Source organism: Caretta caretta, chromosome 6 (genome assembly GCF_965140235.1).
Source record: "Caretta caretta isolate rCarCar2 chromosome 6, rCarCar1.hap1, whole genome shotgun sequence".
NCBI classification, from domain to species: domain Eukaryota; kingdom Metazoa; phylum Chordata; order Testudines; family Cheloniidae; genus Caretta; species Caretta caretta.
In genome coordinates this window covers 36708898-36823920 of record NC_134211.1, presented here as the reverse complement: position 1 = coordinate 36823920, position 115023 = coordinate 36708898, and the positions used below count along the sequence as shown (strand labels likewise).

Genomic DNA, 115023 nt, shown 5'->3' with positions numbered 1-115023 from the left:
GCTTCTTGATTGGCTGCAGGTGTTCTAATCATCCTGTCAATTGTCTCCAGAAGGTTCCTGATTGTTCTGGAACCTTCTCTGTTACCTTACCCAGGGAAAAGGGATCTACTTAGTCTGGGGCTAATATATCTGCCTTCTATTACTCTCCTACAGCCATCTGGGCCGACCCTGTCAAAAGTGGGAAAGTTGACTGTTGGAATCGTGTTGATGCAAGTGTGCAGGGCCATTAACTGCATTCTGCTCAGAAGAACCGTGACTCTGGGTAACATGCATGACATTGTGGCTGGCTTTGCACAAATAGGTTTCCCTAACTGCGGAGGGCCGATAGATGGGATGCATATTCCAATTCTGGCACCAGCCCACCTCGCCTCCGAGGACATTAATCGGCAGGGGTATTTCTCTATGGTTCTCCAGGCGCTTGTGGATCACCGTGGGCGTTTAATTGACATTAACACAGGCTGGCCTGGAAAAGTGCATGACGCATATATCTTTCAGAACACTGGCCTGTTCAGGAAGCTGCAAGCCGAAACTTTTTTTCCCAGACCAGAAGATCACTGTAGGGCAAGTTGAAATGCTCATTGTGATCCTTGGAGACCCCACTTACCCTTTAATGCCATGGCTCGTGAAACCCTACACAGGGAGCCTTGACAGCAGCGAGGAGCAGTTCAAAGGGCCACTGGCGCTCTCTGTATGGGAAGCTGGACCTGGCCGATGACAGCATCCCCACAGTTATATCTGCATGCTGTACCCTCCATAACATTTGTGAAGGGAAGGGTGAAAGATTCACTCAGGCATGGAACTCGGAGGTTCAACACCTGGAGGCTGAATTTGAACAGCACAGTGGGGCAGACATGTTAGCCTCACTGGGACAAGGACCACAGTGGCTCTCCCAAACAATCTGCGCAAGCACATTGCCCAAGTTCTGGATGAGATCTTTCAGGAGATCACTGAGGCTGATTACCACGATGTGAGAGAGCATATCAATGCCCTATTTCGCATCTAGGCATGCATGCAACCCTAACCCTCCTTGCCCCAAGAGCCCACATCGAGTAACTTCCTTCCCAAAACAAAACCTGCTTACAGGGAACCTCCTCTGGTGTTTGTCCTCCCCCAAGCACCTGCCGCCGTGACTGGCTACCTTCCTCCTGGCTTGAGATCAGCTCCTGGATGCATGCATCTAGGGATTCTGGGGTATCTTCCTCCTCCTCAGTACCCTCGCTCCCGCTTTCCTCCTCTTCCTCCTGTCTTGTTGAACTGGCCTCTGAAGTGTCCATGGTGGTCCTCGGAGTGGAGGTGGGGTCGTGCCCAAGTATCATGTCCAGCTCTTTGTAGAAACAGCAGGTTGCTGGGGCAGCACTGGAGCGGCCATTTGCCTGGCAGGTTTTGTGGTAGGTATTCCTCAGCTCCTTCACTTTAACCCTGCACTGCACCCCAGTCGTGGCCCCTTTCCATCATGTCCCTTGATATCTGCCCGAAGGTATCAGAATTCCTACAGCTGGGACTGGACAACTTCCTCCCCACAAACACTGATGAAGTCCAGCACCTCGCCATTGCTCCATATTGGGGATTGCCTGGCGCGTGGAGGCGTGATCACCTGGAAAGATGCGCTGAGAGCACTCCATGCCTGGCTAAGCAAACAAGAAGGGGATTTTCAAAATTCCCAGAGAATTTAAAGGGCAGGTCTGACAGTTGGTCACCTGAGGGCAGGGCAGTAGAGTTCAAAAAATGACCAGAGTGCTAGAATACGCATTGTGGGACACTTCTGGAGGCTGATCAGAGCACATTAACAGACCAGGGCATCCACACTAGCGCTGCGGCGCCCAGCGGGGGCGCATCAAGCATTATTCCACTTGCCGAGGTGGATTACCAGGAGCACTCTAGCCACGGAGTCTGGGCACTCTCCATGCCTTGCCAGTGTGGATGTGTCGTGAGTTAGGGCGCCCGGGGCTGCTTTAATGCGCTCTAACTCACAAGTATAGCCAAGCCCTAAGAAACAAACAGGAGAAGACTAAGACACACAGGCAGGAGGAGCAGGGTGAAGGTGCAGACAGTATTTGTTAGCTCCAGATTTGTTTTTTTTTAAATAAAAAATTGATGCTGGAAGTGATGGTGTCAGTATTTCTCTGGTTTGTTTATGGGTGGGAGAGGGGGGACAACAGGGGAGAGAAAGATGGGAGGAGAGAGGGAAAGAGGCAGCACAGGGACAGGAGGGAAGGACAGGCATTGAGACTGGACCAAAGTTTATAGTAAAATAGAATGCATCGATGTTCAAATATCTAGAGTGATACTCCTACACTAGATGTCACTGCTACTAAATGGGGGCTATTAAGGGCTGGAACCTTTCAATGACTGCCATGTTGCACGCAGGGGAAGGTGGAAGCCTGTTCGAGGAATGGTGCAATTTCTGATGCCAGGAGAATGGGAATGGCAGAGGCTGTGATGGTGGCTGCTGCCTGCCTAGATGCCCATGGAACTTGGAAGGGGTGGGTGTCCAGGAGGAGGAGGAGGAGACTGGAAAGGCCCTGTATTGCTCCTGTAGCTGCCATGATTTCTCTGGCCACCAAGGAAGACAGGAGTAATAACTTATCTTGCAGCCACCTCATTGTTTCTAAGTGCATGTAACGGGGTAAAAGTATTCAGACCCTTGACACAGCACAGCACTATTAGTACCAGTTTTAGAGTAAACTGCATAACTGTGACATTACAACAGACCCTCCCCTCACACTCACAATAACTGGCCTTCCTGGCTACTGAAAACGTGGTGCAGGATTTGGAGATCATTAGAGGGCACAAACTCCAAAGCAGAGAGGCCCTCCCATAGCAATGCCTTGCTGTCCCTCCCTGTCCCCTGGGAACAGTCAACCAGTGCAGTCCAATGGATTGCAGCTGCCACCAGCGGGGATAGCGAGAGGTGGTTTCAAAGGTAACTAGACCCTAAATCAGGGATCAGCAACCTTTGGCACACAAGGCCGGTTTGTTTACCTGCCGCGTCCGCAGGTTCAGCCAATCGTGGCTCCCACTGGCTGCGGTTTGCCACTCCAGGCCACTGGGGGCTTCAGGAAGCGGCGCGGGCCGAGGGATGTACTGGCTGCCGCTTCCCGCTGCCCCGTTGGCCTGGAGTGGTAAATTGCAGCCAGTGGGCGCCGCGATCAGCTAAACCTGCGGACGCAGCAAGTAAACAATCCAGCCCGGCCTGCTAGGAGGCTTACCCTGGCAGGCAACATGCCAAAGGTTGCCGATCCCTGCCCTAAATCATTTAGGTCAGTGGTTCTCAAACTTTTTTTCGCAGATCACTTGAAAATTGCTGAGGGTCTTGGCAAACCACTTAATGATCTTTCCAAACGTTGTTTGTACAGTTAGCTATCGTAAAGTGCTTTGGATAAAAGTGCTGTATAAAAAAAAACTTTTTTGTTCTACAAATAAAGCCACACAACTCATATTTCTAATACAATGGATGTGCCCTCTTCCCCCGCTGCGGCAGCTCCCGAGCCGGGGCTGGGAAGGAAAGGGGGTCTCTCCCCCGCCACAGCAGACAGAGCGGAGGCTGGGAAGGAGGGCCATCTCTCCCTGGCAGCCCCTATCCTGGAGCTGGGGAAAGTCACCTGACCGCTGCAGCCCTGCACATCCCAAATTCCCCCTACCCCATCTTCTCACCCCACTGCCCCCTCCCACTTGCCTCCTATTCCCCCCAAGGGCACCACCTCACCTTACATGTGCATCTTCTCCAGGGTCCAGCACCTTTGCAGCTCCATTAATTAGGTGGGTGGCCCTTCATTCTCTCATGTGCGGCCACCCTGGTACGCACCTTAGAGGGAACTATCTGCGGACCACCTGAATGGAGCTCACAGACCACAGTTTGAGAACCTCTGGTTTTAGGTCTTTATAGATAATTATCAGCATCCTGAATTGCACCTGGAAGTGAACTGGAAACAAATGAAAGGCAGCAGGGCATGGAGCATCAATGTGATGTGCTCATGCCATCCTGCACCACTTAGAGGCGGCCAGCTATGATCTTCACTCAGACTTCTGACTGGTGTCCAACGGTTGTGGCAAGCAGAATGCCTTGTGATAGTCTAGCATGAAAGTGACAAAGCCATGCAGAACTGTGGCAAAATCTTCATCAGGAGAGAAAGGGTTACACATTCCAGGCCAGCTGAAGATGATTAAATCCTTTCAGACACACTCCCCCCACCCCCCCCGCAACCCAAAAATTACGAATCCAGGAGCACCGAGGGCTCTCATAAGAGCTCAAGACTGTACCTCCCCAAGAAAAAACACCCGACCACAGATTCTCGTGCTCTCCCCCTAACACAAGCCGAGCAGAGCTGCCTGCTGCTACTAGGGGCACAGTGTAGCTGTGACTATGGCGCCATGCTGCAGAATTGCCTCCTACTAGCCCAGGCACAGCCAAGCAGTTTGCAGCTGCAAATGCTGAGTCATGGCAGTCTGGAAATTAAGGGTATTACGATCTGGGAGTTGGGGTGTGTCACAACCTGAACATGAATCAACAATGCAATGCTGTTGCAAAAAAAAAGCAAATGAAATTTTGGGTTGCATTAACAGAGGCATAGCATGCAAATCACTGGTGGGAGAGGGGATAGTGCCACTCTCCTTGGTGCTGGTTAGGCCTCAGCTGGAGTACTGTGTCCAGGTTTGGTCACCAATGTATAGAAAGGATGTAGAGAAACTGGAAAGGATCCAGAGGTGAGCGACAAAGATGATCAAAAGGGATGAAATGCAAGCCATATGAGGAAAGGCTGAAGGAATTGGGTATGGTTAGTTTTGAAAAGAGGAGATTGAGGGGGAACACGATAGCGGTCTTCAAATACTTGAAAAGCTGCCATAAAAAAAGATGGAGAAACATTGTTCTCTCAACACAGAGGGCAGGACAAGAGGCAGTGGGTTCAAAACTACAGCATAGCAGATTTAGAATAGATCTCAGGAAAACATTCTTAACTGTCCATTGTCCTGCTGTTCTTACAGAATGCCTGTGCAAGTCACGGAATTTCCTTCAATGGAGGTTTCCAAAAGGAGGCTGGATAGCCATCTATCTTGGATGGTTTAGACACAACAAACCCTGCCTCTTGGCAGGGGTTAGAGTAGATGACCCTTGCAGTCCCTTCTAAGCCTTTGGTTCTATGATCTAATCGGGACAAGAGCAAAATTCACGTCCAGGTTGTGAGTGAGCATTATTATATTTATGCAAGTTACTCTTGACCTACATCATCATTGATATTCTGTTCCTAGGCAGTTACAGAGCAAAAAATGGCCTACCATAGAATCCTAGAATATCAGGGTTGGAAGGGACCTCAGGAGGTCATCTAGTCCAACCCCCTGCTCAAAGCAGGACCAATCCCCAAATAAATCATCCCAGCCAGGACTTCGTCAAGCCTGACCTTAAAAACCTCAAAGGAAGGAGATTCCACCACCTCCCTAGGTAACCCATTCCAGTGCTTCACCAACCTCCTAGTGAAAAAGTTTTTCCTAATATCCAACCTAAACCTCCCCCACTGCAACTTGAGACCATTACTCCTCGTTTTGTCATCTGCTACCACTGAGAACAGTCTAGATCCATCCTCTTTGGAACCCCCTTTCAGGTAGCCGAAAGCAGCTATCAAATCCCCCCTCATTCTTCTCTCCTGCACACTAAATAATTCCAGTTCCCTCAGCCTCTCCTTAAAATCATGTGCTCCAGCCCCTAATCATTTTTGTTGCCCTCCGCTGGACGCTCTCCAATTTTTCCACATCCTTCTTGTGGTGTGGGGCCCAAAACTGGATACAGTACTCCAGACGAGGCCTCACCAATGCCGAACAGAGGGGAATGATCACATTCCTCAATCTGTTGGCAAGGCTCCTACTAATACAGCCCAAACTGCCGTTAGCCTTCTTGGCAACAAGGGCACACTGTTGACTCATATCCAGCTTCTTGTCCACTGTAATCCCTAGGTCCTTTTCTGCAGAACTGCTGCCAAGCCACTCGGTCCCTAGTCTGTAGCAGTGCATGGGATTCTTCCTTCTTAAGTGCAGGACTCTGCACTTGTCCTTGTTGAACCTCATCAGATTTCTTTTGACCCAGTCCTTTAATTTGTCTAGGTCCCTCTGTATCCTATTTGTCACAGAGTGTGGGGGAGCCCAGGCCCTGCACCCCTCTTCCTGGGATTCACTGAGACTCTCAGCCAGCCAGTAAAACAGAAGGTTTATTGGACAACAGGAACACAGTCCAAAACAGAGCTTGTGGGTACGCCCAAGACCCCTCAGTCAAGTCCTTCTGGGGGAGCAGGGAGCTTAGACCCCAGCCCTGGGGTTCCCTGTGTTCCTCCACCCAGCACCAAACTGAAAACTAAACCCACCCAGCCGGTTCCCTGCTGCAGCCTCCGTCCACATTCCTGGGCAGAGGTGTTACCTCCCCCTCCCGGCTCAGGTGACAGGCTCTCAGGTCTCCCATCCCCAAGGCACATTCTCAGGTCAACACTCCCCTCTCCCTGCTGAGTCACATCGTCACATCTCTCCCCCCTTCGAGACTGAACCGAGCGGGGTCACTGTGACCAGTGACCTGGGGAAGTTCGGGGCCCCCTCTCCGGGACAGCGCATCCGCTATCAGGTTGGCACTTCCCTTCACGTGGACCACGTCCATGTCGTAATCCTGCAGGAGCAGGCTCCACCTCAGGAGTTTGGCGTTGGCTCCTTTCATCTGGTGCAGCCAGGTCAGGGGAGAGCGGTCGGTGTACACGGTGAAGTGTCGCCCGAAGAGATAGGGCTCTAGTTTCTTGAGGGCCCACACCATGACCAGGCACTCCTTCTCGATGGCCGCGTAGTGTTGCTCCCGGGGTAGCAACTTCTTGCTCAGGTACACGATGGGGTGTCTCTCCCCCTTTTCATCCTCCTGCATTAACACCGCCCCCAGTCCCGTGTCCGAGGCATTGGTGAACACCACAAAAGGCTTGTCAAAATCTGGGTTTGCCAGAACTGGGCCACTGACCAGATCCTCCTTCAGTGCCCGGAAAGCCTCCTGGCACTGCTCGGTCCAGACCACCTTGTCTGGCTTCCCCTTCTTGCATAGCTCTGTGATGGGGGTGGCTATGGCGCTAAAGTGGGGCACAAATCTTCGGTAGTATCCTGCCATCCCAATAAAGGCTTGGACCTGCTTTTTGGTGTGGGGAGCGGGCCAATCTCTGATCACCTCCACCTTGGCTGGTTCCGGCTTTAGGCAGCCACTCCCCACCCGATGGCCCAGGTAAGATACTTCAGCCATCCCCACCTTGCACTTCTCTGCTTTTACAGTCAGCCCAGCCCCTGGAGTCAGTCCAGCACTTATCTGACCTGGGACACGTGGTCCTCCCAGGTCTAGCTAAAGACACAGATGTCATCAATATACGCCACGGCAAAACTCTCCATCCCCCTCAGGAGCTGGTCCACTAGGCGCTGGAAGGTGGCCGGCGCTCCCTTGAGGCTGAAAGGCAGGATCAGGAATTCATAGAGCCCCAGAGGGGTGATAAAGGCCGATTTCAGCCGGGCATCTGCATCCAGCGGCACTTGCCAGTAGCCCTTTGTAAGGTCCATGGTGGTAAGGTACCGAGCTCCTCCCAGCTTGTCTAGGAGCTCGTCCGGCCTGGGCATGGGGTAGGCATCAGATACAGTGATGGCATTGAGCTTCCAATAGTCCACACAGAACCAGACCGACCCATCCTTTTTGGAGACCAGCACCACTGGCAAGGCCCAAGGGCTGGCCGATGGTCGGATCACCCCCGAAGCCAGCATGTCCCAGACCTCTCTTTCCAGGTCCTGAGCAGTTTTCCCTGTGACTCGGAAGGGGGAGCATCTTATCGGCGGGTGCGACCCTGTCTGCACCCGGTGGACAGTCAGATTAGTGCATCCAGGCTGGTTGGAAAACAGCTGTCGGTACGGATGCAGCATCCCCCTGACCTCAGCTTGCTGGGCAGGGGTTAGCTGATCCGAGAGGGGAATTGTTTCCGGGGGGAACCAGCTCTGGTCCCAGGGAATAGATCTACTAAAGGGTCATCTCCCTGCTCCTCCCACTGTCCACACACGGCCAACACCACATTCCCCCGGCATAATATGGCTTCATCATATTCACATGGTACACCCGGCGGTGGTGCGCCCGGTTCGACAGCTCCACCACATAGTTTACCTCATTGAGCTGCTTGATGACCTTGAAAGGGCCCTCCCAGGCAGCCTGTAGTTTGTTCTTTCTCACAGGGATTAGAACCATCACCTGATCCCCGGTGGCGTAGGCACGGGCCCGCGCCGTGCGGTCATACCAGACCTTCTGCTTCCTCTGGGCTCTGGCCAGATTCTCCATGGCCAGGCCCATGAGTTCAGCCAGTCTCTCTCGGAAGATCAGGACATACTCCACCACTGACTCTCCATCGGGAGTGGCCTTCCCTTCCCACTCGTCTCTCATCAGGTCCAGGGGGCCCCTCACCCTCCTGCCATATAACAGTTCGAAAGGCAAAAATCCAGTAGACTCCTGGGGCACCTCCCTGTACGCGAACAGCAGGTGAGGTAAGTACTTGTCCCAATCCTGCGGGTGCTGGTTCATAAAGGTTTTCAGCACCATCTTTAGCATCCCGTTAAAGCTCTCCACCAGCCCATTGGACTGGGGGTGATAAGCTGAGGCCCAGTCGTGCCGAACCCCACATTTCTCCCACAAGTACCGGAGCAGGGCCGACATGAAGTTGGAGCCTTGGTCTGTCAAGACTTCCTTGGGGAACCCCACTCGGCTGAAAATGGTCAGGAGCACATCAGCCACGGTGTCTGCTTCAATGGAAGCTAAGGGCACTGCCTCGGGGTAGCGGGTGGCAAAATCTACCACCACCAGAATGTATTTCTTCCCCGACCGGGTCGTCTTGCTGAGAGGCCCCACAATGTCCATGGCCACCTTCTGGAAAGGCTCTTCTATGATGGGCAAAGGTCTCAAAGCCGCTTTCCCCTTGTCCCGGGTCTTCCCCAACCTCTGACAAAGATCACAGGATCGGCAATACTGCCGGACCGTGGTAAAGACTCTGGGGAGGTAAAAGTTCTGTAGCAACTTCTGCCGGGTGCGCTGGATTCCCTGGTGCCCTGCGAGGGGGATGTCATGGGCCAGGTACAATAGCTTGCAGCGATACTTCTGGGGGACCACCAGCTGCCTCCTGATCCCACAGGACTCTACTTCCCTTGTGGGAGTCCATTCTCCATACAGGAACCCCTTCTCCCACAGGAACCTCTCCTGGCAGCCTCTCCTCATGGTCCGTACCACACCGAGGTCGGCCAGGCTCCTGAGCTTCCGCAAGGAGGGATCTTTCCTCAACTCGGCCTGGAACTCAGCGGCTGGGGAAGGGATGGGGCCCGGTTCCCCCTCAGTGGCCAGGTCTGAGGCCTCCGCCTCTCTGAGCCGTGCCCCTCGGCCCTCCCTCCCCACCAGGAAAGGGTCCTGCGCCTCCGGTGTGGTACCCTGCCCGAGGTCAGGGTGCAGTGCCCCTCGCCGGCTCTGGCTACGGGTCACAACCAGGGCGGTGTGGGGCTCGCTTGGCCAGTCCTCTAGGTCTCCCCCCATCAAAACTTCAGTGGGCAAATGGTGGTGTACCCCCACATCCTTGCGGCCCTCCTTGGCCCCCCATTTCAGGTATGCCCTTGCCACGGGCACCTTAAATGGGGTCCCGCCCACCCCTGTCAGGGTCAAGTAGGTGTTGGGCACCACCCGATCTGGGGCCACCACCTCAGGCCGAGCCAGCGTCACCTCCGCGCCCGTATCCCAGTATCCATTGACCTTCCTCCCATCCACCTCCAGGGGAACAAGGCACTCTCTCCGGAGGGACAGCCCCGCGCCCACCCTGTAAACCGAGCACCCTGAGTCCAGAGCCTCCAGCCCTCTGGCGGAGCTGGCCTGGGGTACTCTTCCCTCCTGAGCAGGTGGTAAACCGGTAGCCCCCCTTGCCTGGGTCGTCTGCCCCTCGTCCAGCTGAGTCCCTACTCAGTTAACCCTGGGTAGGTTGGGTCTGCTCAGTTTGTCCCTGAGCCCGGGGCACTGGGACCATACGTGGCCTCTCTGGCCACAGTGATAGCAGCTCAGGTCACGTTGGTCCCCTCGAGTGGGTCGGAGGGGCCCCGACGCCAGGTGTTCCCCTTTGGAGGGGATTCTCCCTATTTCCCCGCTGGGAGGCCCCATGGTGACTCTCTCTGCATTGGGGGGGGGGCTGTTCTTTTGGGACTCCTCCCGGCTACCCCCTGACCGACTGTTCACAAACTCGTCGGCCAGCTGCCCTGCGTGCTGGGGGTTCTCTAGCTTTTTGTCCACCAACCACAGCCTCAGGTCGGAAGGGCACTGTTCATACAGTTGCTCCAGTACGATTAGGTCAAGCAGGTCCTCTTTAGCTTGGGCCCCAGCTGTCCACTTGCGGGCATATCCCTGCATCCGGTTGACCAGTTGTAGGTAGGTGACCTCAGGCGTTTTACACTGACTCCGGAACCTTCTCCGGTACATCTCGGGGGTCAGCCCAAACTCACGGAGCAGGGCCTGTTTGAACAGTTCATAGTCCCCTGCCTCCGGCCCTGTCATCTGGCTGTACACCTCCACGGCTTTGGGGTCCAGTAAGGGGGTGAGGAACTGGAGCCTGTCTGCAGGGTCAACCCTGTGCATCTCGCAGGCATTCTCAAAGGCCATCAGGAAGCTATCTATGTCCTCCCCTTCCTTACGCTGGGCCAGGAAGCACTTATCAAAGTTCCTTGCAGTCTTGGGTCCCCACTCACTCACCACAGCCGGGGCCCCACTGCTCCTCAGCCTGGCTAGCTCCAGTTCATGCTGTCTTTGTTTCTCCTTCTCCTGACGCTCCCTCTCCTTCTCCTCCTCCTCATGTTGACGTTGTTTCTCCTCATGTTGACGTTGTTTCTCATGATCCTCCAGCTCCCTCATTTTCATCTCCCTCTCCCATTCCAGCCGCCTCCACTCCAGGGATGGGGAGCTCCGCCGGGAGGATCCCCTGCTGGCTCTTGGGGTCAGGGTGCCCTCGGTATTCGCTGGGCTTCCCCCAACCCCTCCCCCAGGCATAGGTAGGAAGGGTCTCGGGATGTCCTCGGCAGCAGTCTGACCCCTCCCAGCCCGGTCAGGCCCCAGGGCCCACGCTGCGTCTGCCGGGCGGCTTCCCTCAGGGACAGGGATCGGGTCATCCAAGCGATCCCTCTCCTCCAACTGGGCAATCAGCTGTTCCTTGGTGGACCTCCCAATGCGCAGCCCCCTCTGCCTGCACAGCTCCACCAGGTCGCTCTTCAGGCGTTTAGCGTACATCTCCCTGCTGGCCACTCGGAGGCCGGGCAGCTTTCCACGGTTTACAGGAAAAGCCCTTAGCGTGCCAGTCCTTCTTGAGGTCACCACCTCTTTGCCAGGGTCGAGCTGCAGACTCCTCTGCCCCTGGGACCGCTCGCTGCAATCCCCCGGGGGACCCTGTTACTGCAAAAGTCCTTCTCTCTGGTCACACGCTCCCAGGGATTAACCGCCCCCTGAAACGGTCTCTCTCTGAATCTTCAGCACGCCTGGTCCCCGTCAATTCTCCTTCGTTTTACTGTTCCCCAGTCACTTACTGCAGGAAGCACCGTTCACGGGGTGCAGTACATCCCACCGCTGCCACCAGTTGTCACGGAGTGTGGGAGAGTCCAGGCCCTGCACAAGGTTTATTGGACAACAGGAACACAGTCCAAAACAGAGCTTGTGGATACACCCAGGACCCCTCAGTCAAGTCCTTCTGGGGGAGCAGGGAGCTTAGACCCCAGCCCTGGGGTTCCCTGTGTTCCTCCACCCAGCACCAAACTGAAAACTAAACCCACCCAGCCGGTTCCCTGCTGCAGCCTCCGTCCACATTCCTGGGCAGAGGTGTAACCTCCCCCTCCCCCTCCTGGCTCAGGTGACAGGCTCTCAGGTCTCCCATCCCCAGGGCACATTCCCAGGTCAACACTCCCCTCTCCCTGCTGAGTCACATCGTCACACTATTCCTACCCTCCAGTGTATCTACCACTCCTCCCAGTTCAGTGTCATTTGCAAACCACGCCATCCTCCAGATCATTAATGAAGATATTGAACAAAACCAGCCCTAGAACCAACCCTTGGGGCACTCCGCTTAATACCAGCTGCCAACTAAACAGGTAGCCATTGATCACTACCCATTGAGCCCGATGATCTAGCCAGCTTTCCACCCACCTTCTAGTCCATTCATCCAGCCCATACTACTTTAATTAGCTGGCAAGAATACTGTGGGAGACCATATCAAAAGCTTTGCTAAAGTCAAGGAATTAACACATCCACTGCTTTCCCCTCATCCACAGAGCCAGTTATCTCATCATAGAAGGCAATTAGATTAGTGAGGCATGACTTGCCCTTGGTGAATCTATGCTGACTGTTCCTGATCACTTTCCTCTCCTTGAAGTGCTTCAAAATTGATTCCTTGAGGACCTGCTCCATGATTTTTCCAGGGACTGAGGTGAGGCTGACTGGCCTGTAGTTTCCCAGATCCTCCTCCTTCCCTTTTTAAAAGATGGGCACTACATTAGTCTTTTTCCAGTCATCCGGGACCTCGCCCTATCATCATGAGTTTTCAAAGATAATGGCTAATGGCTCTGCAATCACATCCACCAACTCCTTTAGCACCCTCGGATGCAGCGCATCCGGCCCCATGGACTTGTGCTTATCTAGCTTTTCTAAACAGTCCTGAACCACTTCTTTCTCCACAGAGGGCTTGTCACCTTCTCCCCATACTGTGCTGCCCAGTGCAGTAGTCAGGGAGCTGACCTTGTTCGTGAAGACAGAGGTGAAAAAAGTATTTAGAACATCAGCTTTTTCCACATCCTCTGTTACTAGATTGCCTCCCCCATTCAGTAAGGGGCCCACACTTTCCTTGACCTTCTTCTTGTTGCTAACATACCTGTAGAAACCCTTCTTGTTAATCTTAACATCCCTTGCTAGCTGCAACTCCAGGTGTGATTTGGTGTTCCTGATTTCACTCCTGCATGCCTGAGCAATATCTTTATACTCCTCCCTGGTCATTTGTCCAATCTTCCACTTCTTGTAAGCTTCTTTTTTGTGTTTAAGATCAGCAAGGATTTCCACTGTTAAGCCAAGCTGGTCGCCTGCCATTTTTACTATTCTTTCTACACATCGGGATGGTTTGTTCCTGCAACCTCAATAAGGATTCTTTAAAATACAGCCAGCTCTCCTGGACTCCTTTCCCCCTCATGTTATTCTCCCAGGGGATCTTGCCCATCAGTTCCCTGAGGGAGTCAAAGTCTGCTTTTCTGAAGTCCAGAGTCCATATTGTGCTGCTCTCCTTTCTTCCCTGTGTCAGGATCCTGAATTCTACCATCTCATGGTCACTGCCTCCCAGGTTCCCATCCACTTTTGCTTCCCCTACTAATTCTTTCCTGTTTGTGAACAGCAGGTCAAGAAGAGCTCTGCCCCTAGTTGGTTCCTCCAGCACTTGCACCATGCCAAATTGTAACTGGGATGAGATCTTCAGACTCCAATCCAGTTGTGACTCATGCTTGAACAGGAATCTCCATCTCCAATTGTGAAAGAAAATTGCATTGTTTCAGCTGCCACCAAGACCCTACTGGCAAACTACATGCCCACTCCTGCATTACTTGTGCACCTACATACCCACTAACTTCAGTGGGCATTTTTGATACTCATGGAATAGAGAATCAGACTCTGTATGGGCATGTGACCCAATGGGAATTGTGGGTTCTCCCTATTTCAAAAGGGAGTGGTTGAACAATATCATAAACCCCAAATTCACTTCCAACTATGCTGAGGTGTATCTGAGTACACAATTTAGCCTGACATAGTTATTCATCCAGCTGCCCTGTTAATATAATCAGACTTAGTAATTTTCCATTACATCGGAGTTAGGCAGTAACTAAAGTGTCTTCATCCTTCTACATGTTTGCTCTGTTTTAAGTTCTGCCATGAGATGGCAGTGCAATACCACGGTGATCGATGAAGATGTCAGATATAGATCACAGACTGCCAAACACGGGGAGGTGAACTAGTTAAAATAAATGTTTGCAGCACAACGCTCCTCTCCCCGCCAAATCGACTGCAGATCGCTCTCCAGTCAACCCCTGTACTCTACACCCCTCCCCGGCCATATTTAATAAGTTATTTAAAATAGCCCCTGAACTTCCTTACTCTATTGCCTTTGATTAGGCTAGCTGGGAGATACCATTCAAACCAAACGAGATATCTGAAATCATTGCAGGCAGAGTATGAAAATCTAGTTCATAATCCTCTTAATAGATTTTTCAGATTACTCCTTTTTTCACAGTCTCATGTCCTATTAAAGGGCTATTGCCTTCAAAATTTCCCGGCTCATTTTTTTGCCCATTGTGTGGATACAAAGTTTTTAATAGATTTTTAGGAGAAATTTTAAACTGTTTTCATAACTGCAGAGAGGACCATGGGAGAGACCAAACGATTTGTGATGATATAATGTAACCATAAAGCACGTTAACATTTCATAATGAATAACAGTAGCAACAGTTTATTGTACATTTCTTACTGTATGAACCCATGTGAATTTATAGACGAATTGATTCAGATCCCCAGGCAGAAGGGAATGCAATTTGCAAACTCTTTCACTCACATATGGAAACTGAGCGGGAGGAGGGAACTGAACTGGGTTTTCCCACAGCTTGAAGTTCTACAGTGTTCCATACACCCGGGGAGGCTACCATGGAAATGTACTCTGCCCATTGCCTGACTTTGCCAGCCAGCTCTCAATCTCTTGGAGAAAAGGGGTTTGTAGTCTGCTTGCACAAATGCAATGCACTCCAGGAGCACATTGCTTAAGTTCTGCTGGCAGCCAATGAATCAAGCTCTGTACAGTTTCCCCCATCAGTGAAATGCAGGCCTTATGCTTCAGTATATACTACATGACAGGTTTCAAGACAGGAAGGGAAGAACAGCTTCCTAATTGAAACTGAGAGGTATTTAAGAACAGGTGGAATATAATTACTGGGGCTGGTCAGAAAACGAAAATTCAGTTTTGCAAAAAATTTTGAGGTTTCACAATTTATTTTTCATTTCTGTTTTTCTTTTGTTCTAATGACTTTTGAATTTTTTTGGGGGGGGGAGGGCGGGGAAGGGAAAACACAGAGAGAGACATTCGTAGACACACTCCACAACAGCCAATAGCCCAATGGTTAGAGCATTTGCCTGGGATGTGGGAGACCCAGGTTGAAGTCTTGGCAGACCCAACCACCAGACTACTGGCTATACTAGGGTTTTCTGGATCCAAAAAAAGATTAAGTCAAACCCATATATTTCTGCAAAAAGATTCATTTTTGACAAATCGGCATTTTCCATTTAAAAAAATTCCCAACCAGCTCTAGTAGTTATTCAGACTGGAACTCAGACAGACTCCCACATTAACTTGCAAGTAGACCTTCCCATAGGATCTTTCATGACTGCAAATGGCCAGGACTGTGGTTTTATGGCTCCTCCAGCAGCCTAATAGCTCCCTGGCACTGAGGTCAGCATTGGTTTAGTACTGAATCAGAGGAATGATTAGCATCAAATGAATTGCCAGCACCGCCTCTTGTAATAACTGGATTTTACTGGGAGGTCCCCCATTCAAGTTCTGAATAGGCCTGTGCCTGCTTAGCACATATCTTATTCATGTTTGTATGGATCCAGGTTTGAAACAAAATGCCAAGACATCTAAAAGAAATCTGTATAGGTGAAAGATCTTGCAGTAAGAGGGACATAGGATAATTTGTGAATATTAATCTATGGGACTTTGTTGGCACATGAAACAGACATTTTTACTGAGCACAGCATTATGCTGATAGCACAATATCTGCTGCCAGTTCTACAAGAAAGTAACCAACAGATATCAACTTCCTTCAGAGAAACTAGCTAGAACTGCCAAACAACAGTATCTCTTACATTGAGGGCACACAATGCACCCCTTTTCCTTTAGGAAAGTGCAATAGCAATCCTCCAGAACACTGCAGCTCACAATTACTGCAGAATATCCTAGAGTTGTTTGCCACTCCGTACCAGATCATAGCTCCAGAATATCACTAGCTACACGGGTCCTTGCCCTAATGGAATATGCATCAGGTGCATCACTAATTGAAAGGATTGCACAGCTTGCTTGCTTTTTCCTCCCCTCTGTTCTAGAGGGAAGCCATCAAAGGCAAAGCACTTAGTTTTCCCTCAGTAATATTGTCACAACTGCTTACACAAATATAAATGATCAGGCAAACTTCTACATTGCTCAAACTACTTCTCTTGGAAGGATGACAAGGAGGAAAAAAAGACTGCTATAGTTATTTCTCTTTTTAAATACTTGGGAAGTGCTGAAATATTACAGTGATGCAATAGGCTAGACAGACAGGAGAGTGCCTTTGCATCCCCTGAATAGTAACTTTCAGTGAGGCCCATATTAGCCCAATACCGCTCCCCAGTACCCAGCCCAAGTAATTGCTAGACACCGAGGAAGTCCATGTGCTGTGGGGGACAGAAGGGACAGGAGCCATCTCCCCTGGGCTGTGGAGTAGGAGCTTGATCTTGCACCACTGAAGTTGACGACTTCAGTGGAAGCAGAGCACATCTTAGAAGCAAAGCTGTTCTTTTGTCTTCTGTAGCTTTTGTACCCTCTGCATTTCCTACTCTCGCCCCCTCCCCTGTGCCACCCCAAAAAGATGCTGCATGCCCCATGGTCCAGAGCCCTACCCTGGCCTTTGGGATCCTGCCCTGCTCCCAAGCAGCAGAACCATCTGTGGTGTCAGACCCTCCTAATCTAAAAGTCCAAATCCTGTCCCTCCTCCACAGTAGGAAATAGTTCAAGTAATCTCTAGTATTTTAAATAGCATGATTATGACCAGGAAAGCAACCGTGCAAAAAACTGCACGATCTTCCTCAACAAATTTGTTGCTTGTGTGTTTAAGTTATAGATGATTAAACTGACTAATCTATTTTCATTATTCAAATGGGATGAAATGTAAAAAAGTACAGAATAAATAATTTTATTAAGATGTTAAAATAAAAAGAAAACAGTACCGAGTTTAAACATAGAAGTTTCTGGTTATCAGGGAATAAGGTACAGATTATCAAGGGGTGCGAAGTTCAGTTTAGGATCGGGTGGCATAAGGAATACATAATCTGCAATATCCCCGACTGGGGGTAAAAGGTTAACGGGTCAAAGTACAGACATTGAGATATGGGGGTATGTTGTTCATATAATGGCTATGTTCAGGTGTGGAGTATGATGAGTGGATACGATGATGAGGATGGATTTACCCTCATTTGGTAGTAAGTAGTAAATTAGATTCTTCAAATTACTCCATTTTTCACAATCTCATGTCCTGTTAAAGGGCTATTACCCTAAAATTTCCCCCTCATTTAAATTGCCCACTGTGTGGGTACAATGTTTTTACACTTTTTGAGTCCCTGGCTGACCTCTCCCATAAAGAATAAGACTTACACTGTTTGGGGGCCACCAGAAAGGGAGCACCTTGGAATTCATGGGAACAATAGGGGAGAGGGAGTGAACTGGCAGCTGCAAGGGGCTGCTAAGAGTAAAGGGCCAGTTTCTGATACTATAGGTAGCACAAAGGAAAAAAGAAGAGGGGAAGGATGCTCCAGTGATGAGGGCACAAACCTGGGACTTAATAGGCCTGGTTTCCATTTGCTGTTCTGCCACAGACATCCTACTGACACAGTCTCTTTCTACTTCGGTTCCTCATGTGTCCAGTGAGGATAATAGAACCTCCTGACCTCACAGGGGTCTTGTGAAGATAACATTAAAGACTGTGAGACTCTCAATAGCTAGGAAAAACAGCACCAAGGCTCCATGTAGTCAGCAGGGCTGGGGGACTGAATCAAGCAACCCCTCCTGCATTAGAACAGCACAGACCTTTGGGGTTTGATAACCTTTCTACAGGTTTGAGCTTTTTAAACCTGCCGTAGTGAACCCTACATCATTAACTGTCCAGCCCACTATCCCACAGAATTTCAGAGAAAAATCATATCTCTGCTATAAATTCTATAGGATAGCACAACAAACATAGAAAGGATTTCACTCATTTGCTCTTAAATTCTGTGTTTTTAAGAACAGTTTTTATGGAACCCTATTCAATTTCTACAGAAGCCTCTTGGTTTTGTTGTTTTTTGTTTCTGTAATATCATTTCATAAGTCTAGAAACCAACAAATCCCATTAGTCCCACCAATACTTATCAGGGAGGAAAGGCATAAGCAGATAATCTACAGAGGGAGGGAGGCAGGGGATCCCTTCCCCCCCCCCCAAGAATCTGGGATAAAATGCTGCTCTCACCTCTGATAAGTTGTCAAAATGACAAACCCCCTACAGACATGGCTACTCCAACTTCTTTGCTCCCTGCAGCAGGGGGGCCTCCGAAGTATCACAGAGGGAGAGAAGCCAAGGCTGTGTGCATCTGGAGCGACAGAATGACTCCCCCATGCTGAAGCAGGCTGGGAGAGGGGCAAAGGGGCTTAGGCATACTCTATGGAAACAGCATATATGCTCCTGGATCAAGAAGTTGAGTGAAGGGTAATGGGAGAAGTAAGGGAGAAACCTGGAAACCTATGAGTGACTTAACAGGCAAAAGTCTTGACAATAGCATACTTCTTTATTGGCAATGTTCAGCCTTGCCGACAGCTGTCTTTCTCCCTATTTTGCCAGTTCTTTAGCCCAGTGGTGCCTGAACCGGGGGTGAGAAGGGCCATAGCCCTCCCACTTTTTGAAAGTGGACGGGCCAGGCATGTCACTTGCCGCTGAGGTGGACCCTGCCCTCTTCCCCTCCACTTCCCCCTAAGGCCCCACCCCCCAGCCAGGCCAGTGTGGAACCCGGGCAGTTGTGGGAGCTGCGCAGACCCTCCACCTGCCCTCAGTGTGTGTGGGTGGGTGGGGGCTGAGAGCGGCCCCTGGCCCATGTCCCCACCCGCCCCAGGGCAAGTGGAGGTGGAGGATCTGCAACAGCTCAACACAGCTGCCCATGTGGCTCTTCACGAACCAGCTCTGGCTGGGGAGGGGTGGGCCCCGGAGCCACAGCCTGGCCATTGTAAGAGCCACACGGGCAACTTCGGAGAGTCGCGGACCCAGCAGTTTCTCTCTCTGACCAACAGAAGTTGGTCCAATAAAAGATACTACCTCACCCACCTTGTCTTACGGACAGCTACGGCAGTTTCCAAGTGCACTGAAATAGTAAGTAGTCCTATAGCATCCATACTCCTAATACCAGGCCAACCCCGACACTACTATGAAAAAAAGTGTCAGATCTTCCGTGTCCATGAACAGACAGGACCTTCATTTGTAAGGGTTTCATCTGTAATAAATTACAGGCAATTCAGCTTGTCTAACTCAGATGGTTGACAGGCCGATTAAATCCAGATAAATTTACATCTGTGGCTGTACAGAGGCTAAGCATTTCAGACCTGTTGCTGAGAAGGCCAATGCCACCCCCACTATAAACTGTATGGCTCAAGACTTCTCTTTTCTCACTACATTATTTTTAGGATAACAACATTAAATACCTTGAAATACAACATTTAAACGCATGTTAGTGTTACTCAAGGTTGTAATTCCTTCTGAGGGTGTTATTTGCCATGCAATGACCTAACAAGCCTTGAGTGGCTCAGCCCTGGCACCATGCTAGGGATGAGCTGCATACTCTTTCACTCCTAGGCCAGTGCACTGGGTACCATTGGGGCTGGGATCACATGATTCCCAACTGTGACCCAGTAGCACTAAACGCCACACAGATGGTGTGAAGAGGCTCCAGCCCTCAAGGCTGAAGTAGCAGTCACAGCAGGGAGTAGAGAGGCAGGCACAGTCAAAGGGGAGCATATCTTCTCCTCACCCCACCCCTGTAGCTTCACCTACAGATTACTACTTATTTGTATTTCAGTAGTGTCTTGAGGCCATATCCAAGCTAGGCACTGTACAGCTGCATATTGAGAGCCAGCCCCTTCTTTAAAGAACTACAGTCTAAAGAGACAAGACAAACAACAGGTAGGAGGGAAAAGAGGTAAAGTGACTAGCCCAAAAAATCACAAATCAAGTTAGTGGAAAAGCAGGGAATAGAATCCAGGTCTCCTGACTCCAAAGCTAGTGCCCTGTCCACTACCAGACCACACAGCTCTTCCTGAACAATTATATCAAGCCCAGCATTGCCAACGCTCATGATTTTAAAATCACCAGTCTCATGATATTCAGTGTTTAAGTCCCAGCTGCTAGAGTCAAGAGATTAAATTAAAGCTGATGTTCACGCGCAAAAAGAAAACCACACAGTTACAGAGAAAAGCTTGAAAACATGAATCAAGTGCTCTGAAACCAGAAAACAAAGAATCCAAAATCCATATTTTTTTAAAAATTAATAATTTTGGGGAGAGGGGAGGCCAGGAAAGCTGACTTAACTTTGTAACTCTTGTGGTTGGCAATACTGGTGAAGTGAATTTCACCTTAATGAATGGGGGGAAAAAAGTGTTCAGAAGAATTTTTAAACTTCAATAAAATTTTTTAAACATTCTATTGGCTCAACTTGTGACCTTGGGCAACTCACTAAGGCCCTACCTAGCAAAAGAACTTAAGCATAAGTAGCAGCATTTGAGTCAATAACGGTACTCATATACTTAAAGTTAGCCACATTCTTAAATCTTTTATTGTACTGGGGCTCCAAGGCCTAATCCAATGCCTGCTGATGACAATGAAGATACTTTGACTCCAGTGGGCATTTGGACTGGTTCCTTCCCCTGTCTGGTTGTTTTCCAATCTATAAAATGGCTGTAATTATATTTCCTCACCCCGAAGGGGGGTTGTGAAGCTTTAGTTAAGTAACATTTTGTAAAGCACTTTGAGATCCTTGGATGAAATGAGCTACAGCAATGCAAAGTATCACTGGCATAATATTAGTTCCCCAAAACTCGCTTCCCAGTGTAGGCCCAGATTCTGTACCATTAGCTTCAACAGGAGCAGGGTCACGCCCAGAGTCTGTTTGCTAACTTCCATCCTAAAATGAACTCTGGCCACAGACTCCAAAGTTTGCCATGAAAATACTGACAGTCTCTTAACCACAAGGGTTGCAAGTGATGTTGCAGGTATGTAAGTCACTTGGTACTAAGCATCAGAATTGCTCTGCCTAGGGCAGGAGAAAAAGCAGGACCAGTGCCAAGAGTTGGGTGTGCACAGTATTACTTTACAGTACGTAAAAGAGATAAGTAGGTGTGTAGAACATGACTACACACAGAAGCTGTCACAAATGAAATTAACAGTCCTGAAAGAACTGCCCAGCAGTGACGGATCAGTGTCTGGAATTGTAATTTGCCAGAACATAGTAACAACAGTATTTGTTTTTCGAAAAGCAAAGTGTACAATAACTATCAGGCCTCACCATCCAAACTGTTAGATAGGAACAGCAAAGTTCTAAGAGCAAGTCATTTGCACAATTCCTGTTTTTTAACCTTTCCCTTTGGTCCCCTATTCTCTTTCTGTTCAGAACATGAATTCATCAGCCCACAAGTTCAATTAAGCAGCAGCAGCAGCATCTCTAATGTTGTAATTAAAGCTGTATCAGCACTTTCACTCTGAATCACCACTTTGCTGTGCTTTCAACTCTGCTATAAAAATTAACTCCAGAACAAAGCTCAATACAAACAAATCTCAGTTGGGCAGACAAATAAAAAATAAAATAGCTTTCCCACCAACATGCACAATTTGTCAGCTCTCATGTCTGTGTTCAGCTGAGTAATGAGATCAAAGTCCCATATATGGGATGTAAGTGACCCTATTGTTTTCCTCATCACTCCACCTCCCTCCTCCTTAATCTCTTCTTGTTCATCTCTCATTCACAGTCACCCCTTCAGCACATGGTATATAAAGTTTTCTGTCTCTGTTAAAGCTTTCCAGCTGAAAGTCCATTTACCATCTTGTCAACCATGTTGTCAACTCCCACTTGTTGCTGAGGAGCAGAGGCTTCAAACCCGAATCATAGAATATCAGGGTTGGAAGGGACCTCAGGAGGTCATCTAGTCCAACCCCCTGCTCAAAGCAGGACCAATCCCCAAATAAATCATCCCAGCCAGGACTTTGTCAAGCCTGACCTTAAAAACCTCAAAGGAAGGAGATTTCACCACCTCCTTAGGTAACCCATTCCAGTGCTTCACCAGCCTCCTAGTGAAAAAGTTTTTCCTAATATCCAACCTAAACCTCCCCCACTGCAACTTGAGACCATTACTCCTCGTTTTGTCATCTGCTACCACTGAGAACAGTCTAGATCCATCCTCTTCGGAACCCCCTTTTAGGTAGCTGAAAGCAGCTATCAAATCCCCCCTCATTATTCTCTCCTGCACACTAAATAATCCCAGTTCCTCAGCCTCTCCTTAAAATCATGTGCTCCAGCCCCCTAATCATTTTTCTTGCCCTCCGCTGGACGCTCTCCAATTTTTCCACATCCTTCTTGTAGCGTGGGGCCCAAAACTGGACACAGTACTCCAGACAAGACCTCACCAATGACGAACAGAGGGGAATGATCACATTCCTCAATCTGTTGGCAATGCTCCTACTAATACAGCCCAAAATGCCGTTAGCCTTCTTGGCAACAAGGGCACACTGTTGACTCATATCCAGCTTCTCGTCCACTGTAACCCCTAGGTCCTTTTCTGCAGAACTGCTGCCGAGCCACTCGATCCCTAGTCTGTAGCAATGCATGGGATTCTTCCTTCTTAAGTGAAGGACTCTGCACTTGTCCTTGTTGAACCTCATCAGATTTCTTTTGACCCAGTCCCTTAATTTGTCTAGGTCCCTCTGTATCCTATTCCTACCCTCCAGTGTATCTACCACTCCTCCCAGTTTAGTGTCATCTGCAAACCACGCCATCCTCCAGATCATTAATGAAGATATTGAACAAAACCAGCCCTAGAACCGACTCTTGGGGCACTCCGCTTGATACCAGCTCCCAACTAAACATGGAGCCATTGATCACTACCCATTGAGCCTGATGATTTAGCCAGCTTTCTACCCACCTTACAGTCCATAATATGATTGCTCATGTGCATAAGTAAGTCAATTGGGCTGCTCTCAGAACTATTTGTATGAGTAACCATTTGACAGATTAGGCCCTCAAGGCATATTCCTTTCTCAAGAAAGCTTAGTAGTGGCTTGGACAAAATGTACGTCTGCTAAAATACTCTAATTTATCAGAACCAGAGAATTTTTATGCAGGTGCAGTAATTAACTCAGTGGTGGCAAACCTGAGCTTGAGAAGGAGCCAGAATTTACCAATGAACATTGCCAAAGAGCCACAGTAATACATCAGCAGCCCCACCCCCCTGCTCCCAGTGCCTCCCGCCCACCAGCAGCCCCGCCAGTCAGTGTCTCCTCCTCCCTTACCACACCTCCCAATCAGCTGTTTCGTGGCATACAGGAGGCTCTGGGGGATAGGGGGACAAGCTAGGGCATGGCAGACTCAGGTGTGGGAAGGGGTGGAGTGGGGGCAGGACCTATGGCAGAGCCAGGGGTTGAGCAGTGAACACCCCCCGGCACACTGGAAAGTTGGCACCTGTAGCTCCAGCCCCAGAGTCGCTGCCTATACAAGGAGCCGCATATTAACGTCTGAAGAGCCGCATGCGCCACAGGTTGGCCACCCCTGAATTAACTTAACCCTTAAGTAAAAGGGAATCACTATCTTGGAGACCATAAATCAGTGTACAGTCCTGTGTATTTCATTTCTAGCATATCTGTAATGCTAAGGTATTAGTTCTTTAGTTCTCCAAAAAGGTATAGGAAACATACTTTCCCATTGCATATTTTTCATCTGCTCACCTTTGGCTGTTTACTTTTTTCTCCATAGTGAAGTTCTAATTGTTGTGAACCTGAAAAACTACACATGTATTTTGAAAGTCTGCAGGCAAACTACAGTAAATCCCAAAGATTAATTGCAATTAGAGATGCTAATTTTTACATTGCAATGCTTGTCTATATCACCGATAGCCATAATGTAGTATTCACTGTTGACAAAGAAATGCAGCTTTAAATCAGCCATACTTTGCCCTCAAAGACCTACATGGCTACATCACACTACAAAAAATGCCATCAATTGTGTGGTAATCAATGTGAAAGAAATGGGTGGTTACATACAGCAGCTATTTGTTTGTTTGTTTTAATTGTTTGCCTTCGAACTCCACAGCAGTGGATTATATATGAGTGGTATGTGTCTCCTGGGGCCACAGGACTGCAAGTCTCTGTTACTATAGAACATGCTAATTGCCAAGTAGTACAGATCTGGGCTTTGTGTTTATTATGATTTCCAATAAACAGCTTCAACTTTTACAGACATTATTTTCTTTTAGTCATTCATATAGTAAAGACAAGACAGGGAAGCCTTACAGTTTGATTGGCTAAGGCATATGAGTAATTATGCATCATTCCTTCAAAATACTGCACATTTTTTCGCTAGTAATTTTACTGTTTTTTTAGCCCCTATTGCTATGGTAGCCCCTTATAGGTTAACATTAAATATAGGCATGGCTACCTAGTATCTTAATATTATTTGTATTGTTGTAGCGCCCTGGGGTCCCAGTCCTGGAACAGGAACCCACTGTGGTAGGTGCTGTACAAACAGAGAATAAAAGATGGACCCAGCCCCAAAATGTTTCTAATCTAATATTACAGCACGTGAGGTAGTCAAGGATGAAAAGCAGTTCCAATTATAACTGTCCGCACATGTTCACCCCTTTCAGCTGAAACCTTGCAAGCTGTTCAGTGTTGACAAATCTCTGCACAGAACCCCACTGGCTTCACTGGGGCTCTACATAAGTGCAGCTGTCCACCCAAGCAGAACAGATTACCTGGTCAGGGCCTAAATGCACACCTACGAGAGTTATGTACATGGCTCACATCATCAGCCACCAAAGCGCAAAACACCAGTCTCATACCTTTCACTCCTTTGTCACACTCTCAAATGGCAAGTTTTCATTTGTCACTTCTGGGCAGGTTTGAAGGTAGAGATTTGCAGACATGAATTCAAGAAAAGTAATTTGAAGTGGTTATGGTGAGAATTTCAGAAATGAGGTTGGTTTTTTAATTATCTGAGTGTTCAGTTGCCTCTCACATTCAGCTCAGAGGACATTGTTTTTACTGTCTGTGGACAGGCCCATTTTAGTCAACCTATCCTATCATGCCACTGCATATCTAGCTCATCCTCAGGGGTGCCTGACATGAAAAGATTACTCATTAAACCTGGATGCCAAGCACCTGTGACGCTACTCTGAGTGAAGGGAGCATCTGTGTTCAGATTCCCCCATTCTGAGTTATATGCCAACTGTACAGATCATTGCTGGCACTATGGGGACTAATTTCTTGCATTTCAACAAAAGTCCAACAAGCAAGAAATGGGATTTTTCCTACTTCCAAAATAAGTTAAAGAAATCAAGTGCAATCTTGCCATTTTAAACAAAAACTAAATGTGGATATTTGTCAGTATTGCCTTAGTGCTCTGACATTGACTGGTTTTAATAATACTTGTCCTGTAGTCCCAATACTTTTATGGTAAAGGTTAAAGGAAGGATATAATTAGAAGCAGGGTTATTTGACAAGAGTTTCCACTACCTAAAAATAAACCAACAGAATAAATAAATAAATAAATAAATAAATAGTGGAAGATGCCTTTATATGCTACAGCTCTGTGTTTCAGTATTTCTGCTCTGTCTATAAAGTCTGGCATCTGCCCACTTAAAACGTATTTTTAGTTTACAAATTTATAGAATTTCATTTAAATCACAATACTTCTTTCACATTCGCTCTAGACTAATACTGGAGATCAGTTTCTAAAAATGATAGCTTAACTATGCTTTTTTAAAAAAAGAATAATTCCTTTTCAGTATATATCTAACCCAAATTCGGATCATTACCAGAGAAGCTTTTAGAGAACTCGATTGCACAAAATACATTCCGTCACAAATACTCTCAGCGACCTGCTTCTCTTTATAATTCCAAGTCACAGTCTCTGCTACTTAAGCCCATTGTACTCCCAGGCACAGGCTGCTTAGCATCCAGTATTTGCTCTGGAACCTAGAAGCCAGCATGAAAGCTTAACTAACGCATCCGGAAACTGACTTATTAAGCTAAGTGCAGCACATTCCTATTAAAAATGAATGGGCTTGGTTTTAAATGAGAGTCACACACAGTAAAAATTACCTTACAGGTTTATTTTTCCAAATGAAATATTTAACAGAGGAAAACCACAGGTGTCAGTGTCACAGAGAGATTCATTGTAGTTTAAAAACTGCAACTGTGTATCAAGAACAAGCTAGATTCGTTCTGCTTGCTACTAAATCTGTGCACTTTAGGTAAGTACATACTTGAGAATGATATTTGTTGTAGCCACGTAGGAAGGAGGAATCCTTCATTTGTTTCCAAGAACATTATTAGTCATATTCCTGCTCAACAAGAAAGCCTAAATCATGTTTTATTTAGTTACTAATGTATCTCAGTCACTAAAATATTTACAACGAAAAATGTACTACCTTTTCAGCACAAAATGCCCAATGCTTGGCTCCCCATCCCAGCACAAAAGCCCCAATCCTTAACGTTAACTGAGACAACAAGATTTCAAAAGCTGGCTGAAACAAAGTGCTCCAAAAGAATGCCAAACAGACTCTGGTGGAGCAAGAGAGAGTAGCTCCAGAAATCTGGACCATCCACTGAGAAAGGGTCTTATTGCTGAGAAATGATTAAACCAGAAACAGTGTAGAAGCATCCTGCAGAATGATGTGGGGGAGAACGGTGATCTCTCAGGTATCTGGGTCACAGATTATATAAAGGCTTAAAGTTGAGCGAAGAGCAGAGGCTGCCTTGGCATAAAGACAGAAGATTACAGTCTGAAATCTCTCCATGGGTCCTCTACTACTGGATTATTTAGAGGCACTGATATTCAAGTTTCCAGCTCAGAAGAGGTTACCTATAAAGCTTGAGACCCTGCGCAAGGGGGAATTTTTGACACAGTGTGCCCACTTTTTATCAATTACACTGGTGAAACTCATGGACTTCAGTGGGGTTGCACAGTTTTAACCAACAGCAGAATGTGCATCACTGTACCGTAATTATTTATTAGCTAGAAAGCACTACAGGTGCATATTGGTGCTTTACACAACACAAAAAGAGCAACTCCCTTAGCTAAATTGCTTAATGCCTATGCTAAATAAACAGGAGACAAAATAGGGGGTGTTGGGGCAAGAGAGGTTTGAAAGACAGTCATACAAAATGATGGGATTATTTGGAAGGTTCACACCCACCCACACGATCCCAGGAAAGTTACACAGCATTGTTGTTTTTAATATACTTAAAACTATAGTCTAAGCACGTCCTTAAATAACTGGGTTTGTGAAGGGACTTGAAAAAGGTGGAGGCATAGCAAATGGGTCAGAAAGTGTCACACCCCTCCATCTAATCACAATAGGTGTTAAGTCCCCATGTACTAATATAGCTAAAAACTTTATGGGAATCAGGAAATAGCCCTTTACTGTACACGTACAAGAAAAGAAATTATTTGTGATTGCTTTAAATCATCTATCCGACCTAGTCCCTCCCATACAAGAGTTGGCTCTGCTGTGTATATTTCCCACCCCATTCTTGTATCACCCTCAAATACCATAGCCAGCCAGCCAAGCAGCCTCCCTTCAGGAAGCCCTCCAACTGGCAAGTTTCAAAGAGAATCTCCCAGAGGGGTAGGGGAACAGCAGCTGGAGTTGCCAGCAAGGACTGCAGTGCCCTATCATTAACACTTTAATACAGGCAAGGCACCATCTGTTTGACTGCTCCTCTTCCTCCCCCCAGTCCTGAAGCTGAAAGTATTTCTGTGGGATGGGCAAAGTGGAAGAAGGGCCCATTGGGTTAGCAATGTTGGAGCACCTTTGCTGATGCACCCGGACAGGGTAGGTGAGGGAACAGTTTTGAGGAAAATTAAAGATATACAAGAAATATACCTATCACATTTTTCTTATGGTGTCATTACTATTTCCTCTATTTAGATAAACTATATAGGGCAGGAACAACATCTTCCTGTGTATTTGTATAGCTCTCAGCACAATGAAGCTTTTAGGTGCTTCTATAAAATACATGCAATAATAAAAGGAACACTGTCAAGACGGATAAGCTTACCCTCATAACTTATCCAGTATCCACCTCACATGCCCAAGATCTAACTCACCATTTGTCCCACCTAGAATGCGATCACCACACAATCCAGTCTTTGGGTTTTCATTTTTTTCTTTAACTTTCAAACTCAGAATGGGATTTAGAATCTTTCATTGGTTTGAATCTGGATCACGGCTGAAGATATGTAAATTGTTACTTGCCGCTGTTTTACTCATGTGAAATTAACTGTAGTCTCAGTGTAAGTCCTATGCACAAATGTAAACACAAGCCATCACTGACAGGATCAGCAGAGAAGCTAAGGCACAAGTGAGCATGAAGACTGAAATACTGCACCCTCTTGTTTCTTAGTCGGAGAGGAGACATACTGGCAAGGCGGTGAAGGGAAGTTTGTGCAGTCGTCTATGATGTACTTGTTCTGTGCAAAAATATTTATCTCTAGTTCTAGTACATTTCACGGAAGCTAAATTTACTTGAGAACCTGGAGAGCAATTCCACTACATTCCTGTCTGAAACTGAGTTGTCTAGCTGTAGCCAGTCAAGATGATGTTCAATTCCCCTTCTACTGGCTAGACATACCTGGGTCCTGTCTTCACTGAAGACTTTTCAAGTATCCACATGTGATTGTGTATTAATGATCTTAAACATAAAAACGGCCATACTGGGTCAGACCAAAAACCAATGCCAGGTACCCCAGAGGGAATGAACAGAACAGGTAATCAAGTGATCCATTCCCTGTCGCACATTCCCAGCTTCTGGCAAACAGAGGCTAGGGACACCATCCCTGCCGATCCTGGCTAATAGCCACTGATGGACCTATCCTCCATGAACTTATCTAGTTCTTTTTTTAATCCTGTTATAGTCCTGGCTTTGACAACAACATCCTCTGACAAGGCGTTCCACAGGTTGGCTGTGCATTGTATGAAAAAATACCTCTTTTTGTTTGTTTTAAACCTGCTGCCTATGAATTTCATTTGGAGACTCTTTGTTCTTGTGTTATGAGTAAACAACACTTATTTACTTTCTCCACACCAGTCATGATTTTATAGACCTCTATCATAACCACCACCACCCCTTAGCAGTCTTCTCCAAGCTGAAAAGTCCCAGTCTTATTAATCTTTCCTGATATGGAAGCCATTCCATACCACCTAATCATTTTTGTTGCCCTTTTCTGAATGTTTTGCAATTCTAATATTCTTTTTTGAGATAGGGCGACCACATCTGCACACAGTATTCAAGATGTGTACATATTATGGATTTATATAGAGGCAATATGGATATTTTATGTCTTATTATCTATCCCTTAATGAGTCCCAAAAGTGTTTGCTTTTTTGACTGCTGCTGCACATTGAATGGGTGTTTTCAGAGAACTACCCCCAGACTCCAAGATTTCTTTCTTGAGTGGCAACAGCTAATTTAGACTCCATCATTTTATATGTATAGTTGGGATGTTGTTTTCCAATGTGCGTTACTTTGCATTTATCAACATTAAATTTCATCTGCCATTTTCTTGCCCAGTCACCCAGTTTTGTGAGATCCTTTTGTAGCTTTTCGCAGTCTGCTTGGGACTTAACTATCTTGAGCAGTTTTATATCATCTGCAAATTTTGCCACCTCACTGTTTACCCCTTTTTCCAGACCATTTATGTATATGTTCAATAGGACTGGTCCCACTACAGACCCCTGGGGGATACCACTCCATTCTGAAAACTGACCATTTGTTTCCTATCTTTTAACCAGTTACCAATCCATAAGAGGACTGTCTTATCCTCTTATCCCAGGACAGCTTACTTTGCTTAAGAGCCTTTGGTGAGGGACCTTGTCAAAGGATTTCTGAAAGACCAAGTATACTATATCCACTGGATTTCCCCTTGTCCACATCCTTGTTGACACCTTCAAAAATTCTAGTATATTGGTGAGGCATAATTTCCCGTTACAAAAACCGTGCTGACTCTTCCCCAAATTATGTACATCTATTTGTCTGAGAATTTTGTTCTTTACTATAGTTTTAATCAGTTTGCCTGGTACTGAAGTCTGGCTTACTGGCATGCAATTGCCAGGATCACATCTCGAGCCCTTTTTAAAAACTGGCATCACATTAGCTATCCTCCAGTCATTTGGTACAGAAGGTGATTGAAATGATAGGTTAAAAACTACAGTAAGTAGTTCTGCAATTTCACATTTGAGTTCCTTCAGAACTCTTGGGTGAATACAATCTGGTCCTGGTGACTTATTAGTGTTTAGTTTATCAATTTGTTCCAAAACCTCCTCTAATGACACCACAATCTTGGTGGTTCCTCAGATTTGTCATCTAAACAGAATGGCTCAGGTTTGGGAATCTCACTCACATCTTCAGCTGTGAAGACCAATGCAAAGAATCCATTTAATTTCCCTGCAATGGCCTTATTGTCCTTGAGTGCTCCTTTAGCATCTTGAACGTCCAGTGGCCCCATTGGTTGATTAGCAGGCTTCCTGCTTCAGATGTACTTACATTTTTTGCTATTATTTTTTGAGTCTTTGCTGGCTATTCTTCAAAATTCTTTTTGGCCTTCCTAATTATATTTTTACACTTTATTTGCCAGAGAGTTTATGCTCCTCCCTATTTTCCTCATTAGAATTTAACTTGCACTTTTTAAAGGATGTCCTTTTTGTGTCTCACTGCTTCTTTTACTTTATTGTTTAGCCATGGCGGCAGTTTTTTCGTTCTGTTTTTTAATTTGAGGTGTACATTTAAGTTGAGCCTCTATTATGGTGTCTTTAAAAAGTTTCTATGCAGCTTTCAGGGATTTCATTTTTGGCACTGTACCTTTTAATTTCAGTTTAACTTACTTCCTCATTTTTGTGTAGTCCCCCTTTCTGAAATTAAATGCTACAGTGCTAGGCTGCTGTGGTGTTTTCCCTACCACAGGGATGTTAAATTTAATTATTTTATGGTCACTATTACCAAGCGGTGCAGCTATAGTCACCTCTTGGACCAGATCCTGCACTCCATTTAGGACTAAATCAAGAATTGTTTTTCCTCTTGTGGGTTCCACGACTAGCTGCTCCAAGAAGGTGTCATTTAAGGGGTCAAGAAACTTAATCTCTGTATCCCATCCTGAGGTGACATGTTCCCAGTCAATACGGCAATAGTTGAAATCCTCCATTATTAATTATTATTATTTATAGCCTTTCTAATCTCCCTAAAAAACCAAGGAGTACTTGTGGCACCTTAGACTAACATTTATTTGGGCATAAGCTTTCGTGGACGAGCTTTCCACTTCATTGGATGCATGCAGTGAAAAATACAGTAGGAAGATATATATACACAGAGAACATGAAAAAATGGGTGTTGCCATACCAACTTAATGAGACCAATCAATTAAGGTGGGCTATTATCAAGCGGAGGGGGGGAGGGGGGAACAAACTTTTGAAGTGATAATCAGGATGGCGCATTTCAAACAGTTGACAAGAAGGTGTGAGTAATGGTAGGAGAAAAAAATTAGCATGGGGAAATAGTTTCTACTTTGCGTAATGACCCATCTACTCCCAGTCTTTATTCAAGCCTAATTTAATGGTGTCCAGTTTGCAAATTAATTCCAATTCTGCAGTTTCTTGTTGGAGTCTGTTTTTGAAGGTTTTTTGCTGGAGAATTGCGACTTTTAGGTCTGTAATTGAGTGTGCAGGGAAGTTGAAGTGTTCTCTGAATGTTATAATTCTTGATATCTGATTTGTGTCCATTTATTCTTTTCCAGACTGTCTGGTTTGGCCAATATACATGGCAGAGGGCCATTGTTGGCACATAATGGCACATATCACATTGGTAGATGTGCAAGTGAATGAGCCTCTTATAGCGTGGCTGATGTGATTAGGTCCTATGATGAAACTTACTAGCCACTACACTTACCTACAAGCCCCCAGCTTTCATCCAGACCACATAACATGATCCATTGTCTACAGCCAAACTAAGATACAACCGCATTTGCTCCAATCCCTCAGACAGAGCCAAACATCTACAAGATCTCTATCAAGCATTCTTAAAACTACAGTACCCACCTGCTGAAGTGAAGAAACAGATTGACAGAGCCAGAAGAGTACCCAGAAGTCACCTACTACAGGACAGGCCCAACAAAGAAAGTTACAGAACGCCACTAGCCATCATCTTCAGCCCCCAACTAAAACCTCTCCAACGCATCATCAAGGATCTACAATGTATCCTGAAGGATGATCCCTCACAGATCTTGGGAGACAGGCCAGTCCTCGCTTACAGACAGCCCCCCCAACCTGAAGCAAATACGCACCAGCAACCACACAACAAAAACAAGAACCTATTCTTGCAACAAAGCCCGTTGCCAACTCTGTCCACATATCTATTCAAGGGACACCATCATAGGACCTAATCATATCAGCAACACCGTAAGAGGCTCGTTCACTTGCACATCTACCAATGTGATATATGCCATCATGTGCCAGCAATGCCCCTCTGCCATGTACATTGGCCAAACCAGACAATCTCTACGCAAAAGAATAAATGGACACAAATCAGATATCAAGAACAACAACATTCAAAAACCAGTCGGAGAACACTTCAACCGCCCTGCTCACTCAATTTCAGACCTAGAAGTGGCAATTCTCCAATAAAAAAAACTTCAGAAACAGACTCCAACAAGAAACTGCAGAATTGGAATTAATTTGCAAACTGGACACCATTAAATTAGGCCTGAATAAAGACTGGGAGTGGATGGGTCATTACACAAAGTAAAAACTATTTCCCCATGCTAATTTTTCCCCCGCTGCTGTTACTCACACCTTCTTGTCAACTGCTTAAAATGAGCCATCCTGATTATCACTACAAAAGTTTTTTTTCCTCTTGCTGCTAATAGTCCACCTTAATTGATTGGTCTCGTTACAGTTGGTTTGGCAACTACCATTTTTCATGTTCTCTGTGTGTGTATATATATATATATATACATATATACACACACACACACATCTCCCTACTGTATTTTCCACTGCATGCATCCGATGAAGTGGGTTTTAGCCCACGAAAGCTTATGCCCAAATAAATGTTAGTCTCCAAGGTGCCACAGGTACTCCTCGTTTTTTTTGCGGATACAGACTAACATGACTACCACTCTGAAATCTAATCTCCCTGCACATTTCACAGTCACTATCACTATCCTGGTCAGGTGATCGGTAATGTATCTCATCTGTTATAGTCTTCTTATTAGAGCATGAAATTACTATCCATAGAGATTCTGTGGTACAGTTTGGTTCATTTAAGATTTTTACTTCATTTGATTCTTTCACACATAGGACCATCCCCCACCAGCACGCCTTGTTCTGTCCTTCAGATATATTTTTGCCCTGGTATTACTGTGTCCCACTGATTATCCTCATTCCACCAAGTTTCTGATGCTTGTTATATCAATAGCCCCATTTAATACGAGGCACTCTAGTTCACCCATCTTATTATTTAGACTTCTAGCATTTGTATATAAGCATTTTAAGAACTTGTAACTTTTTGGCTGTCTGCCATTACATGATGTAATTGAATGGGACTCTTTCATTTGACTCTCTCATCAGATCCTATCCATATTTTTATCATCTTCCATTCTCTCCTCTTTACTAGGACATAGAGAATCTCAATTAATAGATTGTCCCCTAAGGGATGCCTCTGTTCGAATTACATGCTCCTCCGCACCTCTCAGTTTTCCCGCAGTCCTTAGTTTAAAAACTGCTCTATGGCCTTTTAAATTTTAAGTGCCAGCAATCTGGTTCTATTTTGGTTTAGTTTAGTTTAGCATTTCAGAGAATGCTACCTTGGAGGTCCTGGACTTCAAGTTATCTGGTCCACCCCTCAACCAATACAGTATGGTTCCTTCTATGCATTCTCTTTTGCTTCAAACAGTTATTTAATAGTTCCCAAGCAATAAAGCTTTCACTACTTTCCACAAGAGGCTTTACATGTAATATTCTGCCTACCAGTAAGATGTTCCTAATATTTACCTGAATTGATCCATTTTATAATATCATCCATTACTGCCCTTATACCAATCTAAATATTTCCATCTTTCATATGCTTGTAGAGGACTGTTATACTCTGCCCCCTTCTCATCATTGCTTAGCTGGATGTTTAGCTTTTAATCTTTCCTTATAAAATCAGCCCTGCCCCACACTCCAACTTTTGTTGCATATTGGAAAACTGAATGCAAGAGAGCGCATTCAGTAAACTGTGAGCCCAGAACTAAACATTATATTCCAGGTGTAATCTCACTAGAGGCATACAGAAAGGGATTGTCTTAACCAATTACAAATTCATATAAGTTGCTGTCCAAAGATCTCTTGACATTGCTACTTTCCAGGTTTATCACTCCAATTGATTACCTGGGTGTAGAGGAAGTTTTGACTACATGTATTAGCTTGTATTTTAGCAAAATGAATCATTATTTCTTACTTGCATTCTTTCTCCTTTCACTAATGCTCCAAACTAGGATCAAGGGGTCCCTTAGAGATTAAACAAGGATACTGGACGGTTTTTTGTTTAATGTTTTACTTGCATCGTAACATCAACAAGTTTTGTATATTACCGCAACCTTTTAGCTATTTCACATATTTTGCATATGAAGTCCAGTGTACAGTGCCACTGAAGTACTATTAGAAAGATTTATACAGGTCAAGTCCAAACAAGTCAACAATGCATGTGGATGGGAAGAAGCAGAGTAGATAGTTTATATGTCTGTCATCCTTTCCCAGGGAGACCAAGCACTCACCTAGCAATTCTAGAATATTACAATTCTAGATTTTGTCATCTTCTGTTTCACCTTCCTAAAGGGAGAGAGAGACTAGATTACCCTCAACAATGTTGGGGTTTTAGTTTTTGCTCACTAGACTGCTATAGAACATTGGTTATGATGGTCACAGAAATGCCACATACTGCACTTTTTTTAAAATGTAGGTTTTTACTATCTGTATCTATACAATGCCTACCATAATGAAACCCAGCTACTACAATACAAATAAAAATGTATTCATTTTGGGGAAAATCAGAGTGTCCTAATTATTTCCCTGAGAGGAACAACCATTCAATTAGTAAGTGAAATTAAAGGCCACTGTTAGCAGCCACCATACTAGAAGTTGATAGGATGCAACAGAATTAAGAGAAAAATCCCACACTTTGCATTCAAATCACCATTCTTAATGCTTTAAATTTTACTTCAGTACATTTCTAAACTAATCAGAACTTTTAAACCCACCAATTAGTCATTATTTTAATCTCCCACAATAATGCACACAGTTAAAATAGCTCAAAGCTGTCATTGTTTCAGTCCCTCCATATCGTGAAAAGACAAGATGGTAGTATAATTACTAATTATCTATCAATATGAGTCACAGATCTGTTGAAGGGCAGAGAAAGCCAAAGAGACTGCGGGCCGCATACCACAAAAAGTAACAAGATAGTGTTGGAGGAAAAATGGGTTTGAACATATAAATAAATCCTGAAAGTGGAAGCACAGTTAAAATTTACATTCATGGGACAGCAAAATAGGACTGGTGGTCAAGTTAACTAACCTTTTATTTATCCAGTCATCTGAAACAGACAAAAGAAAAAGCCAGCTTCTTCAAACAGACAAAGCCAAAGCAGATGCATTGCAAGAGGCACTACAATAAATTTAAGAAAAGCTTGAAGTTAAAAAGGAAAAAATGAGGCCCTATGAACTCATTTCACCCTCTTCCCATACAGACCACTACACTGCAGATTTGAAGCAGGAGTGGGTGATTCACACTTACACTGTTCACTGAGCTACTGTATAGCTTCTAGCAAGTCACAAGTATTGTGAACACTTACTTGAATCTTTTCCATATTGAGCAAGCGTTTTTTTAAAAGGACAGCATAAATAGAATATAGTTTAAGCACTTGCTGACATTTTTCTACAGCAGCGTCCTAGCTTTATTTCTGTATTAAATAAATCAATTTGTCCCCCAGTATCATATGAAGTATGCAAATTTAGTGCTAGGTCATATTTTATCTACACCTCTCATCTCTCCTATATAAAAAGATAAGTATTTCCTTAGATCCGACATTTACTTCTGTCCCACACAACCATCCCTGTACATTACTGTTAATACCAGATCAGGAATTTATGAAAAAAGGTTATCAAATTTGGTATATTTTTTATAGTTTCCTGCAGTACCAATATTTCCTTTTGCATCTTTGTTCCAATATCTGAGTCTTAGACATTAGAAGTGTGTGTGTGTCAAAAATTAACTAACAAATCCAACCTATCATGCTTATCAGCGTAGTCTTTCAAAGGGCAAGTGAAAACAGGCATGAATGTTGTGCCTTAGCCCTGGTGAGTTATGAATACTGTTTTTGTACAAAGCTAACGGCACTTCCTCCTGCATTCTCCTCAAAAGTTCCAGGCTTTCTGACTCTGTGGTACAGTGATTGCAATTCACTCATGCAAACTTAAAGCCTGCAGCTTACTGCAAAGCCACAATGTACTGCACATTTGGTTGGGATAAACTGGTGGTGTTAACTAGTATTTCCTTAGGTTTCATCTTTAAGTACATTTTCCTCCTAACCTTCACCCCTTTTACCTGAAAAAGGAAATATTCATGCACTCAGATATACAGAAATTGACATTACCAACAAAGAGATGGTTATAATGAGTAACAAACTTCAATATAACCAAATATTCCTAGCTATGCACTTTAGCAATACCTCATAAAAATCTTAGTCTGTGCTTGGTCCTCTTAAATAAGAAGAACAGTACGAGAGATACAGAAAGTCTAGCTGGTAAGGGTAAGAAAACACAAAAATGCACATGTAACTACAAAGAGCTTATCAAGATAGTATAACCTTGAATTCTGTAAATACTATTTTCAATTAAGTATTCCACACAATTTAACTCAAAACTTGAGAAATTCAGTATATGTAAAGATGCAATAAATATTATAAACAGCATATTTAAGGGATTTGTTTATTTTTGGTTTACAAACAAAGGCACCCAATGTTTCTATTTACGTCTTATAAAAGCTTACAGATTTAACATTTCTTTTAGAGTATCTGTTCCTATGGCAGAAAATCCCATTATAGGAAAAAGCACTTTTCCCTTGGTCCCATATTTTAAATACCGGTATACCTGTTTAATGACCATCGGTTTTCAGACTGCTCTTCCTCCTACTTAACATGTCAGATTTCACCGTTATTTAGTGAGTTACAGGACACATTAACCTTACAGTATCAAAATATAGATTCAGTATGTTCTCATTAATATTTATAGTTCTGGAAACAGAAAACTGCAAACATTAATATGAAAAAAAACCAAAAAAACCCCAAGTGTCCTGTATGGAAAAAAAGGGCCTTCAGATACAATTTTAATGGCTGAGTCATGTGGAATGACAAAATAAATGTACTTAATGTGATAAGTCACTATCATGAATTAAACAGGGTGACTGATGAGTTTGTGTATGAAACAAAAATAGTAATCCACAACTAACATTAGTCTCAATTGTAAAGAAAAGCTTGGGGTTTTTAAATGGTTAAGTTTACATGGGAAAGATTAGAGATCCTTATGCTCAAAATGATGCAGTTACTTCAGTAATTTATTCATTCAATAGCAGAGATTCCTTTAAAGAGTGTTATGGACAAGAAAATCAGCTCAGTGGCTTCACAGTTCTCAGTTGCTCAGTTTAAAGGAATCATCATTAAAGGAACTATGTAAAAAACAAGTTATGGTTACAGAGAGAAAAAGCTGTTTAACTATTAATTTCACAATCTTGATACATTTGGGCCTCTTTCCAAGTTCACCCACATACCAAGAATGGAAAAAGTGGGTCATCGGATTCCAGACACCTTCTGCAGAAAATCTACATTTCATTAACAGTATATTTTCAAGTCCAATAACAGAAGATGTACAGGGAGGCAGCTATGACAAATACATCAGGGATATTACAGTTAAGTGTAACACTTCGAATCACAAAAGCCACAATTTATTGTACTTTCAACCACTGTCGGAGGTCTCTCACACGTCATGGTGTGGTCCGAAACCATTATAGTTTTGTATCACTGTAAAGAATATTCACACAATATTCTTTAAAAGGAAGCAAGGTTTTCAGTACTTATTACACAGTATTTAGCTTCAACAAAGGAAGCTGTTCTTTCCAAAACTGGATATACACTCACATGAAATAAAGTGTTTTCCTTTAAAGTTAGCTTTTCACAAGAACAGCAAAATAAGCTCATTGCACACTTACTTCAAATGGGACAAGAAAACAAATATGTATACATGTTATGTAATTTTTGTATGATTAATTTAAAATTTACCTTTCCAGGCATATTCAAAAACACATACTGGATTTAAGTACAGCACAAACTGATCATTTTAATGAGAACATACCATGTAGGTGTGTAGGTGTGTCAAATAAAAGCAATGTTAAAAATGTTTTAAAATAGAATTGTAGGCAATTGAGATATAAAGGGAAATTCATTAAGTGTTACATTAAAATAGAATTCAGCTGTTTCTTGCAGTTATTCAATTTGTATTTATCCTGCTAAATCAAAATAGACATGCAGAAAAATAGATATCTTCAATTTTAGCAAAGAGTTTGCTACAAAATATTGTAAACTTAAAAAATTCTTAATTTATTTAAGACGTGCAGGATTCCTCTTCTCCCTACCTCCCCAGTGAAATGCAAGTTTGTGTTGGATCATTTTTGATGTGTTTTTTGCAAGTACATTAACTTCAATCCTTCACATAGTAAGAGAATTTTGTTGAGATCATGATTCTTGAAGATAGATAAAAATGGTTTAGCAAGGTATGTGACAGAGAATATACAATTTGTCTTAGCCAACCAGAGCTTAAAAAATATTCTATGAATGATATAAATAGTAGCAAAGGATATGGAAATTCCTCTGAAGAGGTTAATCTTGAACTAGATGTGTAATTATTAATGCATTGTCTGTGTGTTCCTGATCTAGCCATCATCTAGTGCAAAGAAATTCAACAACTTGCATCTGTTCTTTTTACTGTCATATTTCCTTTCCTTTTATTTCTTTGTTCAATAAAAGGATTGATTCTGCTTTCCGACATGCAAATGGTTCTCACTGACTTTAATGGGAGTTTCATGCCAGCATCTAAGGGCAGAATTAATGTGTGTACACATTTTGAAGACTAGATCAGACAACTAGTCTTTCAATTAAGAGTGATGCAATTCTTTTACTGAAGGAGTCTTCATCATAGCCTTACAATCTTTGAGGAAGGAAGTGAGGGAAAGGTGCTAAAAGTCAAGAACAGAACAACATAAGAAGCTATCAGTAATTTACAAAGATCCACAGTCACTCATATGGGCTTGTAACGGGACAAAACTCACTAATCTAGGAGTCTCAAATAAATAGGTCTACAAACTGAGTCAATATTTTGTTCTTCTTACTGAATGTGCCTATTTACAGTAAAAATTAAAATCAGAAGTTACTTGTTAAGGCAGATTTCAATCAAATGCATTCCAGAATTGCACAGTTATATTGGTCAATGATCCAAACGTTTCTCCCCAGGCCAAAGAGTTAAACTTGCTGTGGATAGATTTTTGTTTGTAATGCTAACACATTTGTCTAATGCCGATTTGATCCAGTATTCAACTGTTTTATTCTCTAAGTTTTCATGGAATACACAATTAAACATTACATATACTGTACTGTATATTTCACACTCCAGGTCTAAGATGATTTCATGTTTTTACAAAAGATGAGATGACTAAGTACATTTTACAGGCTTTGTGCAGTTAGACCACCATATGCATAGATGTCCTAATGCTAAAAATTCTTCTCTTCAGTATCTCATAGTACTGGATGCTCTAAAGTAGGAGAGGAACTTGTAACACAGACTAACCACGAAGTACCAGATGTTTCTCGCCATTTGTGATCTTGCAATAAAGATACGCCAGATCAGGATCACAAGGACTGTATTGAAGCCATAACGTATGTTCCTTAACCTAGGAAAGAATTAAAGAAATGTAAAAGTTTTAAGTGTTGAGAAAACACTGAGCTCTGCAGATGAAAGATGCTATAGAAGTGCAACCTCTAATTTATTATGGAATTTAAGGCATTCCACATTTCTCACACCCCAAGTTGCACTGTGGGCCAAATTAACTGAACGAAGGGGCAGCAGCTCATCTGCAGTCACCCCAGGGGACTGGGACCAGATTAATCACTGAGAAAGGGGCGTGGCAGGAATGGAGAGGAAAGCCATATAACTGGGTTAGAAACTGTACTACAGAATAAACAGAAATGTAACATGCCAACAGTGAAGGGTATTTATCAAGCAAATTCAAGGCTAACACATGGTCATTTTCCAATATATTTTTAGAAAGGACACTAATTCTTAGTTTCCAGAACATGCACCATTCGTTTCTTTAACAGCTTTAAGATACACAGTACTGACTGACTGGCTGGGGGGGCGGGGGGAGTGCGTTTTTCAGCTATGGGAACCCTAGAACTCACCTACAACTTTAGACTTACTCTTTTTGAAGACAGGATCTCAGACTATTTTAAAAGCTTAAAAACATTTAATTTACTTTGTAATGCATCTCTGAAGATAGGTAGTCTTTAGAGGTGTGAATCCAATATCATGTCCCTGAACCATGTAACAGGACTTTGTAGCTTCTCTAATCTGCCGTCATTCAGTTTTTTTCTTTTTTATTTAAAATAAGCACAATTAGTATGACTATTGCAGACATAGCTCAAAAACAAAATGCAGCCAAATAGACACAATAGTACTTCACTCTCTAGATCAGCTGAATCGTTTGCCTGTTTGCAGCCTCTATAAAAAAAGTTATAACACTATTTGTATCACACAAAAAGTGTTCTCTTGCTCCCTGACTGGAGCGAGATCTGTTCTTACAGTAGACACAAGTAATTAAATTGATTCTCCTCTTTACAAAGCTAGATAAACTGCTTGGTGAATTTTAAAATTACTCTGTTGGCCAAACAGATCCTTCTTCACACCAAACATAATAATAAAAGAAGACATTGTGATTATTACAACTTCTAAGCACTGTAAACATTGCACTGAAATCTACATATCAAGAAGACTAAGTTTATGAATTTCCAGAGCTCATATCACTGTTGCATCAGGTCAAAAATATTTAAACGTTCTCATAATCAGCTGTGTAGGATTTACATATAAAAAGCAGTGGGGATTATAACACAACTTTATACATGTAGATACTATGGGACCTCTATAGTAACACAGAAGAAAAGTTACTGACAAAGGAAGCCATTCACAGTTTGTGATAAACAAGTGTTGCTCAGTATCTGAATATGAGAGATTCTAAAGACAGTCAAAGCTGCCTTAATGCAAGTTATTTAGTGGCTTTTTGTTTATTTTCATGTAGTGTCCAATTCATCTAAGCACCATAAATGTAGCTACTATATGACTGTGCTTCCAGGCACTAGATGACACCAAGTTCTCTTCTCACTCTTCCTTCGTAACTGGCAGCAGAACTCCCCAATAGACAAAGCTCTGGTGATCTTTAACTGGCTCTTCTTGCTGTGCAGCTCAGTCTTTTCTTTATCTTACTAGAGATAAGACAAAGCAGCACATTGCTCCTCCCCTTCCTCTGCCTGAATGGCCACAAATGCTTCCAGAAAAGGTAAAAATGTTTTTACTGATTACAACCTGTGTAGAACTGGTATGTTCTGCATGCAGATTGGTCAGACCACTCAAAGAAAGTAAGCCAACCTCTCTCATTCACGAAGTCCTAACAAATTTACATATTGAAAGGGGTAGAATTCACGGACTACCGAATTTGGACAGTAACCCAGTTGGCACTGTGAAAGCAGGTGGAAGAAAGGATCCCAGCCAAAGTTCAGGTACTCAGGAAACAGAAACTAAATTGCTTTGCATGCCATTTTTTCCAAAGCTGGTATTTGCCCACCTTCCGCAGTGCAGTTACTGTTTCATGTCATAGCCAAATGTCTCTCTCCCCATTGATACTAAATCCAGGCCATTCTCTTACTCCCACACTGTGAAAGCCTATCCATCTTCCATCCGGGCAAAGAGTTCTATGCAGTAGTAGTTTATCTGAAGGACCAATCCTCTGCTAAGCCCCCCACATCAGTCCTAGATTCAAGAAGTAGATTCCTTCAAACTCTAGGCAGCTGGTGGCTGTATATGGCTAAACAGGCTCCCAGTCCAGACTGAACACCAGACCTGAACTCCAGAGCCCCAAACTCTTTCAGCTCAGAAAGAAAGTTTAATTTAGAAAAGTCTACCTCAGACTGAAGCATTCCTAATACTGAACTGGACAGAACAGTTTCATGGCAACAATGCATTGCCCATTGTATAGGGCGGTCGGGGGCGATGTCAGGAGTTAGGAGGGAGAGAAGAGGAGCTACACCAGAAGGACTCAGCAGACAGCAGAACCAACTGAGAGAGTGGCTCCTCTATTCCAAAGCGAGGGAACACAAGACAGACCCTTTCATTTCCACACAGAACCAGTCTTTCAAAGCGTTACAACGAACTCTGATAAGAATGGATTGATCACTTTGTCCGTCAGAGGGGAAATAGTTTAATCCAATAACATTATATTAATAAAGCATGATTAAGCCATAGGGCAAGAAGGGACTGAGGTAGACAAGGAAAGGAAAAACAATACGCAGAAAGGGAAATATATTAACAACTGAAATGCAAACCTACTTCTTCAAATGTTTCCTAGCTGCAGGGAGACCTGACATTTCCTCATTCAATACATATTTCTTAGTTCCCATACAGTAGTTCTCCATATATTCTGCCCAGTGTAACTGTCGAACATCAAAATTAAACACCTACATAAAAAGAGAACCTAATGGTTAGAACTTTTAAGAAAAAAATCATTACATTAACTTTACACATCAGTCTCATAACGCAAGAACAAAAATGGACATGTCACGGTCAGATACCTCCATCACAGAATAATTACAAGGAAATAAGTGTCCTGTGCTTTCACAAAAAAAAAAAAAGAAAAAAGAAAAGAAAAGAAAAACACACCCCAAAGTCCAAAGATCTAGATTTTCTTTTCTGGCCTCACCACAGGCTTAATGTGTGACCTTCAGTGAGATAGCTAATGACTGACTCATTTTCCCCATCTGGAAAATTTCTTAGAAGTATGTTGCTTTGCCTTACAGAGTTGGTGGGTATGTCTGTATTGCAAATAAAAACCCATGGCTGGCCCATGCCAGCTGACTTGGGCCCAGGCTAAAGGGTTGTTTAATTGTGATGCAGGCGTTCAGGCTGCAGCCTGGGCTCTAAGACCCTGCACATCTACACCACTGTAAGCCCGAGTGTAGACAAACCATCTAAAGAGGCCTAGGCATTTATACTATGGTTTGCTATGTATTCAGTGTATGTATTCAAATTGATGGCATTTACGTTATTCTTTAGTATTATTTAATGCCGCAATAGACTGAACGGTCTAAGATTTTGTTATTTTAGTCCTTCAGCCATTTTCTATGTCACCTGTGCCGTTCTTTTAAAACATACTTGACTTTTAGGACTTTACATTCTGTATGTATTCTATGTGGTTACCACCTAAGAGAGTTTCTTCATCACTGTGGTAGCTTTAGGAACTTAATTTTTCAGTGTGGATTTCTGGATTCCCTAAAATCAGAACAGTCTGTGATGGCAGTCATGGCAAGTCTTATAACACACTACAATTTTCTAGAGGTTTTTATTTACAAATACTACAGATTTCCGATAACAGAACTAGTGAGGTCATGACAAGGGCAAAAATCAAGTAAACAGTTCTGTAAACTGGAAAAAAAAGTGTCCTTGATAATTTATCCAGATTCATAAAGTTGATATTACTTATGCTAACTCAGAGGTGGGCAAACTATGGCCTGCGGGCAACATCCAGCCCACAGAACTGTCCTGCCTGGCCTCTGAGCTCCCTGCCGGGGAGGCTAACCCCCGGCCCCTCCCCTGTTTTCCCCCCTCTCCCACAGCCACACCGGCAGCGCTCTGGGCAGCGGGCCTGTGCGCTCCTGCAGGGCAGCGTGGCAGTGTGTCTGGCTCAGCCAGGCGGCGCAGCTCCCAGACATGCTACTCTGAGCGGGATGGTAAGGGTGCCGGGGCCAGGGAGTTGTATAAGGGGCAGGGGGTCCCGGGGGGGGGCAGTCAGGGAGCGGGGGAGGGTTAGATAGGGGTGGCATCCTGGGGGGCGGTTAGGGGCAGGGGTTCGGATGGGTCAGAGGTTCTGAGGGGGGCAGTCAGGGGGCAGGAAGTGGGAAGGAACGGATAGGGCGCAGGGGCCAGGCTGTTTGGGGATGCACAGCCTTCCCTACCCAGCCCTCCATACAGTTTCACACCCTGATGTGGCCCTCGGGCCAACAATTTGCCCACCCCTGTGCTAACTCCTGAGCATCCATGCTGCCAATTCACAAAATAAGCAGCTTCACAGTTCACTTGGATCACTGGAAAATATCAGGAAAAATAAACTCACTACAACTGAGGAGACAGTCTCCTCTTTTCTCCTCCTTCCTCCAGCAATTTATCTTAACTCAAATATTCAAAATATAGAGAAGATTAACATACATTTCAAGACATGCATATAAAAATGCAAATATACTGTCAAACAATCTAGAAATAAAACTTTCTAGTGCCAATATGAATTATGCTCGAAAGCACTCAAAATTCAAGTTTAATATCTTAAAACATTTTAAATCCTATTTTCATTTCACATCAAGAAAGAAATTCCATTATTTAACTTTCAAATTGTTCAACAATTACTTTGTGCACATTCTTCAATTTTAGGACACCTCTCTGTAGGGCAAAGGCTATTTGGTGGCTTTGCAGCAGTCCAAAGTATATTCTTATTCCCCTGAAGGTCAGAACAAGAGACCAGCAACCCAGAATTGCTCATTTAAGGAAGATGATCTGGGATTAAGTTTGAAAACACAGATACCAACTGGCTGTTCTGTTTGATCGAAAAGTATAAAGTGCAGTGTGTCCACTCTCCCATTAAAATCTGCACAGCCTTCAAACTTAAAATCAGAACACCACAACATCTCTAGTTTAATGGAAGAGAAGTAGCTGCACTAGGTTTTGCTCGTTATTTCAGACAGACACTTTACCCCGACTTTTGGGATGATTTTAACTTTTAAAATAGGTTTTGGGAACATTAGTCTGTATCATTTGCTTTTTCTAGGTTACTTTCATTTAGTGTCACTCAATTATTCACAGGATATTTTATATAACATCAATGTTAATTTAATACTGTTTTTATTTTACATTGCTTTACCCACTGCATGTTTATCTTGCTCTTTACTAATTGTTTTCATTAACTTTCAGGTTTTGCACCTCACCATTCATTTATGATTGCATGCACACGCTCTAGTGCACCTTCATCCAGAATGAGCATGGGTGGGAGGAGGGAATAGAAGAACCGAGAGCTCGATTTTTAGTTGAAAAAAGAAATGGGGGAGGAAATCATCAGTTCAAAGCCTCCAAACCAAAATAAAACATTTTTGACCAATGAAAGTGCTTCCATCTAGGTACATATATTAGTTGTGCTGATGCCTAGGTACTATGGATATGAACCTATAAGATTCTTGTTCAAATGTGATGGTCTTCTAGTGAAGAACTGTATTAGCATCCACAATGCTGGCCACAACTGACCAGGATAAATAGTTTTCAGCATCCTGTCTGCGAACTCAACTCTTTATAATACCAAACATTATGAAATCATCTAGTGAAGACCAGCCCAAGGTGAGTTGTAGGTGCTCAGCACCAACCAGTATAAAATAATTCTACTTCTGTTGATGGTAAATGAGGTTTAGATACCATTTAATAAAAATGTTTGGAGTTCCTCAGATAAACTCAATATAAAAAGTGCAAATTATTATAATTACTTTTATCGCCTCTCCGGCTTAGAGGTGCTTTTTCAGAGTGAATCTTACCAAGTTTACAAAGTGCTACATCACGTACTTAAGATACATGTACTCCACAAATGTATCCTTGCTGTAGAAGACATTCTACGGGTAAAAACCATATATTTCTGCTTTAGCAACATCTTTCACACTATCTGAAAACCACTTGGTAGCTCTGGAAGAAGACAAGAAACTTTGCATAACTTTTTCCATCAGTGCTGAAGACTGAGTTAGGTTATGACATAACTTAGAGAACAAACATGGAAACTGGTTGTTTCTTCTGCTGCAGTCTGAGTGTATGTAATCACATTAGTGAGAACAAAAAGGCCCAGACACATACTAAACAAAGAAACCGTGTCAGAAGAGACACGTGGCAATTAAAGTTATTTAGTTTTAACTGCACTTTCCGAATTTTGGTTCAAGAGCCTTATTACTGCTATATAATACAGCCCTTGAAAGAGACCAACCAAGGACTGATAAACATGGAGCTTGTTCTCTTTGTTCCTGGATTTATGTACTTTGTACGAAATGAGTAAACAAGCATATGTCTGCTGTCTCAAAGATTGCTCTGAGCTGCTTCTCAGACATTTTCTTGTTTTGGAAAAAGACTGGGATTGTAATAGAAGAGTGACGCCTGATCTTTTTCCAGGCCCCATCCCTAGAAGCAAGACTGTACTTTAAATATTATTGTTGCTAGCAGATTTCAGGATGGTTTTCCCTAAATAATGTGGTTGTGGATTTATTTTTGTCTGAAAACTATATTAAAGCTCAGCTGAGGCATTCACCCACATCACTTATTTAATCCATGTTAGAAAACAGTTTTTAGACTCAGATTTAATTTTTTTATTTGTTTGGACTAGACTGAACAGGCATGTATTGAGCCAAGTCATTTATATAGGCCAATGATAGTGGCACTCACAGTGGGGGTTGTGGGTGTGGATTGTAGGGTGACCTTACATTTTGGGCTATTTGATTTTACATGTCTGGGAGCCCCAAAATGATAGACTACCGACCTTCCCTTAGGGTAAGGGGATTTAAAACTTGGGCTCCCTTTGGTCTTTTTTTAAAATCAAAATTGGGGATAAGTTTATTCCCACACCCCTTCTCCCTCTTAACATGGGGGACAGGAGAATTTCCCTTCCCCTGGTATTTTCACCCCCCATGAGCCCTTGATTGAACATATTCATCAGCAATTTCTGCAGCCTCCAAAACCGTGCAAGGCTTTTTGTCACAGATGGCTGCCTTCACCTCACGTATAACCGCCCATAACAATTGCTTCTGGGCCATCAGTTCAAAGAGTTTTTCATAATCGCCTTCAGTCTCTGCCCCCATTATCCATTTTCTTGTAAAATTTACACATTTTATGCAGATATTCAACAAGTGATATTGTCAAACATCTTAATATTTCTATATTTCAACTGACAAGAATCAGATGTAATCAAACCTTTTCAAAAGATTTTCTTATACATCTTAGCATCACCCTCCTCCATATCATTAAAAACTTCTCTGGCTTTCCTGATTAATCTGGTCAAGAGAACAGGCATTCACTTATCCTCTGATCTTGTGGATACCATAACATCTCTCAAAAGGTAGACAGGAACTCTTCCACACAGTCCATCTCTTTGTAAGTCAGGCAGATTCTCTCCTACTCCCTGGTGCCGGAGGGGAGGAGGGGGAAGCTATTCATTGGCTGAGAATGCACCAGTATTTTCAGTTGCAATGTGTGAGCTCTCTTGTTGTTCCATGAGTCTCCGGTAGGCTCTCTTCAATCTGTTTGTTGGCTTTGACTGCTGCCATGTTCCATGTGTCTTCAGTGTGATCTCTCCTCAGCCTCCTCGGCTTCTCTGGTATCCCTGATCAGCAGCTCTGCCATCATTCTCTCTTGCTCGTGTTACTTCCTGGGCTGCCAGGTACTGCAATTGGGCCTGTTCCCCTGCAGCGTCTGGGGAAGCAGGGCCCTTGGACCCCGGTCAAAGCTTATGAGCCAAGCTCTCAGTTCCTAATCTGAGGCTTTAATGGGCTATTCCCCTATTTTTACATAACTTTCCAAGGCCTTTTGTGTCAAGACTATGATATGACTGAGATTCACTCACTGTGACTAATCTTTAACTCTTAAAAACTCTCAATATTAAATTTAAACTTTTAACAGCGCTGGCGTTATGATCTAAAAGCCCAAATGACCTGAGGCATGTGAATCCTGCAAACACTACACCAATTGTCACACTGTCTGGAGTGATTCATGATTATGCATGCCAACCTCAGGGTGGAGTATTAAAAAGCAGGGCAGACACCCCAAATTGGTGGTATGTTCTATAATGAGAATTCACCAACCCAGTAACAAATGTGACCTCCTAAAGAACTTATCATGGAGTCACAGACAGTCGCCTTGGGCATTCCAGTCTATCTTGCCACCCAGACATACTGGACTTAGTGACAGTTGGTTGCAATACACCACAGATCACAAAAGATTCAGGGGTCTTCCAGTCCCAACAGACCAGTCATTTACCCCGGGTCAATTTGTATCTCAGACCCCACACCAAAGACAATACTTGTAGCCAATCCTACAGTAAAACTAACTATGGATTTGTTAACTTGGAAAAAAAATGAGAGCGTTATTTACAAGTTAAAGCAGACAAACATATATACACAAATGAGTTACAGTCTATGGTTCCAAAAGCTTGAGAGTTGTAGCAATCTGTCAGCACTGAATGTCTTTTAGGGCTAACTGATGCCAAGAAGCAGGGGATCTCTTGCTTATGTTTAGGAATCTTTGCCACTCCCAGAGTCCAGAGAGCATAAAAATCCAGTTGCTCCTTATCAGGAATTTTTATGTGCCCTCACCCGCAAATAAAAGCTTATGGACAAGTTCATGTGCAGACCTCTCCTTCCTGGAGGGAGTTAGGAATGCAGTCAGTCAAAGTCTCTGTTCTTTAATGCTCCACAATGTATCATTTGCCTTCAAAGGGCCATCCTGTCTACAGGATGAGCATTTTACCTTAATCAATGCTGCTTCTACTGTTTGGTGAGCTACACAATTACATAGGTTTACAATGCAAACATGCAATATAACTTTATACCATGGACTACAGAGATAAGTGAGATTAATACATGCAGCTTCCTACAAGCATTTCATGAAGTCTAAATACAAAACACAGTTATAAATCCCGTACTCATCTTAACTATGCTAACACATAGGGGAACTACGTTGTTTTTCATCGTGAATTTGTCAGTCTTCAGCTGAGGCCTCAAGCTTGGGCAAAGACTGGTACCTGGTCTGCCAGCATCACAATAATCACGCATTGTCCTACTCTCACAGATCACAGTATGGAGCCATTTTTTACTATCAAAATGGGGGAAAGCCATTTTCATACATTGTTTCAGTAAGCATAGCTTCTCCCCCCTCATATGAAAAGGACATCGTTATTTTAAAAAAAAATTATGAAGTTATGCCTGCTGCCTAATATTTTAAAAACTGCTTTATCCATATTACACCTTACCACACCAGGGGCAAAAAATCTGATAGGTGAAATGGTCTTTGAAAGCACACACACACACTTACCTTATTCATGGTGTACACAAAAATCTTAGACAGTTATAGTGAAGCTACCAGTTTGATTTTTTTTTTTTAATAGGTGGTCCAACTGGATCACAAAGAAACATTACTTATTTTAATTAAACTTCCATTACCCAGTCTTAAGTAAATAGATTCAGTTCTTTTAAATCCTTAAATGACTGATAGGAGGCAAGTTACACAAAGACTACTTGCCTTTTTGTCTTCAGGGCTTAGTTGGTTCATTAGCATATTGACATTCTCAGTGTTCCAAATCCAAGAATTACTTGTAAAGTATTCTATTAACATCATGGCCTTGTGAAGACGGGTTATAGTTTTCATCATCCTATTGCCCAAGGAAAGGGATTTACAGGTTACAATAGCAAAAAAACATGTCCAAAACCAACATACCCATGCCATCCAAACCACCAATCTCAATTTCCCCATAACACAATGCATTAATACCAACACAGCAACTCCCGAATCACCCAGCACACCAAGCATGACTACCTTTAACAGATAAATAGAATATTCCTGCACATTTTATATTTTTATTTTAAAACGTACCGGAGAGCCAATCTTTGCCAGCTGTTGCAATCCGAAATTTTGCTTCAGCAACCTAAAATAGTGTTCTAATGGTTCTACCTTTCAAAGTATTTAGAAAAGAAATATAACAAAAGACGACAGATATTAGAAGAGCATCTTCCTACTAGCTTTTCTTGAAATTCTAAAACACTAACAGGTTGAAAAGACTTATTATTCATAATAAAAATATCTATTCTTATGCATAATAATTTAACTTGATGGAAAGTATTTACAGCCAAATTCTATGGTGTGGCTGATGGGGGGCTAGAAGGGGAAGAGAAGAGAGAAGAGAAGGAATGTGTATGCAAAGAAGGTATAAAAGATCATATTTGCACTTCCCTAAATCTACTGGTAGTTCGAGTTCAGGGGAACTGGCTCAAGTTAGAGCAGCCCTACTATGGCTAGAAATAGCCTCAAGTAGCAGAGGATCGACATAGCAAATGGATGGCCTGGCCCTGCTGCCATTCTTTGTCTCCACTTTGTTGGCCACAGGATAGGGAGTGGTTCAAGGTCTCTATGGCATGGAGCATCCCCCTTGCAGAGGGGCGATCCCTTCCTAGGTGGCAATGCCTACAGAGCAGTGCAAAGCAGCCACTCCGGAGAATATCGCCCCAAATATGCAGAAATATTCCATCATCCTTTATTGCCCAACTTAAGCCACTCTGTAAAATATAACATTAGGAGTACAGTGGGATTCAATTATAAGAATCAATCTGGGCAAATTCCTTGTTGACCAGAACATCTGAACATGGATCCATGAAACAGTGAGTTTTCCCCAGAATGGAAGTGTGCATAATAAGCAAGTTCTCCATCTTGCCAGGACGGCGAATTCTGCTTGGTATTGTAATGCCAAGGCTAGTCAGTCAAGTTATATATGGTTCCAAATGACACTTGTACAACCCAACATCCTTTACCTTACTAGCCCACAAAAGGACCCATTTCTTTCCTGCTTTTTCAGACTCCAAATAAATCATTTCCAGTCCGGTCCTTATAACTGAATACACTGATCAGTGTAAACAAGGGGATGGAGAGGAACAAGAAACAAAACCCACCACCAATATGAAACTGCTTTTGGACCATAACATTTGCTTCAGAAAGTTGAATGATCATTCACAGTGAGCAACAAAGGTCACTTACAGATAACTCTTCTTTGAGAGTTGCCTCTGAGCATTCATACTTGTAGGTGGGATATGGCGCTCCTTGATGTTGAGTCAGGGAATCTCAACCAAAGCAAACTCCATTGAACTGTGTGAACGCACCCTTTAATGAGGTCAATGGCCAACATCAATGTATAAGGGAGTTCAGCCATTACCCCCCTACCCTTACCCCCACCCTCAGTTCTTTCTCCTGGACCATGGAGCCCCAAAATGTGAAGAGAATTCTGAGACAGGAGGGAATGTGGGCAAGAAGCATGAATGCACAGAAGAGATTTAAAGAACAGTTACTCGTCAGTAACTTTCCTCAAGGACCTCTGTGCATTCCCACTTGTGGGAAAATCATGAACTTCCTTGTCTACAGGAGCTAAGATCTTTGTGCTCTGATTTTTTTTCATGCCCTCGGAATGAAGTGCTAGGAGAAAAAGGAAAAATCCTCCATTGGAACTGGATACATCTGTAGTCTCTGCAGGAGACTACTGGCAACGAGAAGGGTGTCAGCAAGCTATCTACCTGAACTGAGTAGGCACTTTCAGATAGCGAGAAAAAAATCCACCCTTAAGTTTTGGCTGAAAGATATCAAACAGGTAATCCAGGTTTTGCACAGGAACCTCAGCACGTCCTGCTCAGTGGCTTGTGGAACTGGTGGGGAAACCATTGAAGGGCAAGTGTTTTCATCTGCTGATGTCCCATTAATAGGGAAGTCATTGTCATCATCCTGTCTGAAGCTGAAGTGGCAATTCCAGTAAGGATAACTAAGCAGGTACTGGAACTGGTGGATTTATCAGCGAGGCTGGAGTTCAAGGTGAAGCTACTGGTTGCACAGGTGCCACTGCCAGTAGAAGTGAAAGTTGTGGTGGTGGAAGCATAGTCATTGGGACCAGGTACAGAGACCATGCTGATGCCATGTTTGTACGGTGAGACAGTCTGACAAGCCATATCACACTCAACTCTTAGGGCTCCCTAAGGCACCCCACAGGGAATTCCCCCAGCTGGAGGAACTCACAGTTATTCAGACGAGGTGGTGTGGTGTGGAGATCCTGATAAAGTTCCTCTTCTGGCTCATTGTCAAAGGGAGTGGCCTCGCCCAAACCAATCAAATAGTGTACGATGTCTGATTCTCAGTGAATGAATGAGCAAGCAGAACTTGGCTTAATGCCTTAGGCTGCTCTGAGCATTCCACAACTGCAAATGGGAAAGGGCTCTTCTTTCTTCTGACAAGAGACCATCTAATTTTAGTTTAAGATAAACTAAACAGGGAGTTAATATCTGTTAAGCAGAGGTAGCAAGGTTCCTAATGCGCCTTGTTGCAGAAGAGAAGGAACTGAGGTAGATAGGGAATACCCTTCCTTATGTACAATAAGATGTCAGCAGATGACATCACCACTAGTGCACTAGTGCAGCTCCAATGGACAAGGCTTTGGTAGAGAATGTAATTCAACTTCAGGGGGTACCATCCCCCACCCCCAAGTGGGAATTCTGAGGAGACTCAAAGAGCATCAGTTCCACTGTGAAGACATTAACCTGAAGTTTTCTTTAAAATACATATTTTAGATTGTTGCAAAGACAATTGTTAGACATATGTAAATAAACACATACAAATAAGGCAATAGAACAATATGATCAGATAATACTGCATCACACTTTCTCCCAGCAACCATAAAATGATCAGAGGTTTTCAATATATTTCTTTATCTTAAAGAACTAAATGCCAGCCATGGTTAATGAGGCACACAGAGAATGTGCCAATAATTTGTAGTGGTTAGCCAGTGCTACTCATCCCACACTTTCATGAGCATAAAATTAAGTAAAAGAAAAAAGAGAGAATATATTAAATATGAACAAGGATTTTAAAACAGTTAACTAAGCAATTCAAATATGTACGTCATCAAAAGTACAACTTTCATTCAAAGCTCCCTTGCTTTATTAAAGTTTTGCAAAAAAAACATTTCTAGAAAACGCCTCCACGTTACAAATAGTTCTATTGAAAAATAAGAGCTGGTGCCTTCATTAACTCACAGCTCTGCTGATGTATAAGCCTTTCGATAATCTTTTATTGCTATTGCTCTTAACTCTGTGGGTGTTTGCACATGTATTCTACATACAGAATGAGTTACTGAGAAAAATCTGCCACCTTAAATAGGACATAATTTTTGCAGTTTCTTCATATAAGGCATGGAATGAAAGTGCAGGAGAGAATTTGTAATAAAATAAACATTTATATCCCCCAAACAGAATAATCTCAAGCAATTTTTTAAAGCCATTATCTGGCTGCTTTTCTTCTAGATACTTAATTCACTGCTTCTATGGGTTTCATTAAGCAGAATGCTGGTAGGTCCTTGGCCACAAACACCGCTATGTAGTTCATCAAACACCTGGAATGTTATGATCATGACTGGAGAACATATCTGTAAGGTTTTAGTGTGCTGTGGAAGGTAGTCATATAGAGGGGCATATATTCATGCCTAAGTACACAAAGAGTTGCATCAAAGGAACCCATAGAAACCTCATACAAAGGAAAGGCAGATACATGGCACATTCCAGCACTGCATATATCTGTCTCTTCTTTCCTTCATGGGTGCTCAGTATCTGAGTAGTAGGGAATGGTGCAGCTGGGCAATATGCTATGTTTTATGCTATTTAAGAAATTGGGATTGTGTACAAGCTAAATATGCTATACTTCACTGGAACTCCAGTGAAGATAAGATAAGTTGTGGATGCTAGAAGTGGCAATAATTCCCTCTTAGTGGCTTTTATACAATACAGAATGTGTATGCATGCACAGATGGGATGGATGTCAAAAGGTAGACAGCTAAGACATCACTTTAGGTCAAAAGCATGCGGAGGGAGATTGGGATTCAATACTCTGGTCACACGAAGGCTTGAGCATCACAAAATACCTTTTAAAAAACAAACACAGACACAAACACACAAAAACCAAAGGAGACAAGTACCAGGGACATGCGATAACAGAGTTTTAAATGCAAAGCAGTAAGGCCAGCTACAGTGGAGGAGTTGGAATACATCTTACAACCTTCCAGGTCATAGATATTGTGCTCTCTCCTTTAAACCAGTTGGTATACAATAATGATTTCACCAGGACTCTTGTAACATTAGCTGTAATGCTAACTGTTGTGCCATTTGACAGCATGTTTTAAGGTTCAGTTAGGAAGATGACACCAAGAGAACAGACCTGGAGGTGACTGAGGACAGACCTGAATAATCATAGCATTAGTTTCTTTAAAATTGTTTTCTTAAAGCATCCAGTAAGCTTTTAAATGTCTTCTTAAATTATGTCCATATGGCTAAAAATTCCAATACAAGTGTACAACATTTATGCATCAGCTGAAATCCTACACATCTTTCCAACAACTTTGCAGTCTTCACAGATGCATCAGGCTTGAAAGGGAAAGTTTTCATGCCCAATAGAAAAATACACTTCCATTTTCTGAGTAAATGTACCCTTCATTCACTCATGGTTTATAATAAATCAACAACGTGCGGGGTGTTTTACAGGCAAGTTGAAATAATCTCTACTCTAGATAACCTGGATTTGAAATAAGATCACATAAAATAATATTTTTACCCCTGGCTACACATTTATCAGTTCATTTTTTTATCACAACTACTTCAAACAGCTTTTGGATAGATCTCTAAATTCATGACTGCATATCTTCCATCTTTCCACAGGGGTCCTGAGATGCTTTAATGAATTAGTGTTTCTAAGTGTAAGTTTGAAATCCTCAGATAAAAGGTGCTGAATTATTATTTGTAAGGCAGTAATGCCTAGAGGACAGGGCATTATTGTGCACTGTACAAACATACAAGTAAGGTAAGTGCAAAGCATTGTTCAGGGTTGGGTTTAAATACAAGTGGTCAGATTTCTTCACACATAGCCCATTTGAGCTAAGGATGTGCTGCCAATAGCACTGCCAAGGACTATTATTATACCATTTATCAAAAAGCACAGCATTCGTATAATTATAAAAATCAGATCAGTCTCACATCAATTTCTAAAAGAAAAGAAGAACATAAGAACAGCCATATTGGATCAGTCCATCAAGCCCAGTATCCTGTTTTCCAACAGTGGCCAATGCCAGGTAATCAAGAACAGGTAATCAAGTGATCCATCCCCTATTGCCCATTCCCAGCTTCAGACAAACAAAGGCTAGGGACACCATCCTTGCCCATCCTGGCTAATAGCCATTGATGGACCTATCCTCCATTAACTTATCTAGTTCTTTTTTGAACCCTGTCAGTCTTGGCCTTCACAACATCCTCTGACAAGGAGTTCCACAGGTTCACTGTGTGTTGTGTGGAAAAAATACTTCCTTTTGTTTGTTTTAAACCTGCTGCCTATTAATTTCATTTGGTGACCCCTAGTTCTTGTATTATGTGGAGTAAACACTTATTTACTTTCTCAAACCAGTCATGATTTTATAGACCTATAGATACAAGCCCTACAGTAATACTGTTTGCAAGTATTAAACCCCCCATCCCTACTTCTTCCTGAAGTTTTTGTAGGACACTGTAACCTAGGTTAACCTAAGAGTTTTAAATTGCTTCTTTTAATTTTTCTAACGTTTCCCCCAAGTGCAGAAATTCGGATAAACAAAAAAAGACACCTCAAGAATAAAAATGTAAATGAAGCACGTCAGAAAACATGATTTGATCATGTAAAGCAAGACTAAGAATTTGGAAAGAATTCTGTGAACACACAGCTCCTCCTGTTACTTTGATGAACAGTCTATAGGGAATTTCATACAACTTGTCTGAACTGTAGAAGTAACCTCAAAAAAGTTCTTCTACTTCTGTTAAGATTTCCCTTCTCCTTTGGCAGTATCATACATCAATTACATGAGAAAGCATTGTGGAATAAAAGTTATAGTGGATTTCTCATTTACCGTATGTCATTATTTCCATATTAGATACCGCAGTTGAACACACACTTCTGAAAATCATTTTAAGTGTGTTAATACTCCAAGACACAGCAGAGAAATAGCACGCAAAGGACAATGACAAACAACACACTATTGGGAAGTATTTACAGGGAGAACAATATTGATGTCAGTTTCACTGTACACATTTCACTGTACAGATTTCACCATGTTTGGAAGACTCTGGGCTACTCTAACTTGTGTCATCTAGTAATGGAAGCCAAAGGCTAGCCAGATGGAGTGGAAAGTTATTAAATGTATACATCATTAATTACTATAAGAAATTATTATGTCTTCTGGTAGCACGTAGGAGGCTAGAGCCCCACTGTGTTATGCTTTGTACAAGCAAAAAAAAAAAAAAAAAAAGAGATGGTTCGTGCCCTGAACATATTACAATCTAAGAAATGTCATTGCATGTTGATATGTGCAAACGGGAGTGTTCTCTTCACCTTTTGCCGATACCTTTTATTGAGACAATTTAAAGGTCAAGCAGATCTGGCACATGTTAAATAAATCTTAAAATATTCCTACTGGCCCATTAAGAGTTTTTTTTTTTTTATGTACTGATGACAAATCTGTTTTTCCCCGTAATAAGACCTAGATTCTGGGATAGTGAATGACTGTCATTTATTATATACGCTATTTCAACTCTGCACTATGATGGCAAGGTAGTTGGAAAATAATTATTTCCAAAAACAGGCTTACCATATAAATGCAGCAGAGAAGTCTAGAGGATTGTACTGCTTTTGAAGTTTGGAACAATGGAAAGGAAGTAGTACTTAGACCTCACTCTGTGTAATTTAGTTTTATTATTTAGCTAAAAATTATACCATTTTCCCACTTCAAAAAAGTTAGCCCGATAAAGAAATTAAATATTATAAACTGAATGGAATGTTGAGATAATACAAGTAATTAATTAACTGGAAAAGTCCTGCATATAGGAAACAAAACTGCATCATCCACAACAAAAATATAAAAATTGTGTGGCATGTTTGAGGAATTTCTTTTCTCCACATTCAGCTTATAATAGCAATAACGACCTCAGAGCAGGACATTTCTTAGGGCTTAGTGACTGACTAGCATTACCAACCTGAGGCACAGCTCAAAGTCAACTCTTTCCAGACAGTCATTAATCCCCTCGGAACACCCAGCCAGTTGATTGCTATTGCTTATATTAGTAGATCTAAGGTAAAGCTCATGCGATTATCATCTCCACCACCTTTTAGCACTGTCCTCCTTACCACGGTTTCTGACCTGTCAACCTGAGAACAACATCGTGCAATAATGCAGGTAGTATATGGCTGACCGCAGTCCAATACTGATGCAAAAGGGGGTTGGAACGGATATTAACATTGGGGCGCCTTAGTGCTTGTTCTAAAGGATTCATCTTGAAACTCAAATTTAGGTAATACTCTGTAGGAAAAATAAGGATCAAAATATTTTGAATATTTATTATTCCGAGACAGCCTGTAGTTAGGTCTTGAATTCAAGTTATCCTGACATCACAATGATTATTCAGATCCCAGAACAAAATAAAAATACACAAACAATGCATTCTCATTACTGGTAGGGGGTGAAAAAGTCTTGAATTCAAGGATCTCCTCTTATTTAGAGAGATGACTCAACCTTAATAAGCAAGCAAAATCTGGAAAATAATTCAATATTAATATGCATTTTCATGTAAACATGTGTTTGTTTAAACATCAGAGGAACAGGTAAGACAGAGCTAGCCACCATTACCTTGGGCTTCTTCCAGTAATCCTGAGGTAGATATCATACAGGAATGCTGGGGCCTTATGGCTTACAGCAATCCAGTAATGATATAAAAGGTGATTGGAGGTTAGATTTACATTGGGCCGTCTGAAGGCCTGTTCGAGAGGATTCCTCTTGAAAGTGGAAATTACATGGTATTCTGAGGAAGAAAAGTTGTGTAATAGGTTTGATAATAACCATGTAAAATGTAATGGTTTTCAAAGTACATTACAGTACAGTACTTACTTTTATTAATGTTATTTCAAATACAAAACTTTCCTAACATCTGACACCCCCATTAGCTAAGAGAAAATTATGGAACTGTTCAACTTGAATTGCTATTGGACTGCCACTCTTTGTCACAAGAGGTACTTCATATACCCACAACTCTATTGTTTGTTTTTAATACTGTATGTCACTGTAGCTTCTCTCTTTCTGTTCCTCTTTCCTACTTAAGAAAAAAACTATTCAATCTTCTGGTTGTAAATAAATAGCTTTGCATGCTATATATTTAGCAATAATCCTAATCCTCAACTGTTATAATACAAATTATTTTAACTTTCCTTTTAATCAGATCATAGGCATTTCTAAACATTTGATCTGCATTTCAAAAAGACATTTTACCATATGATTCACTTCTTAAACATTTAAAGAAAAAACTTGTTTTAGGGTTTTATTCTGCATTTCTTGCACATCCAACACTCACTGAGGTCAACAGAACTTTAACTGTGAAAGACATGCAGGACTGGGCCCTTAAGTAGTTACATGCACATTTACTGCAGCTTTCTAAACATCTCCCATATGTTTCACATTGGTTTCTTGGAGACAATGTGTTCTTACCACAAAGTAAGTTGTGATTTAAGTATAAACCAGTAGTTCGCCAACCAATTTGCTTGCAAGATTAAATGGTTGAAATGTTTTTATTTATATATGCACACTCAGTTTCATCTGTGTGTGTGTGTGTGTGTGTGTAAGTAACTGCATAAATAAGAAAAAACCTAGTACAAAGAAAATCCTTAGAACTACTTTTAAACTAGCTACAGGGCAGTCTGTGAAATGAAATATATAAATATTTGGAATAAACATATTCCAAACCTATTAAAACTTCTGATCAAAGATAAGAGAACATATGCATTAAAATGTTAGAAATCTTACATTTTCATATGTAACATCATATGTCTGCAATATTTTAACATTAGAAACAGATTAGACTAATTCAAAATAGCTTAAGAGTTGAAAATAGGTGGCCAAATTTAAGGATTATTTTTCTGTATTTGATACCTCATGTAACTACTTAAAGGTAAAAACAACAACTAAATCAATCTGACTACTCTAACGCAAAGTTGCCATCATACCTCTCAAGCGTGCTGCTCTGTACAAAATCGATCTCACTTTTGGGCTATTGTTCTATTATTTGTTACTTGTGTTACCGTAGTGCTTATGAGTCATGGACCAGGAACCCACTGTGGTAGGCACTGTACAAACACAGAACAAGAAGTTCTAGATGCGTTTAGCATAACTGCCACTAAACCCAGCAGTGAATATCGTGTCAACATCACAGAATCTCTACTGCTCCCTGTGATCAGTGCTTTACTCGCTCTACCCATGAACTGCAGGCAGATTAGGTTGTGGGAACTATTAGGAAAGCTGTAGGACTCCCACATTTTAGGTTAAGGGGGGACTGGGAAGAGCGACTACCAGAAAAATAACAGTGAATGGAGGGGGAAGAAACAGGGAACAGAGGATAAAATTAAAAAGTGATGGCACACATTGCAAAGTTGAGAGGTATGACAGCTGAATTTCTGATTATAAAAATCCTAACATTTTAAAATCAGTGCTCTCAAGTCCTTATGGAGAAGTTACTAAAGTTGATACAAGGGCTTTATAGAAATACACATTATCTAGTGGCCATATTTTGGACCTTTTATTATTCAATAAAAAATTTTCTATTAAAGTTTACAGAGAACATGTATAGCAAGAACACAGCATACCAACTTCACCCCAGTGGAAAGGATTGGTGCCACCTGTTGTGCAATTGTACACCATGATGTTTCTTGGTCTGAAAAAAGCATCACATATAATTAAAAATAAATTAAAATTTGGTACACAATAGCCCAAACCAGAACCATTTATCCAAATCACTCTTGTCCCCTGAATTCTGGAGTTTGGATAAAGTTGGGGACCAATCTAACTACCTTAATTTTATCTCCATACTTCAAGCATTTTTCTTCCCAACAGCTGTAGTAATAATTCCTCCCTCTCTCACGAAACAAATATTTAAGCTTCAACTCTATATTTTATCATTTAAACTGACAACCATAAGGATCAGGAAGGAATTTCCCCCTCATTTGCCAGTATTGCACAACTGACTAAACACATTATCAGACACTGGCCATTTGCCTGATGGGCTAATATGATGAATACTAAATTCCATAATAGTGTGGGAAAAGCAAACTATAGACTAACAGTTAAATAGATGGTTAGCTTTATAGAAACATCGAACAACCACTTTTGGGGCTAATTAAAAATGAACTGCATTGTCACCTGCTATACCTATTAACTCCAGAATACCAAGCTGCAGCCAGTGTTGTGTTGACAACTACATCTACTGGAACCAGATCTGCAACTGCACTGTTGGAGGCTCTCATTGTTCGAAGAATTCCTTTTCCTGCCTTAAATAACAAAAACAGAAGACACACCAATAAAACATTTCAAGTAATGTGTTTCCTTTCAAAGACAGTTGTATTAAAATGTTTACTTACCGCAATAAAAAGACCACTTGGCCCATTAAAGTTATCAATCCATCCCTATTGTGTAAAAAAAAAACCAAAAGCAATTTCAGTAGAAGTTTACTGAGTCTAACATATAGTTCGCATTTGACAAAAATATACTGTTACAATTTAAGGAGACAACATTTTACTTCCCCACTCCTACTTTTGTTTCAAATATAAAAGGTGCTTTCAGTTTGCCTACCTGTGAGAGAGCATTGAATTAACAGCTACTACAACTCCAGCAGAAGAGCCACACAATTTAACTAGCTCCTCAAAATGAGCTCCTGTGTATTCATTTCTTACCAAATAAATGGTGGGACTGAGAAGTAGATAAACAATTTTGCTGTCCCTTATTAGATTTCCCGCCATTTTCTCTCAATTTTTAATGCCTACATTCAGTACCAAAAGGAAGGACAACTCTGATTTTGGTGATCTGTAAAGCAACTCATCTTGACACAGATTTGCTCCTGTTTAGGAAAACTGCCCCAAAATTAGTCAAAAGAGGACTATCCCAGATTGGGAGAAACTTCAGATAGCATTCAGCTGCTAAAGCAACCCCTAAAACACTCCCTTTCCTATGGCTGTCATGTAGGGGGGCTACAAACAGGGGGTGCCCCAGGGCATCTCTGTGCCCTGTTAATCTCCAGTTTCCGTTGCGAGTTGAAGAGGAAATGGGTCCATAAAAGCATCTCCAGGATCAGGAAGCACAAATGTGGCAAAGAAAAAAAATAAAAAATCCAGGTTTTAGTCTTGCATGTTTTAGTCTCTTAGAAGACATAGGAACTAACTGATGAGAGAAACTGTAGTTTTTTATAGATACACAGAAGGTCACTGAAGTCAAAACTACTTTCCTCAAGGCTACACCATTTAGTTTCCTAAAAGTTTTGGATGAACAGTTAAGTGTGTAAAATATACATGTATTAGTGAAAAATATCACTTTAGGAGAGCATTATATTCACTCCAGTAGCTCTAACTAAACATACTCTTCCTGTGTTTTAACAAAAATACTTCTTAAATCACTTGATAGGCCCATACAAATCCAGAAGTAAGAGTAATTTATCCTTTAAATCTAAGGCTTTCTTACACAAAAACTACACAAAAAAGCTGTCAACCATATGAGGCAGGTTTATAACTCAGTTTGCTATCCACAAGTGACTAAGTTTCAACTCTGATTTCTATGGACTTCTGAACTAGATCCCTAGCAATATAGGCTATCAAGGATGCATGCATAGGTTACAGGTCCAGAAACATCTGGATTGTAGAATATTGAATGGGAGGCTAAAAAAGACTTACAGGGAAAGGCTCCTTCCAGCTGGCACCAACAATTGACGGCCGTATAATGGCTATATTTAATTTTGCACCTTCCTGCTGCACAACATATTCTGCTAAGGCTTTTGTATATGTGTAAGTATTGGGCCTGTCTCCTATCAGTTTTGGAGTAATGTCCTTCACTAGACCATCATCCATCCACCTAAAGAATCAAAACAACAAAGACTTAATTACTGTACAATTCACTTAAAGGAGTACATAAGTCTGAAAGAAAGCAGAGAAATTAAAAACAAGCTTATCAAGAAAAATGCTTATGACTGCCTCATTAATTTCAAAGCAACAATCATAAGAAATTGAAGCTGTATAGTTCCACCAGAAGCAATGTAGACGAAGAATGGCATAAACACAGTAAGGCAAGGAATTCTGCTGTAGTGTTTATTGGTAAGTTTTACAAGTTGTATTAGGCAAAGCTTTGGAAGTAATTAAATACTACCACTTCAAAGCTCTGTAACAGCCCTAGTGACCAATACCAGATCATCAATGAATTTTAAAACCAAATAGCCTGATTTTCAGAAATGCTTAGCACCAATTTCCACTAAAGCTAACAAGTGTAGCACTTCAGAAAAATCAGTCCTCAGATAAATCAGAACCTTTGACACTGGTATGCAAGCACCTATATGTAGGTTGTACAATAGTAACGTTCTGCAGATAATTTACACCAAGCTCAGTTCTGCAATCTGTACAACTCCCTCAGATTTCACTTATGAGAAACAGTTTCCTTTATTAAGAAGCCAAAGCCTGATCTCATTAGAAGCAAAAATTAACAGAGTTGAACAATACCAGTACTTAGCCCTTAATGCTCACTCTGTTTAATAAACAGCTCTCTCAGACTGGAGGTAAGTAAAGTGTGGAAGAACTGTACTGAAAGAAGAGTTTGATGTCAATTTCAGGAGACTAAGGGCTGGTATATATTAGAAATCTTGCACCAATAAAGCTAAATTGATTTAAAACCCACTACACTTTGATTTTTTTTAAAAAATCACTTATCCCAAAGCAACATGGGTACAAGCATAATTTAAACCTGCAAGTGTATCTAAAAATAAGGGCTTGCACTGGTGTAAGTTATTTAGTTATTCTGGTTAAAGTTTTCATTTACAGACCAACCCCATTATGTTTAGAAACATAGCAATGTGCTCTAGAAATTAAAGTTTATTTTATGAATTGAGCTAAAAATCTGAAGGATTATTTTTGAAGGAGGAAGAATTTACAGGAATTTTTATTAAATGGCACTATAAAGAGAAGAAAATGGATACAAATTGAACTCAGATCAATAAAAGACTTCTCAAAAGCAACCGATCACTGCACAAAAAAACCCACAACTGAATGTACTGCATACCACCACATTTCCAGAAGTTTATAATTCAATTGCAACACAAAGATTGATAGGCCAAAATAAAGTAATATCCAGTAAAACCCCAGAACTGCTTGAAAATTTGGTTTAAACTAAAAGCAAAACATACTTTTTAATACGTATCAATTCACAATTCACTCTCCCCCATTTTTCTGTAGTGCTTTAATTCATACCATATTTAAAAGTAGTAGTAAGGGGAGTAGAGTGCATATTTGATACACTATTAGAGGACTTGGTCCATTAGTTATGGCTAATGATGAGACTGCCATCTTCAAGATTTTATATTGCCACTTATTTTTCTGCCTACCCCCTTTCTCATTTACATTTTGTGCTACATGCCAGCTATATATGTTAAGTCATTTCCCAATTTTCTTGGCTTTTCCAAGATGATGTTAAACATATTTGGAAAAACTAACAGTGAGCAAGGTGAAAAACCCTCCTATAGGTATAGGGTCAAACTGGGAAAAGTCACGTTAGGTGGTGTGTAATGAAGGCTTGTCTGCACACAGAAGTATTAGCAGTTTAACTTAAATCAATTTTTTTTTAAAAGTAAAAATTTTAAGAAGTCACACCTTTATTTAAACCAGTGAAATTGTGTGCGTGTAGATCAGGCTGACAGCTTGCTTACACCTACTTAGATCACCTTACAAGGGAGCCTAAAATGGTGTAAGTTACATACTAAACATCTAGAAGGTGAAAACTGAAAGAGACCACTTCTTACACCTTGTCTAGACTTGCTGCATACATTAGTATCTATTAAAAACAAGTTTTAACGCCTTTAAAAATCAGCTAGTATTGGAAAAACCAGGGGAGACCATAACCAGCTAACATGTTTTTAAAAAGGTATTAAACTGTTTATACCAGGTTTTTCATAGATTTTGAGCCAGAGAAGGGACCACTGTATAAAAAAAGCCACAACACATTTTAAACAGCACTTAAAAAATTGAACACTCTCTTTACATTAGGAAAATAGGTGTTTAAGGCCTTGTCTGTACACACTCCTCTTGCTTTACCCTTCTCTTCTGGCTCCTTAGTATTAGTTACAATTTAGGTCCCCTTACATTTAGTGAACCAAATCCAGATATGATGTGCAAGGGTGTATGTAATTCACACTTTGGTAGGTTGGCCTGGATCTACAGAGGGTTAAAAAAAGTAAAACAATCTAAAGGGAACCTAATTTGAAGCATTTTACATGTTTTTCAAGGTGCGGGTCAGAAAGTTATAGTGACTACAACTTAGTTTAGCCCATAAAGAGTCCTTCCCATGCTTTCATATCGCAGTCCTCTCCAGCTCTTGTCTTTGCAGAGAGCACTGAAAAGGTAGCAATCCTGCCACACTTGAGCCCAAATTCTGCCTTGCCACATACACATGCAAACCCTCAATATATTTAATGAGAGCTGCACACACTTCAGGTGAATTTCATCCTTATTTTCTAACCCTTTACTTCATCCGAATGCCTCCTGTTTTTTAAACTTAACCTAGTCCTGAAGATTCTTGCACTTTTAACAGCATCCTGCAAAAATGTAAAACCACCCTTCCTTCATGGGAGGGACCTGGAGAGAAAACCACAAGTAACACTTCTAAGGGAAATTATGGTAGCACAGGCTTGATAACAGGTAGTTCACAGCCCCATCCCCTGCTTACAGATGTTTTGGATGGATGTTTCTAGGCACCATGTCACAGAACAATGGCTGCCAATGTTTTTTGGTCCATTTTCTGTCCACCTTATTTGTTTAGCACCTATTTAGGTTTTTTGTTTTTTTAAAGACCCAACCTTTATACGTTTCCTATGTTGTTTTGTGGCCCCACTTCTGTTTCCCACTCACTAGTAGGCCACACACTGTTTGAACCAGGACTGCCTCAGTGAGGCTGTTGTGTTCTTGTAGTCACTGAGTGCTGCAGGTTCCCTGGTTGCTGCCTTCACTTGCAGCCCAATTTACATGAACTACTCCTGTACCTACATTAGCACCTGCTGTAGATTCAAGCAGCCACCCACACCCACTAGAGCACATTTGCAGTGTGCATGCACAGGAGAGCATGTTGCACTGTCAGTCAAATGACCCCATATCCTTTTCTCTTTTTCAATGCCCCCCAGTGCTTTTCTCCACATCCCCAAGTGTTTGTCCTTCAGCTGAATTCTGCAGACAATTAGCCAAGTTTTCAGATAGTGTTTATATGCAGAAGCAGACCAGCAGAAGTTACACCGAGTCGTCCTCTTCCAACAATACCAAAGTAATCAGTAAAGGAATTGGTTTCTGGATCTGCATTTCTGAAAAACATGATCCATTTTCAACCAATATATAACTCCCATAACTAGTTATAGATTTATAAGTGTGCTGTTAACTAAGTATCTTGTTCTGGGTGCCAAACAAAGAAAGGAATAAATTATTCTCTGACATACCTATCTATAGTTCCTGTTGATTGTGTTCTAACATTATCTGAGGATCACATATGAATGTGCTATAAAGCCCAAATGGTAATCTGATCTAATCCATATGGTTGATGTGAGTATTCCAGATATTTTCCAGAAGAGTCACACATCAAAAAAGGCCAGAGATTGTGGGACACTTGTGCTGGCTTAGTATCATCAAGTTGTTAGGTTCCAACAAAACCAGGGGTTGTGGCAGTTGGTGGAATGTAACACACTTCATTGTAACATACATTTCTATTGTATTTCACACAAAGTTTTTATTTACATAGTCCCAATATCTAAAACATCAAGAGGATGCTGAATTACTTCCACACTTAAATAGCTGTCATGCTGAGAGGTACTTATCTCTAAACTTCTGAGTACCAGTCTGAGGAACATTGGAATAACTCCCCTTTATACAGAGTGACACATGGCAGCAGGATTACCTAACACTAACATTAAAAATGAAGAAAGTTATTTATTAGAACATGTACCAAATGCACACAGTATTCATTTTGATATGCATTTCTACACAGGGTGAAAAAATTTAAAACTAAAGTGATGTAAGTCACCAATTTTAATTATGATTTAAATCAGGAAGTAGAAAACCTTGATTTAAATTGATTTTAATCTGGTTTTGCATTTGAATTTTTAGTTATTTACCCTAAAAGAAAGTTTAGTCTCCCGGTTGGTAACCATTAAAATGGTATTTGCAATTAACTATCGTCTTTAAAAAAAAATTGTTTCTTTTCAAATACGAGGAGGACACACTATATTTAACTGCACGTTTTAAGCAATTATATAGGCTAGCATATTTAGCCGGCTTAATTTTTACTTTATTTTATTATATTAAGAAATGCATCATTCACCATTTTCTAGTTACTCAATTTCTTTAAATAAACTCCTGACTTGTGCCAAACTCCATTTGGATAGAAAGTGAAATTAAATTAAAATGCACAAACATTTTTAAATTGTTTATTAAATAAACTACATCAAATTCAATTCAGGCCTTAATTCTTTAAGATAGATAATGGAGTATCATTAAAATGTGTTTTACAGAGGACTTTTCCATGATAACTTAACACTGAGGTCTTACCTATTCTACCGGAACATTAAAGATCCATAGTTTGGGTCTTAAGGAAAAAAGATTTATACAACATCTTGACAACTGTTGTTAATACTAATTATGCAACCACTTGTGATGCCACAACATATGTTGCTTTACACAAGACCCTTCTTATCAGTTATCCAAAAAAAAAAAAAAAAAAGAGTCTTTCCCCCACCTCAACCAGCTTTTAGTTTTGCCAAGTTTTTCACACTTTAAATTAGTTACATGCTAGATTCCCACCAGCCACCACCCACCATAACTGAGTTATGGATAACTCAGTTATCCATATCCTGTCTGTCCTTAAATTATTGGATTAATAAATAGTACTTTTATCTGTAGCTTCAGATTAGCCCAATAATGCATGCTATCAACTTACTTCACAAAGGATTCACAATCTTTCATTACCCAGGCTTCTAGTTACTTGGACAAAATCCAGCAAAGCTGCAGTAGAAAGCAGTGTCTTATTTCTTTATTTAAGTGCATGCTTGTCTGAACTCTGATCCAATGGCCTTTCAATCATGTGCTAAACAGACTACCCAACCCCTAACTTTCTTTGTCTATGAAGTATTCCCAGCACAGTTAATCCATGCCTTCAGATTAATAAAAAAAATCTGAGAATTTCTACAAGTGTTTCTTGATGCTCCAAAATAAGAAAAATTGCAAATGCCTTCCTGTGAAAAAAGTTTCTTCCTACACTATAGTATTTATTTCTATTACCTCTGCCATAACAAAGACAGCCTTTTTGAAAGGCTCATATTCTGCCCAGAATCATCCACCACCTTACATTTAAGAGATCAAGTTGAGATCCAATTAATTAAAACCTAACCAGAGATAAATTTGGACAGTCACCTTAATGAGAAAAATTGCCACAAAAATTGTTAGGGGAATCAAGGGCAGTTATAGTACTTGAAATTACTTTGAGGAAAGATATCAACTTGAAGTCTTTTTGGACCTACATTTATTGTAGAAGTAAACAGTGAAAATGGTCAAGAAAAACCTCACATTTATCTTCAATATTTGTTACAGTAATCCGAGGTTAATTACTGCAAAAATTACACCATTGTGAAATTTATTACACTGATGTCCCTTTAATTACTATCCACGGGTATTCTTTATTCTCTTTACTAGAATCAGATTCTTTTCTTCCCTACTGAAATGAAGGCTACTAAAACTTACTTTTTATTCCAACTCACTCATGCTTTTTGCTTATCCTCTGCAGCAGCATCAGAAGATTAACCCACCAGAACCTAGTACTAGTTACAGTTGGCCAAATGAGATCTTTTGTGCATCTTACAAAGATGGGCAGCTAATTCTGGCTTGTTTATTGCTTTTCCCACTTGATGCTAGGACTCAAACATTACTGTATTTGCCACAACTATACCACACATCTTAGTCAGAGGGAATTTACCCTTCATATAGTTTTGTTTTATTCATTGAAGTTTGTTGGGCAGGAAGTGTACTGTATTTTCCACAGTTGGAAGGGGGCTCTGTCTGTCTGCTCTGGAGATATCCCCTCAGAGGAGTCAGAAAAACAGCAAGTTTAGTTCTGGTTATTTCTGACATCAAGAGGTTCTAATGCAAGGATCAAGAGGTTACCCTTCTTTTGCAGTCTCCATTGGCCATCACCACCACCATTCATGGCCAGGCAGCCTGCAAACAAAAAGTTTTCCTCTACAGACTATTCTTACTGTAATGCAGTGTTTTGAATCCAGGTTCAATTCTTGAGTCCAAATTTGATTTTTTTCTTAACTACTCCTATTTCAAACAAAAAAATAAAACCATTACTCTTCAGTTTCTTTTAAAGAGATTATGCTTCAGTGAATCGGAAACTGAAGTTTAAAACCATGCAACTTTAGAATACTTTAGGAAAACAAAGATTTGTTTGGTTTGAACTTTAAGTTTTGCTATATTTTATTTTTATATGCTACAGTATAAACATTTAACTTCATATTGAATTGCTAAATAATAGACACTATCTTTTTATTAGAGTTGCTTGAGGAAGTTTTATAGGGTTGCCAGTGCTTGAGGGGGTTTTTAACTTTTGGCATCTAATTATAGGTTTAGTTTGATATATTGAGTATTTATCATTTGGCTTCAATAAGGTAGTACTCTGTATGGAAAAACAGAGTAGACATTTATCCTTATTCTTGAGTAAGTGACCTAAAATAAGTCACGACCTTCCTATACCTTAGTTTCCTCATCTGTAAAATGGAGAAAATTGCATCACCCATGTGTGTAGTTTTTTTATATTACGCTTTTCAAAGCCTTTTATCAATGTGTAATAGTACTGGAGAAGAGTACAGCAAGTGGGTGTGGATTAGTCAAGAAAAGCTATAAAGATTCAAAACATACTCTAAAGAACCTATCAGTTTCTTGGGGTCAACAGGGGGTGGATATATGATTTCTTCAATGTGCTTTCGATTGCAATAAGCGTATGCTGTTGAAACATGCATGAACACCTCCAAATTCTTCATTCGCTGGGCCAAGATGACAAGCTGTTGTGTGGCAATCACATTTAACTGAACAGCATCTCTGTTAAAGAAAATAAACAAATGAAGATGAGTAAGAGTAAGCATGTCAGAGAATCATAAATTGAGGTGAAAAGTCCCATGTGGTCCTCTATTCACATCCCCCTACCAATGCAGACTTATAACATTTTCCCCCACATTTTGTCCAGTCCATTTTTAGGTGTCCCTAGTAATGGCTTGCACCACTTTCTTTGTAAGACTGTTCCACAGTCTAAGAAACCATAATATGGAAGTTTCTTAATACTCAGTCTAGTTTTCACTAATTTCATGCCACTGTTTCTAGTTCTATCCCTGTGTACCATCTAAAAAACATTCCTCTGCTTACATGGCATGCACCCTAGTCAAATTACAAAACATCTTTATTTTCCTAAAATAAAATCTCTCAACTAAAAACAAGGGAGTGAAAAATGTTTACATGACAATCTATAATTGCTAGGCTCTCTTGCTTTCTGCACCTTTGACCCTCACATAAAGTGTCTAACCCAGTATCAAAAGATATTCATGTATAAACCTGCAGAGCCATCAACATCAGGCAATCAACACATCAAGCTGAGCAAGATCTGCCCTGGTCAATACTTCAGTGGGAGGTCTCCAAAGACTTCATGTTGGCAAGTCAACAGGTAATATTCTCCCTTCTGAGTCAGTGCTCAGGTAATCAGATATTGGGGGGGGAGGGGGAAGGAAGGATGGGCATTATGCTAGTTAACGGGGTCTTGTATAGAAGGAAGGCAACCAAAGAAACCAACATCTTGATTGCTTCTTGTCATTAAAATTTCCATGGCACTTTCTGAAAGGCTAGGGATGAATCCAACTTTAATTTAGCTTGTATCTGGCCTGAGACTTTCTGGACACACAAATTTCACCTATAAAATTTCACATAAGTAAGGTATTCTTTCCAGTTTTATTATATTACTATGTGCTGTTGCCTTCTTCCCCTAAGCTAGTGGCATTTCAGTAATACTGGCGGACTATTTATAAGGTGATCAAAATTTTGTTGGGATAAAGTGCTATATTAACATCGAATACAAGTTTTTGCGGGGTTTTTTTTTTTTTTGCTTTAACGTAAGTAGAGTTACACAGAGATGACAGTTTTTCAATAATCTCATCTCAATTTTTCAAACAAGCCCCACCCCATTGCAGCAAAAGCACAATCATTTTACAAAATTTTATCTAGTATTAAAAAAGTATTAAATTTTTTCATAACCTATTTTGGCTTCAATCGTCAGCTCTTTCAAAAGACCAAAAGAATTGGCCCATGAAAAATTCTCTGCATTTCTAACTTAGGAAATGGAAGAAGTTCTGAAACAAAGTCCAAATATGTTCTGTGCCTGTTTAAGTTCAGAAGTTGAATATTTTGAGCTTGAGTCAAATCTCTGGGTGCAGGAGAGAGATGAGGCAGAGATTCAACAGCAGCGAATTAAGTTCTGACCAAGGGCTTCTTAGGGGGATTGTCAGTGAAGACTGCCAAAGAGAAATGCCAGTTCAGCACATTTCCAGTTGCCCTTTCCAGCCAGCCCCATCCACTTGTGTCCTGCTTCAGAGGATTCCAGACCTGCCAGCAGAGTGGAAATTACAGGAGGCTTGAGGCATTATGTCCCCACTCTAGAAGGATTTTTCACTACTAAAGGCCTCTGTAAACCTAGCTCTTTAGCGAATTCCAACATTGGAGACAGAAGGGAACGGCCTAATTACAAGAATTTGTGAGAAGCATTAAAAAAGGGGGGTTGCTCATTTTCATCATGTAGCATTCCCAGAGGGCCATGATCAGTATTTGCAGGGACTCAGAAATTAGGGTTTCTTGACCCTGCCTTTCACTCTTATACAGCCAAGTTTCTTTTTAGGAAGGAGGAGGGAAAGAGATCTCATAGCAATCTTTTCCTAACAAAGTCAAAAATGTACTGTAACATTTCAACATTAAAAACAAATTCTGCTAAAAATGGATATACCAAAGCTTACTTTATCTCCTTTGCTTTTGTTAGTCCTTTTCTTCAACAAAAGTCTTTTCCTTAGGCTTTCAGTAGTTTTCCCTCAATCTAATCTCTTTAGAAACTTTCCTAATAGTTTTCTCCTCACTCTTCCCCTTTTTATTTCTCTTATTTCTCCCCACACTTCCTCTAATCTGTATTGCTACCCCTCTGCCATTACTTTCTCCTTCCACCTCATCACACATCTTCTCTTCCCCTGAACCCACCCTTAGCATGTTTGATTCTCTGACCCCACTGTCAGGTGAAGAAGCAAGAGCTAGAATTTTATACCCACACCCTGAGGAGGAGAGCATTTTTGTTCTCTATACACTCTTACCTTCCAAAACAGCGGACCATGAAATTACATATACACACGCACTCTTTTCATGACCTGGTTCTTAAAATGGGTAGTGGTTCAGCTGAACTGCTGAGCCAGGTGCATCTTGCTGTAGCCCATCCACATCCATTTATCACCCACCAGCTACACTCATATTACGAGCCATCACAGCAGGAGCTCACAAGACACATGAAGGTGCCAAGACCAGTAGAAGCAACAACATTACTTAACTTTCTTATCCCTGTACCAAGCCTGGGGCCTGACACAATCTTCATATTGGTCTTTCCCCAACAATGGTCTTTTATACTCATCCTTGAAATTCTAAGGGTTAAAAAAAACTTTCTTGGGGAGTTTCCTTATACAGAGGAAAAAATGAAATTGACCCCATATGCAGTGATGCCAAACACACAAAATAAAACTCAGGAAAAAAACAAGTTTTCTTGGTATCAAGCTTTATACTCACTTCAGTGTTTCATTGAATCTGACTGTAGCAGCACAATGGAATACAATATTAATGCAGTCTATGAGCTTTTCTTTGTCCTCCTCACTAAGGTCCAGTTCAGACTGCGTAAGTTCACTAGTAACTGCTATTATTTTCTCTTTAAATTCAGGCTGTTCATCTCTTAACCTGTCAAAGAGCTGTCAAAAGAAAATCAGGACTAAAAATAAAAATTCACACAATGATTTCAGAAGTGAGCACTTTAATTTTTTTTTTTATTGTAGCAGAAGGGGTAATTAACTAAACAATATTTTCTGCCTATAACATGGAGTTATACTTCCTCAAACATAATGGATATTAAAAAAATATAATTGTAAAATTTCGTATCACGTATCAGCATGAATAACTTTCCCATCCCAACTCAACTGGCAAAGCAGCCAGTGAATTATGCAGGTCATTCCAAGTTAATGATAAAGCTGAACATGCATGATGCTTTTTTTTTTCTTAAAAACTTTATTTATTGGAACTACTTTTCCTGTCCGTAAAGCTAAATTCCTTAAGCTCCCACAAGTCCAAATGCTCAGGACTCCAACAGAGCCACAGAAAGCATTTAAAAATTAACTAAAGTAGCAGTAATCAACTTACAGTCTATCATCTCTGGCCCATTGAGGGCTAAAAAGCAAAACATTTTACCCTATCTTCCACTGTAGAATACTCTCATTTCTAGACCTGCAAGACTCCAGATATCAGTCTTTAATTCCATTACATTTAGGTCTAGAAGATGTGTTGCTGACCCAAGAATGAACACACGCCATGAGCTTAAACCAGGTGTCATTCTGGGGAAAGTTTCACAATTGAGAATGAATGAATGAATAAAACCCCCACTTCTCTTGCAGGTAGTTTCAAAAGAGACGGGAGGATTTAAGATTGCTCAGTGGGTTGGAATGTCAGAGTAAATCCCAGGAAAAACAATTTAGTAGGCAGATGAAAAATGAGGCTGTTAGAGAGGCACAATAAATGTGTTCATCACATCTGTATTTTATCACATGGATTACCACCATATAGTTGGTGTATTACATACAAATACAAAATCTTTGTCTTTCCCCCCCCGCCCCCACCATTAAATGCCCAGAAAATTTACAGGGATAACGAACTAACAGTAATGGAAATTCCACATGCTATGTTTTAATGTATCAGTACAACAGAACCTTAGCGTTTATGTCAATATCCCAGTCAGACCGGAAATTCAGTTTAGATTAACAGCGGTTTGAACAGAACACCATATCAAAATGTTTTAGTCCAATATCAGATTAACAAAAATGCAAGAAGCCTCCAGTTAGGTAGCAGCTACTACTACTGAAACTGTTATTCAAAAGACTGAGCTTTCAAGGTTGTGCTTCCCATGAAAAAGGGGCATAACTTTGCTAAAACACCTAATTTTGCAAAACAAGTAATGGTGAAGTCTATGCTGTTCAAATACTACTTTTTGAGCATATAAAGTGCTACTGGAAATCAGAGTTAAAGACGCCAGATGCTGTGTAGCAAGAACTTCTCTAGAACAGTGGTGATCAACCTGTGTCCCATCATGGTAATCTGATGTGGGCCAAGAGAGATTTTGCAGACGTTGAACGTCCACAGGTATGACCGTCAGCAGCTCCCAGTGGCCGCTGTTCCCGGCCAATGGGAACTGCGGGAAGCAAGATCCAGCATGTCCCTGTGGCCCACCGCTTCCCACAGCTCCCATTAGCCAGGAACAAAGGCCACTGGGAGCTGCAACGGGCCATTCCTGTGGACCGTCAATGTCAGCAAAATGTCTCGCGGCCCGCAATCAGATTACCCTGGTGGGCTGCATGGTTGCCCACCGCTGCTCTAGACATAGCTGTATGCAGAATTCTTCACATTTACACAGACACATCAGAAGTGATTTGGTCATTCAGACTTCTCTGAGCTTAAAACACAACTGCTATTTTTATCTATACCACTATAAAGGTCAGTGCATGGTAGTAACATAAAGCTGAAAAGAACGATAAAAAAAAAGAAAGACTCCTTAGTTTCTGTAACCAAACGGCAATTGAAACAGTAAATGAAATCCAATGAAGTGGCTAAGTGTCTGGCTAGGATTTAAATGCTCCTGAACTCTTGATTCCTGTATCCCCAGAAGGAACTGAGAACAGCAATGCTTCTGGATTTAACAGAGGTTCTTCTTTCCTCAAAGTTACTGCAATGGGAGTAAGAAGTTCACTGAAGGCCAATATTGTTACATTGAAGGCATGAACTGATAGTTAATCAGTTTTCTTTAACCAGTTAAAATGGGGAGGAACTGGTTGAGAATCTGAAAGCGGAAGGAAGCCAAGGTGAAAGTGATCATGAAATGGTAGCACTCATGATTCTAAGGAATGGTAGGAGGGAAAACAGCACAATAAAGACAATGGATTTCAAAAAGGCAGACGTTAGCAAACTCAGGGAGTTGGTAGGTAAGATCTACTTGGGAAGCAAGTTTAAGGGGAAAAACAGTTCGAGAGTTGGCAGTTTTTTAACTAGACATTATTAAGGGCACAAGAGCAAACTACCCCACTGCGTAGGAAAGATAGGAAGTATGGAAAAAGACCACCCTGGCTTAACCAGGAGATCTTCAATTTTCTGAAACTCAAAAGAGTCCCACAAAAAGTGGAAACTAGATCAAATTACAAAGGATGAATGTAAACAAACAACAAGTATGTCGGGACAAAATTAGAAAGACCAAGGCACAAAATGAGATTAAACTAGCTAAAGACATAAAGGGTAACAAGAAAACATTCTACAAATACATTAGAAGGATGATGATGACAATGGGGTAAGCCCATTACTCAATGTGGGGCAGGGGACAACAGAAAATGTGGAATCAGGAGAAAGATCTTGGAGTCATCGTGGATAGTTCTCCGAAGACATCCACGCAGTGTGTAACGGCAGTCAAAAAAGCAAACGAGATGTTAAGAATCATTCAAAAAGGGATAGAGAATAAGATGGAGAATATCTTATTGCCCTTATATAAATCCATGGTACGCCCACATCTTGAATACTGCATACAGATGTGGTCCCCTCATCTCAAAAGAGATATACTGGCATTAGAAAAGGTTCGGAAAAGGGCAACTAAAATGATTAGGGATTTGGAACGGGTCCTGTCATAACCATAAGGCCTAAAATTCCTCCTTACCTTTAAGGGGTTAAGAAGCTCAAATAACCTGGCTGGCATCTGACCAAAGGAACCAATGGGGACAAAGATACTTTCAAATCTGGGGCCGGGAGGGAAGAGAGGTTTTGTTTTGGTTCTTTGTTTCTGTGTTCGTTCACTCTTGGGATTAAGAGGGACCAGACATCAATCCATGTCCTCCAAACCATTCTGAACCAGTCTCTCATATTACAGAAATTGTAAGTACAGCCAGGCAAGGTGTATTAGTTTCATCTTTGTTTTCTCAACTTGTGAATTTTCCCTTTGCTGGAGGGAGGTTTATCCCTGTTTTGTTGTAACTTTGAAACTAAGGCAAGAGGGGGTTCCTCTGTGTTTTGTGCACCTTTTGTTTCCCTGTAAAGTTATCTTCCAACCTGATTTTACAGAGGGGATTTTTACCTTTTTTTTTTTAATATATAAAATTCTTCTTTTAAGAACGGATTGATTTTTTTTCAGTGTCCAAAGATTTCAGTGTCCAGGGATTTGGGTCTGTGTTCATTTTGTAACCAATTGGTTAGGATATTATTCTCAAGCCTCCCCAGGAAAGGGGGTGTAAGGGCTTCGATGGATATTTTGGGGGAACAGGAACTCCTAGTGGACCTTTCCCTGATTCTTTGTCTTAATCACTTGGTGGTGGCAGCATACTGTTCAAGGACAAGGTGGAATTTGTGCCTTGGGAAAGTTTTTAACCTAACCTGGTAAAAATAAGCGTAGGGGGTCTTGCATGCGGGTCCCCACATCTGTACCCCAGAGTTCAGAGTGGGGAAGGAACCCTGACAGGTCCTATATGAGGAGAGATTAAAGAGGCTAGGACTTTTCAGCTTGGAAAAGAGGAGACTAAGGAGGGATATGATAGAGGTATGTAAAATCATGAGTGGTGTGGAGAAAGTGAGTAAGGAAAAATTATTTACTTGTTCCCATAATATAAGAACTAGGGGCCACCAAATGAAATGAATGGGTAGCATATTTAGAACACATAAAAGGAAGTTCTTCTTCACTCAGCGCACAGTCAACCTGTGGAACTCCTTGCCTGAGGAGGTTGTGAAGGCCAGGACTATAACAGGGTTTAAAAGAGAACTGGATAAATTCATGGAGGTTAAGTCCATTAATGGCTATTAACCAGGATGGGTAAGGAATGGTGTCCCTAGCCTCTGTTTGTCAGAGGTGGAGATGGATGGCAGGAGAGAGATCACTAGATCATTATCTGTTAGGTTCACTCCCTCTGGGGCACCTGGGATTGATCACTGTCGGCAGACAGGATACTGGGCTGGATGGACCTTTGGTCTGACCCAGTATGGCCATTCTTATGTTCTTATGTGGAAATGGCCATTTTTGTTTCAGTTTTCACCAAAACGGTTAGCAGCAATTGGACATCTAACAGTGAATGCCAGTGAAAATGAGGTAGGATCAAAGGCTAAAATAGGGAAAGTATAGGTTAAAAATTACTTAGACAAGTTAGAGGTCTTCAAGTCACAAGGGCCTGATGAAATACATCCTAGAATATTCAAGGAGCTGACTGAGGAGATATCTGAGCCATTGGTGATTATCTTTGGAAGATGGAGAGAACCCAGAGGACTGCAAAAAGGCAAATACAGTGCCAATCTAAAGACATAAGGACAACCCGGGGAATTACAGACCAGCCAGCTTAACTTCAGTACCTGAAGCAAATAATTAACCAATCAATTTGCAAATACTTAGAAGATAATGAGCTGATCAGCAATAATTAGCATGCACTGTCAAGAACAAATTGTGTGAAACCAACCTAACAACTTTCTTTGACAGGGTAATAAGCCTTGTGGATGGGGCGGGGGGGGGAGGGGAGGAGGAGCGGTAGATGTGGCATATCTTGACTTTAGTAAGGCTTTTGATGCTGTCTCTCATGACCACCTCATAAACAAACTAGGAAACACAACCTAGATGGACCTACTGTAAGGTGGCTGCATAACTGGATCGAAAACCATTCTCAGAGAGTAGTTATCAATGGCATATCGAGTGGGGTCCCACAGGGATCAGTCCGGTTCTGTTCAACATCTTAAACAAATGATTTAGATTATCGCATACAGAGTATACTTATAAAGTTTGCAGACAATACCAAGCTGGAAGGGGTTGCAAGTGCTTGGGAGGATAGGATTAAAATTCAAAATGATCTGATCTGGACAAACTGGAGAAATGGTCTGAAGTAAATAGGATGAAATTCAATAAGGACAAATGCAAAGTACTCCACTTAGGAAGGAACAATCAGTTGCACACATACAAAATGGGAAATGACTGCCTACAAAGGAGTACTGCAGAAAGAGATCTGGGGGTCTTAGTGGATCACAATCTAAATATGAGTCAGTGTAAAGCAAACATCATGGGATGTATTAACAGGAGTGTCGTAAGCAAGACATGAGAAGTAATTCTTCCTCCATACTCTGTGCTGATTAGGCCTCAACTGGAGTATTGTGTCCAGTTCTAGGCACCATATTTCAGGAAAGATGTGGACAAATTGGAGGAAGTCCAGAGAAGACCAACAAAAGTTATTAAAGGTCTAGAAAACACAATTTATGAGGGAAGATTGAAAAAACTGGGCTTGTTTAGTCTGGAGAAGAGAAGATATGACAACAGTTTTCAGGTAATAAAAGGCTGTTACAAGGAGGAGGGGAAAAAATGTTCTCTGTAGGACAGAAAAGAGTATATGGGACTCTGCTGGCCATTAATTACATTTTGGAAAGTCAGAAAACTAGAAAATGCAGAGTTAGTACTGTGTTTGAGCGCACTTCCAAGATCTCAAATTTCTGTGCCAGCTTCCACATTCCGTAAGGCACTGTTAAGCACAAGACGACTTATCTCCCATGTAACAAAGCTGTTTGTTAATGAATTAAGATTTAAGGTCCCCATCCTTTCTCCCCCTTGGGAATGTAATTCTCTGTATCTCTAGCAAAGTCAGTCTCCAATACTCAGCCAGTATGCTCCTGGATTCCTCACAGTCCATCAACGTTGTTCTAGTCAGATAGACTGGAAAAACAATACACTCCCTTCTCAAGAGGGGACTACACTTTCTGAGGGGAGAAGTGCCTCTCCAGCATTATTTACTCTCATTAGCCCACAACACCGGGTACCCAGGGTAGCAAAATATTAACAGTTACTTTGTCAAAGAGAAATCGCTGAAATTCCAAATTGAAGAGATTTCATAGTAGGCTCACATTGTAATGTAGATTACTACTAACCAAAATTCATGGGAAATGGGGGGTGCTAGATCTCCACATTCCTATTTAAAAAAAAATCACCTGAGAATATTCTGAAATATTGGTATAGCTTATTTTGGTATATGTAAAGAAATAAGCTATGTTGATAAGCACCTCCTCTATACAGTATAACTTCATGCACACTAAGGGGTTGCACCAACTTGACTATATCTCTAAACTACAATAGTTAAGTGGTACAGAAACTGTAGACAACGGTAATTTAATTTCATTGTAAATCACACATTTAATTTTACATCTTCTGCAATATTTTAACACTGTCTTCCAGCTAATTCACCTTGCGGCAGCCCTAATAATAAATAATAATAAATACTACCTAGCTCTTAGAGTGCTTTCTATCCGTAGACCTCAAAGCACTTTACATAAAGAAGGGAAGTGTTTTCCCTATTTTACAGATAGGATAACAGGCACAGGGAGCCGAAGTGACAAGCCCAAGGGCATACAGCAGGCCAGAGGCCAAACTGGGACTCGTACACAGGTCTCCTGAGTCAGAGTTCAATGCTTTATCCATAAGGCCACACTACCTCCCTACAGGTGACTACACATTTTATTAGCAGACTGTAAAACAAGTCATTTACATGACAACCATTTGACATTTCAACATTGCTTTGCACTTTAACACACAAGATAGCTGAATTAAAAACAAGACCTTTTAACAAAGCTGAAAGTGGGTAAGACGCTCTACTTGAAGCGTACATCATTTTACCCTCCATGTAAAACCTGTCACTGGGCTTTTCATTTGGATGAAAAGCACACAAAAAAAGTCATCAGCAGAACTTAAAAAACAAGCATATAATATGGTATATGACATTCAAAGAATGCATATCTGTCTGCAAGTTTAAATGGCAGAAAACAAGCTTCATTATGCTCATCTGCTGTATGTGTCCTCTGACTCTAGGAGGGAGATGTCTACTTTCCTTTAATCTGTTAAAAGTCAATGCAACCCTGATATTTAGTCATCAATACCACAGCAGTCAGTTACTTGGAAATTTGTATTGCAAAAAACCTGTTCCAACATGTTCACTGTTGATCACCATTTCAGAAGTTTCTTTACAATGGGGAAAGGAGGTTTGTATCACTTCTTTAGTCACTTAACACAAAGATCTTCCAGAGACATACCTTACAGCTGATCATTTCTTCCATTCGTTCTTGAGGGGTCTGTCCTGCTTTATGTCTCACCAATATATAAACTGCTTTCACTTTAGGGCAGGACCTCAATAGCTTTTCCAGAAGCACCTTTCCCATGAAGCCAGTAGCTCCTGTGAGGAGGACATTCTTTCCTTCATAGTATTCAGGGATGGATACCATTATGACCTTAAAGGTTAATAAGAATAGATTAGAAAAAATGTCACTTTATGCAGGCCTATAGATCTGTACCTCTTTCATTATAATGCAAAGATATGAACATTCAGTCCTGTGGTTGAAAGTAGAAGCTCACTGACCACATTCTTTATCTATCGGTATCCCCTTCCTTCTTACACAAGTAGGTCTTAAGTTTAAGCAAATGCCATACATTTTAGAAGCAATTCACAGAATACCTTTTAAATCTTTTACATGATCTGGATCTATGCTACCGGCACAGCTCAAGATTTCTCCCTCTGCCCCATCCCAATTTCTTCCGTAGCTTTTGGTTATTCAGAACTGGCTCTAAGTATTTAGCCAACAATATTTTCTTTTTCATTAAGTGAAATAAGCCACCTGCTTTGCACAGCTAGATAGACGGAGTTTTAAAGAGACTGTACAATATACACAGAAACTAGATATACCCACTTTAAGTAACCATGGGACCAATAAAAACTGGGTGGCTGCTACAAAAACTGTAAAGGTAAGTTTGTTATCTGTAGTGTGCATACTTGTGGTACGCTTGCTCCTTGACTGAAATATACTGCGTGGTCTGTTTGTTTGGGGGACTGTGTGCTGAGCCTAGCAGCCTGCTAGGCAAGGCTGATAGCTTCTTAATGAAGCTTTGATCCCAAAGCCCTTTAGCACCCATCAACCCTTAACCGGGTGGCGGGGCTAGTCAGGAAGACCAGGGCTTTAAAAAGCCAGCTCCTAACCGGACAGAGGAGCTAGCGAACAGGAGCAGCTAACAGGCGAGCTTTGTGAGGGAGTTTTCCAGGTGAAGGAGGAGCAATTATGTGACCCTTGGGGTAAGTTTGTTGGGGGGTGGGGAGGGGAAGAGAAGAGAAGAAGAGAGCTAGATATACTTAACTTTCTTTAAACTTAAAGCAAAAAACCACCCCCTGATAAAAACTATACATTAACAAAGGAACAAGCTACAGGAGTAAAAGGCGTATATGTGCATTCGGTGCATGGAGCTCCTGGCCCTCAGAGACTGTTTATGGGCTTTGGAGACCAGAATGGCTGAACTGGAGGAGCTAAGGGAGACAGAGAGGTATGTATGAGACTTTCCAGGACACAGTAGAATGGTCCCACCCCCGCGGTCTGACAGCCTCTGTACTGTTGAGGAGGATGAAAGTCTCAGAGAAGGAGAACATCCAACTGGAGCAGAAAGAAACAATCCCATAGTTCAGATCCTCCTGTCAGATAATGTCGCAGTATCCTCTTGCACTGAGCATACCTCTCCGGGGGAGGGAACTCCAGTTGTTATGAAGATACAGGTAATAGTTATGGGGGATTTGATCATTAGAAACACAGATAGCTCAGTTTGTGATGATGCCTTGCCTGCCTGGTGTGAAGGCTGCAGAACTCTCGAGACATCAAGATAGATTTATGTGTAGTGCTGGTAAGAAACTTGGGGTCGTGGTACACGTAGGTACCAATGAAATATAGAAGCATAGGAGAGAGGTCCTGGAGGCCAAATTTAGGCTGCTAGGTAAGAGACTGAAGTCCAGGACCTCCATGGTAGCATTCTCTGAAATGCTTTCGGTTCCATGTGCAGGGCCAGACAGACAGACAGAACTGCAGGGTCTAAATGCATGGATGAGATGATAGCATAGGGAGGAGTTTAAATTTATTAGGAACTGGGGAAACTTTTGTGAAAGGAGGAATCCTATACATAAGGAATGGGCGCCACCTACGCCAAAATGGAACCAGATTGCATGCACTTAAAATTAAAGAGGTCTTAGAGCAGTTTTTAAACTAAGGGCTGCGGGGAAAGCCGACAGGCGTGGAGGAGCATGTGGTTCGGACAGAGACATCCCTGAGGGGAGGATCTATTAATGGAGATCCTCTATGTCCTAGTAAGGAGGAGAGGAAGGAAGATGATAAAATATGCATAGGATCTGATAACAGTCAAATGAAAAAAAAGTCCAACTCAATTACATCATGTAATGGCAGACAGCTAAAAAGTGACAAGTTTTTAAAGTGCTTATATACAAATGCTAGAAGATAATAATAAGATGGGTGAATTAGAGTGCCTCATATTAAATGAGGATATTGATATAATAGGCATCACAGAAACTTGGTGGAATGAGGATAATCAACGGGACACGGTAATACCAGGGTTCAAAATATACGAAGGACAGAACCGGTTATGCTGGTGAGAGAGTGGCACTATATGTGAAAAAAAGGTGTAGAATCAAATAAAGTAAAAATCTTAAATGAACCAAACTGTACCACAGAATCTCTATGGATAGTAATTCCACGCTCTAATAAGAATTTAGCAGTAGGGATATTACACCGACCATCTGACCAGGATGGTGATAGTGACTGAAAGGGAGATTAGAGAGGCTACAAAAATAAAAAACTCAATAATAATAGGGGATTTCAACTATCCCTATATTGACTGTGTACCTGTCACCTCAGGATGCAAAGATGAAGTTTCCTGACACCTTAAATGACTGATTCTTGGAGCAGCTAGCCCTAGAACGCACAAGAGGAAAGGCAATTCTTGATTTAGTCCTAAGTGGAGTGCTGGATGTGGTCCAAGAGGTGACTATAGCTGCACCGCTTGGTAATAGTGACCATAATATAACTAACTTTAACATCCCTGTGGCAGGGAAACCACTACAGCAGCCTAGCACTGTAGCATTTAATTTCAGAAAGGGGGACTACACAAAAATGAGGAGGTTAGTTAAACAGAAATTTAAAAGGTACAGTGCCAAAAGTGAAATCCCTGCAAGCTGCATGGAAACTTTTTAAAGACACCATAATAGAGGCTCCACTTAAATGTACACCTCAAATTAAAAAACAGTCAGAACCAAAAAAGTGCCACCATGGCTAAACAACAAAGTAAAAGAAGCAGTGAGATACAAAAAGGCATCCTTTAAAAAGTGGAAGTTAAAATCCTCATGAGGAAAATAGAAAGGAGCATAAACTCTGGCAAATCAAGTGTAAAAATATAATTAGGAAGGCCAAAAAGAATTTGAAGAACAACTAGCCAAAGACTCAAAAAGTAATAGCAAAGTACATCAGAAGCAGGAAGCCTGCTAAACAACCAGTGGGGCCACTGGACAATCAAGATGCTAAAGGAGCACTCAAGGACGATAAGGCCATTGCAGAGAAACTAAATGAATTCTTTGCATTGGTCTTCACATCTGACGGAGATTCCCAAACCTGAGCCATTCTTTTCATGTGACAAATCTGAGGAACTGTCCAAGACTGAGGAGTGTCATTGGAGGAGGTTTTGGAACACGTTGATAAACTAAACAGTAATAAGACACCAGGACCAGATGGTATTCACCTCTGAGTGACAAAACTTTTAATGAAAGTGCAGTGTAGACATGGCCTTAGTCTTACTTAGGGGTGAAGGCCTCAAATTTATGCTACATAAATAAGTATATGTAACAAAACAGGAATTAGTACTTACACCTCAAAGATGATGTAATAATTCCTTACAGTAATCACACTTGTGTATTGGAACATGCATACAAACCAAAGATTTGGAAAACTCAAAAAATTGCACTAAAGAATTCACAAAGAAAACAACAAAACCTGGGGCCTGCTGTGAAAAGTCAAGTGTTACTCCAAGCTGCATAGCACTCACAGGATAGCGTGCAAGTGCTTTGCTTCAGTTTTAAGAGATACACGAACCTTTTCAACGATCAAATAAAATTCTTGTTTCTGCCTACATATGCACTATCACAATATTTCTCAGTTTTTGTTTACAACAGTTGTAGTCCAATCTTGCATCTGTTGGGAGTCAATAGGTGTCCTACTCATCTGGCAAACATTTGGTTGAATCCTATAATATATTTAAGGAAGACAACAGAATTACAGCTTCAGATAACAAACATCTCCCCACCCCAGCCCTTCTCACACAAAAATTGAGGACTTGAAAATAGAGGTGGGTGAATTTTGGTCAAAAAAAACTGTTTTTGCCAAAAGCAGATTTGTACTGACCAAAACATTGTGAACGTGTCTAAAATTTTGCCAAGTCGTTTCATCTGGAAAAGATATGCTTAAAAAGTTTTTTAAAAGAGTTTGGTTTTGACAGTCTACTGAAAATGTTTCGATCTTTTATTCAGAATTTACTTCAGGTTTATCAAAAACAGAAAAGTGTTTTTAAAAGCTCAAAGTTAAGCAGTTCATTTGACCCGAAACTAAATTTTGATTTTTCAGAAGGGCCAGCAAAAAATAAAATAAAGTCAGTTATTCATACTGTTAACTAGCACTTGCAAATAGAACTGTATTAGTTTTGGTATGGCTCTTTATTACTTGCAATAATTTAAAGCCAAACAAAGCCAACTCTAGCTCCCTGAGGAAAAATTCTTCAAATTTTTAACAGCAAACAGAAACAAGCGAGCTGTATCAATATGTTGACAGCATCAGCAGTTTTATGGACATTAACCTTTTGTTATAGCCAGGTACTGACTAGCTAGAGATACTTAACATAGTACTTACCTCATAAATTCACTTTTTTTTTTTTTAAATAAAAAGATTCTTACAATCAAATATAGTTGCTTGGATTCAAACAGAGCACAACTAGACAAATGTCTAAATTAATTACTTGTAAATTTTTAAGCCATTCATTTACAAGCAAAGTTGGAAAATATTGCAATTTTTGCAGGAAATGCATGCAACTTTTAAGAGTATCTTAAAACTCTAACAAAAAGCAAAATTTTTTTCTGCTTTGGGTTTACAGAAGCTAAACCAAGACAAGAAAGTAAAAGTGAACAAAAGGAACAAAGTCAGTGATAGGAGGAATTAAAATTACAATTAAAAACACAGATATCTGGATGTACACACACCTGAACTTGGAAAATTCACATAAAAATCCAAACACTCAGGTTTGGGCCCATATTCAGATTATGGTACTTAGCAGTTAATTAGTACATTATTTTTTCAACATCCTGTACAGACATCTATCCTCACCACTATACTCAGACAAAATTAAGTAGTATCCCTCTTTTACAGAGGAAACCAAACAAAGATTCTTCCCTAGTGCTAGCATAGTAGTCAGGACAGAACCAGATTTAGGATTTAAGAGTTCCCTCCTTCCAGATGAAAGTTAGAGGCATCTTTGTTGCAGACGAAGTTTAAGTGAGTCAGAAATGGACACAGGGACAGTAGGATGAGGCAAAAAAATAAGCCATCCACTTTATGTGCATTCTAATGTCTGATCATAATGCACTCCAAAGCACAATCTCACCATGATGTGACAAGTATGCTGCACCTAGTAGCAGATGGATGTACTATTCTTTATCCCTGGCCTATGTGTTATGGGGGACTTGCTGTACACTATACAAGGTGCAATACCAAAAGGCTAGCAAGGCCAAGAGACCTAGAGTATTCTTTGGTTTCCTGCAATAAGCTGTTTAGCAGCATATGTTTTAGAAGCCACACAGACAGATTTTACAAGGAAGCACTTTAGCATACGCATCCCATAATACTCACACCCCCTTGTTTTGAGTTTCAGCATTCTCAAGGTGTGGCCGAAGTAAAGACCTTGTCATAACCATACAGCTAAGGGTAGCCTAGAATTCCTCCCTACCTTTAAGAGGTTAAGAAGCTCAAATAACCTGGTTGGCACCTGACCAAAAGGACCAATGGGGAAAGAAGATACTTTCAAATCGGGGGGGGGGGCTTTGTTGGTGTGTTCTCTGGGGAAAGCAGAGAAGCATCAGGGCAAAAAAACTCCTCCTATAAACCATCCTGTACAAGTCTCTAATATTACAAAAAAAAGTAAATAAGGCAAGGCGCGTTAGATTACCTTTTGTTTTCAACTTGTGAATTTTCCCTTTGCTAGAGGAAGATTTATCCCGGTTTTTTGTAACTTTAAAGTTTTGCCTAGAGAGGAATCTTCTGTTTTGAATCCGATTACCCTGTAAAGTATTTACCATCCTGATTTTACAGAGGTGTTTCTTTTACCTTTTCTTTAAATAAAATTCTTCTTCTAAGAACCTGATTGATTTTTCATTGTTCTTAAGATCCAAGGTTTTGGGTCTGTGTTCACCTGTACCAATTTGTGAGGATATTATTCTCAAGCCTTCCTCAGGAAGGGGGGTGTAGGTCTTGGGGGAATATTTTGGGGGAATAGGACTCCAGGTGGTCCTTTCCCTGGTTCTTTGTCTAAATCACTTGGTGGTGGCAGCATACTGTTCAAGGACAAGGTAGAATTTGTGCCTTGGGAAAGTTTTTAACTTAAGATGGTAAAAATGAGATTACAGGGGTCTTTCATGCAGGTCCCCACATCTGTACCCGAGTTCAGAGTGGGGAAGGAACCCTGACAGACCTCAAAAGACTATTTCACTTTCTTAACGAGCATTTATCTAAGGGTATGTCTACAGTATGAAATTAGGTTGAATGTAACAAGTCCATTTTTAGGAAGCGATTTTATACAGTCGATTGTGTGTGTCCCCACTAAGCGCATTAAGTCGGTGGAGTGCGTCCACAGTACCATGGCTAGCCTCGACTTTCGGAGTGTTGCACTATGAGTAGCTATCCCACAGTTCCCCAAGTCTCCGCCATCCATCAGAATTCTGGGTTAAGCTCCCAGTGCCTGATGGGGCAAAAACATTGTCGCAGGTGGTTTAGGGTACATGTCATCAATTGCCCCCCTCCCCCATGAAAGCAACGGCAGACAATCGTTTTGTGCCTTTTTTCCATGCGGACACCATACTGCTTTCAGCAGACGGTGCAGTAGGACTGCTAACTGTCATCAAACCATCACTTGTGCTGCAACTCTGCTCTCCTACTCTTGTCTCAATAGCAGATTTCTCCATGTTGGCTGTCAATGGGTTCCCACTTCTGCTGCAACTCTGATCTTATGAATCCACCTCGCAGGTCCTCTCATCGTTCTCTATAAACATCTATTCTTGTGGCATCCATCGTCATCCACCGCTTCCACTGCAACTCTGCTCTCCTGCTCACGCCATACCACGGCAAGCATGGAGCCCACTCAGATCACCGCACAAGTTATGAACATTGTAAACACCTCATGCATTATCCTGCAGTATGTTCAGAACCAGAACCTGCAAAAGCAGGCAAGGAGGCGACGGCAGCTTGGTGAGGAGAGTGATGAGGGCATAGACACAGACTTCTCTCAAAGTAAGGGCCCTGCCAATTTGGACATCCTGTTGACAATGGGGCAGACTCATGCCGTGGAATGCCGATTCTGGGATTGGGAAACAAGCACAGACTGGTGGGACCGCAGAGTGTTGCAGGTCTGGGATGATTCCCACTGGCTGCGAAACTTTCGCATGCGTAAGGGCACTTTCATGGAACTTTGTGACTTGCTTTCCCCTGCCCTGAAGCACAGAATACCAAGATGAGAGCAGCCCTCAAAGTTCACAAGCAAGTGGTGATAGCCCTGTGGAAGCTTGCAATGCCAGACAGCTACCCGTCAGTCAGGAATCAATTTGGAGTAGGCAAATCTAGTGCGGGGGCTGCTGTGATCCAAGTAGCCAATGTAATCACTGAGCTGCTGCTATCAAGGGTAGCAACTCTGGGAAATGTGCAGGTCATAGTGGATGGCTTTGCTGCAATGGGATTCCCTAACTGTGGAGGGGCCATAGACGCAACGCATATCCCTATCTTGGGACCAGATCACCAAGGCAACCAGTACATAAACCAAAAGGGGTACTTTTCAATGGTGCTGCAAGCACTGGTGGATCACAAGGGACGTTTCACCAACATCAACGTGGGATGGCTGGGAAAGGTACATGACGCTCACATCTTCAGGAACTCCTGTCTGTTTCAAAAGCTGCAGGAAGGGACTTTATTCCCAGACCAGAAAATAACCGTTGGGGATGTTGAAATGCCTATCGTTAACCTTGGGGACCCAGCCTACCCCTTAATGCCATGGCTCATGAAGCCATACACAGGCAGCCTGGACAGTAGTCAGGAGCCGTTCAACTACAGGCTGAGCAAGTGCAGAATGGTGGTAGAATGTGCATTTGGACATTTAAAAGCACGCTGGTGCAGTTTACTGACTAGGTTAGACCTCAACAAAACCAATATTCCCATTGTTATTACTGCTTGCTGTGTGCTCCACAATATCTGTGAGAGTAAGGGGGAGACGTCTATGGTGGTGTGAGAGGTTAAGGCAAATTGCCTGGCCGCTGATTACGCGCAGCCAGACACCAGGGCGGTTAGAAGAGCACAGCAGAGCGCGCTACGCACGAGAGAAGCTTTGAAAACCAGTTTCATGACTGGCCAAGCTATGGTATGATAGTTCTGTTTGTTTCTCCTTGATGAAAACCCGCCCCCTGGATTCACTCTACTTCCTGTAAGCCAGCTGACCTCCCCGCTTTGATCACTGCTTGCAGAAGGAATAAAGTCATTGTTGTTTCAAATTCATGCAATCTTTATTAATTCAATCACACAAATAGGGGGATAACTGCCAAGGTAGCCCAGGAAGGGAGGAAGGAAGGACAAGACCACACTGCACTTCAGAACTTATTGAATGCCAGCGTTCTGTCGCTTACACAGTCCTCTGGGCACACACACTCCCCCATCCCCTCCCACGTTCTTCGGCATCTGGGTGTGGCGGCTATGGAACTTGGAGAGAAGGGTGGTTGGTTACACAGGGGTTACAGCGGCGGTCTGTGCTCCTGCTGCCTTTCCTACAGCTCAACCATACCCCAGAGCATATCAGTTTGATCCTCCAGTAGCCTCAGCATGGCATCCTGCCTCCTCATCACACTGCCGCCACCTATCATCTTGATCCCGCCACCTCTCCTCTCATGCGTCCCTCCTGTCCTCATTTTCATTTTGTGCTTTCCTGGACTCTGACACTGCTTGCCTCCATGCATTCTGCTGAGTTCTTTCAGTGTGGGAGGACTGCATGAGCTCAGAGAACATTTCATCGTGAGTGCGTTTTTTTCACCTTCTTATCTGCGCTAGCCTCTGGGACAGAGATGATAGGGGGAACGTTGAAACATTTGCAGCTGCAGGAGGAAAAAAGGGAGAGTAGTATTTAAAAAGACATGTTAGAAAACAAAGGGTAGACTCTTTCATGATGAACCAAGCTGTTGGCACATGTGCTATGCAATGTTTTCGGTACAAGGTCGCCCCTCCCCCCCACACCCTCAATTCTCTGGGATGATCGCTTCACCCCTCCCCCCACTGCTAACAGTGGGGATGATTTCTTTTCAGCCACAGGCAAACAGCCCAGCAGGAACGGCCACCTCTGAATGTCCCCTTAATTAAATTCCCCTATTTCAACCCGGTGACCATGAATGATATCACTCTCCTGAGGATAACGCAGAGAGATAAAGAATGTATGTTGCTTGAATGCCAGCAAACACTGGGACCATACACTACCATGCTTTGTTATGCAATGATTCCAGACTATGTGCTACTGGCCTCGCGTGGTAAAGTATCCTACCGTGGAGGACAGAATAAGGCTGCCCTCCCCAGAAACCTTTTGCAAAGGCTTTGGGAGTACCTCCAGGAGAGCTTCATTGAGATGTCCCTGGAGGATTTCCGCTCCATCCCCAAACACGTTAAGAGATTTTTTCAGTATCTGTACTGGCCGCAAATGCATCCCAAGTCTTCAGGGCAAATCAATCATTAAACATGTTTGCTTTTAAACCCTGTATTATATTTACAAAGGTACACTCACCAGAGGTGCCTTCTCTGCCTTCAAGGTCCAGGAGCCCGCCTTGGGAGGGTATTGGCTCCAGGGTGATAAATAGTTCCTGGCTGTCGGGGAGAATGGTTTCATCCTCCTCCTCCTCATCTTCCGTGTCCCCAAAATCCTCATCCCTGTTGCTGAGACTCCCCCCTTGCAGAAATCCACATACAGGGGTGGGGTAGTATTAGGGGCACCACCTAGAACTGCATGCAGCTTGTCATATAAGCGGCATGTCTGGCTTTACTACAACATGTGGCTTTATATTTTGTTACGATGAAACAACCCATGAATACACAGTTATCCTTAATTACTATAAACTTAACAGGAAGGTTACTTATTAGCATCTGGATTTTGTACACACAGTTGCCTGTGAAGATCTGCGCTACAGAAGTTGTGTATCAAGCCATTACAACCAGAAAGTCACTGGTGGGGGGAGGAGGGGTGTTAGTACAGATCTACACAAAGAGTATATTCAAATAATTAGTTATTCTCCTTGCTGACCCACACTTCTTACCAACTAATGATTACATTACTAGAACAGCTAATGAAAAGAGGAGGGTTTTAGAGTAGGTGGAAGAGGAGGAACTGAGAAAGCCAAGAGGTAGACTTTTATAACTATAATTTGAAGCATTGATCTGCAGTTCCATGACTCATCTGAACCACTGCAAGCAGTAAACTATTTAACAAGATATGCATGAGACATGACACTGCCTACTCCAATAGTGAGGAACTGAAGCATAATTTTCACGCAGGAGAAGATCTAGCACTATAGTAATAATTATGCCTGTTTTTCAACTTCAAGATTCTTTACAAACAATCCTCACAATACCCCTGTGAGGTAGGTGACTAAATAATATTCCTAAATCAGTATCAGGCTGTGTAGCAACAGCAGCAGTATCTTTGATACTGAAGTCATTGTCCAACAATATTCTACAGTGCTTTTCTGCCCCTGCTTCCTCAGAGACTCCTCTTGTACTGAATTATGTGGTAAGTCATTTCTAGCAAGCAATCCAGCTACCTGAGTAGGCTAAGTTTCAACCCTAGAAGTTTCAGGCAGCAAGGCATATAGCTTAGTAATTATTTACTAAAGACTCTTATCCAAGAGCAGAGAATGAGAATATAAATTCCTGCACTGCACACATTAAAAGACTATATGAAGCACCTAAAGCCACAACCATACACCCATGGCAGTCCCTAAACAGAATAAGCGCTTAAATCCCCAACTGGACAAGTATTTTGACCAAATTATCCTCTGATAGAATTCATACTGGAAAGAACTTGGAGCAAGTAAACTTTTGAAATAAGTTCACTTGGAAAGGCAGATGGCAATACTGTCTCATGGTAACTTGAGGCTACACAGTTATCCTTAATTACTATAAACTTAACTCTTAAACCATACCACCTCTGATAAGGTAGCAGAAATGAGAAATGACTAGCCCAGGGGTCTCAAAGTCCTGGCCCGAGAACCTCCCCACTGCGGCCCGCGGAGGAGACACACATGCAGACACGCCGCCAGCAATGTCTGCTGCAGGCACCCCCCCCACGGCTCTCATTGGCTGGGGGAGAGGGACAGAGATACCATCACTAGTCACCGGGCAGAGTCAGCCATGGAGGCAGCGTTACTTTTTTCCACAATGAAATCTAAATACCAAACAACTACCTGATGCACACCTTGCTGCAATCCTGAAGGTTTCAACTGCTCAGTCACTGAGGCCAAACATCAACAAACTGACAGAACTGAAGCACTGTCAGGTGTCTGGCAAACACTAAGAACTCTCTGGCAGGCGAAGAATTGTATAAAGTTGTATGACAGTTTTATTATTTCTAAGAAATTCAAAATAAAAAATAAATGTTTTCTTTTCTGAATACCATATTCAGTGACATTATTGGCCCGCTGGGAGGATTTGAGGACTGGCACTGGCCCTAACGTAAATTGAGTTTGAGACCCCTGGACTAGCCCATTGACTTTATTAGTCATTTCCCCTTTCAGCTTTGCATTAAAGCACAAGCTTCTCGTCAAGTGACTCATGATGTCCAACACTACTGCTTTCACTCCAACATTCCCCATCTTTACTGCATACCAGTCATCTTCTCCCATGGGGTACTTCTACACTGCAATAAAAAAAGACCTACAGCTGGCCCAGGTCAGCTGACCTGGGCTCCTGGGGCTCAGGCTGCAGGGGTATGAAACTGCATTGTAGATGTTTGGGTTCAGCTATAGCCTGAGCTCTGGGACCCTCCCCATTCACAGGAAACACTACAAGGTGGGAGGGCCCCCAATTACATAATTTTATAGCCCTGCACTGAGAGTTCAAGTCAGCTCACCCAAGCCAGCCACAGGTCTTTTATTGCAGTGTGGATATACCCTCAAGCACGTCTATAATTTCTCTTATGTTCCCCTTACACAGGAGTGTGGGCAAAACACTTAAAAAGACAGCCATTATCTTTTTTCAATAATCTCTCCTCAAAACTCCCTTTTGTTGTTGAGCCTATAAAATCCTGCCTACTAATGATTGCTAGGAAGGTGAAGAATTGTAACTATCTTTCTCCTACTCTCAAGTTCTATCTCTGCCATTTCATTATCCTACCTCCATCACAACATAAAACTGTACTAATCCACCAACATCTTCAGATGCTTTAATGCTATATCCTCATCCCCAAACCTTTGTACTCTTGTGTTTTAGATTCTAAATTATATGGGGATAAGGATGGTCTTTGTTGCTATTATTTATTTCTAATGTAGTATCCCAAGGTCTCAAACGGTATTTCAGCCTGTTTGTACAGCACCCAGTACAAACAAGATTAACCAATTTTAGTCTCTCAAAAGCAGTGTTTTGTAAAGATACATATTTTAGTAAACAAGAGATATAGCTTATGGCCGAGTCTGATACTAGAACAGAAAAAAGAAAAGAAAAAGTACAGGCCAGGAAGTTCCCAGGCGTGATTGTTTTAGCCTGTGGCCGTCCAAGCCTCTATTTTGTTTTATGAGATGTTAGCTATAGTGATTTATCAAGCCTAAAATAACTCAACTGAAATTGAGTTTATTGCAAAAACAGTTATTGAGTTTTAGTAACTTGCACCAGCGCCACTGAGCCAGTACAAGCCGTAACAGTGCAGCAAATCCACACAAACAGGTTCTGTTTTGGTTGCACACAGTATGCCATGTCCGCAGAGAGTGCTCCTTGCGAACATTAAACCAGTGCTTGCAGCCTACTCAGACACTGAACCAAAGCAGAGCAAGCAACACTAATAGATGACATGATGCTTAGGGTTTGCACTAGCTCTGAGCAAGGCTAAGGATGGGTCAATACCAATGCACTGTACGTAGCAACTTTTGCACTGACTGTGTTACAGGAATACTTATGGTTGCAACCGTGCTTGCAAAATCATATCCTATTGCATAGGCAGGGACTGAAAGCCAGCTCATGAATAAATTGAGGTTATCTGAAGATGCACGCTACTTGTATTAAAGATGTGAATTCCACTGGCTAGCCATATGACATTTTTGACATTAATTAAAATTTTAAGGAAAAAACTAAGATTGCCTAACACAGTAGTTCTCAAACTTTTTTCTTCGCAGACCACTTGAAAATTGCTGAGGGTCTCTGCGGACCACTTAATGATCTTTCCAAATGTTGTTTACACTATTAGCTAACTATTGTAAAGTGCTTTGGACAAAAGCGCTACATAAAAAAAGCTTAATAATTAATGTTTTTTGTTCTATAAATAAAAGCACAACACTCATATTTTAATATCAGTAGTCTTGCCTGACTAATGTGATGGATGTGCCCTCTCTCCCCTAAGCTGGGGCTGGGAAGGAGAGGGCGTCTCTCCCCCACCACTGCAGCCACAGAGCTGAGGCTGGGAAGGAGGGAGGGGGTCTCTCCCCGGCAGCTGCAGTCCTGGAGATGGGGAAAGTCACCTTTCTCTGGCTGCCACAGCCCTTTATGTCCCAAATTCCCAGCCCCCCCTTCTCACCCCACTGCCCCTTATTCTCCCCTCCCCCCAGGCCACCACCTCACCTTACATGTGCATCTTCTCCAGGGTCCAGGCAGCTAATTAGTGGAGCCACGCCTGCGTGTTGCCACTAATTAGTTGGGTGGCCCTTCATTCTCTCGTCTGCAGCTGCCCTGGCACAGACCTTAGAGGGAACTATTCACGGACCACCTGAATAGAGCTCGTGAACCATAGGTGGTCCGCGGACCAGTTTGAGAACCTCTGGCCTCACACTTTCAAGAGATTCTTGTTACCTTTTCTTTTAGAAGCTCTCACCCTCATTGTTTGCAGCAGGTCATCTTTGTCTGAAAAATTCCTTTCAGATTTGGATGAGATACAGAGTGCTAAAAATCACCATTAAGCCAGAAAGAAGTGCTTTTTTTTTCTTGGTTTCAGAGTAGCAGCCGTGTTAGTCTGTATTCGCAAAAAGAAAAGGAGTACTTGTGGCACCTTAGAGACTAACCAATTTATTTGAGCATAAGCTTTCGTGAGCTACAGCTCACTTCATCGGATGCATACTGTGGAAACTGCAGAAGACATTATATACACAGAGACCATGAAACAATACCTCCTCCCACCCCACTCTCCTGCTGGTAATAGCTTATCTAAAGTGATCACTCTCCTTACAATGTGTATGATAATCAAGTTGGGCCATTTCCAGCACAAATCCAGGTTTTCTCACCCTCCGCCCCCCCCCCCCACACACACACACAAACTCACTCTCCTGCTGGTAATAGTTCATCCAAAGTGACCACTCTCTTTTACCAGCAGGAGAGTGAGTTTGGGGGGGGGGGGGCGCGGAGGGTGAGAAAACCTGGATTTGTGCTGGAAATGGCCCAACTTGATTATCATACACATTGTAAGGAGAGTGATCACTTTAGATAAGCTATTACCAGCAGGAGAGTGGGGTGGGATGAGGTATTGTTTCATGTCTCTGTGTATATAATGTCTTCTGCAGTTTCCACAGTATGCATCCGATGAAGTGAGCTGTAGCTCAAGAAAGCTCATGCTCAAATACATTGGTTAGTCTCTAAGGTGCCACAAGTACTCCTTTTCTTTTTACTGTTGGAGAAGAATTTATGTCAGTATTTTTTAGCCCACAATTCAGGGCCTGCATTCCTTGTTGAAAAGGGAGCTGGATGCTTTGAATAAAATGTTCAATAAAAGGTTCCTTCAGCCCATCTCCGATAGAAGTTAAAACTCCCCAGGCACTTTAAAAAGACCAACAGGGAACAATAAGTCCAACTTCTTGGCCAACATTTCCTCTTTCAGTAAAAAGTTCTAGTGTCTCAGGCTGAGCAAGTACGACTGTAGGGCATACAATGGCTGCTCTGTTTTTCTTCAGTCAGTGCAGCAGATATTTAACTCATTGCTTTGTAACACACATTAAGATCTATGAATCTCTAGATAAGAGATGCTTCAGAAATCCACATTGCTATTTTATAGCAAGTGTTTTGTTGAATCAGAAGGATATTTTCCAGATTTGTCTGGACAGAGGATTTGGCTGCCTTCGTAACAAAATTTCAAAGGGAGGATCAGCCCTCTATTGTCTCTGAGGCTTTCTTGAAATTCTGTATTAAGTTTAGTTCCAACAGATGTTCAAGTTTTACTTTAAGCCCAATAAAAAAGAAGGAGACAAGAGTGGGTATAAGAAAGATGAGAGGGGAAATAAAGGTACATAATGCTAACAAGTGGACCATTAAAGACTAGAAGCTTACCTAAAATCTGAGCTGTGGCAAGTACAAGTACCAGGTGTGATATTCCGCTGTTATCTGGACTGGTGATCTGCTAGGTCACTCCAATCCTCAACTCTGGGAGCAGAGTTACCCTGCTCTGCTGTGAGAACCACCACTCCTGGGCTGTTCACGCATAGCCTCTAGCATGTAAGCTGCTCCCAGCTACATGAGTGAGTGCTTTTGGCCAGCCGCTACTTGGATTGTGCAACCGAATGACATTAGCCAATATCTCTGGTCCCAGGCACAACCCTAGGAACCTCCATCTTGCAGTGTCCAGTTATGCCCGCTGGACGCTGCAAGCTTATGAGTTTGTCAATTTAACAAAGAAATTGATATGTACCAGGCTTGTTATCCCAAGGGGAATCTCTGACACTCTTCAAACCAAATGCATTGCTTCAGGTAGAACAAAAACAAATGTATTAACTACAAAAGATATAATCACTTAAAATCTAAGTCAAAGCACAACAGGTAAGATTTGGTCAAATGAAATAAAAACAAAATGCATTCTAAGCTGATCTTAACACCTTCAATGCCCTTACAAACTTAGATGCTTCTCACCACAGGATGGCCCCACATAATAACCTCGTGACCCCCTGAGGGGTCATGACCCCCAGTTTGAGAACCCCTGGCCCAAACCATCAATGCACTGATCCCGTAGCTGGACAGTATTTATATCTCCAGCCTTAGAATTCAAATGGATGTTTGGGTTTGGATAACCATCAAAACAGGATCTAGGAAGGTCTTGACGTGAGGCTGATAAAAGCGTTTGCCAGACCATGACAATGTTATCACTACACTCCTACCTAAAATTCAGCGTATTCCCACCTAAAAGTAGTCAGAAGCCACCAGAGAATTCCCACAGTCGTCAAAGAGGCCATGACATCCCAAGACAACTCAGTCAGTATTGTCAAGAGCAATAATGGGTTGGTCTGTACATCACCAGAATCCCTGAATTAATCTAATCCTGAACACCACGTCAGAAACAATCCCATTAAATCAGTTTGACTGGGATACATCCAAATGGCTACACCAGCAAGGTGAAGACCTTCCAACAGACTACGTGAAGATGTATGCACAGCAGGGCAAGTATGTTCCCAGGATTTCTTTCAATTACAACAGGATAACTAGAGGAAAGTAACTGTGTATTCCCACAATCTGATATGATCAACTAACCTAATATACAACTACTAATGGACAGAAACCCCATTTTGTATATTAGTCCAGATCTGTAAATCAGTTTAAGCCAAATTAAAAATATATATGCTCAGCTAGAAGCTGACATGGCTAGATGAACTGTAGTCTGATGATCAAGAGGCATAACGGTAGTAAGCAAAGTCACTTCCTCAAACCCTTTTCAATTCCTCCTAAATCCTTGCTCTTCCTCCCCACCCCCATTTTGACTTGTCTTTAAGAGCTTATCACATACTGACAATTTTTTTCATGGTTTGTACATGACGTGTAGGTCATGAATTTTCTAGATACAGCATTATCCATTTTCGTAAAACACCTATCTGAGTGAGGCTGTGAGCACTAGATTTACAATTTTGAAGCAGCACTGCTACTAACCCTGCTTGCTACATATATACTTTATTCCTGGGGTAATTCCGCACCAAAAATTTTAAAATTCTGCATACATTTTAAAATTCGGCAAAATTCTGCATATTTTATTTGTCAAAATAACACAATATAATCATGCTGGTTTCAATTATTTTGTTAATTTATTTAAAATACAATACAATGGATGGAAAATGGCAGTGGAGAGCATTAAAGGAAATCCCCAAACCTCATTTGTCTAATAATGTAGCTAGGTTTGAACCTTTATTTCTAGTTATTAGTCAACAAATATATGAAGCCATATGCTCAGTGTTACATCATAAGCAACCGAAGAGCAAGTGAGGGCTGGTGAATCAAACTCACAATTTATACTGGCTACTGCTCATCTCCAGAAAGGTCAGTAGCAAACTGTTCATGGAGCATATTTTGATAGAAAATGTGTTCAGTACAAAAATTTAGACCAGTTCTAATCACTAAAGCACCATAAGCATTTATAAGCCATATTGTCCTTACAATAAGATGCCTTTACACCACTTTGGCAATGTAAAGGAGCGTTAAAACTTTTACACCTGATTCACAAAGACAATAGGAACAATTCATTAAACAATTCACTAAGCAGGCAGGCAGCTACATTCTGCTCTGCCTGAGTAATCAGAGCCTGCGCAACCCCAAAGCCCTGCCCCTCCATGCTGAGCACACTGCAACAGCACGCAAGAGGGACAGAATGTCTCTCTCTCACACACAACTGCCCAGCCCCACATGCCCGGTGCCCAAATCAACCTGCCAGAGCTTCCAGGAAGGGGTGCGTGACCACTAGAGGTTTCTCTTTGCTTCCCCATCAGAAGTCATTTTTCTGCGGGGAAGCAAAGAAATCTGCAGGGGAAGTGAATTCTGCACATGCACAGTGATGCAGAATCCCCCCAGGAGCAGTACTTGTAATCCTTTTGGCATCATAACACTGCAGATCTAGGTCTGAAGATCAGGGGAATAATCCTTTAACTTCCTTAAAGGTTCATCATGACAGACAAACCACACAATAATTCATTAGCTGAGATGGGGTCAGAACTCCTTGCTCAATGTTCAATTATATACCTCATGTTAACTTTTATGTGAAATTTGGAAGTGCCTGTGGTACTCTGTACCTCAAGGCAGCACCCTGGAACCCCCATATTCACCACTATCATATAATCATGATATGCTTTGTACAAAGTATGCCTTGTGAGGTATTTTAAAAAGTCTTGATCTGTCGAACACTTATGTCCTGTTGGATTGTATGTGCTATCATTGTATGCTGTATGTGTGTTACTGAACTATGTTGGAAGGTTGGGAACACCCACTATCAGCCTTTCAGGTACAATAATTGAATACCCAGATGTGCTAATGGCCCATTAAAAGGAATCCGTTTTCCCAATAGCCATCCCAAAAGACTTCTCAGAGAGAGCACGTAGACAATGGAGAATGCTTAACCAATGGGGGAGGACACCTATGCCACAAGCATAGATCTCTCCAGCAAGCTGGAAGAAACTATAAAGAGGGGAAGTGACATCATGACTTGGCCTCATTCCCCTCCCCCAATAACTCAACATATGGAAGAAACATCTGGAGGATAAAGACTTTGAACTGGGGAGCATGGTTCCGGGCTGGAAGGCAATTCCAACCTGTATATTGAGGAACTATACCAGTAGCGGGCAACCTGTGGGCCCATCACGATAATCTGATTGCAGCTGTGAGACATTTTGCTGACGTTGACCGTCCACAGGCACGGCCCCCCGCGGCTCCCAGTAGCCACAGTTTGCTGTTCCTGGCCAATAGGAGCTGGCAAACCGTGGCCACTGGGAGCTGCAGGAGGACTGTGTCCGCGGACAGTCAACGACAGCGAAGTGTCTCACGGCCCGCAATCAGATTACCCTGACGGGCCGCAGGTTGCCTACCACTGAACTATACCATCAGTCAGGGTGAAACACTGCTTGATTCAAATCCTGTTTAGTTTATAGAACTTAGACTGAATTTATTTTATTTCTTAGGTAACCAACTTTGATCTCTATGCTTACTACTTATAATCACTTAAAACCTATATATCTTTCTGTAGTTAATAAATCAGTTTTAAATTTTACCTAAAACAGTGAGTATTGGTTGAAGTGCTAAGGAAATCTCAGCTCAGTTTACAAAGGCAAGTGTGCGTCCTCTCCACATTGAGAAGGAACAGACTAGATAATGAACTGACACTGGTCAGGTTTCTGACCAGTACAAGATGGAACAGTTCTGGGGTGCAAGACTGGGGAGCTGGAGAGAACTGACTGGAGCCTCACTACTGTTGGTTCATGAGTGGCTGGGAGAAGCATTCATGTCATTCAGTTGGGTGTGTCTCTGCCTGTGGGTGTCTCTATAAGTGCAGTACTTGCCCCAAGTTTGTAACCTGTCAACAGCGTCAGTGTGAGAGGCAGCCCAGGTTGGTGGGACAGAGGGCTCAGTGGTCCCACAATCCAGGCTGCATCCCAGGAACCCCGTCACAGATTTCATTTGCAGCAAGGGCACTAACTGAAAGTTATGGCTGTGCCATTAAGGTCACATTGTCGTCAGTTTTCATACCTTCTTTTCTTGCCTATCCATCTTTTCCCCCATACTTTGCCCAATAATAAAATTTGCATCTTGCAAACGCACTGACCTCAAAAACTTGGGCCACTGTTGAGTTGGTCTGGATGAGACTGCTTTTGTCACTGGCACTTCTGGATAAGTATAGCCCTGCTGGTGGTACTTGTGTGTGTGTTCAAGTGCAGTTTGGTAGCCAACGAAGAGCCTGAACCAGCTGTACTACAAACTCACATTCACGTTATCCTTTTGACAAACATGTGGCCACATACTGTACTAGCTAAAGCTTCCGAGAACCTTTGTAGGGTAGCACCATATAAAATAAACTACAGGAACCTAATCAGAAGGTGAAAAGTGTTGGAATAATTATGACAAAGTCTTCCTCTGAAAACGATGCAGCCTTGGGACCATTTGAATATGGTAAAAGGTATTAAGTTTGATTTTTTAAATCCATTGAGTTAAACTGGGGAAAACCCCCTTTGTGGACACACTTAAAGTCAGTTTACAACCAAATTATGCTAATTCAATATAGGTCAGTTGTAAATTGATCTCAGCGTGTTCTCAAAGCAGTTTGCCTTCATTCAACTAAATTAATATTTAAGTGATTTTAGTTAAACTGGCACAAGGAGTGTGTAGACCAGCCCTGACATTTCAAGCCACTGAGACAGAGAGCAAACATACCCTCACAACAAAGTGATCAGTCACATTCGGGCTATGCTTTCACATGTCCCTTGCTGCTGTCCTTTAATCCCTCTACAGTCAGTCCATCAGCTTCTCCATCTTGTCTGAATTTAATTCCAGATAGTTTTCAGCCAGGTGGGATCTTAAGAGCACCCCAGTGTCAGATGGCAAAGGACTGCCTAGTATGTAGCAGTGAGTTTCAGCTGGCCTGACCAGCCCAATATGTCCCAACTCACTGCTGTCCTAATCTGTACCTAAAAGAGGCATATGAAAATGGGTGACACTAGTGATTAATATCATTGTAAAAAGTATGTATTAACATTATATAAGGAATCATGGATGCTCACCAATTTTACACTTTAATGTCTGACCAAACAAAGGGAGAGATGCATGCACGTTCCACCCAGACAGGAGGGAAGACCACTGTCTCCTCTGTAAGTTAAGCATGATGGAATCCAAACAATGAAAGCCCCATTTACATATGAAGTAGCAGTGGGAAGGGAAGTCCTCAGGAAGAGAACAGAAGCATGAGGTCATCCAAAGATATAAGGAGAGACAAAAACATCATGGCACCTATCACTGCACCGACACATGGGGCCAGAGCTCTTGCAAGCTGAGAAAGATAGGTCCTTCAACCAACAGTGTTGAAGTCTCTGGGGAATGCATATAGGTGAGAAACCCACATACACACAGATCTTTCACCAACAAAGTCAAGGGAAACCAGCACATGACAGAGAAACTCAGCCATGGCAGGAAAGAAAGATTGGTATAACATCTACCTTGATTCAAGTGTCGCTTGTTGAGTTAAGCCTAAGGGCTTGTCAACACATAAAACGCTACAGTGGCATATCTGCACCACTGTAGAGCTTCAGTATGGACATTACCTTGGCCAACCTGAGGGATTCACCCATCATCATAGGTAATCCATCTCTCCAAGAGGTGGCAACTAGGTCGACAGAAGAATCCTTCCACCAACGTAGAGCTAACTACACTGGGATTTAGGTCAGCTTACCTACGCTGCTCAGAGATGTGAATTTTTCATCCCCGACCAACATAGTAGACTAACCTAATTTTCTAGCTTAGACCAGACCTTAGCCACTAGAAAGCATATTTTACTTTTATTTGCTTGTAACTATTTTTTCTTTATCCCTTGTACCTCAAGTCATTTAAAACCTCTCTTTTTATTAATACACTTGTTTTACTTTCAGTCTGAGCCAGCCAACCAACCCAATGGTGTGACTGAATTGAAGTGATTGTTAACTCCAGTTAAAGCAACAAGCTGCTGTTCTTTTGTCTCTTTAAAAGGAGCAACAAACCTTAGTCTTCCCTGAGTGTCCCAGGAGAGGGCTGGACACCAAAGGGCAAACGATTTTGGGGAAATTCAGGTCTTGGGGTCACCCTGCAAATAGTAACCAAGGCTGGTGGAGACCAGGGCAAGGCTACTGTGTCGTAGGCAAGCTGCTGGGGTCAGAGTGCTGAATCAGGGTTGCAAGGCACACAGACATTCAGGAAACTGCAGTACGCTTGTCTGCTGGCTGTCTAGCCTGTGAGCCACAGCAGCAGAGCATCTAAAGTACCCAGGCTTACAGCACAGGTGGTGACAACCTCTCACGAGTCTGGAATGTACTCAAGAACATGAAACCAGCCATTGGGTGAGCAAAAGACATACAAATTCTGGGTTTGCTGAGGAGAATGTGTAGCTCAGATCACACTACTAATTGTACTGTAATCCAAAATATTGTGGTCTACCCTAACAGTCTCAGTTACACTAATAGAAACAGGCTTAAAAAGATGAAACCCGGTAGTTTTTCCCCAAGAGAGTCATGGAAAGCATGAGCAATAGCCAATCTCTGCTCTTTCAGAAGCCATCCGAGGAATTTACAGAATCAAAATATAGTAATCTTGTCAACCCATGTCGTACATAGCAACAACCACTCACTATTGTCCGATATAGATAGATATTGTATATTGATTATATTACTGATTTTGTTTTCCTAATTAAGCATTCTGAAATTTGGTAGGTTCTTGTCCCAAGATCAGACCTAACATTATCAGAATTACTGTTCAGTGGGGAGCCCCAATGTGCACACCAATGACAACACTCACATCTAGGAAAAACCTTCTGTAATTGTAATAGTTTTATTAACACACTTAGCAAAGTTAAAAACATTCCAACCTAGTAAGGTAGGTAAACATAGTACAGAATGATCTGAGCAGCCACATACTTACAGAGCAGCCTGAAGTTTTAGATATCTTCCTCATCTGCCCCCCTCACCATCAGTCATCATCCTGGGTAGCCAGGATACAGCTTTTATGGTGTGTTATACTGTTGCTACTATGCCTAATGTATATTCAGTAGGGATTTCAGCCCCTCTACCTTATTTGTAGTTCCTCACCTGTCTCCCATAGGTTATTAATCCTTTTACCACAAGCTTATTAATATGGACATCCATTAGTTACTAATGCATTCTTGTAGTCAGACGTCTGCTAATGTCCCCAACTTAAAATATTCCAAGATGGTATAAAGTAACATCTTGTAGTTACCTGTCAGCAGTTAAGTCATTATAGAATTCTATCTTGTGATATCTTAAGATCTAGGGTTACTCTTGGTTAGCTTATGCTTTTGGGGCCTTATGCCTTGATTAGTTTAACTAAGCTACTATCTTACAGGCCTTGAGGCTAGTAAGCTTGTTGCATTATTGCCTTAACTTATACCTGTGCCTCACCTAGCAAATATCTATACCTATAGGCTACACTGTCAACAGTATCAGAAACTGCTGAAAAATCTAATAAACCCAATGTAATCATCTGACCATTGTTCAATCCATAAATGAGATAAGACGACAGAAGCATCTATGCAATCTCCATACCAATATGAAATAGTTTGATTATGCTAAATACTTAGAATGGATATTGGCATTTGTCAAGGCTGAATCCCAACTCTGTCACTCCACGTGCAGAAGTGGGGCCTGCAAGGATTTTAAAAATTAATACTTGCCACTCCAGGCTTGTATTAAACTCCCAAGGTTACAGCTTTTTTCTGACCTTGGCTTGGTAAATGCTGCCACCACCCAAATGCAACAAAACCCCCTTTGAACCCAGGAAGGAACACTTGGGAATTCTTCCCTGTGGGCTGCCCTCAAGCCCTTTCATTCCTCCTCCGGGGAAGAGCTGAAAAAGGAAACAAAGGAAATTAGCTGTGGCTACCAGCTAATCAACCAACATGCACAAACCTCTTAAGACACCAAAAATCCAATCCTGTTCTTAAAAAAGGTAAATTTTATTAAAAACAAAAAAAGAATACACATCTAGAACTTGCTCTTTTAAAATTAAGCAAAAGCCTAATTCCAAAAATCAAGCACCCAAAATAGCTTTCTTGGGCGTTCAGCTTAAAGCCGGGGCGGGCAAACTTTTTGGCCTGAGGGCCACATCGGGTTTCCAAAATTGTACAGAAGGCCGGGTAGTGTAGGCTGTGTCTCCCCAAAGAGCCAGGCATGGCCCAGCCCCTGCCTCCTATCTGACCCCCCAGCTTCTCAGCCTCTTACAGCTCCCCCAGGACTCCTTCCCCATCCAATGCCCCCTGACTGGAATGGAACCTCCACCCCTGACCTGCCTCCTGCTGCCCCATCCAATCCTCCCTCTCATTCCTGACACCCCCCCCCCCCCCCGGACCTCCTGCCCCATCCAACCCTCCTCCCCGCTCCCCGCCCTCTGATCATCCCAAACCCTATCCACACCCCCACCCCAACTCCCCTGCCCTCTATCCAACCCCCACTGCTCCCTGCCCCCTTACCGCGCTGCCTGGAGCACCAGTGGCTGGTGGCGCTACAGCCCTGCTGCCCAGAGCCCCGGGTCAGGCCGCAGCTCTGCAGCCCCGCCACCCGGAGTATTATGCCGGCAGCGCAGCGCGCTGAGGCTGCGGGGGAGGGAGAACAGCGCAGGAGTGGCTGGGGGCTAGCCTCCTGGGCCAGGAGCTCAGGGGCCGGGCAGGAGGGTCCTGAGGGCCATAGTTTGCCCACCTCTTGCTTAAAGGTTACAAGCAAACAAAAGCATCTGGGGTTAGCACAGAGGAATCCGCAAGCCAATAGGAAATAAAAGAAATAACCCTAATCGCATCTAGTTAAACATTCTCATCTACTTACACACTGGAGTTCAGATAAGCAGGGAATTGGTCCCGCTTTGAGCAGGGGGTTGGACTAGATGACCTCCTGAGGTCCCTTCCAACCCTGATGTTCTATGATTCTAAGTAGTTCTAGGCATGATCTGATGACTTATAATCATACCTGGCATAGCTGCTTAAAGCATGGCTACTCTAACCCTTCAGCTCAGAGAGAACAGACAAAGCGAAAGTTTCTTTTCCGATTTTAAAGAGTTCTACCTTCTCATTTGCTCTTTTGGTCAGGTGCCCACTTTTTTCTTTTGTTTACCTGGGGGACTTTTTAATCCTTTACAGGTAAAGCAAGTAAAGAACAGCTACCAAGAGGGATTTTACAGCTAGCTGGCTGGGTGTCCATCAAAGGGAGCTCCCCGCCACCTCACCCCTTATTTATTACAGCATTTAAAACTAAAAGCACCAGGCTTTCAAACTTTTAGTTTGTCATTTGTGTGGTGGCATTTTCCCCTGGTAATTTTTGGGATTGCTTCCTCAAGAAATGTCAAAACAGTGTACACATGAAGAAAGCATTTGATGACTGGTGTCCTTCACGTGCTAAAACTTACTACAGATAAGTGGTATGCTTGTTGTAAACCTAACAAAAAATAAACAAGTTATGGATTAAACAAGGACCACATAGCCAGGGATTAAGAGAGCAATTCTAATCTAAAAAGTGACTGAAGATGGCACCTTTTTACTCAACAGAGTTGATCCCTGTGTTCAGAGTCAAACATGCTTACCTTGGCAATTAATGTAAGGTTTTTTTGTTTGTTTTTTTACACCACACACCTTAGTGGACAGTAAAATTTGATTTCTACATGTGAATGGATGGATTATTTACTGACTTCCAAATTGTTACACTTGTGAAAACACAAAGTAAACAGTAGGTTAGCGTAGATCAGCGGTTCTCAAACTTTTGTACTGGTGACCCCTTTCACACAGCAAGCCTCTGAGTGTGACCCCCCCCTTATAAATTAAAAACACTTTTTAATATATTTAACACAATTATAAATGCTGGAGGTAAAGCGGGGTTTGGGGTGGAGGCTGACAGCTTCCAACCCCCCAAGTAATAACCTCATGACCCCCAGAGGGCTCCCGACCCCCAGTTTGAGAACCTCTGGCATAGATGTAAGTGAACCCCTAATTAAGTCTACAGAACATATTACTGTTGCTTCACGAGAACAAACATAGCCTGATTCTTAGATTAAAAAAAAAAAGTCTACCAGCCTATGATCTTTCTACTTGTAAACTGAGGATACTTGAGATAGAGTAGACAAGCTTAGAACCACATAAGCCACTTTTAGAGAGTTATATTTCACAGTTAAATCACACTTTAATTCATTGTGCAGTCTCCAGAATCATACAATACTTCACTCAATCAGGGAGAAACATACTTCAGGCCAAACAACCAAGTCCCTGATGAGCAAGGCAGAGATGTATCACAAGTAAAATTAATTAAGATCTGGAGGAGGAACATGACACCTCAGTATCCCCAGTGGCATTAGGTGGGTGGGGACAGATTGGCCTACAAAAGCCACTACTTTATCATGAAGGGGAACTGGTGGTAGAAGGTTTAGCACCTATCTCCACCTCCTAAGTCAGCAGCTGATGTCTTCTGCAGTTTCCACAGTATTCATACGATGAAGTGAGCTGTAGCTCATGAAAGCTTATGCTCAAATAAATTGGTTAGTCTCTAAGGTGCCACAAGTACTCCTTTTCTTTTTGCAAATACAGACTAACACGGCTGTTACTCTGATACCTCCTCCTAGTGCTGCAGACAGAGGCAAGAACAGCAGTCCCAGGAAGGAGAGGGAATCTATTTGAACAGCAGTTGCAATAGGGGAGAACTTACTTCTTTCAAGTGCAGGTCTGCCTTCATCCACCAATAAAAGGAAATGGAGTGGGGGAAATTGTTGGTGATGAACTGGTGGGGAAGAATTGCAACAAAAAACTGTTGGAGGAACAGAATGGGGAAGTGGAAGGAGGAGAGGGTAAGATTTTTGAATCCCCCTTATTCAAAATTGTGGAGGAGAATCCTCCCTCCACAAAGGTAGATTCTTGATTACATCCAGAGGCAACAAAATAAATTATGTTGAAGTTCACCATGCAATCAGCCCAATTAAGCAGCAAGCCATGGTTAGCAGGGTGCGATTAGGTACAGTAGTAGTTCCAAGCAAGCTACAGAACATGTGTCTCCCCCCCTCCCCGCCCCAAATCCTGTTGGGAATGCAGACAGTTCAAGAACTTCTGCCATTACTCTCAGATAACTTCTTTATTCATTCTGAACAGCCACTATTGGTCTATTAATTTGTATTTGAAATTCATGTGAGGGGGTATACAAACCACACACCAGGGTGGTTTAAGAATCTGCTTTGGGCTACCGTTGCCCAACCCCACCACATCTGCAAATTATGCACGAACTGGAGGAATTAAAAGGAGGGACCTCCACACAGAAGGGGGGATCCCTGGGCAGAAAGTAGGAGGTTGAGCTCCCCAGAGCGAGATTTGTCAGGCAACACAGCCCCTACCCCTGAAGAAAGGAGAACACTGACCCTCTGGGCTAAGAGGGAGAAAGACAGTTATGCTGGAGACCCAGAGAACTCTGGAGTGGACTGTGATACTTCCAAGGCTCTCTTAAGTCAGAGACCAATATCCTTACTGAAGCTGCCTACAGGTTCTCTCGTTTTTCTTTTATTTAGCCTCATTTGCTGACCCTGGACTGCTTTGTTTGTTTCACCCGAGACCCTGAGAGGGGAAGAAATATTCAGAAAACCTTGAGCAGAGGGTAGTATGACGGCCCCTCTAGATTGACATATTCTACTGCACCCACAGGGGTGAGGATCCATTTGTACTCCCTATGTAACCCCTAAAGGGGAGCTATGCCAAGGTCAGATTCATAACAATGCAGTTATCACATTTAATGCAATCTTTGCTTACACACAAAAACCATCCCTACCGTTTCCATTAAATTTACTTATATTCATAGTTTTGAAGCTGGTAAGATCACACCATCCTTTTAAAGCATATACTCACCTTTTCAGTAAGAACGTGATGGTTCATTTAATTGTCCCACAAAAAGGTACAGCATAAAGATATTCAGGTGGCAAGTGAACAAGTTATACAAAATATATGAACCCCTTCTCTGCCACACCATCCTCCCAAAAATATTGGATTCCTTTCCCCTTTGACAGAGTCATGCAAGCACGTTGCTTGGGTATCCAACCCAAAGACCCACCTCTAACAATTGGATCAATTACTTAGAAAATGATGCCCTTTCCCAAAAAAAAGAACTAATGTGCAAACACCACATTAATAAGAATGGTATCACACCTGAATTGAACAGCTACAACTTTTACAGTGGCACTGGATTTTTTGGAACCTTGCCTTCAGATATTGTTTGCCTGAGATAATATTTCCTCAAAACTTGCTTCTAAAGTGTTAGAGATGACACTAGAGCAAAAATTGACAAACTGTGCTCCTTAAACAGTATCTGCATGTCTTGGTGGCATACTAAACAGGACACTAATCACTAAAAAGTCTACTAACCACTAGAAAGTAGGAAACATTCACTAGTAAGTGTGGTTCCCCGTAAGGCATCTTTCTGCATAATTTGGACTATGTTAAATATAAAATGTATAGCTTTTGTAATTGTGAAGATAGCCTTCCAAATGTGAATGCAGTGTAAGAGCCTGGCTACACTTGCAGATGTACAGCGCTTTGAGTTAAACCAGCCTTCGGAGAGCGCAGTAGGGAAAGCGCTGCAGTCTGTCCACACTGACAGCTTTAAGCACACTGGCATGGCCACATTTGCAGTGGCATTGGGAGCAGTGCATTATGGGCAGCTATCCCAGCATGCAAGTGACTGCAACATGCTTTTCAAATGGAGGGGTGGAGTGTGACAGAGAGTGCATATGTGGGGGGGAGAGAGGGTTTGGGGGGGCTAAGAGCATGTCAGCATGCTGTCTTGTAAGTTCAGGCAGCAGCAGACCACTCTCCCCACCCCCACAACCCCCTCTCACGCACACACAGCATTCCACACTAATGGCTTGCTTTGTCTCGGAGCAGATAAGCAGCCAGCTGTCAGAAACGGAGTTTTCAAAGGGCATATCCGCATTCCTGCAGCGATTCAAAAACAATGACAAGAGTTGCCACTTGACTTAAGGGGATTATTGGACGTTTCCGGAGGCTGATCAGAGCGCAGTAATGCAACACCTCATTCACACTGGTGCTGCAGCGCTCCAGCGGGGGGGACAGCAAACGTTATTCCACTTGCCAAGGTGGAGTACCAGCAGCGCTGTAACCATGGAGTCAGAGCGCTCTACGTGCCTTGCCAGTGTGGACGGGTAGTGAGTTAGTGCGCCCAGGGCTCCTTTATTGCACTGTAACTCGCAAGCCCTAAGTGATGCAGTACTGCTTTTCTTTGCCCACAGACAAGTCCTGTTCTGCTGCTGCTACTCAGGTAGCTTTTCCAAGCAGCTTCAGAGTCAAACTAACAATGCTAGTAAACTTCACAGCTGTTACCCAGAGCCAGGGAAAAGCTGTGAAACTTACAGTGTCAGTTTCACACTTCAGATGCTCAGAAAGGCTATTAAACTGCAGCAGAATCAAGAACTAGAATTATTCACATAGAGAAGCCTAAAAAACAGAGCCTGAAAAGCAGCAAATGAAAGAGTGCCCTCTGCTTACAGCAGCCGAGAGATGGGATAGACATGCCCTCTCTACAGCTAGGAAGCTCTGCAGTGGGAGAGCAACAGAGAGCTCCTTTGCCTTTTCAGAAGACAGAGGTAAATGGTGGTACCTCAAGTTTACAAGACATGTATCAGCCTCTGCTTACCAAAGATAACGGGTCTTACCATCTTAGGGCTTGAAAAATTTACGAATACATCCAGAAAACCAAATCCATTACTGTCCCCCAACGTTCACGTCTCCCCATCACTCCCCAATACTAAATGACTAGCATTGGGACAGGAAGGTTTTTCATCTTTAGAGAAAATAGTTTTAAATTTAAACAGCTACAATGTGTTCCAATATCACAGTTATGTTTATACTTCAAGGTAAGTATCAATCACTTATGACAATTAAGTATTAGAATAATAAAAATCAATTTTTTGACATCTGTTCCTTTCAAAGTAACGCTAAAAATATATAAATTTTCTCCCACTGCCTCAATCTGGCTCTACAATCTTAATAAAACCAATAAAATTATCAATCACTGGAAAACCAGTTTCTCCTATGTGTACATAAGCTTTTTGAGGGGAAAAAAGTGGCATATGTTAAAGCCCCATTAAGGAACAAACAAACATAAGGAGGAATTGTAACAAGGTTTCTCACTCTTAAAGCTCATGACCAGGTATTGCAGTACACAGAGTAACACTGTATGTTACTTCAGCCCTCTGAATTCATAGTTCAGACACAATATTGATGGCAGAGATTAATGAAATAAAGCACTGATTAAGATGACATTTTATGCCAGAATCTCTTATTTTAATCGTTACTATTAATATGCTTAAGCATGCATACGTACATGAACCTTTCACCAAAGCATTTCATACTGCTCAGGTTTCAGAAAGATTCTGTTTCACCAGTTTCATGCTAGCTTACTATGACTATGAGTTCACCATTAACTTCTAATGTATTAGGGGATTCACATGAAGTGCAATTAAAAAAACCCAAAAGATACCAATTGCACAAAGGCAACTAGGTTTTAAAATGTTGTACATAATAGGTGCCAGCACCTACTTCAAGCCTCCAGCCACATCTACACCATGGGCACTACAGCAGCATAGCTATGGCACCATAGCTATGCCATTGTACTCTGGAACGTAGACACAAACTACAGCAGGGGTCAGCAACCTATGGCACGTGTGCCAAAGACAGCACACAAGCCAATTTTTAATGGCATGCTGCATGCCATTAAAAATCCTGCCCGGCCTGGCCCACTCTTCTCCACCCCCCACCCACCGCTCTCTCCTAGCAGGGCAGGCAAGCTTTCCCCTCCCCCCACCTCTTCCCCCAGCATGCTGGGTTCCTGCCCCTCCTTCTCTCCCTCCCTCCAGCCAATCAGCTGACGGCCCTTGCTATGGAGCGGGAGAGGGAAAATCAGAGCCGCAGCACCCTCTCTGCTCAGGGGACCTTGGGGAAGGGGGTGGAATTGGCATATCCCCTCCAGCCTCCTGCCATGAGCCGCTCAGGGCAGGGGGCTGGGAGCACCCCCACGACCCCAGCCCACTGCCCTGACCCCTGCACCCCGCCACCCCCCAGCCCTCTACCCTGACCCCTGCACCCCCCCCACACCCTGACTCTTGCATCCCCACCCCCACCCTGAGCACCAAATGGGAGCTCCAGCACACTCACTTCCACATTCCCACCTGCACCCCTCACACCAAATGGGAGCTGCCCAGGTAAGTGCTCCACACTCGAACCTCCTGCCCCCTCCCTCATTCTAGCTCCTGGCCAGATCCTTCACCCCAACCTGCTCCTGTTCTCAGCACACTCCCACCCTCATCTCAGTGCAGAGAGAGGAAGAGAATGGCTAGAACCAGGGAGAAAGTAGGTACTTACTCTATGTGGACAGGGCCAGGACCCCAGAGCAGTAGCGGGCTGAGCGGCAGTGGGCTGAGCCGCTCAGCCCACTGCCGGTCTGGGGTCCCGGCCACCAACGCCACTCAGCCCACTGCCAGTCTGGGGTTCTGGCTGCCAGCCCCTTGCCAGCCAGGGTCCTACCCGCAGGCCCCGCTCAGCCTGCTGCCAGCCTAGGTGAACGGAACCCCAGGTCAGCAGCGGGCTGGCAGCGTAAGATCAGCATTTTAATTTAATTTTAAATGAAGCTTCTTAAACATTTTGAAAACCTTGTTTACATACAATAGTTTAGTTATACAATATATAGACTTATAGAGAGAGACCTTCTAAAAAACATTAAAATGTATTATTGGCACATGAAACCTTAAATTAAAGCAAATAAATGAAGACTCGGAACACCACTTCTAAAAGGTTGCCGACCCCTGGACTACAGCAATAGAAATGGATTTTCTGTCACTGCCAAAACTCCACCTCCTTGAGTTGCAACAGCTATGTCAACAAATATTCTTCTGTCAACCTAACTACGTTTATGCTGAGGGTTAAATGGCATAACTACAGCACTTGGGTGTGGAATTCTCACACCCCTGATTGCAATAGCTATGTTGACCTAAGTTTTAATTTGCCCAAAGAGAGCTAGACAAATTAATGAGTGCAACTGTATGGGAGGGCTGCTTGTAATGGAAGGAGGCAATGCTCAACAGCCCTGAGGGTCACTTCTGATTTATGCCTTATGTTCCTAGAAGCTCATGTCCCCCAAAACATCCTACGGGGTAGGTTTGATCCTCTTCCTCTAATGCATCAGCGATAGCCACAGCTGAAGATGGGACACTGAACAAGGACGGCCAGCCTGAAGTAGCACCAAGCATTCGCTGTCTCAGGTGCTTGGCTGGCTGGGTCTTACTCACATGTTCATGGTCTAACTCACCACAATATGCAGGATCAGGAAGGAATATTTCCCCAGGTCAAACTGGCAGCGACTTTGGGGATTTTTGCCTTCCTCTGCAGTGCTACTTGCCAGTATTATCTGGGTACATCTCATTTAATTATTTCCCTACCATTGTGGGATGTTGAGCACCAATGCAACTTGGTCCCTCCCATTCTCTGCCTGTGACATGTAATAGTTTAGTCCTCTGTGGGCCGTAATACCTTGATTTAATTTCAATCGTTGGAATTAGCATGTGGGTGCTGGTAGCTATGATATCTAGGTGGTCAGCCTGAGTATCTGGCCTTAAACTCTACGACCAGACCTCAGGCAAGAAAGTCCCCCTTTGTTCCCACTCAGTGCTAGCTGTCAATACAGCACGTCAGAGTTCCACCTCCATCAGTGTTGATCTATGGCAATCTAAAGCCCTGGGGCATCGGAGGGATTATAACCCCATCTACACCTTTCCCCACTCTGTGGAACCACTGAACAGAAAAGTCTTCAGATGAGGAAGTGGTCAGTTTTAATCCCTATCCTCTCATAGACTCTTGTATTGCAGGAAGAGAGACTGTAGTCCCTTCCTGTAATGCTACTCTCTGCTTCCCATCCAGTAGCCGCTACTTCTAGCCGTTTCCCTTCCCTCATAGCTGTTTTAATGCTGCTGTGAGAAGAGCAGCAAGCTACACTAGGAGGGGGAGACAGAATGCCTCTGAGAAGTGGTTGCCAGGCAGGGAGCAGAGAGCTGCTTTGTAGGGAAGAAAGGTATTTTACTCCATGCAAGGAGGCCCAACCAATAAGAAGGCACGAGTAGGGGAAAAAGTAGGAAGTACATGATGATGAACTAACGGCAGAGTGGGTGTTGCTCTTTGCAATACCCCTTTTCATATACAAAACTACTGGGAGGACGTATGGAGGGGGGCGAAATCCCCCTTCCAAAAGAGACTGAAGTCCAAGAAATGCACAAGCTAGGAGAAATCATTTAACATCAGGCAAGAGTTCCAAGGCTATCAGGGCATGTAGTCCTACATATGCAAATGCAGCAACATTACAGCGTCACAGTATACGGAATAGAGCCATCAATCCACAGAGCACAAGAAAGTTTATACCTAAAACAAGGTAGTTAAAGGTCTAGGACGAACACATCCACAGCATTATGGTGAATGCAACTACAAAACTCACATAATTTGAGGAGGAACCTGTGTTGATCCCCTTCCTGTCAGACAGAAAACCCCAGTACCGCCCCTATACCGGAGACAGCCTCAGCCCCTGTTACTCCTTGGGGATGCTGCCCCCTGCACTCCCCCAGCGCCAGCAGCGCCCCCCACGCGCAGAACACCCACCCGAGCAGTCCCCGCACCTCTTCCCTTCCTCTCCCCCCCGCCCGGGCACGGCACCCAGCCCCCAACACGCCCCTCCCCCGGGCACTCCTGACACCGCGCCCAACTACCCTGCCCGGAGACAGCCCCCCCGGCAGCGGGGGGAAGGGGGGGGGCTCAGCGCTTCCCCCCAGGGAAGGCACCAGGGGTCCCGCCCGCTCACGGCACCGCCCCGTACCGTTGTGCTGCCGCGGGCCCCGCTGAGCCTGGACGTCCTCCGCGTCGGATGCGCCCAGCGGCAGCTAGCTACTTCCAGCCCCGCCCGTCCCTTCTGCCCCTGCCGCCCGGGGCCGCCTACTTCCCAGAAACCCAGCCGGATCTGAAAGAGCCGCTATCATTGGCCGCTGTGCGGCACGTGCTATCCACCTTCCTATTGGCTCCCGCTCACGCCACTCTCCGAGCGCAATGCGCCGCTGATTGGTAGATTCTCGGATCCGTCCGGCCCCACCCGGTAGCAAGACACCTGCTCGCGGGCTGAGACGCTAGTGGAGGGCGGGCGGGGGAGGGAGCGACGGGCCGCGGGGTGGGGGAGGGGCGTCGTGGGTCGCCCAGCAGCAGGTCGCCCAGCGGACGCGTGACCTGCCTTTGCGGGGCAGCGGTCACCGCCTGGGCCGAAGCCCATCCCCCCCCGCCCCCCGGTGCTTTGCTGCTGCGTGGGACGGGCGCCCGCACTCTGTGCCACAGCGCCCCTGCCCGCCCGCCGGTGACCCAGCCGTTACCGCTCCCCCAGCGCCGCCGCCGTTCCGCATTGCGCCCCGTCCCCCCAACCGCCGCCCTGCTGCCACAGAGCCACAACGTGCCGCAAAACCTCCCGGTCCAGCCACACACGCTGCTGCCCAGCCCAGCCTCGCACCATGGCCCTGCCATCTCTCCCCACCGCCCCAGGCGCCTCCTTTCCCCAGCTCGTACCCCACCCGTCACCCTGCCGTTGCACGCAGCCCTCCCGCCTGCACCGGGTCCTCAAACGCCCCCCAGCCACTCCCACCATCCTGCCCCAGCGATATAACTTCCCACCGCCACTTCATGGCGCGGCCGCTCACACCACAGACCCAGCTAGGGTTGCCCGGGTGTTGGGTTTTTGACCGGGACGCCTGATCGAAAAGGGACTCCGGCGGCTCAGGTCAGCACTGCTGACTGGGCTGTTAAAAGTCCAGGTGCCGTCGCAGCGGGACAAGGCAGGCTCCGGGCCTCCCAGGGCTCCACACGACTCCCGGAATCAGCAGCGTGTTCCTAGTCTGGCTCCTATGCGGAGGGAGAGCCAGGGGGCTCCACACGCTGCCATCACCCCAAGTGCCGGCTCTGCAGCTCCCATTGGCCTGGAATCGCAGCCAATGGGAGTGGTGGGGGCGGCGCCTGCAGAAGGTCAGCGCACAGAGCCACCTGGCCACGCCTCCATGTAGGAGCCAGAGGGGGGGACATGCTGCTGCTTCTGGGAGCTGATTGAGGTGCCGGAACCTGCACCCCTGATCCTCTCCCATGCCCCAACCCCTTGCCCCAGCCCTGATCCCCCTCCTGCATCCCAAGTCCTCATCCCTGGCCCCACACCAAAGCCTGTACCCCCAGTCCAGAGCCGCCTCCCACACCCTGATCCCCTCATTTCTGGCCCCATCCCGGAACCCGCACCCCTGTCACACACACCAACCCCCTGCCTCAGCCCGGAGCCCCCTTACATACTCTGAACCCGTTGGCTACACCCCCCAGCCCAGAGCCCCCTCCTACACCCCAAACCCCTCATCCCTGGCCTCAC

At 42.8% G+C, this 115023-nt stretch overlaps 1 protein-coding gene across 3 annotated transcripts; it reads right to left on the bottom strand.

Moving 5' to 3' along the window:
* Positions 1-37106: 37106 nt before the first annotated feature.
* Positions 37107-113600, bottom strand: FAR1 (fatty acyl-CoA reductase 1). 3 transcript variants are annotated; one of them, XM_048852940.2, is made up of 13 exons: positions 113455-113592; positions 83705-83855; positions 79829-80023; positions 72281-72456; positions 69341-69520; positions 62084-62261; positions 60782-60826; positions 60564-60691; positions 60011-60078; positions 58008-58179; positions 49808-49937; positions 42836-42963; positions 37107-40130 (listed from the first exon to the last, which is right to left on the bottom strand). In XM_048852940.2, exons 3-13 carry the CDS (start codon positions 80015-80017, stop codon positions 39968-39970), a joined length of 1557 nt encoding a protein of 518 aa, XP_048708897.1. In that variant the 5' UTR covers positions 80018-80023; positions 83705-83855; positions 113455-113592; the 3' UTR covers positions 37107-39967. The 3 variants fall into 3 exon arrangements, with proteins under 3 accessions (XP_048708897.1, XP_048708896.1, XP_048708898.1); XM_048852939.2 differs by lacking the exon at positions 83705-83855 and having other exon boundaries at positions 113455-113600; XM_048852941.2 differs by lacking the exon at positions 83705-83855 and having other exon boundaries at positions 60573-60691; positions 113455-113600.
* Between the last annotated feature and the right edge of the window lie 1423 nt (positions 113601-115023).

Bases quoted from the DNA above. Each gene is read 5' to 3' on its own strand.
- FAR1 (XM_048852939.2), bottom strand. From the start codon at position 80,017: ATGGTATCCATCCCTGAATACTATGAAGGAAAGAATGTCCTCCTCACA. The intron at 72,457-79,828 runs GTATGTCTCTGG...TTCTTTTGACAG, and splicing joins AAGAAATGATCAGCTGTAAG to CTCTTTGACAGGTTAAGAGA. The intron at 49,938-58,007 runs GTAATGGTGGCT...CTTGGGCAATAG, and splicing joins ATTACTGGAAGAAGCCCAAG to GATGATGAAAACTATAACCC.